Source organism: Platalea leucorodia (assembly GCF_965183815.1).
Source record: "Platalea leucorodia genome assembly, chromosome: 1".
Classification (NCBI taxonomy): domain Eukaryota; kingdom Metazoa; phylum Chordata; class Aves; order Pelecaniformes; family Threskiornithidae; genus Platalea; species Platalea leucorodia.
Window position 1 is genome coordinate 88,033,362 of NC_138823.1, and position 144,179 is coordinate 88,177,540.

General features: G+C 36.8%; 1 protein-coding gene across 1 annotated transcript; it reads right to left on the reverse strand.

Annotated features, from left to right (window-relative positions):
* Window positions 1–22,919: 22,919 nt before the first annotated feature.
* CDH9 (cadherin 9) lies at window positions 22,920–94,890 on the reverse strand (the record flags this gene model as incomplete). The annotated part of the gene is made up of 11 exons (XM_082310073.1): window positions 22,920–23,407; window positions 26,470–26,721; window positions 26,814–26,931; window positions 36,218–36,339; window positions 37,726–37,862; window positions 39,183–39,436; window positions 40,763–40,950; window positions 44,683–44,850; window positions 47,134–47,253; window positions 68,635–68,929; window positions 94,660–94,890. 11 exons carry the CDS (start codon window positions 94,888–94,890, stop codon window positions 22,920–22,922), a joined length of 2,373 nt encoding a protein of 790 aa, XP_082166199.1.
* Window positions 94,891–144,179: the final 49,289 nt, after the last annotated feature.

Below are 144,179 nucleotides of genomic sequence, written 5' to 3' on the forward strand. Positions count from 1 at the left end.
TGGGGAAAATGTTCTGTGGGCCCTCTGAGTCAGAAATAAATTGGTTGTGATTGCAGGTTGGGCATAGTTAATGACTCCCGTGCTCTCTTCCAGTCCTTTGTTCTCTTTTGTTCATCAAAAAAGGGAAAATTAAATGTAAATTTGGAAACAAAGCACATAATATAATTAATGAAAAACCAAAGGAAATGTATAATGACCTGCAGGCAGAAGGTGTTTATTTAAGCTGCTGGTTATGAGATCCACTAATATGCAGAGTCCTTGTCTGCAAAGGGATAAATTTCATCCTTCCTGACTGCTTACTAATATTGTAAATATTTCCTGAAATTAGGATTTGTTGAAGAGTGCTCAGTAGATCTGGATGTTGCAAAGCATTTGGTTAGCTATATGATTGTATAAAGATTCGTGAGCAGCTTTTAAAACTTACATTTGAATTGAATAACTAATGGAAGTAGGACATTGAAACTTCCATATAACTAATACTCAGTCAAGCTTAAGAGAACTGAATACTGCAATTGTGCTAAAACTGAGGTTGGAAGAAAGTCCTAGAGTACAGAATGTCAAATCTCTTCACAATTACAGCAAATTATTTAGGTACTCATTTTCTTTTTCTATTCCACAGTTCGCTATCTGGGAAACAGGGAAAATGTTTTTGTTCTGTATCTAAAGAGTCAGAAGCAATAAAATAATGTAGAAATTGCTTAAAAATACAAGCCCCACAAAATAAAAAAAAGTCCAAACCTTAAGACACATGAATTACAGCATGAATAAACTGCAGGTGATGATACCAAAAGCAAAATCTGCATAAATATGTAGATTATTGACTATATGCTGTTATTATTTATTTAATGAGATTACAGCTACTACTGCCTACATGGTATTTATCAGCTTGCAGAGCTGTCTGTCACTGTATAAGTACAGAATATTATATATGTTATAGAGCAATCTGAAATAGTTTTCTTTTTCACATTAATAGATTCATCTACATTTTATTAAAGAAGGTAAAATAAACTTTTTCCAATTAAACAATAGTGGTCTCTGTTGTCTTTGTATTAGCAGCAGTTGTCTCTAAAGTGAAAATCGTTCTGTTAATTTTTTTTTTTTTTAATTTTTAGTATGCAATGTATAAGGTAGTACAGATTTTTGTATATTTATCTTTTTTTTTTTAGAATAGCTTCAGAATCATCTTAAAATGTCTTTTGCTAAAAGCCAAAAAAAATTCTGCGTTTCCTAGTTTTATAATATGTATGTAATGGAAAAGAGAGCACTATTTTCTCAGAAACTTGTTATTGATGACTGCTGTTTAGCAAAATCATTAATTTGGTTAAATGTCAGCAACAAACTTCTGCCAGATTAATGGTTTTATACAAAACCTGAGAGGACTTAATATTCACAGGGACAATCAAAACTGTATATTGATTACGACAAAATTGCTTCCCATATATCGATAGGTTTCTAAAAATCTTTAGATTTGAAGTTCTGTGAAATCTGAACCTACTGACTCTGTTCAGTATAATGGTGGAATACATCTTTATCTAGTTATACAGCTGTCAGCAATACTGGTCATAGTTTAATCAAAATATCAGTAAAGTTGCTGCCACTTAACTAAGTAGCCCAGTATATTAGATCCCATTTTGCAGTGTATATTTATGTTAGTCCTTTTTAATGTGTTACTTAACAGAGGAAGCAACAACATAGTAAGTTTTTTATCTATGGTTTCAGAAGTGTAGCAGATTTTCTTTCATCTTTTTACTGTTTTTCTTTCTTCTAGCTGATAATAATATTAATGATAATGAAACAAAACTTTGTATTGTGATTGATCTTAGTAAATACAGACTGTACCCTTCAACTGTAAAAAGTAATTTAAGTTTTCACAATACCTGGGAATATTCCCATCGTGCTTTACCAATAAACCAGAATTTTCTATAAGCTACTCCGTTGCTTACTGCACAAAATAACTTGCTTGAGCGTGATACCAAAGGCATTTTTTGACATATCAATTCTAAACTTTCCCAGCCTTTTAAAAAGTAAATATTAAACTGTACATAAAAATTGTGTAACTTCACTGTAATTATGCAATCAGGTGGCATCTGATTTCTTCCCCACCTTTCCTCCATAGCTGCATCTTCCAGAAAGATACAAAGAGATACAACCTTTTACTCCCCACCCTGCTTCTCCTTCTTACCTCTTTTTCTCTTACTTTCTTTTTTTTTTAAATTTATTTTTTAACTTAATGTCTTGCATATACTCTTGATTCTGAACAAGACAAGAAAGATCAAGAAAAAAAAAACGTAACATGGAAGCTCTCTGTTATCCTCTCTCACGCATGCATCATGGTGCTCTGGGTGCTTTGTGCGTTATAGTACCATGAATCTCTTTAATGTTGAAGTCTTGATTTTTTTTTTATTTTTTTTTTTTTTACAGGGGTATGAAATCTATTGTTGTTTATCACATGTCTTAGAAGTCTTTTCTTACCCTGAAGCAATTTATTTGTCTAAATTCAGTAAGGGTTTTGCTGTGGCTTCCCTAGAAACCACTTTTCAAGAAGTAGTTAGTGTCCTCTTAATTCTCTGCTAATGAAGAGCCCTCAACCTCATTTCAGTACTTGACATTGTTGATAATCCCATCTTCCTGAACTATCTCCATAGCAATCCTAGTTATCCTACCAATCTAACCCATTTTTGTCTTTCAAATTTGGGCTACTTCTTTGTGTTGATAAACCTTCTGCTTATAACATAACAAGGTTAGACTCATGATCTTCTGTTTTCTGTGTTCAGCTGTACAGTGTTCCTCTGTTTCCTTGTCTATGTTTAGTAGGTTCCCAATATTGTTTTACAATAATAAATTCTAAATGGTTTGTTACATGTTTTAGGGAGAGGAATACCAGGTTATTTAATTGCTGGCATTAGAATTATTACTAAGACTTGATTTCATGGAAAGTTTGGCATCTGTCTGAAAGAATATGAAGATAATGTAAAAACGCTATATACAAGGCAGTTACTTTTTTATTTTTAAGAAATTGAAAGAAAACCAATGATTTTAGCGTAGCTGTGGTTAAATAATGGTTGCAAACCAAGACGCTGTGCTTTCTATTTTTATATAGGTGCATTGATTTGCTATGGTAGGATATAATTATTGATCATACTGCTCTTTAGAATAAACTCTCTGACAGTAACATTTATGATAGCATAGGATTAGTAATTTTAGTGGCTGAATGAACATATCCTAGCAGTGGTATAGAATCACCAGGGAGGCTGGAGGAATTATTGCTGAACCAATAAGGACTAACAAAATTATTAGTGTATCCTAACATCTACAATCTTTTCCTGGCATACAGGGAGATGTTATTCTTTTCAATAGAGAATAAAATTTAATTTTCTTGAATAGTAAAGTTAGTCTAAACCTATATTGAATAAAGATTTGGGGGCTTTTGTCCACATGATGCGTATGCAGAAGGACATTGCTCTTTTCTAGAGATGACTGCAGAAAGATTTCACAGGAAAACAGAATCTAGTATCAGCTTCACTTAAGGACTTCATATTTTTTTTATTTCAGAAGAGTCAAAAAGTTATGTAGCACAATTAATTATGGCTGAATTTTAACAAAATCTTAACTATGGTTTAGTAAAGATTCAGAACCCGCCTACGTTTGACATATTCATATTTGCATTTCAATATCCTTTGACATTGTTTCTAAATTATTAGCTATTCTGTGAGCATAACTGATTAATTTGATGGAATTCTAATGACAAGACTAAGCATATTCTAGTACAGAGATATGAAATAGAAGGTTTGATTAACAACGAAAATTGCAAAGTATCATCTTTCATTGGAAACATGGACACAGTTGATCTTTGAAATGAGGGGAAAAAAGACAGTCATTTCAGATCGCCAATGCTGATGTAAACAAAGTGTTTTCTGACATATCATTATTGGCCTGGGGGAAAAAAATCCACTCAAGGAAAGATGCTAAAACCTATAATTCAGGTTAATTCAGAATAAACTGCAATTTATTTTTAAATACATGTGCTGCAAAATAATTTATCATACATAGTGTATTGTGAAAAGTTCAGTTCTCTGAAGCTAAGTAATTAATGAATGTTTAGTTGTGATAACCATTTCATATTTTGGAATCAAAATAAACTCTGTCCTGTCTGTATACTGGAAAATTCTGGTGTCTTGTAGACCATGAATACAAAGAGTTTGTCTATCCCACTCATGTCAGGCTTCCTCTAGTTATTTAGCTTTAAAAATCTTATCTTGAACTGACCTGAGGATCCCAGAGATAGGGAACAGGATTGAATTAGCACTCTGAAAAGAATTCTGCGCTCATTTCCAGTGGTGAAATGGCATTGGCTCCATAGCATTTTTGCTTGGATAGTTCATTTCCTGTCAATCACAGGTAAGGACAAATTGATAATGGAGACTTCAGACAATCTGCCACTTCAAGATGTAATTTGAGTCAATGCTTGTTTTTAAACATTTTTTTAAAGGCACCCACAAAAATATGTTGCATTAGCACCGTGAGAAGGTTCATGATGTTCAGTTAATACACTTCTCCCAGTGTCAGGTTTCCTCTCTAACCATTAAGTCCAACTACCACACTGAAGCTACCAGAATCTTTGCTGATCACCTGAAGCAGGCTGTGGAAAAGAGAAGTGGGATATAAAGCTTATATAGTAAATACAAAACAATATACTTTTTCTAGGAAAAGAAATGTGTCTAGGAAAGACATAAAGACTATGACTGCTGAAGGACTGTTTGTGTTTTGAGAGGTGTAACTTCTGACCATGATGTAACCACACTATAAATTGGCCACCTCTGTTCTGTTTGCTTAAGTTGCATGGTGTTATTTAGCAGTCTCTTCACCTTGTATCCTCATTTTCACACAAGCTGCTCCAGGTGGGCAAATAGCCCTAGCAAGTGCAACTACACACTTCACCAAGTTGGGGAGCTGGCAGAGTGGAAAGTTGTATCCTGCCAAATATCTCTGAGGAGCGCAGCAGGTACAGTGGGTTCTGTAGTGTATTTCTGAGGTTGTCTACTCCTCTAAATATTCATTCAACTGGAAAGCTGTATTGGGATACATTATCACAGATTCCAGTATGCATTCTGGTAAGAAGTGTGTAAAAAAAAAAAATTACAGAAATAATACAGAAGGGTAGGGAAAGCAACAGTCTTGACTTGAGACTAGGTTATAACACAGCAACTTATTGAAATAACCTAAATGCATTTCAGTATAGCTTGGAGCTAGTGTTTGAGGCCTTGTTTGTGGTTTTTTGCGTGGCAGTTTCATTGATGTATTAGACAATGGCAAATTTGCAAGCATGCAGTACACAGTTCAACACTTGTTTTTCTTTAAACATAAGCGTCTGTAGAAAGCATACTGTTATTCAGTGATGTCCTAGGGCAGTTACCTGCTCTAGAGTTTTCCTCATGACCATTTAACTACTATAAAAAATGCTATGCTGGTAAGAGTTAAGTTTAGAAATAAGTATTGCTGTTAAACTAATTATGTTGCTTGTCTGAAGAGCTTTCTGCAGGGCAAAGATAACAAAGCATAGTATTAAGGAAACCTTATCTTCTACATTATACTTTAAAAATTATTAAAAAATAAGTAGGAGGTGACAATAAAAATCTAAAAATATTTATCTGTAGTGACATCTTTCCTGTTCTTTACTAAAAGAAACTTTTGAAGTTTGTGTTTTAACACAATTTTGTAATCTTTTCTATAGAATACATTTCCAACTTGCTATACAAATATGTCATAGTCATTGAGCAGTATGTTTATGTTCCAGGAGAAATTCTAATATTCCTTTAGGTAAGAAAATAATAATAAAAAGTATATTTGAAAATGTCGTAAGAAAAAATTTAGTAATAATTAAAAACATATATGTAATAGGTAAAGCTTCATTTTAATAATTTAGCTTAATTCTGTATGTTTGGTATGTTGGTTTCATTGAACCTTTTTCTAGGTAGAATAAAATTTAATGAAAATTTATGCATTCCATGTGCTCAAATGGTAAATTTCTCATTTGAAGCTAGAAAGTACTAAAAAAACCCCATGAAATAGGCTTCAAAGTCAAGGACTTGGCCTCAAATATTCAGGTGTCAATATAAGACAACAGCAGAAAAATTGTGAACGAGATCAGCTTCACAGACTTTTTGTGGCTATGTACTGAGATGATGACTTGCACATCTTTTCCCCCAGCTTTCAACATGGGAAAACTCCATAGGGAAGAAATAATCCATATTCTCGAGTGCATCTTTTAGGTTCTGCTTTATTTTCACCCTCCTCCCCAGTGGCACAGATTGCTATTCAGGGCACCTAAAGAGCCCTGGGTTTCTTTATCTGCATGCAGAAGCTCATCCTTTCTTGTGAGTTAACAGTTTTGCCTGTGGGTGGTATTTTTGGTAGCCTTCTGAGTGGCAGAGGAAGTGAGATAGAAACAGCAGAAGCCAGTCGGAGAACTCTACACCTGCTAGCATTTTCCTACAGAAAACAATGAAGCACTCTTCTTTCTTTTTTTGGTGGTTGTTTGTTTGTTTGTTTGTTTGTTTGTTTTTACATTCTTTTATACTGTATATATTCCAGTATGATAACAGCAGTACATCAAATTATACTTCAGTGCTGTATTATACAAAAAATAGGAAAGAATAAAGAAAAGGTCCACATGGGAATGATAATATTTATATATGAATATAGTGTACAAAATGTGTATATGCTACTGAGATTTAAATTTCCGTATCTGACATATTGGTGATTTGTTTTTCTTTGATTATATCCCAAGAAGCAGCACGAGAATTGTCTGCTGTTAACAGCTGATACATTGAATGTCATGTTTAATAATTTTCAAATATAATCAAAATATTTAATATTTTCTTGTGGTTTCTTCTGTATAATGCTGAAATTAAGGCCAATGAAACACCATATTTTTTAATATTCCTTAGGAATGCAAGAGAACATATAAATGATACATACTGGGGTGATTCAAGCACTTTGCTGTATTAGCATAAACATTTCTTTTTGAAAACACGTGCATAAAAAGCACAGCAGGATGGTAAATTTGGCATTACCATGCCCCAGAGGGCTTATGCTTATGTAGCAGTGCTAGAAAATGAGACTGTTCTTCCAAAAAACAGAATTTTACTTTATAAAGACAGTTTGATAGGGATATTTTTCAGGTATACAAAGGTTTGCCGGTGGAGAAGCTTTGCAGGACCAGGTTCTGCATCTCAATACTATGTAATAAAAAAAGGAATCTATGTACAATTATTTAATATTGCAGATGCTACTGCTGTAAAAGAGTAATATTATCTTAGTAATTACCCCTTCATTCTGTTTCCATCCCTTATGCCTTAGCAGGGTGGTTCTCTACTATATTGTTTGTTCCTCTCTTGGTTAATTTAAATGGTAACAAGTAAACGAGCTTCTACTTTTTTTCCTGGGGAGATAATTCTCCAGTTTAACAAATATCAGTGCTTGGATATTGAATCTCCTCGTAGTCACTCTATACATCCCTATTCCTAATTTTAAATGGAATACCCTATGTTTTTGAAAAGAAATGCCTTGTAGACCGCACCGGGTATTTAGACTTTTTTCTGTTGGTCTTCTCAAGTTTGAATGGTGCATTTCTACTGTGGAAAGCTTCTTGGTTTTAGAGGACACTTTTGGTTTTATTTATTTTATTTTTTTAGACATTCTGTAGTTCACAAACAGGCCATTGGCTGGATTATTTCTTAGGCTACATGGTATCAGAAGAAGCTTTACTTTTTGGCTATTTTTTTATACCACAAAATCTTCTCCTTCCTTCTGTTTCCCTTTTCACTCCATAAGTTCTAATTGCAGAACTGTGGGTGATGCATGAGCAGAAAAGGACCACAGCTTGGCTTCCTGATTCCATGCCGCATTTGAGACACAACTAAGAATGAAAACAATATTTCTACTAGAAGACTGAGCAAATATGATCTTGAAGTCACTGGCAGTTAATAAATTTGGAATCCCCATTTTTGCTGACCTATTTGCTATGCTAGGACTGTATTGTCTGTTAGCAATCACAATATATATGTAAGTTCACGTCTTAGAAGGAGAACCTACTTCAAAGTTCTTAAAGTAAGAACAATCTAGTTTAAAAAATAAATGTCAGGTTTGGGAATTACTCATCTTTTGAATACAAATAATAAAGTATTTGTAGGATTGGTGGCTGAAAGAGGTTTAAAAGTGATCACTGTCAATCCAATGATCAACAAAACCAATTTACAAATTTAACTTTTTCTAGCTTTGTGATCCTGCCCACTACTAAAACCAATAGCATAATGCATACACATAACCAGAATTCTGGTTAGCTAATTTCTGTTCTTGGTTACTGGCCACATCTCTGACAGTCCACTGTCCCTTGATCAGTCTGGCTGCATTCTGTAACCCATGTCTCCTTTAAAATTTGATCAAAATATTTGATTTTTGCTCCCAAATTTCCATTATCTTTCATCCTCCCACACATCTATCCTATTTCATGTTATCATTCCGGTATCTGTGTACCTTTCTTTTATGATATATTTTGTTTCCTAAACTGTAATCTGAGATCTGTGATCCACAGTAATTAGTAAAGAACTTGTGAATAAATATTCTTCTTTTGTCCTGCTCTTTCTCCAAACATCCATTTATTGTACGAAAGTAAAAAAAAAAATCTATTTTCTACTAATTTTTCATTCTTAAGCAATTATTTGCCACAAGGATGCTTTATAGCCTCTAATGAGCATACTTAGTTTTTCAGGAAACTGAAACAACATTGCATTAATCATCTGCGAATGAAATGATATCCTTCTAAACTTCACTAAGTTGCTAATGCCATTTAACCTCCGGGTTGCTGTTGCTTTTGTTTTTGTTCTTTTTTTTTTAAAATTAACTGTTCAAAACCTATTTATGCATGAAAATATAGTCAAATAACTTTAAAAAAATGGATTTAAAAAGCTGTAAAATTTGATCTCATAGTTTTTTGAGAAAATCAGGTAGCAGGTTTAAAGCAAGTGCAAGCTCAGATCATAATTAAATAGAAGCTATTCAAAGCATAAATGGAATCAAAGCATAAATGGAATCAAAAGAGATTTTAAGAGCTTGATGGAACATAGATCTATTAGTGGCTATTAAAACTGTAGTCCAAAACAGGGCAGGATGAATATTGAACCAGGCTCTCCGGCTCTCCTCTTTCATTTATAGAGGCCACTTGTTAGAGTTTACTGGTGTTACTGTTACACAGAGGAAAGAACGCATGTCCTTTAGTAAAAAAAAAAAAAAAAAAAAAAAAAGGCAATAAAATAGGTCTTTTAGATTCCTGAAATGAGAATGAATCAATCTTTCATAAATGAATGTAGATAAATGGAAACATTTAAGATAATCCATTTATTGTCCTACTATGCATTTCTTTCAAAAAATAATAGTGCCCCAATATATAAACCAACCTGAAAGATGAACTGCTGGAGGAATCTCTGTGTGTGTCAGGAGGAAGAGGGAAAGAACATTAGTTTTCTCAGTCTGTTCTATTTACAGCCTGCAGGTTTGGCTGCTTGCGTGAATAAAAGATTAGTAGCAAATCATCAGCAGCAATGATATTCTGGAGAGCAGAACCACATCCACAGTAGCTTTTGCAGTTTTACTCAATGAGAAAATTAGTAGAAGGCAGCAGTACACTGTTGTCTGTGGGTGCACAAGGTATTATATAACAGTGAATAATTTCCTATATGCTCAGAGACTGCAGGTGAAAGTCCTGGGGTTAATTGCAAAAGGTGGGGGGGAGGACAATGGAGAAAAAGAAACTCGGGGAAAAATAAATTTGTTCTTGAACCTGGTAGAACATGACAGTGTTCTTCAGACCTGCTGATAGGCACTATACAGGTTCAATGTAATATATTCTGTAGGTTTATGCTGCCCAGTTTTATGTTTTTAGGCAGTGTATAGTCTGTATTAAAGGAACTTTGCACAAGTTCATCATGACATAATTCACTTACACTCCATAAGGAAGGCTATGATGCTATGGGACAGATGGCTTAATACTCCATCCAAATCCAAATTAATTTGCTCTGGAGAGACCAGAAAATTAAATCTGGAGATTCTAAGTATAATGCAATAATCACTTTACCATGTTCTTCATAAAGCTGGAAACCACTGAACCTCTATCAATGAACTTTCATTTTCATAGGTGTATTCACCCATGTCTGCAGTGTTCTGGTTCACCAGAATATTTAGAACAATACCATCACTAAATGGAACTGCAGGAATCCACGAAATCATTCAGGCCTGATTCCATGATCATGTTGCAACTTGAGAGAGTTGCCTATGACAGTACTCCACATCTGAGCATTGCTGGGAAGCAAGACTTGGATTTAGATGAGACCTTTACTGAATCAGAAATGTAACGGACTTTGTAACAATGAAGGTTTGGAGTCAAATGTTATGTAATTGTTCTTGATTTTTGCCATCCAGGACTGCAACCTGACAGTTCAGAATTCCTGTCTTTGGCAGGATAACCATAACATGCCAGGAATTTTCTTATAATCCAATGTCTGGCTGCTGTGACCCACCGGCTTCACAGAAGTTGCATGCAATACTTTAAAGAACTGCATATATTACAAGAGCCACAGGATAAATTGCTATTTAATTACATAAAATAATTTATTTATAATATGTATGTATTATGCATATGAATCGTGTACTACTTTGTTGCAAACTGGTTTATCTGATAGTTTTGAACTACCTACTTTGAAATTCTGCTCTCCTGCCTCTCTGGGTAGGCTGACAGTCCTATCCTACAAAATTCAGGCAGTGTGTTGCCCTACTGGCTGAAAAGTGAGATTAGAAGAACGTTTTCTCATAAATTGATTTGCCATATTTATGGACCTATAACAAAAGTGAACTGAAAAAAGTATTAATTGGCAAATGTCCCTAAGTGTAGCCATAGGGCACGTCAGCACATCTACCTTGCAAATGTTGCCTTACCAAAATACTCAAAATTTAAAATTTATAAATGAGAACTTCTGTTAATAAACACTTTAAAAATTAATTTGGCATTTGGACTTAAAAAGCTTATATAGCAGAGTAGCATTGGAAATTATTCTAGTCTTTGTCAGTCCTGATAAGAAGGGATTCATAAGGCTAAAAACTTGTCTGGTTTTATTAAAGCAGCTAATATAGTTGGATAAAAGATACTACCACTCTTCTCAGATGTTCCATCTATTACAAGTGTATAAATCTTTTTTTATAGGAAAATCCGTATTTGCTAGGTAGAAATGTATCACTTTTTTTTTCTCTACTTTATATAAGACAGTATAGATTCATAGTTTTCATAAGACTATTTAAAAATCTGTACAAAGAATCTTTCTGCAAATTATATATACACCGTACAATACTATCTAACCCTTTAAAATGTATTTAAACCTGCTTTATAGGATTGTTAGGAGCAAGCTTTTAGTTTACGTGAAGCTACCTGGTTTAAAACATCGAAACAGATTTCCTTTATATCACTCAAATACACGTGTAAATTACATCATATTACATCACTTGTACAGGCATCTGTTTGTATTAATGATGTAATGCAAAACTCATTTTCATTTAATTTTAAAGTCTTTTCATAAAATCAAGAGAAAGATCATTAACATGAGGGTTTTGTTTCCTCTAAAAAATAACAGTGTGTGATTTCTCATAGTACTTTGCAGTGAGTTTGGTGTTGTGAAGTCCAGCAGCACGTCACTGACTTGGGAAGAAAAATGCAGTGGGTAAAATGTGGCCCTTACTGGTAGTGCTGTGCAAAAGCTGTCTGTAAAACAGTGCAGGGTTGGCTGAACATCAGTGACAACAACTATTCTGGCACTATTGCGCAGGACGGCTGAAGGCACTTGGCCATGGCACAGAGGAAAGCACGCTGCCTTTGCTTTGGAAAAGATCGAACTTCCCCCTTGGTCAGTAAGTTGCAGATGGCAGCATATGTGTTAGCAGGTGGGGAAGCTGTTTACTCCCTTTAGCTCTCACTCTGGATCCCGTTGGATGGTGCCATAATGACTGGTGTCCATTCTGTATCCTAATTTGAGCATTAGTTGAAACAAAGCCCTTCACTTACACAGGGTATGGGGTTGAAGAGCCTCTTCATGTCTTGTTTTCTCTCTGCATCTCTGCTGAGTGCTGGTCAAACTTGTTCCTAAAGATTTGTCATTAAATTACCAATCCGGAACTGCTAAGGAAAAAGCAATTTTTTTCAGCAATCAAAAGATAATGTCTCATCAAGAAATCAAATGGGAAGTCATGGAAGGAGTTCTTAGAAATAAAAAATAATTAATTCTGAAGGAGTGGAGACCAGCTGGTGTTGGGTACTACTGTCTGCCCCTTCTGTCCCACTGTCATCTGCTTTAAATGAAAGATTAACTTCTAGGTTAAACCTACTTCTTTGCCAAATCTGGGCATATTCCTGCAGTTTTTAGGGCTTACTTCATATCTTTGTCCCTCCTTTTCACTTTGTACTTGGAATTAAAAGCCTCTCTCATTCTCTTTCCTCCAGGAAGCAAGCCTGGGAAAGCACCCTACCCTCTTCTCTTGCAACTACCTTGGACCTGTCTCGGGAACACATACTTGTCCAAAGCACAACCTTAATTTGGAAAGGATCTTTGACTCATGATGTCCCATGGAAACACATCTTCCTTTAAGATGTCTGAAATTTGTGGGGCAGTAAAAGCTAATTAAAAGCAAAATTTCTGACCAGTTTAAGCAGTGAAGGTACATAATTTAATGCATCCTAAATGGTTAGCTGTCTTCAAGGCAGTGTGGCCTGTGAAGACAAGAGCTTCTGCTCCTGCCTCCACTACTGTCTGGCTGGGTGTCCTTGGGGAAACTGGTGCACAAATAAGTGCTTTTCCTACCTGTAAAATGGTGATAATGATATTGACCTTCTTTGTAAAAAGCTTTAAAAACTAGGGATGAAAAGCATTATATAAGAACTAAGTGTTATTATTGTTGCTCCTAGCAACTAGCAGCCTGCTTCCTGACAGCTGCAAGAGCAATTCTCAAGTAAAAAAATCCAAGCCCTAATTTTCTTCTCACAATTTTTGTTTGTGAAGCTCTAGCTTTCACTTCTTCTTCCACTACTAAGTGCCAGATATGTACTTATGTGATGCAGTGTATGGGAGGGTCATTCTGCCTCCTGCTACTGGAAGGAAAGGAAGACTGTAAGGATCCTGAACTGTATTTTAAAAATAGGATGGTTTTTGGATCCTGAGCTGCTCCGAAGATATTCTTGCACTGCTCTAACAGATTACAAACTGTTTCTAATGTGGTCTAAATGTCTACCAGTAACTCAAAAGCTAAATTGAAGGACAGAACTATAAGCAGTGAACAACGTTATTATCATTTTACTCCTACCAAAAATCAAAATCTGTGTTTGTGCAGGCTTACTTTGTACAGCCTGTCATTCCCCTGTGAGGAGTGATGGGAGAAATGCTTGGCACACTGACTCTAAAAGCAAATGCTTTTTAAAATTATGGAGTTCATTCCAAGCTTGACGAAGGTATATTAATATGTGTTATGACAGGAGCTGTGTCAAATTCCATGGTAAAATGAACAAAATCAGGAATATGCTCATATTTTAAGACACAGGACTGCTATGAAAATGTATTTCCTGCTAAAATAATGCACACCAGCAAGAGGAAAAAAGACGTTGAAGTTGTGACAAGACACTATCACTTCTTCGGCTTTTACTGGTGATCTGAAATTTGCTAAAAAGTATTCTAAGAAATTTTGCTGGAGTGGGCAAAGGGTGCTGCAGAGTGCTTTGCTTTGAATGGGGATGGTGGTGGACAGGGAGTAAAAGAAAAGAAGTAAATGTTCCTGGATTTCTTCTGTTGCATGGTGCCCTGTGACAGCCAGTGGGCTGATTCCACACAGAGGCAGTCACTTCCCCTGCAGGAATAACGTCAACGTGGTTTCTTTGGAACACAAAACCAGTGATATCCACAACCCTCTTTTCTGCATTTTCCTTTCTGTGAGATTTTAACAAAGATGCAAAATCCCAAATTTAGAAGTGATTTTTAAGGAGAGTTCAGGCCAGATCCTTCCTAGTTTGAATTATGATTAATGAACTGAAACTAAACCGAAGTGTAAAATATACACTCTAACAGCAGGATGCTAGAACAACATAAAACAATCCGTAAAATCGGATTGGTTTATGTCATTTGGTTTGCACATAGTCGAATGTGTCTTGTACTCTGCCATGCTTTTTTTCCTTTTAGGTGGGCATCTCTGTTTGAATAGAAGTGGTACCTAAGGGTTTCTGATGGTTAACCTTATGGATAATAAAGTGGGGTGTTTTTTATATATATACATATATATACACTCACAACACATATAGACAGACGATCATATGCATACAAAGTAATATCCATGTTATGTTCTTGAAAAATGCTTCTAGAATTCATCTCTCCCCCATTCATCTTCCCATATCAGAGGCAAAAATGTTTGATTTCCCCATTCTGCTTTTTTTCCTTTTTTATTCTTTCTGGAACTGCTCAAGTTCATCTACAAATTCAATTGCAAAACATAAAATATAACAATACTCCAATATGCAATGACCCAAACACTTATGTGTTCTGTCTGCTCAGCACAAGTGTGGAATGAAGTGTAAATGTGACTTTAAAATACAACTTTCAGTGTAAATTAGACCATTAGCAGTTGAAATGCCTTTGGTAGAACAGAAGGTATTAATGCCTGTTGTCATCAATGCATAAGAAAAGTAGTAAGGGAAAGTTTTATATATGGGTTTTTTTGTATGTGTGTGATTATTCTATTCTGAAAGCAGACATTTCATGAAATGACTAAAAATTTTAGGCATGTTTGTGTATGATGGTGGTTGCTGTTAGGTTACTTAACCTGGCATAATGAGGAGTCTGTTTCAGCATTTCACTGAAAGATGCAACTTTCTGTGGGAAATTGTCTCCAGCATTAGTTTTTTACTAAGACTGTTTATCAGGATAAGCTTGTAACTCTATGAGGATGTTACAAAATTCAATTAAAGTGAAAAGAAATAGAAAATATATAAACATTGCAAAACAAGACCATCATATGATGATTTTTTTCTGCTTTCAAGCTGGAATGGATTCCCTCCCCCCTTGGAATTTTTCCATGTTCATTTTGACTCCTTTTAATTCCTTTTTCTCACCTTATTTGCTCTTAATCCTGGGGAGACCCCACTCAAAATCGATTTAAGGCTCTGTTCAGAATGATGACTAAATCACACTCATCTCCCACAGTATTTCCTCAGGAGTTAGTAAGTTTATCTTGGTCCTTAGCAGTCACAAATACTTTTTCTGCAAGAGATCACGAATTAGTCTTGTACATCCTAAGTGTTTCCAGCTACTTCTTTTCCTTTGGAGTGAACCACAAGAGATCTGAGTGGCAGAAAAGTAGATCCTTGGTGAGATTAGCACCATAAAAAATGACCTTTCTCCTTCCTCTTGAGCCTCTTCTAAGGTCTCAAGGCCCTGAACTTCCCAGTGAGACATGTCTGAGCTTTGAGACAACCCCATGGATCTGGAACTTTGCTGAGCACTGTTGATTTCACAGAAGATGAAGATGTACATAAACATGAAATGCCCAGCACTTCTGTGCCTCAGTTCTCTCAGAGAGGGAGGAACATCTGCAGAAGCATCACTGAAAGGAGTTCTTACCTCTCATCCCTCTCTTTGAGATAAGGTTGAGTGCTTATGGGTAAGGATCAGGGGGAAGGCTAATAAGGCAGATATTGTGGTGGGAGTCTGTTATAGACCACCCAACCAGGATGAGGAAACAGACGAAGTATTCTAGAAGCGGTTCGCTGAAGTCTCGCAATCCCTAGCCGTTGTTCTCATGGGAGACTTCACCTTATCAGATATCTGCTGGAAATACAACACAGCAGAGAGAAAGCAGTCTAGGAGTTTCCTGGAGTGTGTGGGAGATAACTTCCTGACACAGCTGGTAAGTGAGCCAACCAGGGTGAGTACCCCGCTGGACCTGCTGTTCACAAAAAGAGGACTTGGTGGGCGATGTGATGGTTGGAGGCTGTCTTGGACCCAGCGACCATGAAATGGTAGAGTTTTCAATTCTAGGAGAGGCAAGGAAGGGGGTCAGCAAGACCGCTACCCTGAACTTTAGAAGGGCGGACTTTGGGCTGTTCGGGAGTCTGGTTAACAGAGTCCCTTGGGAAGCAGTCCTGAAGGGCAAAGGAGTCCAGGAAGGCTGGATGTTATTCAAGAAGGAAGTCTTAAAGGCGCAGGATCAGGCCGTCCCCATGTGCCGCAAGTCAAGCAGGCAGGGGAGAAGACCGGCCTGGCTGGACAGAGAGCTTTGGCTGCAACTCAGGAAAAAAAGGAGAGCCTACTGCCTTTGGAAGAAGGGGCAGGCGACTCAGGGGGACTACAATGATGTTGTGAGGATATGCAGGGAGAAGATCAGAAAGGCGAAGGCCCAGCTGGAACTTAAACTGGCCACTGCCGTTAAAAACAACAAAAAAAGTTTTAATAAATATGTTAGTGACAAAAGGAGGGCCAGGGAGAATCTCCCTCCTTTGTTGGATACACAAGGTAACCTTGCCACGAAGGATGAGGAGAAGGCTGAGGTACTTAGTGCCTTCTTTGCCTCCGTCTTTAATAGTCAGACTGGTCATCCTCGGGGTTTTCAGGCCCCTGAGCTGGGAGACGTAGATAGGATGCAGAGTGAAGTCCCAGTTGTCGAAGAGGTGGCAGTCACCAACTTGCTCCTCCACCTGGATGTGCACAAGTCCATGGGGCCAGACAGGATCCACCTGAGGATACTGAGGGAGCTGGCAGAGGAGCTTGCCAAGCCACTTTCCATCATTTATCAGCAGTCCTGGTCACCCGGGGAGGTCCTGGATGACTGGAAACTAGCAAACGTGACGCCCCTCTGCAAGAAGGGTTGGAAGGAGGATCCGGGGAAATACAGGCCTGTGAGCCTGACCTCGGTGCTGGGGAAGGTCATGGAGCAGGTCATCTTGAGTGCCATTATGAAGCAAGTGTGGGACAACTGAGGGATCAGGCCCAGCCAGCACGGGTTTATGAAAGGGAGATCCTGTTTCACTAACCTGGTCTCCTTCTATGACAAGGTGACGCGCTTAGTGGATGAGGGGAAGTGGATGTTTTCTACTTGGACTTTAGTAAGGCCTTTGACACAGTCTCCCACAGCATTCTCCTGGAGAAGCTGGCTGCTCATGGCTTGGATGGGTGCACTCTGCGCTGGGTTAAAAACTGGCTGGATGGCCGAGCCCAGAGAGTGGTGGTGAATGGAGTCAAATCCAGTTGGTGGCCGGTCACGAGTAGTGTTCCCCAGGGCTCAGTGTTAAGGCTGGTCCTGTTCAACATCTTCATTGATGATCTGGACGAGGGGATGGAGTGCACCCTCAGTAAGTTTGCAGATGACACCAAGTTGGGTGGAAGTGTTGATCTGCTGGAGGGTAGGAAGGCCCTGCAGAGGGACCTGGACAGGCTGGATCAATGGGCCAGGGCCAACTGTATGAGGTTCAACAAGGCTAAGTGCCTGGTCCTGCACTTGGGTCACAGCAACCCCATGCAATGCTACAGGCTGGGGGAGGAGTGGCTGGAGAGCTGCCTGGCAGAAAAGGACCTGGGGATGTTGGTTGACAGCCGCCTGAACATGAGCCAGCAGTGTGCTCAGGTGGCCAAGAGGGCCAGTCGTATCCTGGCCTGTATCAAGAATAGTGTGGCCAGCAGGACCAGGGAGGTGACAGTGCCCTGTACTCGGCACTGGTGAGACCACACCTTGAGTACTGTGTTCAGTTTTGGGCCCCTCACTACAAGAAGGACATCGAGGTGCTGGAGCGTGTCCAAAGAAGGGCAACGCAGTTGGTGAAGGGTCTAGAGCACAAGTCTTATGAGGAGCGGCTGAGGGAGCTGGGGTTGTTTAGTTTGGAGAAGAGGAGGCTGAGGGGCGACCTTATTGCTCTCTATAACTACCTGAAAGGAGGTTGTAGCAAGGTGGGTGTCAGTCTCTTCTCCCTAGTAACGAGTGATAGAACAAGAGGAAATGGCCTCAAGCTGCACCCGGGCATGTTTAGGTTGGATATTAGGAAAAACTTCTTCACCGAGAGGGTGGTCAAGCATTGGAACAGGCTGCCCAGGGAAGTGGTTGAGTCTCCATCCCTGGAGGTATTTAAAGAACGGATAGATGTGGTGCTTGAAGACATGGTATAGATTGACTTGGCAGTGATAGGTTAATGGTTGGACTCGATCTTAAGGGTCTTTTCCAACCTTAACGATTCTATGATTCTATGATTCTTTCTTTCCCAATGCTTAAACAGTATTGTGCATCTCACTGCATCAGTCAGCACTTCTGTCCAGTATTGGACAAATATTGTTTGCCTATTCCAGCTGAAGCTTGGTCTTTTTTGTTGGACCTTTTGTCAGTTGTACCCATCAATGTCACTAGTCTTAAAATGCCAAAGCAAGCTAATAACTTCATCAGTACCAGTCTGCATTGGACAACTCAAAGACATTTTCCATGTCAGTCAGCTCCTTCAACCATGTAGTGGTATCTGTGCTGGACCTCACCCAGTTCCTCTAAATGTGGACCTGTGAAACCGACAATAGCCATCAAACTCTGAGTCCTCTCAGGACCTTCTTTTCCTTCCCTGTATCTTTGGGAATCCAAATATAATGTAATAGTGGGGTCTAGGTGTGATGCTCCCTTTAGGACTTCGAGAAATCATATAGCTGTTGTTTCACAGATGGTTAAAAGGAGATGACTTACCAGTAACTGGACTTCAAAATGCATTGTCCACATACACGTTTATTATCTCTTTTCCTTCTCCCTCAAAATTCCTCTTTATTCATTGAATGATGAACTTTGTCAATATGTTTTTCACAAAAATATTGTTTAAGTGATCAAAAAATTGGTGTACATAACTCTATGAGTGTGAATCTATTATTGGAAAATAGAAGTTAATCAAAGGGTGATCTGAAGTTTTTCTGCCAGCTTTGTAACCCAACAAGGTAGATTTCTATATCTGCCAGTGCTATGCAAGTTCCTTTTCGTTCCTGTATCTGACCCTGTCCCTGTTCAGAGGCATAGAAAACCTGAGATATAATTAACCACAGTACCCACTAGGGCATCCAGAGTGGCTGGTCACCCAGCAGCCTCAGTGAGTCACAGGCCAGAAGCTACCTCTGTTCATCTCAGAATGTCCTCAGCACCAGAAGGTGATACAGCATGGGTTTTGTAGGCATAACCGTCTAGCATTTCAGGTGGGAAAACTCAGAAGTAGTGCAGCTGCTCTGCTGAATACCCGTTGCAACAAAGGTGCACACCTCTGTCGTAGACAAAGGTGGCAGTGGTACCCTTGAGGAATACGTCTATTGCTGTGCAAAGGGACTTCTCCATGGGAAATACCCTGGGAATCAGTCTGGCTTATGACACCAGAAGAAGCAGCTCATCCTATCACATATGATTGTCGCTCATTGGTTGTATTTTATAAAATATAATCCAAAATGCCCCCCCCCAAATCTCAATGGATGTAAACAGGTAAAAATGGTACAGAGCAAAATGGACATGTCACAATAGTTTCCACTTTGAACACAAATTCGTCATCTGTGATATGCTATTTACTGTGTTGTTTCAGATGTAAAAGAAGATCTATTTTTTAAAAAAACAACTGTAATAGAAAAAATAGTTCCTGCAGCCAATTTAAATTAACAAGCCGCCATAACTACCAGTTAGGTATGTCAGGTAATAAACTTGCCAGCTAGTTTTAGTCATTTTAAGAATGCTCAACATTTTTAGCAATTTTGAGAAATCTTTTTTTTTGCTGTATCAGCTATGTGAATTTCTGTGAGCTGTAAATCCATGTAGGTCATCTTTTAAACATATATTGCTTTAAGTGGTACAGGGTTCTTGGGCTCACTACTGAAATAATGGGAAAGCATGGGAAAGTCTCATTCTCTTGTTCAAAACAAAGGCTAAAGCTCCCTTTCTTTGCTTTAGTGGCAATGACACATGGTATAAGAAAACCTAGAGTGAGAGAAGGGGGGTGCCTTTTTTTGATGATCTTCTAGAGTTTCTTCACTTCCCAAAGTACCACAGTGTACCATGACATAATGATACTGAGGGCTTGTCTTTACCAGAGTGTTCTGTGATGTGACTTCTACAGTACTTCTTTTTCCTTTCTGTCACTCCTTTCTGAAAAAAAAAAAAAAAAAAAACAAACCACATACACACAAAAAAAAAACCTAAAAAAAGATAAAAAACAATACACAAATAAGGTTATTTCTATGTGGAAAATATAATTTCTAAATTAAATTTATATGAATTTAAGGAAGAAGAATTCCTCACACCCTATTTCCTTCATCCTGCCTTCACCAGTAGTCTCTCTGAAATCAGACTGGTACCATTTGATATGTCGTGCACTAACTCTTAACATCTTAAAAACTTACTCAGCACCACTGACATATCTTGCCTGTATCTGTCCTTGTTTGGGGACAGATGTATTTTCATTTTCCCCTCTGCTGCTATTCTACATCATTGTGTGATATTCAGATTTCTGATGACAACTTACAAGATTGCTAAAAGCTCTACTCTTAGTCCAATCTACTGTGTTTGTCACTGAAGATGAAGTTTGGGTGTACAATTTCTGTAAGTCAAGGAAGTTTTTCCTATATTCTTGGTTTGGGTTGTTTTTTTTTCTCCCCCTCCCCCGTAATTTCTCTTCAGGGACATAGTTGTTTTATCATCCATTTTTTTCCTCCTATCCCATCTTAAGGCAGTGCCTTAAAGTTATGAAAATTGCACTGAAAGACTAATGCATTCCTGTGTACTTTCACTTTGCCAGAAACACTATTGAGAACATACATTCCATAAGTCTTTTGCTTTCACCCCCAAAAGACACAAAAAAGAAATATGCGTTCTTATGCCATCAGGCTATACATTGATATCTTATTACTACATCACATCCATGTACATGGCTGCCACATGGCTGCAGGTTATTCTGCAGGTTATTTTGACTTTTTTTGTGTTGCTAAAGTATTTTACTTGCAACGTAGTGTTGCAGACCTGACACGCAGCTCACAGTGAGCTGTCCAGGTGTTTGTTTGGACCCCCCAATCCCCTGACACACACACTGCTCTCCTAAAAAAAGGAGTTCTGTGTCAGAAAACTTCAGATGAATCCTTGGAACTGGCAGAAGAATATGGTAGAGGGATAAAATAAATAATAGTAAAGAGATATTTTTGAGAAATAATCTGAATGTCAACATTGTAGAGAGGAAAACATTAGGCAGGAGTGTGTTCCTATGTCTGGGTAAAGTGACCTTGTGTGTAGCCACTTCACTATTTTTTTGGTAGGTGATGAGTGCCTCAGTAGTCCACATTACATTGCTAATGTGTTTCTTAAGTTTCTTTCTGAAAATATCTGAAAAATAACTAAGTAGTCTAGAGAAAACCTTAAAACATGATTATTTTTGACATCTATATGCACTTATTTTTCCCTAAAGTCAATATTAAAAATGGAAATGCTATGGGTAGTGTACATTCTATATTGCTGACATCTTTGATTCTTTTTCATACATTTGAGATTTTTTATTTTTCTTTTTATAAACACATGTGGATAAACCTTGCAACTCTCGGTTAGATGACATGTGATCCAGGTAAATTCCTTCTATTCTGTGGAAAAAAAAAAGTGCATTGCATAAAAATTGATCCAGCAAATAGATTTGAAACATAAATATACACTTGAAGATTGTCATTAATGCTTTAGGAAATATGCAAATATATGCACTTCTTTGAAGGAAGAGAACACTAACATCTGTAGTAAAATACTACTTGGACTTTGTTTTTATTGCTTGGCTTGCTTTGATTTAAAAAGAAGCTATCAGTAATATGTCTGATTTGCCTAATTGCCTCAAAACCCCAAAATAAGATTAAAATACAAAAGCTTTCCTTTCATTATTGATGTTTGCTTAATTATTCCAATTTTTTAAAAGGCATATTATAAAATCATTTTCATATCTACCAGTATAAACCTTCATGGTTCCTTAAATCCCCAAGCACGTATCTGTTAAATCCTCTCACTGATCACCTGTTCATATAAGAAGGTATGTGGGGGTGAGTTTCACAATGAAACTATATTATTATGCCATATAGTAATACACATTGCAAGTCAGACTGCATTTATTTATAATCACTTTTTCAAAATATTTTTTCTTTTTTCTACACTGCATTCCCATTACAGAGTACTCTCTCAATATTGTTCTTGCACAGTACATTTCAACCACTAATCCAATATAAGAAAATGCATTCAAAAATTAAGTAGCACAATACGGAGTTTCCTTTGTTCAGAAAGATTGGACGGTTCCTTATGATTAACAAAGTACATGATTAAGTAGTGTTTTTATAAATACTAATTTATTTAATAAAAATACAAAAATATAAATATACATATATAAAAATATCATGATGAATCAACACACAGACATTCTTTAACTCAATAAATATGGCAGTAATATTAATCTTTTTTAAAGTATATTTTTGAGATTATGTTAACAATGTGGTTGCACACTGTCCCAGCTAGTAGGAAAGGTAATGCAAAGCAATTAAAAAAAATTAAGTTTCCATCTCATTATTAAAGGCACAAAAAGCCTTTTATTGTCTTTTCATTGTCATTGAAAACCTTTCATCACAGGTTTCTAGGCAGAGAGGGTGAATTATAGATTTCTTAAAATCTAAATCATTCATATTCATTCACGTTGACTTATTGATTAAGCAAACCCTTACTAAGACAACACCTATTTTTTGTAAATTTTTTATTCCCAAGTAAGAGAGAGTAGGCCACTTTATCTAGTAACATAAACATGAATTCCACTAACATTGACCAGGTCACAGATTACTGTCTCAGTCTCGATCACTGTCCTCTCCACCATACATATCTGCAAGTTTTTTAAACCGAGGTCCCCAGTCACTGAGGTAATCATAGTCTTGGTTGCCCTCCGTGGTAAGCGATTCCAGGGAACTGAGTGAATTTGCTATGGAATCATTTCCTTCGTAGGCGTATGTTGCTAGTGAATCATAAGGAGGGGCAGCTGGGTCTAAATCATTTTCCTTTAACCTTCTATGAATAAAATCTTGGACATCAATGTTTTCCCAAAGAGGTGCAGTCCGTCTTATCTGAAATATAGTTTCTGGGATAACATCTCTTCTCATCTTACTTTCCTCCCTCGCTTCTGGATTTCTCAGTGTGCCAATGTCAAAAGCCTGTGTGTCTTCTTCCCCACCTCCTTCATCATTGTAGGTCACAATGTTGTCCCGAACATCATCCTTTGAGATGATCAAGGGTTCTTTCTTCCTCTGTCTCTTGAGAGCAGTAAACAAGACAACTAATACTGAAAGGAAACAAAAGATGAATGAAGAAATGGGTAGTTACAAATTAAATAAATGAGCAAATATTTTGCATTATCTGTTGAACTGGAGAAGTTTTAAGGCTGGGATAGGATTTTAAGAACCTGAAGGCCTTTAGCTATCAATATTATTGACAAAACTTTTTTTGGCTTCAATGACTGCAAGAAATGAAATCTAATCTTTGCTACTAAATGTTTCTTTTTAAAAACATGATCCCCCTTGTTTAAGAAATGTTAGTTGAATAACTCTTCCTTTTGGAGAGGTAAAGATTGACACAAAAATGAACCCCTACAGAGGAAGATGAAAAACTGAAGTTAAAATTCTTAAATATAGTCTGGTGCCTAAATGATATTGTTTTCAGTAGGAATTCAATTCTTAAATGCATTTAAAAATCTGACTCTAGCTCCAATAGCTGGAGTAAATAGGAGAGGCCAGCGAGATCATCTGTCAATGAGACATAGCAGTGGTTGCTGAACCACACATTACAGCAGTGGTGAGCACTTTTGTTGAGTGTTAGGAGCAAAGTTTTTACCCTGAATGACTTGAGTACTGGTGAATAAAGGGAAGATTGGACATGCTGTGGGTAGGGAGAGGGGAACCAAGATTGTCCACATGCCATGGTACAATGCTGTGAATGTAAAGGCTGTTCTGTTCTGTTTTGTTTGAGGTTTTGTATCTGTACAGGAGCCATTCTTTTCAAGTTTTGCTTGTGCTAGACAAGTAATAGCCCAATTAAGTAAGTGTAAGAACTTCATATACAAGCGTAGGGCAGATCACTAAAAGGTTATTATGAAGAAGTGTCTTTCACAGCCAGATACTTAATATGTCTGTCCTATTTTGGGCATGATGACACCAGTCTACTATCCTAACATCTCATTAAACAATTAAATAAGGTGCCGAGAACACTACTAGCTGTAAACTAGCAATTCTGTTTAGATGCTCTTCAGTCTTATGCTACTCTGGGTTCAGCTATGTCTGTAGCACTAAGTAGAGTAGGGTTTCTGACTGTGGGGCCAAAAGACACAAAGTGGTCACACTTGTTTTGCACAGCACTGGTCACTGAGTCTTTTCTGCATCTCATGTGCTATCACTGTGGTCCTAAGGCCCACTTTGATTTTTGTTTTCAGTTCGGTGTTTCTGTACTAAAGCATTGCAGCCAATCAGAGTGATGTTTTCATAGTGAGCAAGTAAGGGTATGTGTTTCATGGTACAGATTTCATGCTCTATGTTGGGGCATGAAGGGTGGCTTTGGAGACGCACAGCCTGTTGGCATGGTGAACCATGCAAAGTGGAGAGCCAGATCTGAATATAGAATGCTTTGGGGTGGAAGGGGCCTTTAAAGGTCATCTAGTCCATCCCCCGTGCAATGAGCAGGGACCTCTACAACTAGATCAGGTTGCTCAGAGCCCCATCCAGCCTGACCTTGAATGTTTCCAAGGATGGGGCATCTACCACCTCTCTGGGCAACCTGTTCCAGTGTTTCACCACCCTCATTGTAAAAAATTTCTTCCTTATATCTAGTCTGAATCTACCCTCCTTTAGTTTAAAACCATTACCCCTTGTCTTATCACTACTGGCCCTGCTAAAAAGTCTGTCCCCATCTTTCTTATAAGCCCCCTTTAAGTACTGAAAGACTGCAATAAGGTCACCCCGCAGCCTTCTCTTCTCCAGGCTGAAGAACCCCAGCTCTTTCAGCCTTTCCTCATAAGAGAGGTGCCCCATCCCTCCCATCATTTTTTTGGCCCTCCTCTGGACCCTCTCCAACAGGTCTACATCCTTCTTGTACTGAGGACTCCAGAGCTGGATGCAGTACTCCAGGTGGGGTCTCACCAGAGCAGGGTAGAGGGGCAGAATCACCTCCCTCGACCTGCTGTGTGGCCACTTCTTTTGATGCACCCCATCTGCCAGAGTTTGAACCATAATTGTCTGCTGGAAGTGGTGTCCTGCAAGTTCTGCTGCTCAGACTATGCCTGGGCAACCTCCTGGGGAATCCAAGCTGGCTCATGCGAAACCAGGCCAGCAGCGATGCTTGAACCTAAGCAGTATGGACAATCGGTTTCTCAGAGCTCAAGTACCCTCCCTTCCCTATGCCCAACAGTACAGATATAGTTCCTATGTATTGCCCCTCTCCTAGCAGTCTCAGTGGTCCTCTGAATATTTACTGCAGGTAGCTTGAATCCAGTCTAAAAACTGAAAAATAAGCGATCTCCTTAGAATTATATAAACTGACACCTGTAAGCTTGTCACTGCCCCCTTGGCAAGCTGTGTTTGCTAGGACAGGTGGAAAGGGAAAGAGGTTTTCTACAGAGTTTGACTGGAAAGCAGAGATGATGGCACTTTTAAGGAAGCACATCCCTGGTAAGCAAAACAGGCAAGTTGCAGGTTTTATGTTCTTAACACCAGGTTATGAGCTAGCATTTATTCTAATTTCTTCATATATCACCTCATCTTTCTAAAGCTTCTGCTCTCCAACCACCCATCTATCTTCTGTGCTCACACTTTATTTAATCAGCTGCTCTCGCTACCACTTGCAAGCAATGGAACATTTTTTTTTCTGTGCTTTTGAGCTAAATATTTCCTGAGTATAAAAATTACAAATCATTCATGATTAAATAGCTAGTATAATTGATAATTTTTAATCACTGAGAAACTTATCACTCAGCTTCAGGAGTATGATTTTAAAGTACTGAGTCTAAATGAAGATCTGTTTCTAACATAAAACATTACTCAAATGAGCATGGTATCTAAAACTGACCCTAGATTTTCAAATTTATGTCATCTAAATAACATTGATAGTCTCATTCTTTTCGCATATTCTTCTGAACAGTAATGATGACAAACAGCCCATAGTGTCTCCCATTCCCTCTCTCCCAGCTCCTTTTCCATCTTAGAAAAGGGTTGGTTAAAAGAAAACAAAACCCAAAACACATCAGGTATGAAAAATTGTTCTGCAGGGTCATGTGAATAAGGGGTTGAAGAATATCTGGGGTCTATAAGTGACTAGACCTTTGCCTACTCAATTAAACATCTCATCACGGGTACTTGCCTAGCAGGATAATGATGCAGAGGAGAATGGCAACCAGTGCCCCTGTGCTGAGGCCAGCAGGGAGGAGCAAGGCCTCAGCGTTGCAGGACTGCATGTTCCCCCAGCTGTCGCAGGCACACACTCGAATGGTCAGTGTGCCAGTGCTGCTCTGGATCGGGTAGTCATTGTCAAATATTATGATTGGCAGGAGGTAGGTACTCATCTTACTACGGCTGTATCCATTTCTTCTAGTCATAATTCCTGCTGTGTTATCTAGAATGGAAAAGCAGAATAAATAAATGTTGCTGGATGAAGTTTTATGTGGTATGGGGGCAGGAGCGGGGATGGTACTGGTCAGCAGTTACCTTTGTTGTCTACAATGGAGAAGTTTGGATGAACAGCAAATTCTGGCACCAACTCAAAGAAAAATTTGTGTCCTTGAGGAGGCTCATCTTTGTCAACTGCACTCACAGTCTGTATCAACTATAAAGAAAACAGTATTTCATGTTATTTTAGAAATCTTGTGTTTGAAATAAGGTCTCTTCTTTTCATGTCCAGTAAAAATCCAATGAGTCTCTATCTGAAGACACAAACTGATGTCCTAAGCCAAATGTTCCCCGCATAAACACAGGAGAGGTTACAGGAAGCAAATTGTTGTTTTGTTGTTTAAACACATAATGGAGTATGAAAAAGGGGCCAGTCCTCACAGCAAGACAGCCATGTTCTTTGATTTGTACTCAGTATCTTGCAGTGATACAGAAACAATTGCCCTTCTGAACAAGCCATAAACATTCTGTGGCCTCACGTAGCAATGACACAGAGTGGTGTGTAAACCGGTTGTGAAGTGGGTCTAATTCCCAGTCCACCTCATCTGCTCCTGGCGATAAATTGGAGTACTGCACTGGCAGGATGCTTGGTTCTCCTGAGGTAATAAAAAGAGATGCTTTACTCCCTCCTAAATTGAAACCTCTGGCTATGGAGCTTTATAGCTGCCCTAACAAAGCCAGTCAAGCACAGCTGGCAAGGAGTGATAATAGTGCCAACATAGGGTCAGAGTAGAGTGGACTAAAAAAAGAGAGGCTTCAGCAGTACCTCTGGATTGCACAGGCTTTCCTGTTGCATCAAAACTTGTGCAAATATGTGTACTCATGTATGTATAGACACACATATACGCTAGTAATTTGACTCTTTTTCTATCTATGTGCTGCTAGACTGATTGAGGCTAAGGAAAACAGCTGCAGAACTGAGGAAGGAAAAGCTACCTGGGAATAGTTGTGGTTGGTGAAACAACTTGCAATAGTTAACACCATGCTGTCTTGCATGAGTTGTAGTAACTCCAGTGAGCCGTATGAATGACTGTGATGTCCTTTGCACTCCCTAGTGGGTATTGCACTGGAGAGTGACCCATACTCCACCTTGGCTTGCAAGGGCATGTTTGAGTTCAATCACAAGATGACAAAGATTGATGGCATGAGAAAGGGAGTAATCTTCAACAGAGGATACTGCAACTCAGTACAGCTGAGTTCCTATGGCACCTAAACTTAAAGGCAGAAAGAGCTCAGCAGTTAGACTTGTTTCTTTCAAAGCCATGAGGGAGCCAATGCCTGTCTTGAGGTTTTCAAGTTTTTCCAGTATGTAGGGTGTCCTGAAATCCCACAGACATCAAAGCCACTTGTTATCAAAGACTTACTTCGCGACTTGTTTTTCTGATATTTCCAAGGAAAGTACAGCATGTCTTCTTCAAGAAATACAGTAATTGACAAGTAACACTGATATGATTTTTAAGCTTTGCAGCAATCAAGTAAGGAATGGATTTTTCTTGTGTACATTCTCTGAACATCAGCTTGAATGGGACTTGAGGATACAGTTAAATTTTGGAGGGTATTTAGCATCTCTCAGGATGGAACACTATTAGACAAACATAATTATAGGGCTACCAAAAATACTAAAGTGTTTTTCTTACTGTAACATTCAGAAACCTGCTGCTGCTAGTGCTGTACTGCACAATGAGTATTTGGTCCATTTTTTCTAGTTAATTTTGAGATACTTTTATTACAGCTAATAATATTAAGTTGTTATAAAAAAAAAACCAAACAGTACAGAAAGTCTGTTTAGCTCATTTACTTCCTAGCAGTTCCTTCTAAAACAACCACAAGACTTTTTTTTTTTATCATTTTCTTTTTATTTTTGAGGCATATTGAGGAACTTGAAAGGTAATTTGTGAACATCTGCCTTGTACAAGAGGATGTGACTATGCTGAAGGCAGGATTATGCAGTTTTTCTAAGTGTGATTATAATAATAACTACATATTATGGTATCTTCACTTTTAAAGCATTTGATGATCATTGCTCTTAGGGTTTTTTTGGGGTTTTTTTTAAGCTTTATCTGTTTCCCAAGATCAGCCAAATATCTGTTTATGGCAAAGTAGCCTATTCAGTATGTTGCTGTGTCTCTGATTATGCCAACATTTTTCCGAAGTCTCATTGCTTTTTTCTCTGCCATAATCTGCGTCCGGGAGTGGCAATACAGAAGGGAAGACCAGGGTATTCCTTAATTTTAGTTTTGCGTTGTTTAATGCAAAAATGTAATATTGCTACAAAAAAAATCTCCTTCTGATAGGACTAAAATACCAAATTGAAATGAGAAAATTTTCCTTTCACATTTTTACAAGTTTGAAAAGACAGAAAACGTGTAAAAGTACCAGAGAGAAGCGAAAGAATTAGAATAAGTGATAATATTTTCACAATTACTTGCTGAAAAACTCAAGGAGAAAATATAATAACTACCAGAAATTGCAGTTGAGTGTCTTGGGGCTTTTTGAGATGTAATCAGTGGGATGTTTGTAGGATCTGGATTTGATTCCCTTCATGTGCAAATCACATGGAGGAGGAGAATTGTGCCAGGCATAGAGGAACCTAATTACATTGCAAACTTATTGTTGAAAGTAAGGTTGAAGAAGAAGAAAAAAAACAAACCAACTTATTACCTGCTCTAACTATTGGCTGCATAAATTGAGAACCAGCTGTTCTTCCACCAGGAAAGATGGGAGAATAAAAGAACAATGAGAAAGGATGATTGCAGGTGAATTTTTCCAAGCGATGAATACATGAAAGGAAATTAGAAATGTTATCTAATTAAGGTTGTTTTCAGTTATACAGCTGTAAATAAAAGAGAATGATGTTCATAATAATCATTGCAGAAATTAAAGAGAAGTGGCTATTTTTAAGTATCTCAGTTATATGAAAAAAATAGTACTGTTTCATGTACATATTATAATTTCATGTTGGAAATGTATTCTTCTGTTTTGAAGCAGTTATGGACATTGAGTTATGATCACTCTTCACCGGTTCAGAGAAAGATCTCTGACACTGTAAGAGTTATGAGGGAAATGTTATTTCAAGAAAATAGCTTTTACTCAAACATGTTTCAAGCATATCAGGCTTAGAGAAGATAAAAAGCATTCCCATTTTTTTCTTTCTTCCGTAGTTTGCCATGCAAATGAACACAATTTTGAAAATACAGCATTATTGTCACTATTTTGAGGGTTGTGTGTGCATGTGCATGTGCAGGTACACTTTTGTGTGTTTAAAGAAAGACTCTCGTACTCTTGAGCAGATCTTATTGGGTAAATTCAAGGGTTTAGGGGACACTTGTCTTTGAAAGTACTGAAAATTTAAACTTAGGTACTGGCATAAAGTTTTCTCTTTTACACTCAGGACAAAGTAGTTGTAGCAGCTTGATGATGTAAGATGATTTGTGAATGAGGAATTATTCTCACTGGAAAATTTTCTGGAAGAATTTCTTTCACGATGAAGCCAGAGATTCTGTTAAAGGGTTTGGACCTATTTCCCACTGGCATCATTTTTTCAAATGTGGAAATGGTTTGATTATCATGTACTGTTTTGTGGGGTTTTTTTGGTTGTATGTTTTTTGTTTTGTTTTGTTTTGTTTTGTTTTCTCCTGGATACTGTGTTTTTAAGGCCATGACTTACACCACAGTCAAAATTGTTATTGTAGTTTATGTTCAGGCTATTTTATAGGTATACATACTCATCTCTGAAAAAGTGATTGGGGATGAATAGACTGCCTACTAACAGATTCCTTACGTATATCTGGTACATCCCTAGATGTAGCCTGCTCTCCAGTTTTCTTCAAGCTATTTTAAAGACAGAAAGTGAGTAAAAGATAGGTGGGGGCATTCTGCAATAACAAGTGTCCCTGTGCACTTCAGAGCATGCCCTTACTGTTCCTGAGGCTTCATTTTTGGACACAGAAAGCTGCACAAGTAGGAGACTTGGGTCATGGGCTCAGCCTTGGGACTGCCTCTATAAGGAATACAGGAACTATTAGAGCAAATGTTTAAGCTAGTAGCGCATCTTTAACAGCATAGAGGTCAGCACCAGCTAGCCACTTTCTAGGTGGGCTTTTCAGCCTGCACTGGCTTGGCATGTCATGCGAATAAACCACAGCTGTACATTGGCTCCAGGGTACACACTTTAAAAATGCAGCAACATGCTTCAGACAGATTCTTGAAAGGTTCATTGAAGAAAGCTGAACAAGATGAGGTCTGTGGGTAGACAGATGAAATATATTTTCAGGTTAAAAATTTCTAATAATAAAACAAAATTTGAGACAAATAGAATGTCCACTTCTTTTCAAAACAACAGCATATTGGTGGTTGCTATCATATTTTTAAACCTTTTTTACAAAATTCCTTCTTTTAAAATTCACTATAAATAAGACAGTGAAAAATAATGTCACTTTCACAGGAATTTAAAGATGGTCTGCTATTGTAGACAGTGCTTTTCTGAATTTTTAAAACAATGTAATTGTCATATAGCATGAAAACTGTACTTCCCGTCTCAGAGAAGACCACTGGAGACAGATATTGTTAAGCTAGAGACACAGTAACAGCTACTGAATTTTGTTGTTTCTTGTATGGGACTATAGATATGCAGAGGAGCAGGCCTTCAATCCACTTGAATCATTTAGGCTTTCATTCTTGTTATATTACACTCTTAGTTAAACCTGGATATTGTAGAACAGAGAAATTTCTCAAATGTCATTTATCTGCATTCATCTGTTTCTGATATAAGACTTAAAAAATATCACTGGGTACTTGAGAAATGAATGTTTGGGACATTTTGCTGTTTGTATTTGTCTGACACTTTTTTTCAGAAGTGGAATAGGAGAGAACAGAACAAATCCCGGATCTTGGAGCACTGGCTTTGTCATTCTTGAAATTTATTAAACCTGTTTTGTGCTACAAATATTTCTCAAGGAATCTGGAAAGTTCTCACCACTTTGTCTGCAATAAACTATGAAAAAACATATCGTGAGAGAGACTGAGCTTTTGACAATCATCAGAACAGCGTAGTTCGCAGATGCTATGGGGGAAATGTGGAAGAGCAACTTTGTGTTTCTCTTGTCTTGTCTTTCTCTTGTCCCTTTTCCTGCCTGTACAGTCTGGTGGGGCCAATCACTAACCAATCTTGAATGTATTAATAACACAACACAGTGTAAGTGTGGTGGGATGAAGATTTTGTAGAAGATTTCAAAGTGGCTACATTTCTCTAAGAGTGAAGTAATAATATAATTCAAGTGTTCCCACATAGAAGTGTTTCAAAATCAATCCAGCTGTCAGTGGATGCCCATCTTGTAATTTTGCAGCTTGAGCGATCGCACTTTTCAGGCACAATTCTAGCCTATACACCTGTATGGTGCTAGCTGCAGAAAGCGGCCTCCATCACATGTATGTAAGCTTGAACAGACCTTTGATCTTTCACATGTATGTAAGCTTGAATAAACCTTTGATCTTTATGCTTTATGTCTTAAGAAATATTCTAAAATGCCTGCCACTTAGCAATGCTTCATGTTTGGTAATGCAAAACAGTTTGCTTTTCAAGTCTTGGCTCTGTTTCACAAACATGTTGCCAGTTTTAAAGCAGGACTGAATGCTTATCAGAAGTTGGAAAATTCTCCCTTGAACTCTAGTTCTTACTTCAAAAGAGAGACAGACTGTTAGCATGGGTCTCTCACTAAATAAAGCCAATAGGTGTCCACCTAGAGAAGGCAGCTACGATGTATAAACAACTCGTGACTGATAATTAGCAGTGGCCACATGAAAAGTGTGATCTCTGGCTGCTCCACCTGAAAAAGGCGGGGGTGAGGGGGTATGGAGACTAATGAAAAGAAAAATCTGCCAACTATCTGAAAAAGGAAGCAAACTCTTTCTCTGTTCTGATGTCGGAGAGCCCCTGAATGGCAGGAAAGAATATAGCATCAATGCAAAAAAAGTGACCCAGGTTATTTTCTTAAATATTCTTATTGATGGGTGTTGAAATTAGCTAAATTGTTACTAGCAAATTGTTCAGTTAAATCACTCTCCTTTTCAAGTAAATCTTCCTGGTTTCCATGGAGAGGACTCATCCTCTAATCCAGCTGAAAAGACCCAATTAATTCCCATGACAAGGGCATGAGAGATCTTGTACCACAGCTTTCCCCACAACAGTCCCTGGGGCTCTAACACGCCATCAAAGGATTAGAGATTTCTAAACCGTGTGAGAGGAAGGCTGCGTCATACTTTTCTTTAGCCTGTGTATTAGCCAGTGGAATGGGACTTGCATGGTGACAAATCTGTCCCAGCCTAATGAACATAGTTGTTTATGCACCTCTAGTGATAATGTTTCTCCCCAGTCATACCATTGTTGTTTGGAGACAAAAGAGTGGCAGGGAGGAGGAGAGACTCTAGGATTTTCTTTCCTCTGACACTCCTAAGGCTATCTGAAAAACACAATGAATGCAGCCTCTAATATCTGCTTATGTTGAGAATGAGTAATGTCACTTGGTGGCAGAGCGCAATATTTGATCATTCTGACTGCTTCCTGATGCAACTGAGATTTAGAGAGCGATGTGATTAATAGCTGGGCCTGATTAAAAAAAAATACATTTAAAAATTAACTAAATATATTTATCTTCTCAGTCTGGCTTTCCTGCTATGGGCACCAGCTGTAGAAGCCCTGCTGTGGTGTGTCAAGAAGCAATAACGGTTCTAATAAGACAGATGTTTTAGGTGATCTCTAAAATAAGGTGGAGTAGTACTAAATGAACAGAACATGATTCTATACCTTTATTATATTATAGGAAGACTGCTGAACATGAGCAATACAGGCTATCTGGAACTTTGCATCCTTGGCCAAAATATTCAAGTGTGTATCTCTATATTTATTGTTATTTTTAGGCACCAAAATAAAAGTAGTCTCATGTACTGAAGGTAATTTGTTTTCTGAAATACTAACTATTTGTAAATGTCCAGATATGAACGCAGATGCCTGTCTTGAGGAACCCAATTGTTAACAAATAGAAGAACAGTCTGCATCTCTCATTCTACTGCACCTACACTTGATGCACACTGTCTTTCTAGTATTTTTGTGGATTTTTCCAATTAGGGAAAATAATTCCTGGAATTATATTTGTATGCTAGAAGGGAGGTCCGAATAACAATATGCCTATCTAATGGGCCTTTGTCATCTCTGTTGTTAGAAAAATACAGAATTTACCAGAAAGGAAAATGAAATTTTACACATTAATGGATATTTCACCAAGTATACTAGACTAGATGGAAATTGGGTTAAGGAAACTGACAAGCAGTACGCCTGGATTGAACTTGGTTCAAATATATGACAAAACCTGTGTTTGCTGGTTGATAAAATGGCACATGATTACTTTCAATGAAATCTTCATTTGTAAGCTTTGGAACTTTTCTTTGTGTTATGCAATTAAAGTACATGACTCACTTTGCTATCAGTCATTATATTGAGATTTTAAGATTTGTTTGTCTCAATTTCATCTTGTGCAAAGAGATTTTGTTGCACAGACAGAATTTAGGTCATATGCTAGCTGTTTGAAATTAATGGTGAGAATTATTTGAATGTATTCCACCTGGAAAAAACAGCTTATTAATCATAAAACAAAACTATGAGGGTACAATAACCAGAAGTTTAGGGAATTTTTGCTCATTCTGTATTCTCATGTGACAATTTATGTCACTGATTAAGACACAATGTTCTGATCATAAACCTCAGTTGTTTCAAAAGGTGCTCCTTGTTCATTTTTTTGATATTATAATTCCTTCCACTGTTTTAATTTAATTCATCACTGCGTTTGATATGCATATTCCTGTATTTATATTGTTTCTTGAAAAAGAATTAAATTAATGGCCAAGTACCTCTTCAAAGCCAAGTGATTGCACTCAAAGTATCCTCTGTCTTTCTAACCCACTTACCTAAATTCCAGTATTAGGTGCAATGAATGAAAAACAAGTAGAATTGAGTGTAAACTCCAGTAATCCCTGTATCCTCTCTTTCTCCCTTTTTTGGTCTCTTCTATTTGTGGTTTTGTTTTTTTTTTTTTTTATCTGTTAAACCATTCATAAAACATCATTTGAATTGCAGCTAGTAAACTGCATGTTCTTGCTCTATCTAGAGTTCTGCAGGACCTGAAATTCTAGACTCATCTCAGGTACCATCTGTGCTACTTTCAGTGCAGCCCCCGTAGCTATGTTAAATCCAACACTCGGCAGCGATCAAGATAAAACATGAGCATGCTTCCTCATGTGTATCCATATCCCCCAGCCCTGAAAAGCCTTTGAATGTTGTATGGTCATTTTGCTTTAAGGACAAACAAAATATCCTACATTCTGATTCTTTCCACATATTTTCCATGAAGTCAGCCAGCTTTGGTTGGACGATGTCAGCATAAAACTAGTGAGACACAAGGAAAGACCTAAGCTGAGTTTAGGACTCCATCCTGGCCTCTCCCCACTAGAGTAGGAACCCACTCAGATTTGTGCTTGTGAAAATAATGATCTCACGTTTTTTCTTCCACTAGAAAATGCATCACTCTAGAGAAGCGGCTCATGCATGGACTTAGGCCCATACTTGAAAGACAATCTCAAGGTACCAAATCTGCTATTAAATCCAGTTCTTTGGTAAATACTTTCAGAATTAAAAATCAGCAAAGCATACATCTCTCTTCACAGGATTTAAAACTGAAAGGCTGACTGGCATTAGCATAAATAGATATTGGTTGTAGCAACAGTAATATTAAAAGATTTCTGTAATATCCTAGCTCTGAGTTGCATTAGTCTACCTCCTTTCTCAGTTCCAAGGTATCACTTTATTTTCTCTACAAATCTTATTGTCTTTTTAGATTATTACAGAATTGCTGAGATAGTTTAGAAAGGGATATACATGAGCTTTGACCAAATTCAACTCAATTCCAAATTGAAGTTTAACTTACAATGGAAACAGTTGCATTTTGTCATTTATTTTTGTAAAAGTTTACTTTTTATGTCGCCTTTACAGAAGCATAATAAAAGATCTTCCTGCTTTGTGTACTTGAAGGTGAGGCTACATTAACTAAGGCTTTGAAAAAAATCCAGAAAGAAGTGGAATTATCAAACAGTATAAAGAGTTTTGTAGCATTATGCATAACTAGTTATGAAAAATATTTTCTGATATTAGGAGTGAAAAAACACCTTAAAGTACAATTTTGTATTATATGCTATGTTATTATACTAGTGTAAAATCCTGCATCTTTTATCTCCTGAAACCTTTTTTGAATCAACTGGTAGTTTCTGTAGAACGTAGGGAATAAAGAGGTTGGGTTGGTTTGCAGTTGTTTAAATTAAGATATGCTGAAGTTTTCATGATGGTATTCCAGGATAGTCTCATTACGAGTTCTTCAGTAACATGACTATTTGTTTACCTGTCCTGCTTTTGCATTTTCACAAACAAATGTTTCATAGTATTTGGCAAATTCTGGTGCATGATCATTTATGTCTAAAATCCGGATGAAGACAGGTATCTGGGTACTTTGTTTAGGATTATCTGAAAGAAGAAAATTATTTATATTACAATGCAAAGATTGACAGTCTATGAAAAGATCTGAAATTATCTAATATATTTTTTCCGATAGATATTAGAAATGTTCATTTATCTTGATTATATTAAACCAGTTATATTTCATTTTCTACTGACATACATTCCATATGAATAAAAGCCCTATTCATATTTGAAACAAATTATTCTATTATAATGTATGTATTTTGAAATAATACAAAGTATACTTAAATTGATATGCATTAAAAACAGGACACTGAGTTGTTATTGACTTGTATTCCATACATCAGTGCAGTAAATGATTAATTGCAAAAGCTGTTTTCTGAGGTCAAGCTGTCAAGAAGATTTTCTTGTTCAAAGCAGTAAAGCAGTTAAACAGTGTCAGTCAACAACAACAATACAAAAAAAAACCAAACCAAAGGTTGTCCTTTCTCCCCAAAATGTAAAAACCAAAACAAAAAAAGGATATATGTAGATGTTATCATCAACCAGTCTTCACAAACTTGACCTCCAAGGACACGCTACCACTGGAAATGAATCTCACAGTACACATATTGAAAATGGAGTCCATATTTGACCAAAAAATGAAAAAGCATTTATGAGGAAAAGGTATCAAGTCTTTCTTAAAATGGGGATATAATTCATCTCTCCATATTACCCGACTCCCAGACTGTTAAGCACATAAACTGCTGGGGAATCAATGGGGAGAATGAAGGAAGGGAGAAAAGTTGTTCCCTAAAATCAGTGTCTCTGTTTCCCCTCTGATGACTGTTATCAGTTGGCTGGAAATAAAAGGCAGGCAAGAGACATCCAGATCTAAAAGGGTCCAACAAAATAGTAAAGAATCCAGGTGAAAGACTTAGGGCCAAGGTTTGCTTCAGACATGAAGGGGAAAGAATTTCCTCTAGTCTTGGCTTCAAATGAAGCCATTTCCTAAGATAAGTTAAAGCAGTTGAGGTAAAGCATAATTTCTTCCCCTGTTAACAGCAGTCGTTCTGACAATGTGTTATTTCTCCATCATGGACATCTTTTTTTTCAAGGATTTTCCCAAAGACTTAGCTCTAGGATAAAGCCAGCGCATCACACCTGCACCAAATTACTTGCTGGGAATTCTCAGGGAACCAGTTAACTTGTCTAATATATACTGTATGCGGTTTTGTTGAGCCTGAGCATTCCAGATTATCTTTTCACAAATGGGCAAAGATAATCCTAAAGTAGTAAATTGAACTTTTAGATGTGCATTTAAAGATACTGTCCATCGATAAGATCTGAAAAAGGGCAAAACTAATGAGACAAGATAAATCATAGTTACTGTAGAATTTCAGTCTTGTCTTAGTTCTAATGTTCTTCTGAGATAAATGATCTCTAACTTACTGATTTCAGTTGCTATGACAGTGATGTTGTGCCAGGGAGTTTCTTCCCGGTCAAGTGGCTTTGAGATGAATAAGGATCCATTTCCTGAATAGATGTTGAATATTCTGTCAAGGTCAGTGTGTCGATCCACAGAATATCTGTCAAGATACAGTATAACTGAGCATCACTATCTCCTATTACAGTCTCTAGTTTAGCTCACAGCCACCTCTGAAAGTTTTCTAATTTTAACTGTGGTTAATCAAGAATGTTTTCTTTACAGTTAACCTAAGCTTTCCTGTAGCTTCTTGAGGAGTGTAACATGTTACAAATACGGAGAAACAATTTTTTAAGACTAGTGAGTGGCATGAAGAGCAAACTATTCATGTGGGCAGTTTGTTAGCTTGATATTTGAAATTACATCTTAGCTTATAAAGTGAATGCTGGAATAACAACTAAAAGTGAACATTCTAAGATAATATTTTTGCAAATTAATTGTTTCTTGGAGAACTCAGTCATCAAAGGACACACATTGCAGATATAACTAAGTATCAATTTATAACAAGATATTTTTGAGGTGTCATAAGGACCGTCAAAATAATCAGAAAAATCTTTGGATTAGTTGTTATCTAAGATGAAAGTTCTTAAAATCTTATTTTATAACATTTGCTTTTGCTCTGTTCTTTCCCAGCAAGGAAGAAGGTGTATTTCTAATTAGTCTAGTAGCTACCAGTCACTATCAATCAGGTTCAACTGAGACTTTATACATAGATTACTCAAAAATATTTTATTTTCTTCCTCCCCTCACACTTCCTACCCCAAACTGTACTGCTGCAGGACATAACAGGCTTGTTCAGAAATGCAGAAATCAGGTTTCCTAATCAGTTGCATGGTAAATACACAAATTTCAATGCTGTGTTTGTCACTGCAGATAATAATAGCAGATGGCTAACAATTACAGCAATTTCGCAGCACTGAACTCATCCATCTAATTGTTAGGACTTTCTCGCAATTATTTCTTATTTAATATAATGTGATCATTAAATAGTTAAGCTATGGAACATGGTAGACAGTGTTATGTCTAGGGGATTATGAAGGTACAGAAGGCTGACTGCTATCAGCCCGCAGGGAGTGCAGAAATACACCATTTTGAGTATTTTACTTAAGTTTGCCATTGGAAACATGATATAAAAACACAATGTTATGAACATTTTGGTGAAAGTACTAGAACATGATGCCAGTTAAATGCTGACCTCTCCTTTTTACTTGCTGCCTATAGGCTGTCCTTCAAAAGCATACCCTGTACTGTTAACTGTGTTTGCCTTCACAAGCTCCCCTAGATATTTCTCTGCTTGACATTTTTCAGTAGCCCCTATGGGCTTCATTACTCAAGTGGCCCCCTGTTACATTGTGCTCTCATCACACTTTGTGCATGAGACTTGACACACATCTAAAGAATTTTATGTTGTGTAATGGCTTACTTTATTGCATTCTTTGTTATATCTGGATCTTGGGCTTCAACCTGTCCAATAATGCTTCCTTCCTTGGTATCTTCATCTACCTCTATTAAATACCAGGGTCTGCTGAACACTGGAGGTTCATCTATGTCTTCCACAGAAATTTTGACCAAAGCCGTATCTTTGAATGGCCCCAGCTGAAGAAAACGAGGATCAGGATGAGTATTGGTTGCTTCCACTCTTAAGGTGTATAACATCTTGTTTTCAAAATCCAGATGCTGGGGAGAAAATAATAATAATAAACTGTGTCACTTTCCAAGAAACGTGAGTCAGTTTTATAATGCTGAATTAGAAGTGTAGGTAATTTTAGGAGCAAAAGCTCTAAAATTTAATGCATCTTGGAGAAAATGGAGTATATTAGGGCTTGTTCTAGGTATACGAAAAATAAGGAATATTATAGGGTTGCAAGGCAATTATGATCCCTCTGCCTACTACTTGTTCAGATTCCTGGAAAACCAGGAGGGGTCAATCTATAGAAAAATCAAAAAAGAGAAAGAAACAGGGAAGTTGGACTCAATCCACAAGTAAGAATTGCTAAAGGTCTTATTTGTCTTACCTCATTTGTAGAAACAATTATCCCAGCTCTTAAATAGTCTCTGTCCTATTTCCTTTTTCCTTACTCCTCTCTCATTACCACCTACCCTTGCCTATTTTGCATCAGGAACAACCCAGACCTATCCCTGGCCTCCATGTTCTACAGTGAAAAAAAAACTATGAAGTCTGTTTTCCACTCTATGTGACATTTATATTATGCATATCCATCTATGCATATCCATCTATGCATATGCATATATACATTCATATGTGCACACATATGCATGCATGCAAATACATAAATATATGTAAGTTTCCAAATATATGTGTATAGATCTATATTTTATATATATGTATATATCGATTAATTGTTATTGATATGTTCAGTAAGAATAGAACAAAAATAGTGTTCAGAGTTTAACAGTCTGAACACTAAAAAATAACCAAAAAATCTGTCAGAGGTGGTATTTTGAATTAAATTTCTGCCCATGTCTTTGCCCTTTGGACTTCCATTGACATAATATGTAACAACTTAGGTTTCACCAAGGTTGCACTTAAACCAAGACAGATTTTAGGTACTGGAGATACCTGACTGTTGGACAGATTAGAGAGGGACAGTTTAGCCTTGGAGGTGTAAGTTCATCAAACTTCAGGTGAGCCTCCAACCGTTATGAGCCTTACTGCAGCATTCAGCTGACAAACCTTACTGTGAACTGAACCCCTCCAGGTTTTCACAACCCTAATTCAAAAGTACTGTGTGTGAGAGTATATATATTGAACAGACAGCAGCCACTGAAATATTGCTTTATGTGAAGTGACATGACAGTAAATTTCCCTCGAGACTTGAAAATAACAGATATCTGCTGAAGAAAGAGAAGAACAAAACTAATACAACTCCTTGACAGCCTGACCCCTTGTGAGCTCTACCTTCCCTTCCCCTGGAAAAAGAAAAATAACCATAACACCTGGAGAGCTAAGTACATATAAAAGAGAGGGAGAAAAAAATAAACCTTTTTGACAGTTATAATCCCTTCCTGTGTGTCCTTGTCAGTGACGATATCAAACATGTCCGATCCATCCCCATTGGAGATGCTATACTCAGTCTCTGCATTCTCACCCACATCAGGGTCATTGGCTTTAATTCTGCCAAGAGGAGTCCCAGGTGGTGCAGACTCAGGAGAGCTGAACTGGTAGGTGCCTGAAAGAGTGAAATCAAGCATTTATTATTTTGAGAAGCTTTGTTCTTCTGAATAATAAACATCTTGAATTTCACCTGAATTTTTTAAGTAACTTGAAGTTTGAAACACTTTAAGAAAAATGCTGTTAGTCATCATACTAAACTTTAAAACAGCGTTCACAGTTGATTGACAAACTGTCAGAAAAATTTCAAGTCATTCTTCAAAGCCACTTAGTACTGTGCTTTTAACGCTTTATATTTTTTCTCTCAGTTTTCTAGAAATGTTCCCAGATATATTTAGAAGTAGTAGGGGATTTTGTTTTGTTTTCTCAAGGCACAAGAGCTGTAGAAACCAATGTGGATTTTGGAAAGAGACTAAAATGGAATAGCCTTTTTTTTTTTTTTATTCTTTTGAAAAATATATTCAGGATTTGTAGGTGTTCTGTGTGAAAGTAATTCATTCATCCGTTATTGGTAATACATACTAAAGAGTCATGGTAAGGAGCATTTGGATACATGTTCATGTTAATTGCTATAGTTAATTGAAATCCAGATGCATTCAGATTTTCTTTAATTTACTCTGTATATACTTTTTGTGCTCTTTCAATGGTTGGTTTCATTTAATATTCTTATAATCAGGGTTTGCTAGAAAGAATTCTGCTTACACAGACATTTTAATCTTGCTTATGTGTATGAAAAGTGAATTTATATGTATTTTCTCACAGCATTTGCAATAAAAATCTAATTAAAAGGCATGCTGTTGCAGAAAAAGTATTAATCGGGCAGTTTTGTTGACCAGTCAGAACTAGACAATGAAGAGCTTTTATCACGAGCAAGACACAAATGTTTTTAAATCTGTATTTTCAGTTATTTGCTACCAAGAAAATGTAAAAACAATTCTGATATATTCAACATTTTACATGTGACTTTCTAGAATCTGATGTTTCTTTTGATCTGTTTTCTCATGTAAATTAATATTAATTTACTGAGTGAAGTAGTAGCATTGGAAAAATACCTTAAAAGTCTGGACCTGACAAATTTAGCACTCTATAAAATGCACAATCCTTATTTGAAGTGTCCAATAAGAACCTGTACAAATTGTATTGACTTGCAGTACAGTACAGTCAAGTATCTTTCTTGCAACTAGCCTATTTCCTATATTTACATGTCCTTTGCTTTCTTTTAAGACACTTAAAGGGTCCTGAATGTTCCTTTTAAGTACAAGGGCTATACCAAATGTCTGAGTGCTGAATGAGTTTCTATCCCCAAATGTACAGACTAATTACAAAAGAGTGTCATTGCAAATACCTTATATTTATATAGATGTGTAATAAAATGGAAGCTAATGCTTGATGCTAAATTGTATTTGCTGTTACAAATCCAAGGTTATAAGTGAAAACTCAGCAGTAGACTAAGATGTGTGTTATTCCCTTAAACCAGGTTGAAAATGGGATGAAAGTTAGCTGATTCCTGTCAGCTAACCACAAGTTTGAAGGCTTGCTCAAATTCAAGGGTTTGGCAGGTGAGCCAGAAATACTGTAAGAATAGATTTAATCATGCTACTCATGACTTCTTCCAGAATAAATAATTCCCTTGAGTACTTTTGCATCTGAAAGCATTCCTTATTTTTGCGGTGCTGTGTGAGTGCTACACATTTTTGGCATGCAAGATGGGTAATTTGGTTTAGAGTACAATTGAATTCAAAATGTGTAATATTTTCATTATGGTGCCATTTAAATTCAGTTTAGGCCTATGTCTTTTAACTGGCTAGGATTCCTTTCAGGAAACAAAACTAAACAGAAAATCTGTTTCTTCTTAATGCAGTCTGAACAACCAGTACCTCACAGTGCACTCTGCCATTTTCCTTTCTTCTGTCCCTCTAAGAAATCAATCTTTAGTTCTTCAATGCCTTGACATTAACTACTGTTGCTTCCATTTGCAATTCACCCTCGGCTTTCGGCCACATTTTCATTTATTGTTCCCTCACATAAGAGAAAATAAAAGATAATTGTTTTTGGAAGGAGCAGACTTCCAGAACTAGATAGTTCTAAGAAGAACTCAAAAACTCCAGATGTTTCTCTATGTTTGATTTCCTAGGAAGTGTTGAAAAACACCCTGCTGAGGAGAAAGAAAATGAGAGGGAAGGGTTATCAGCAAAATGAAAATTGCACCATTGAATAGATCCCACATCAGGTTTTCTATAGCCCATCCAATGTGTTTCAGTGATGTTCAAAGTAGAAAGCTACAGAGAATATTGTATAAGGCATCAAATTGTGTAAACTTCTCTGTAATTAGGTACAAAACCCAAAACTTATTGAAATAATCAGAACTTCCATAGACTTCAGGCTTCAGCTAATCTTGAAAGAAGAGCATCATAAGGAGCAAAGGCTAAGGAGGCAGAAAACCCTAAGTTTTTTTTTCAGTTCTATGCATTCTTCATTCTTAATTTTATTTAGTTTAATTTAATTCAGCAACAAAGCTTACAATGCAATGTGCTACACCACATTCTAATTTAGGTTCAAGAATTCCTATTTGCCCAAATATTATGGGCTGTAGCATGCTATACATGTTTAAGTAGTATCCCCTCCTGAAGTCAAACAGGAAGGTTGGTTGAAAATTGCTGTGTGAGTTTGCCATATGAAGGTGATTCTCAGCAAGTAAACTCTGTGTCAATTCAAATTATATTTTCTTCATGAGGACTGTAGTACTTCCCCTCTCTTTTTACAAATCAATCTGTTGTCATGAATAGAGGTAAAAAAAGTTATATGCAATTTCAAGAATCCTTTCTCCCACACTGTCAGAGTTTTCTAATGTTTTTAAAAAACTGTTCTAGGTTGACCTGTTTATACTATTCTGAGTGTACTTATTGCCATGGTACTGAAGTGCTTTTCAAGTTTCTTCAAGTCCAGGAGAGTGTTTTCTAAGTCAGCTCAGTTTGTTCAGTCCTTGGTGAATCCGTAAAGAGAGCCAGTCAGGTCCCTAATCAGTGCCAACAAGCAATTCAAAGTTTATAATGTGGACATTTTTCCAGTAGGCACTGAACTGAGGCTGTAAATTTCTTTTGTCCGCAGCCTATCAAACAGTTATCAGATGCTGATTATAACAACTTGGGATTGGATTTAAACCAGTGGCCTGTGATGAAAGGATCTGTAGGATGCTGTGAAGCTTTCTCTATTGTGCAGTTTTCTGTTGTTTGCCATTTTTTATTCTACAGAGATATTTTTAAAAAACCTAGTTTTGTCAAACTGGTCTAGATCATCAAAATTCGACTTCAAGAGCTGAGCACAGATTACAAGTACCTAAACCAAATGCTTAGACTTCCAGCAGAGCATACCACCTGATCAACTCTGCCTGTACAAGGTGGTACGTTAGAAAACTTGCTGAGCTATCTGCTTGCCTAAACATGTGGAACTACAAGTGTGTCCAAAAGCTGAACCCTAGATTTTGTAAGTAAATTCCTCTAAAGACTTTCAAGTCCCTGCAGTTAGCCTAGGTTATTGTTACAACTCACATTCCTGTGAGCAGAGTAAGAAAGGGAAGTTTATCATTCCAAGAAATATTTTGCTATTAAAAAGTTGGAGGCATAAATTTCCATTTGCCTTAATAATGCTGCAACATATACAGACACAGCAGTGGGACAGTATTTATACTAAAAATAGGGGAGAAAAAAAGAAGATCCCAGATGATGACAGTGAAACAGGTGATTTTAGAGAGGTTCTTTGGAAAACAACAGAACTATTAGATGCTCCATACTCTGAGGGAAGCGAGGTGGATTGTTGTTGACATCAGTCAGTGTGATGTTCACGGTGGTGGTCCCTGATAGTCCTCCCATCTGGCCTCCCATGTCTTTGGCTTGGATGACCACTTGATACTGTTCCCTGTTTTCTCTGCTCATGTCTGGTAAAGCAGTCTTGATTATGCCTTGGAGAAGAGAGAAAAAGGAGAGACAGATAGGTGAAGGAGAAGCACCACCCACTTTAATCTCAGAGGTTTTAAATGGATTAATGTAAGATATACTGTGCAGATGTTAATCCATAGCAATCAAAACAAGGTATACTGCAATAAGCCTTTCAATCTATGGCTGATTTAATGTGATTTTAAGAAAAAAACCAAATAAATGTAACAGAGACATTATTCATTGTTTGTTATGTGCTAAATCAATTTAATTATTCTTTCAATGACAAAAATATAAATATATTTGTTGAATTAATGAAATTTTTCAGTTGCTTTCCCCAGTTATGTAATCTCCAGCCCTGGTGAGGTTTTGATATTATAGCATAAGGCTGAATTCCAACATGCCCTGGATTCATTCTTTTGGACTGTAATAGATCACAGATTTTAATGTGTAGTGATGGCCACTGTAAGTTAGATAGGGGTATAGCTAATAAAAGAATTGGACAAGAGTGTAAAATTAGTGTCAGAAAATCTCTTTTGGGTGTCTGATCTCAAGAATTTCGTAAATGTAATTGAAATCTCTCGGACTCTTTTACAGCACACAAAAAAAGTAGGGACCTCAGGTGAGAAAACCAAAAATCCCATATCCTGAACAGAGAAGTGACCTCAATCCTCCTGGGATCCAGAGCCCAAAAGACCTTTTTATGAAAGTGGACACACATATGTTTTCTTTTAGAAAACCAAGCAGAGATTTTTTTTTGTATTTTGAAGGGTGGTGGCTTTGCAAGCTTGAAGTGATGAGAAGTGGGAGAATTTAAATACAGTATGCTTTTTTGCTCAGAGGATTCACACCCCTGTCTTTCCTTTCTCAGAAGAAAGCTCTCATTACAAGCTCAGCTTGATATGGAAGCTGTCCTACTATGCCAAAAAAAAAAAAAAAAAAAAAAAAAAGCAACCCTGGAAAACTCTTATTCCTAGATAGAGAGTGAGACAAAGAAAAAAACCTCTGGAGTGGTTATAGCATTTACGTCTGATCCAGGATTGCCAGGTTCTGATTACTGTACCTAGGCTTGTTAATATATGTAAAACTAAAAAGCAAATTGTATAAAAATGAAAGATAGTTCCAGAACCAAAGATGAGAGCCCAGATCTCCCCCAAGCCATCTACCTGCCTAACGACCTGCTGCCATCAGTTGATGACCGTGTGGTACTGGTCCTGTTTCCCTGCTCATGCCTGGTAAAGATGTTTTGAGTAGGGGATTGGAAAAAAGAGAAAAAGGAGAGAGATAGGAAAAGGCGGAAAAAACCCAAACACTTTAATCCTAGGCAAAATCTTTATGCCCCCTTTTAAAACTGTAGCCATGTGATTCTTATTATCCTTTTGACATAATGTCCTTGCTGTATTTAAAAAAGAAATTGTTTCAAAAGTAAATTAGCTGTCATCTGAACATGCTCAATGGATTAGGAACTTCAGGGATTCTGGGCACAACTGCACTTAAATTCTGGATTCTCAAACCAGAACAATTTTGATAACATGCAGGAACAAGCTAATGCAATGCCTGCTAAGTCTTATGTGCATTAGGATTAGGTATCTGGAGGGGGCGAGGGTGATGTTGTTTGTTTCTTTTTTCGAATGCCAGTTTTGGATTATAGATATCCAAAGTTCACACAAGTTTTTCTTCTTTGTGTCTGTCTCTTATTCGATTTCCTGCATAACAGTGAAAAGGGCTTCCATTCATGTTTTACAACTTAAAAACATTGATGCGTCTTGCTTCAATTTTAATAGCTGTTGGAATCAGAGTACAGTTTGAAAAAACATCTTGAGTTAAAAATTGTCAATGGTTAAGCATCTATCACAGACTTTTAGAAAGAAATAATTTACCTTTGAGGATTTTTTTTTTAACTTACAGTCTGAAATAGTCCAGCTCCTTTTTTCTTTTCTTAAAGACAAACAGATGAAATTCCCAAAAATTGGTGTAAAATAAGCTTTAATACTTTCAAGATTCTTTGGACCCTTTACAATATCCTACACCCTTTCTGAACTGTTGACCTTTACAGTTAACAGGCATCTTCCAGAAGTCTTATTCATACCAAGTAAAGCAGTTCTTCTTCTGCAATAATATTATTTTAACAAAAAAAAGGCATACTTTCATTGTGATTCCAGTTTCCATTTAGAAAAAGTGTATCAGCTTCGTGTCAAGCCTTATGATGCCATACACATGTTCCAATATTTAAATGCAAGTGAAAAGTGTCTTGATCCCTCCATCCTGTCTTTGTCATTGCAAAAAGTGAGACTAAATGAATTGCTAACCTGTTTCTGGATCCACTGAGAAATATGGTTGTCCTTGGAGGATGCTGTACACCACTTTGGCACTGTTTCCATAGTTGGCATCATCAGCATCTGTGGCTGTCACTTGAATAACAGATGTACCTAAATGGGTACCAAACAAGGAATCAGTAGATTTTAAGAAAGCACCTACTTGTTGTAAACCACACACAGTGGTTTCAATATTGAATTCAGTAAAAAATCGAACAGCATCCAGTGGACAAATCCAGTGTTATCCTACCCAAGCAAACAGTAAAATAAAGTCTCATTGTCCTCGTGACTAAAACTAAAATCATTAACGCTTAAGTTTCATGCTTCAATTAGACATGAATAAATGCACAGGGATTGACACGTCTTTGAAACCCAACACAACATTAGGTTTTTTGGTGATCAAACAGGTTTGAAGATTGTTCTCTGGTAATAACATGACGGCAGTTGAAACTGTTGACTTAAAAGGTAGGTAGCTGCTGTGTGAAAAGTACCATTATGATTCTTAAATTTGGCTTAATCAGTAAATTAACCTAAAGCAAATTTCCCCATACTCATTTTCTGCTTAGATGACAACCTCCAAATATCTGAAGTCAGACTGAATAAAAAATTTGGTCGCATCCTAACTAATTTTTAAGATGCTTTTAAGAAATTAGCTTGGTTTTGCAATAAGAAATTCTGGCTTTTTTTCTCTTTTGATCAAAATTATCCACCTATTTGGCAAATAATTGCCATTAAGTGATAAGTACATTTGTTCAGCATTCACTTATTTTGCATCAAAATGGCTTACCCATGTCTTGTGATCACAATGAGGAGAATATAGGCTATATGGGATTAAGAGCACTGTGAGCCAATACTTTTGATGTAGTTTATGGATTAGAAGCAAATGAAAGCTTCTGTAAAGACTTTTTTATAAGATATATAAAAATACAAAACTGTTCTTCACAAGCTTTTATTTCTAAGCAATTTTCAAGATGTCAGGATACATTTTGCTAACACAATCTAGAGCTGACCAATGTCTGGATAAATGAGGGCAGTTCAATAGCTAGAAGTGTAAACGTCCTTAACTCCTTGCCAAGGGCAGAAGGCTGACTGAGAAGAAGTTCTTTACCCTATTTTTGGCTGGATATTTTTTATGTAGCTCGCTTTCCTTAGAAGAAAAATGTCTAGTGAGCACTGTCCACTTAAATGATATAATTTCCTATTCTTTTTTTTTCTTCACCCTCAGCCTCTCTACATTGAAGTTCACTCAAAAAACTTGCAGTCAAATATCTGTCTTGACTATAAATTTAGAAGATGCTTAATTACCTGTGACTAATGGAATTGAAGCGAATCATCTCTACTGTCGCTCTTCAGTGTATACAAGGGATTGGGGAAAGTAGAAATCCAGAGTAATCAAAACAGATTTATGAGGGCACATGTTATTATTAGGTCATGTTAGATGCATGTGTTTTCTCATAGTATGTAATACTGCTTTACACATAAAGTTTTATCTACATAATAGTAATAGCAATTCCCACTATTTCAGGTTATCTGAACAGCATGACAAGAGGGGAGGAATACTTCTTTCTCTGCAACAAACTAGCAGAAAAAAGTTGTAAAAATGCTTTGTCACAATTCATCAAACTCTGAAGAGGATTTTTGCCATCAGCAATCTAGATTACTTTTTGCCTGGTTAAACAGTTAGAGGTCATCTGTGTGCCAAGCTAGGCTGTAAAGATAATCCTGAAGAAGTGAATATTTAAGGACAATTTTATCGCTAACAGTGTCCCACAGAACTGCTCATCTGGGCAAACAATGAAAAGAGTTTTTTTGAGAAATGTAAAGTTCCATGGGTCCTATATGCTTTCAAAAAAGCATATAAGTTAAATCGCATGCCTCCTCAAAACTAACAGGGAAAGGAGAGTCAGTATCACTTGCTAGCCTATAAAAAATGTAAAAGTCATCAGTGGAATCATATGCTTATGCTGTGTGCCACTGTAGCATCTAGAAGTTATGAATCAGGGGAAATGTATATGTCCATCCCACCATCCCCGCCAAAAGCCCAAAATATCTTTTTCAGGAAAAGTTATTGCTGTGGCCTCCTGATCTAGGCACTATCTTGGGATTGACACAGAAGTTTAAGTATGGTCATAACAACTGAATGCACATTAACTTTCTTTTCCCAGCATACTCTTTGGATGAAAAAAAGAATGCTGAAGCCTCTTTTGGAATGAAAAAATAGTGTTATAATAGCTGCTACTTCCTAGTAAACTAATAGTACAATTGTGAAAAATTATTAACAAAAGTATATCCTCAGAAAATGTATTGTCAGCATGCAGTTCACTCTCTTCTCTGCCAACAGTCTGCTGTGTCATAAAGGAGGATCCTCATGGATGATAGACAATGCTTGTGCAGCTTTTTTTTATGAGGAAAGAAACTTCTCTTAGATTTTGGGGTCTGAAATTAAACCAGAAAAGGCAGTGAAATAAAAGAACTCAGCATTAATTACAAAGTAATTGGTAATGAGGCAAAAAGAGTTTGGATCTTTTTAATTAAAGACAACTATGCCCTAACCTCACCCCCACCTGAATGGTAACCACAGAATGTGGATGTATTTATTAATTTGTTTATTTACAGTCTAGATTACCTCACAAGCAGCCTTTTGCCCACATTTGTCAGCAGAAGTCAGCACGATTTAAAATATGAATCAAGATGCTAGGTTAGAAATTAGAAGCTTTCTGAGATACTTCCACAGCTGCCAACATGAACAGGAATGAAGGACTGAAGTAGAGCCTGGGAAGAACTCGGGATGGGAGGAAGATGTTTTAGTTTTTGACTTTGTTTCTCACCATCCAACTCTATTTTTAATGGGCAATAAATCAAATTAATTTTCCCAAGTGGAGACTGTTTTGCCCTGATGGTAATTGGTAGGTGATCTCCCTGTCTTTATTTCAATCCATGAGCTTTTCCATCTTATTTTCTCCCCCTGTGCTGTTGAGGAGGAGGAGTGAGAGAGCAGCTGGATGGGCCTCTGGCAGCCAACCAACGTCAAACACACCACACAAGCAAACTGATGTGAAAGATGACAGAGAAAATGTGAGAATGACTACAATAGCAGTCTAAGGAGTAATAACAACACTTTTCTGCAAAACAAAGTGAACTTCAATCCAATCCTGCCCAGCAAGCCTATTCTATCTCAGGATGGGAACTAAATCTCAGAGTTCTCAAGAGGTATGCCTTATTTTCTTTTCCTTTTTTTTTTTTCTTTATTTTTTTCCTTATTTGTTTTGTTTTGATGAATTCTCAGTATTTCTTTCACACAGCTTGCAGATTGTTTTGTTGGCTTTGTCTCTCAATGATTCTCTCTATGTCTGCATACAATGAGCAAAGAATAGCAGTTTGCTGAATGTGTTGAATTTGCAAAGCTTTATGAGTGCTATAGCATCAGATTTTTTTTTTTTTTTTTTTTTTTTTTTTCTCCTTTTCTTCTTTGCTTAGATATACATTTGAGTCTGGAAGCTTAAGCACTTCAACAACACATCTGTGATGATGGGGTCTTAATGTAAGGGTGGAAAAATGTGGAAGGATAATAGTGAAGATAACCTGAGAGAAGACAAATCTAAACTAAATCTGTGTGCATGTGTTTGTGTGTGTGTATGTATGCATGCATGCATGTATGTGCATGCAAGAATGTAGAGTCCAAAAAGGAAAACTGAATTAGAGAGGGCATCACTCCATATTTAGGACAGTATAACTCATTGTTAGAATTGAGTTCCACTGACACAGATTTCCAGAACTCATGAAGAGTGAGACATAAATTTGAAAAAGCATTTGAAATGGGAATGCTTTTCTGAATTATGTTTAAAATACTTTCTATTTTTTTGTGGTATTCAGTCTTTGAAAGAGTCCCTCTCGTATAATTAAGTCTCCTAGTGTGATGGTGCATTGCAAAGCTGAAGTAAATAGCCTGCAGAAGATTGCTGTAGTGCAAAAGAGGTCTTCCACTAGATGAGATAGGCACAAATTTTGCTACCTTTTCATGTAAGTCATAGTCTTCAGCATGCAACTCTTGTTCCTTCTTGGCTTCTTTGGTTGACATGAAAAACAGCTTCTGCCAGTCAGAAGAATATATCTGTGTCTATTTGGAAATGCTATTTTTACTGATAACTTTTTAATGTAACCTTAGTTTTGAACAGTAATCTCCAGCTTGGGTGAAGAAAATGAGCAGGTTATGTTGTTAGCATAGTATATTTCAAGATTCCACAATGAACGCTGGATCAAAAAATAACAGATAGTAATTTAAATATCACTCAGAACCATGACGTTTCTTTTCCAAAGGGAATTCTGTAACTTCAGAACACATTTTGAGTTTGATTATGACATTTTTTATACAAGTAGGATTTCAGATCAATTAAAACTTTTGATTTTAAGAAAAAAGATGATGTTTGGTTTAGACTTTGGCCTTCTAATATAAAATTTTCAAAAAGTAATTTGGAAATAAAAAAATCTGAAAATGCTGAAACAGGATGTTTTTTACATTACCAGACAGCTTCCTCTCCATATTTTCTCAAAGTTAACTTCTGTCAAAATTGGCAATTATTGAAAAATTCTGATTTTTACAGATAACTTATGTGTGTGTGTATCTAGCTCTGTTTAAGAGAAAGCTCCACTCAAAGCATAAAGGCTGTTTCATTTTCAGAAATAGAAGACCAGCTGGGTAAGTGGAGAGGCAGGAAGGACTTTGTCTCCCTAAAAGAGAAGCTCTTGTGCTTGCTTCCTGTTTTCAAGCACAATGACAATCTGCTGTTCATCAAGTTTATTCATGGAGGGAAGATTTTAGAAGTGGATTACTTTTACAAGCTGAAAAGATTTGGGAGAGCTCTGGAAAACCTCTGGAGGCAAAATTAAGAATTTTGTTTGGCTAAACACCTAAAGAAGATAAGTGGACAGATAGTTTGCTCGGACAGCATGGCTCCAAAAATTATTTTCATGCAGACATACTATGGAGATGCCCCTGCTGAAGACATGAGTGACATTTTAAGTGAGGTACAGAAATATTGAGAGTTATTAAACTACTTTTGTTTTTGAAAGCAGGTTGTTCTCTCTGGATAGGACTCTGTGCTTAGGCAAAGAACTGGAGAAATAGGAGCACTCATATAGCACTACCCAAGCCTAAAAAGTTTAGGAACACACAGAATTCACCACCAAGGACCTCATTACTGCATCACTTGGATCACATCACTTCAGACTGCTTTCTATACAACGGGCAGGGCTCAATAAGGTTGAGGTACAACTCTTATGTTTTGACTGGAAGACAACTCTACCTAGAAAGCTGAAGGAATAGGAAACTGCAAAGTGAACTTTGCTTTTTTGTACATGACCACAATTTAGTGGAAATTTTACTAGACCACTTTTTCTTTGATGCAGAAAAGGCCAGAAGTTTGGTAACATGAAAGATTTCTAAGAGCAAAGGAAAAGGAAGAGTAAAAGCAGAAAAGGAGCAAGTGTCAACAGGTAAATAGATAAATCATCCAAGCTAGAAGCAGAATAAATGGGCATGACTGAGACAAACAAATAAAGCCAACTTAGAACAAATAAGGAACCTGAGGAACCAGACTCAAAGGAGCAATAACATGACACTGGAAAATTAAGAAGGAACGTAGAATGTAGTTCAGCAATATATATTAAGCAGAAATGTATAAAAAAGAAAAAAAGAGGAGGCAAAACGGTGGCATAAAACAGGAGATGCAATCATAGAATGTCCTGAGTTGGAAGGGACCCATGAGGATCATCGAGTCCAACTCCTGTCCCTGCATAGGACAACTCCAAAATTCACATCATGTGTCTGAGGGCATTGTCCAAATGCTTCTTGAATATTGTCAGGCTTGGCACCATGACTACCTCCTGGGGGAGCCTGTTCCAATGCTCCACCACCCTCTGGGTGAAGAACCTTTTCCTAATGTCCAACCTAAGCCTCCCCTGGCATATCTTCCTGCCATTCCCTCGGGTCCTATCATTGGTCACCAGGGAGAAGAGATCAGTGCCTGCCCCTCCTCTTCCCCTTGTGAGGAAGCTGTAGACCGTGATGAGGTCTCCCGTCAGTCTCCTCTTCTCCAGGCTGAACAGACCAAGTGACTTCAGCTGCTCCTCATACGGCTTCCCTTCTAAACCCTTCACCATCTTCCTGGCTCTCCTCTGGACACTCTCCAGTAGCTTTGTATCCTTTTTGTACTGTGGTGCCCAAAACCGCACACAGTACTCAAGATGAGGCCGCACCAGCGCAGAGTAGAGTGGGACAATCACCTCCCTTGACCAGCTAGCAATACAGTGCTTGATGCACCCCAGGACATGGTTGGCCCTCCTGGCTGCCAGGGCACACTGGTGGCTCATGTTCCAACTTGCCATTGACCAGAACTCCCAGATCCCTCTCCACAGGGCTGCTCTTCATAAATTACATTTTACCAAGTTGATGATTTTTAATAGTCCGCTGTATAGGTATGAGGTAAAACTTAATTTCACTTGAAAACATGCTGTCTATTATTTTTGTGTATGTAGTCTCACATAATGGCTGATCAAGTAGTCAGCTGATGTGCTAGCTCCTGTAGATGGGTACTGTACCTTTGTTTTTTCGGCCCATTGATCTCCCATCCAGGAATCACAAAGTTTGCACCACTGTGGTGTACATAAACAGTCACTGTAATCCCTGCTAATGTGACTAAAAGTAATTTATGAGAGATGCATGAAAACCAAGCTATGCTGCGTGGTATAGCCTTACATCTTCCTTCAGAACTACTTTTTTTTCTCCATTTCACTCCATACCAGTAAAAATAGATGGACCTTACCACCCATTCCAGAAATATGAGATGCTATTTTTATGCAGTTTTACTTTGGAAACAGTCCCTTGTATTTTATAAATATAATTGGGAAATAATTCTCATAATTTCTTCTGTGTGTTGTGTTTTGATGTTTTGGGGTTTTGTTCAATGCTTCCTTTTCTATGACAAAATGAAGTCACATTTTAGATTGTGTTATCAGAACTTGCATTAAAGAAGTACGTGCTAATGATTGTCTCATCACAAAGAAAGATGCAATGTGACTAAACTATTCTGTCTTTAGTCTGCCTGAAATGCTGTGTGGGGTAGAGCCTTTTGCCAGTGAGTACAATACATACACCATTGAAACATAATGTCTGAAATTGAACTGGAAAAAAATGGCTAAAGCTGAACAAAGCCTCTAGCCCTTGCCCTCCCGCTGTTCAATACCTTGATACAGTAACTTTAGTTTTCCTGTGGCAGTAATTGTAACTGTGAAGTGCATCAGGTGCCCTGCATGAGAATTTGAAAAGCATTATGGATGCAATAACAAGTAGGAAATAGTAAAAAGAATGAGAAGTAGTTGGAAGTATTGGTGGGTGAACAACCCTGTGTATGTTTATTCTTTTGGGAAGCTTCTTTTTCCCCTTCTCACCATAAAGCAAGTAACTTCTGAAACAGCAATACTGGTGCCATCAAATGGCAGTGATAAGAGACGAAAGAGTAGTCAGACTCTTTCAAATGTTAATGTTGACTAGCTTTTACATTGGATTTCCTAGTGACTAAAGCGGTACAGTATAAAGTGATCTGCCATCCATAATAAATGAACTGCAGCTTAGAATTTTTTTCGTTTTGTTTAACATGCTGTACATACTTACAATTAGAAAACACATTTCTTTTAAGCAGAACAAGTATCTGCAGTCTATGTTCAAACAGAAATTAAAACCAAAAATGAAAAGAATGAATCACAAAATTATCCTCAAAATTTCTATTCAAAATAATGATGAAATTCACAGGTAGCACATTTCTGGGCCTGAAGCTGCTATGCATATGGTAAGGTTGTTCCAAATAGAATTATCTGCTAATGAAACCAATATGTTCAAGGAGCAACAAGTAACGCCATAATATGGCAGTTAATTACCTTAGTTACTCTTTCTCTGACCACAATGCTTTTACGGAGTATGTGGAAATAAGCCAGCTTTATGGACTGACAGCTGCCATCCATGGCAGGTCAGTCACAGGAACTCTACCACTTAAGAATCCTTGAAGGCTTATTTGCCTTTTAAAGATGAGAACTGGCGATCTTGGGCCTTTGCCCCATCTTAGTTTCTGGAATACTCCAAAAGAGACAAACAGCTTTCAGCTGGTTTTATGACAAACTTGGGAAGAGCTAGTCTCTGTTGATCCTGCTAAAAGTAGTAGTTCATAAAGGCTGCAATGCAGTTATCTATTGATTAAAAATCCCAATTCCTAGCCAACAGTTCCAACCAAGTTTTTAGTTCTATTTATAATTTTTAATTTATGAAGTAATCATAGGGATGTTATTTCTTCACTACTCTGAAGGCCCTTTGTTCATGTAGCACACCCTTAAGAAGCTTTCTGCTTTGGTCTTTTCTTTTCTCAACAGAAGTTACCTGGGGTCCTCTATATAATTTCTAAAGGTTTCACTTAAGAGCAAAAAAGCAAGCTTAAAAGAAAGAGTTTTCAATGATTGCCACTTTTTAGGACTAATCTTTGAGTTTCTGATGTACATGCCTATACAGTTCTGTATTTCACAATGCAACACAGGTTTATGAATTTTTTGAGAAGGAACAAGTTAGCTTTTTGTACCTGTTTTTCATTAGCTCTCTTCTTCTGAGCTCGGCTTTTTTTATCTCTTTACTAGATTTTGGAGAGTCTCTTTACTATGGATTTCTGTCTATGACTGGGAACCTCACTCTCATTTGCATCTTCAGAATTCTTCTGTAATACAAGTAAATAGAAATCTTTACAGAGTTTCTGCCTTTTGCCAGCTCTGGAAACTGGTACAATTTGAAACCATATGTGAATCTCTATTATGACCATGAGAATGTAGTACATTATTATTAAGACAACAGGCTGGCCTCATATTTGTTTTATTTGGGGGCATTTTCATCCTCTGTGGGAACTCCTGTTTGGGTGGTGATAAAGTCTGTCTCTTTAAACATTATTACAGCTCTGGAAAATAGTAATTTCTATGAAAATGCATTAAATGAAGATATTATATGTAAACTCAAATTTACATTATTTTATAATATGTGATTCATGAAAGCCTCTTGCTTCTGTCATGTTTAGATACTGCAAATGTTGTCTGTGGAAATGACAATAAAGACCTGGAATTTTGAAGAGAAAGGGAGTCTAAAGTAGAGAAAATGAAACAAATTCCAGGGTTATCTTAGTCATGGGCTTTTTAAAAATTATATTAGTTAGAGTACTATTTTTAGACAAAAGCAAAACACTTCTAGAGCTTGCATGGGTATATATAAGTAAATATAGATGTAAGTTTATGCGTGTGTGTGTGTGTGTGTACATGTAGACAACTCCCCTAGAATATTAAGTAGGGTCACTCTAGGGACTTTTGTGTTACTATTTCTAGACATTTCACTTATCTTCAAAATTGTTCAAATGTCTTGAGTATAATCTGTCAAATGATTCACATGCAGAAGTGTTCTGCTACTGTTGAGTTTTCACTATTTTGCAAATTGGTCACAAGTACATTGGCTATCGATTGCAAGATTACAGTCACAGTAAATGTCGCACATCATGAGGATGATCTCATTTGGACAAGTCTTATAGATTTGAAAACTTCTGGTTAAAAAAGATTAAAGGTATTGATTCCAAATTGATTGTTTGAGAAATACTATTAGAAATGCCTGAGCTAATTTCCAAAGGTTTAGACACTAGGGTGTCTAAGTCTCAGTGAAAATTAGTTGGACATATGCTCTTAAATAATTTGTTTATCTTCATCAGGTAGACACATGTTCCTGATAGCCAAGGTATCTTTTAAAATCTTATTCATGAGCTCAGTAAGTATTAGTCTTCTGGACCATGAAATATAATACTTTTTTTTCTTGTCCTCTCTTTAAACCACCTCAGTGCACTAGGGAGGTGGTTATTATTTAGGTGTTTTTTTCACAACTGTCACATATTTTGACTTTATGAGGAAATAAACCTTTCGATTTTTTGTTTATGTCTCCAATATACTGTGTACATAGCCTTACTTATCACAGGCTATTTATCATTTGCCTTGGAGCAGAGTGAAGTAACTGTTATTCAGCTGGCTTTCTGACAGGAAGCTTTGATGAGAATTTGGAGTTTATTGACTATTATTATTCTGTTAAATGCAGGATATTCACACATGTGTACATACTTCAGTGGACAGCAAGTTAGGTTTTTTTGTTTTGTTTTTTAAAATACCAATTAGGTGTGAGCAATATGTGTTTTAAATATGAAGATATGAACAACTTTCATAAGGAATAAAATTGATACTTGCACAGATCTTAATCATGCTTGATCTTAATTTCAAAGTGTCACATATCTATGAGGTTGTAGGAAAGAGCTATTCTGGAAAGTCATTTGAGGCATCTGGTTAGATAGCAGATAACGTAAATGTGAACATCAGGATTGCTGTCATTGTGAAAACTTGCAGATGTTCATTTTGCTAGATATTAAGAAAAAACAGTGATTGCCATGAGAAATGCTGTAAGCTATCTTGTTCCATGTACTTAGTAAAAGATGAGTATCAGTGGGAATAACATAGAGTAGTTTTCAAATAAGCAGGAGTTAGACAAGATAGTCCAGGATAAGCCTTTTCTTACCTTTATTTTCTTGACTATGTGAAGGCTGTCTATGACACAGAAAATTTCTGACATCGCTATATGATTGGCAAGAAGGAAAAATGGTGACGTGTGATAGAATTCAAGCTGAATTGTTAATTGAACAGAGAAAAACACGCATGCAGTTACTGCCATTTCTATAATTCATCTTCTATGTTGCTAGAAGCTTATTATCAATTCTCATACCTATTTTCATGATTTAATTGAAAGAAATGTCATATTTTATTTCTATAATATATATAAACATGCATATCTTTTATATATACATATATACATATATATATATATATATGCATGGGCACATTTTAAGTGAGAAATTTACTTATTTAACAATACTGTAACCATTATGGGCAGACATTCATAGCCCTTTCACCTCAGTAGAGAGCCATTTGATGGTCTCTTTTAGGGACAATATTGGGCTTGTTTTGGGGGAGTAATATTCCTTTCCTGCGCTTGCAGCTCTTAGGCTGATGGTATGCTGCATTTAAGCATTTGTAATAGAAGTAGTCCTAATCATTCAGATTCACATGAGATAAAGTTTTCATTTCTAAGTAGCTCTACTAAAACCTAACCCTCAGGGGTTAGGTGTGGAGTGGGATAGCTCATGAAATGAGGTACACAGGATAAATAAAGATGTACGAGTCTGGACCTTTGTTTTGTGACATATTGATCTGTTTGATGAAGCTATTACCTCTTTGGAAGACTGAAAATTATGTCAAAGCATCTTTATGTACATTCTACTGTGTGTGACAGTTACTTTAATTTATATTATATTAGAAGAAAAACCTGTGTTTTATCTTACATCCAAATATGATCCATTGTATTTTATTTATACATTTTGGAAATACTTAGAAGTTATAGAGAAATCCGGTGGAGGAAAAACAAAACAAAACAAAACAAAGCAAAACCCACCTTGCCTTTGTGTTTTACTTTCAAAATAGATGCATGCATGTGTTAGCATGGTTTTAAAAAATAGACCTGACATTTTACACTCAGCTGCATAAAGTTAGCAACTAAAATGTATATTCAGGCATTCAGAAAGCTGAATGACTTTGTATTTAAAAACAACTGAAAAGCTTCTGTGTTCAGAAGATTAGGCTAAGTAAGCATCCCAGATGTTCTTTGATTTAAGAGAATAAAAAAAAAAAATGAAATAATATTTCTCAATATAATTTGTAAATTCCTTTTATGGCTACATATAACCAATTCTCAAACAGATGTAACTTGTATCTAGTTAATTACAGTTCCTGACTTAGATCCGTGTGACCAGTCTTCCCAGCCTACTACAGATCCAACATTTGAGAAATTCTGTTCTCAAAAACAATTTAAATGAAGAAAAGGATTTTTTTCAGACACCTAAAGCTACACAAATAACTTAACTATGTGGTGTCAGGGAAGAACCCTGTGCATTAGCATGATATAAATAGATACATTAACGTTAGCACTTTAAGAGCAAGATCTGCCCTTAGATAACAGATTACCTCCTCTTCACTATTAGCGTGCTTATTTTAATGTCTACCATGTTTTAGTTTTAATAAAGGATATAACGCATGTATGCATCTATTTGAGATGTTCCTTCTGATAAAGGTGCAGGTGTTCCTAATATTAGTAATGTTAATTAGTCCCAGCTATTCTGCTCGTTAGTACCAGCAGTTCAATTGCCACAGGCTCCAATATGGTCACATAACATGAGAAGGGGCACACTGCACCTGTTATACTGTAGCCCGTCTTAAAAGAAGCAAAATTATTTGGTGGGTGGTAGCTGCAAGAGCTCGTAAGGGAATAAATTAGGTGCCTGTAAACTGGTATCATGCATGGGAACTCAGTATTTACTCTGTGTCTAAAAACAGGTTGCACATGGCTGTGAATTGTAACACATAGTTATCAAAGGATGTATAAAGGGTGTATGTTCCTATCAAGAGGTATATATACTGGCTGAAGCAACATGGCTGTTCCTTAATATTTTCAGAATGTCAATGCGATTTTTACTTTTTAGATGTGAAGCCATGAACGATGAAAGGACCTTGGTTTAACATCCTATCTGAAGGACAGCATCTCTATCTGTGCAGAACGTATCCCATTGTACTGCAGTGCAGTGTAAGCAAAAGTGCTGATGTAAAGAATTCAGACCCATTATGCTTTTATTCGGAGATTATAGTGTTATAGTTGAAACTCTACTGAAATAAAAGGAAGGAAAATGGATACATCAAATAATTTTTAGTATAAGTATGATGCAGGTGCTTTTAATACTAATTTCAAGCTCTAATCTAGAGAGGTCCAGACCTCTGGGTTTTTTTGTTTTATTTTGTTTTGTTTTCAATGTACACAGATAATAGGAAATAGTAAATTTGTTGCAATAAAGTAACCAGGCAAGCAGTTTTTCACCAAGTCATTTCAGAGACATGTAAAGGGGAGCCACATTTAACACAGCCCAGGCCTGAAAATTCCACTTGGCAAGACAACTGTCACTCCAAGGTCTCTGTGGTATCCATTGCTGCAGTAGTTGAACACATTTTAACATATATATGGAGTAGAGCTGTTCTAGTCTTCCACTAATTGATGGGAAATTGAGACGTACAAAGATTCAATGAGTTTGTAGTCACCTTAAAACTGCATCTCCAAAGTTTAGGCCAACCAGTTTACAAAACCTAAAGCCCCATATAGTGCTTTAAAAGTCATCCGTCCTGCTTACTAATTGCTGCATTTAAACTGCTGTCATCTTATTTCTTCCAACGCGAAATAGTTTAGACCAGCATGTCCTGAAGGGTCAGCAGGTGGAGGTTTATGGGAGCTCAGAGGAGGTGACAAACTTCTAACAATGAGTTGACAGCAGGTCAGTTCCCACAGTACAGAAATATGGAAATTATTTATACCTTCCTGTGTTTACAGCAAGTGCTAACTAACTTTACTTGCTGACAGCAATTCTACAAAACCCCAATTTCTTCCAGCACCAACAGTGAGTGGTTACTCACAGAGGGTGAATAGATGGTTCTGGTTTTCCCATTGTGCTGCCTCAAACTTGTGGTGTCTTAATAAGAAACCAAACTTCCCCCCCAAAAAAAAGATGAGAAAGGAAGTAAGAAGTCCTGTTTAGAATGTATGAGGATTTTGTAGTTGAAGAATAATTACTATGTCAAGTGATTTTTTAGCTGAAGTTAGCTACTGCTGGATGAAACAGTCTCTCCTGTTTTTACCTGCTATACTTCGCATGCTCCTGTCACTTCCCTAGCACCAGCTCTGGCACCTGACCTCATATGATCTAACTCAGGGAACAAAAGTAGCAGAAAAAAAAAAATATTGACCTTGATAAATCCATTTTTCTGATGATTTATCTCCTAAAACTTTCTTTTTTTGGATTTAGAGGGACAGTGGGTAAGGCATAAGACAGCACAACTAGGAGCAGAGACCAAAAGAAGAGAGAGAGTCACTCCTTTTGGCTGTAGCTCAAGATCTGCTTATATGTAATGTTAAAATGTTCCGTAAATCTTAAATTTGTGAATGATTTGAATTCTTCAGAAACATTGGTTTCAATCATGTCAAGGCTGATTTTTGTCCCTCATTTTTCTGAATGTGCAGTGTCTCTCAGTTCTTTCAAGTATGACATTAATATGTTCTGCATAAAATTTAAAGGAACTATGGTATTTCTGATGACTTATGAGGAATTTCCCTAATTTTATAAACATTATTTATTTATTCCTCTTTACCTTCCTATGTATGTATATATACACGTAATATATATATATATATATATATTAGTTTTTATGTGATTGCTTATGTTAGTTTTTTTAAGTGTTAATTTTTTCTTCAGTCAGTAACAAAGAATAATGCAGTATCACTAATGGATAAAATGATTTATGTAAAGATAAAATGAACAAAGCTCTAAGGGAAAAAAATAATATATAAATTCAATGTTTGCTTTTAATTTCATATGTTATGTCTGGATGTTGAACAGAGCTGTACAATGATAATCATCCCAAAATGTTATTGTTAAAAATTAGTTACATTGCTTGTTTGGATCCTAAGAGGAAACTATTTTCATTTAGATCAGAGTGTATGTTTGTTTGTTTCTTGAGATCACATAATTATTTGGGAATGTTGTAAGCTCATAGATTTTCCTCTGAGGATGGTTTCATTCTGTTTCTTGAAGAGCCAAAATGTCTACATTATATATGATTTTATCTAACTAAACATAGGAGAAACCTCAGGAAACAAAATAGTTGTACATGGATATTTAAATTTTACCGAAATTATATACATTAATCATGAAATGAAGTAAATGCAGGGAGATCTTAACACTTACATAACATCCAGCTTGAAGTCAATGGAGCTGTATAAATTCAAAATAACCCATTTGTATTATCATCAGAGGTCTAGCAAGTAAGTTCCTTGCAGAATAGACCTCCTTTTTGCTAGGAAAATGCTATCCATATTATATACATAACTATACAAATGATGATAGAATAATTTAAGGAAAAAAAAATCATGATCTAAATAAGATTCCTTTCGTGTTCTAGTGGTTTTCTTTTTTTTAACTGGAAATACAAAGTCTTAAAGCACCCTCTCATACTCTTCTGAAAAAGTTCTGCCTCATGCCAAATACAAATTATTTAAAAAGCTTTCTATATACTTTCCTAATAAAAATGTAGTGCAAGTCTATTGTAAATAAAAATGCTATGCATGTATCTAACAGAATGCATGTCCAAAACTGACAAAACCCCAAAATACCCCAAATTTCTTGGAAAACTAAATTTATATTTTTAACTCTTTAACAAAAAGAGGTTTTCGCCTTTTTCACCTTGATGGTTTGTTTTAAGAAAGTATGAGGCATTGAACTCTTATTTTATATTTTAATCTTTATTTTGTTAAAAGGGATTTTTTTTAATTATAAAGACTTGTATGAAAGTAATAAAGAAGATAAATTAAAAAAGGATAAAACTACTGCATTTAAAAAAGAGAACCCTGTGCATATTCTGACAGTTATAGAGGTTTTGAAATTCTTTAGTTATAGCGGCAAATGCAAACAGAAATATAGGAAGTATTTTAGCGACAGGATTTCTGCCATTGTGCTCAGTTTGACTAAAAGGAATTCTAATACTATATTTTAACTGCAGAATGTAAAGTATGAACTTGCGGATAAAATATTTATTTGAAATACATCTTTCTTGTAAAGCTAACTCAATAATTCATTTTAAAATAAAATATAAGTTAACAATTAGCATTCTGAAATTTTGCAAGTTAGCAAAGTAGTTTTCATAAGCTTGTGGCAAAGTCAAGACCGTCATTCATAGCTTTTTTTCTATAAGCATCTGCTACCAGAGAAAATATGCAGAGGAGAAAATATAATTATTTCCTGGTGAAATATGAAAGATGAGAGCTGCTTCCATTTAGTCGTTTACACACATCTGTAGATTTATGCTTACTGACATAAGCAAATTCAAAAATAGAAAATGTGATGGCTACTGTATTTTTTTTTCATAAGGCCTACTTGTTCTTGTAAGAGCATCCTATACAAAATAACAAACTGTTCATGAGAAATAGGTGTTTATGATTATGCGATGTTGAAAACGTGATGTAACTAAAACTAAATATCAGAATGCAGTTTTACTTAAATCCAGTAGCAGTTGTGATGCTTATATATTCCCAAGAGATACTACAGAAAGTGAACAACAATAACGGAACTTCTAACACAATCATTGTGTAATTGATGTTACAGTATATACTACTGCACTCACAGACAATAGCATAGTAATAAATATGGTAGTATTAATGCATATCACCCTGTGTGTTTTACTGCAATTTCATCTCTCTTTTTCTCTCTTTCTCTTCATGTGTATGTATTTTATATATATCTTTTATTTAGAGTAGCTATTAAATACAAGGCATGCTTAGGCATGCTGTAATCCTGTATGTCCGAGTTGAAAATGGCCATATCTATATTTCATATATAATATCCTTCTATCAAACTTCACTGTTCAGCTAAGGAAAAACTCTTTTATTCTGACTGTATTTGCAATAAAAGTAATCTAATGGAAAAATTATAAATTTTAAATTTAGCCATTTAAAATATTGCCCTCTGTACTTATACATTATAGAAATCTTATCATGTAGAAATTCTGAACCAGGAGGTGCCTTTGGTTAGATCCATAAAGTCTAGAAAGCAGCAGTTAAGTATGAAGAAATGAGTGCTAAATTAAATTAGGCATTACCCCTTCTCTTAATAGGATCAATTCAAAGATTAAAAATACGTTGTGAAATGCTCATCAGCTGCATGCTAAAGATGTTTAATGAGAACAAATAGTAAGCGTTACTCATTAAAATTAGCAAGGCAGGTACAGGAGGATGTAATAATATTGACCCAGGAGTCAAAAGGGATTGAACTCCACAGGACATCTCATTGCTAACTTCCCTTTTTAAAAATGTCTCAAGAACTTTATTAATATCCTAAGAAAAGTGGTTTTCACAATGAGGTGTAGGGTTAGTTTTGATTTTGTTTTATTTTGTTTTTTTAGCAATCATCTTTCACTTGGAAAAATACTTGGATCATAGCTTCTGCATGTGTAAGCCTTGAAGACGAAATGAGTAGATTTTAAGTATGATCAGGGCTGTACTTTTCCTTCTACATGAAGAGGAAATGAAAAGATTGTTCTCAAGATGCATAATATGTCTTTAGCTTCTCTGAAGTTTCCTCTTACAGTATTTCTAAACTATAGCCAAATCAGAATAGGCCATACTTTAAATCCACCTGCTCTTCATTGTGACCAAGATCGTATCTTACAGCTTTGGCATTCCATCAATTTAAAATGTTGAACCTCGCCTCGCCTCGCCTCGCCTCGCCCCGCCCCTCCCCTCCCCTCTCCTTTCCATATTATGTTTTGATTAACCTTTGTGGGTCTATCTAGGATCTTTTTCTCATTTTTTGGAACTATTTTTTATTGAATCAATTTACCTAGTCTGACATAAATCTCAGGATTCTTCCAGTCAATTCTAGCACTCTAAAAATATAGCTACAGCAGTTATTATCCTCCAGTTCTTCAGTATAGTAGCCAATTTTAATGAGAAATTCCATGTTATTGAGTTTTAGAATCTCTTAAACTAACTTTCTCATTTAATTTTTTAAGTTAATATCACTGTGAGCATTTAGCATGATCATTTCCATAAAAGCTATACCCATAAAGCTGTTGGAGATATGACTGGATCCCAATTAGGCATAGCAAGGCTAATTTATGTATAGCTTGATGGCTGCAGTGTAGATATTACAACATAGAATTAGCACAAACTAGTGCACAAGTAAGCATTCGTATTTCCCCCTGGGCTTGGATAGGTTTTGCTGAAAATTGATGTTACGCTTTCACTGTTCTTACTATCAAACTAGTGAAACGTGAATGAGGTTTGCCTATTGGTACTGAAAATCACATATTCTGTCAGAGGTGTTGACTTATCATTTTCCCTTGTGTGCTCTAGATCTAATTTTTCCAAGAAACAGTCAGTAACACAGTGAGAAATATGTAGTATGATATGTCATTTGAATACCAGATACACATGCAGCTGGAAACATCGCTAGTGATGACTCCTCTTCAATTTCTCAATCTTAGTGACATTTTCGTGAGCTTTCATAAATATCTGCTGTCGTATTTGTTGAACTTGGCAAACATAATAAATATAATAAGTTAAGAAAAAAAATATTTTAAGACACAAAATTGGGAGGAAGTGAAAGATGGGAAGAAACTGAGATTTTCCTACAAATTTTTGACCAGTTCATCATGAGTATATTTATTTCCTAAAATGTATATTGTCTAATTGTATAGTTCTTTCCAGTCAGAAAAGTTATTTGTTTAGATATGCAAGAATCTATGTATATATAGTTATAACAAATAACCTTCATCATCTTAAGTATTTATGCAGGACTACACTGATTTATTTTTTCATGTGATGCAGTCTTAGTAAAGATGATCACCCTATTCCGGGGATTCTTGCTTTTATTTTATTACTCTTATTTTCTTCCTTTTGTTATAGAGGACCATATAGAATTAAGGGGCACTTCATTATTTATTCTGAAGTCTTCCAGTTTTCTGGAATGCACTTTTGTGATCTTAGTCTTTTTTTTTTTTTTTTCTTTCTTTTCATTTTCAGTATATTTTCTGTCCTTTTCCGCACTTACTCTCACAGCAGCAATAACCCTTATATGCGTTGCTCACTCAATAATTCCTCAGTTTATTCTTCCTTATTTTACATGACCCTTCAACCTCAAATTCCATTTTAAATTCTACAATCTAGAACCACTAAAAGGTTTGGTCTACTTCCTTACCAAATTTAGCTTTTGGACTTCTATTCGACGCCTAAGCTGCAAACAGCAATATATACCAAAATCACTGAACAGATTAAATGTTGAGGTATAATAAACTTACTTCCATAATTGACAATTCTGTAAATTTGTGATAATAAACACTGCAATAAACACTATGTTCAGGAAAAAATTCTTTGGACGGCATATCCAGACAAAAGAAAACTAGTAGTTGTTCATTAAATCATACCTATTGAATGAAGAATAATGACAACTGCTTAAATGCCATTTTCATAATGCATTGGAGATTTTTTTAATGGATATCCTAGCCACTGTGGAAAGTATGAACCAGGAGCTACTTACACAGCCCATTACCACACTGTATCATTTCTGAGTTTAATTTTTGTCACCCTTTTTTTTTTCTTTTCCCTGCATTTTGTTGTATGTGCTGCCTAGTGCATATTTGCTGCCTTACATTTATATAGCTTTCTTTTGTCTAGATATTTCAAGATATCTTCATTCTGTATTTTATGTGTTCTCTTGTGTGCTTTATGGGAAGGTTTACAAGAGTGCTGCTTACTCACTTGTAAGTTCTATTCCGCTTATGGCAAGAATCTCACCTTTTCACTCCCAAGTCATTTTCTCCAATTATGGCATCTGCTTCCTTATCTGGAGGAGGACAAAGGGACTCCAAGAAGGAATATATTTGTGTATTCCTTATTTACCTATCTGTACATCCTGACTGTTGAATAAGCATTCTTATGACTGACTTCAGAAATATGGAATTTCTGCTTCTTGAATGGACTACTTTAAGAAATTACAAAACTACTTTTACTCATTTAAATTCAAATACTAAAAATTGCCATTCCAGTGTAGTTTTTATATCCCCAAATGCAAATGTCAACTAAACAGAGCAAAGAGTAACTTGGATCTCTTTTTTGCCTTCGTATTAGAAGCTAAGGAGTTTTTTTTTACTGTTTAAATCCTTTACCTCTAATTCTTTCTTCACAGTAAAAATCACCTTTACTTGGGTCTTTTATGGACACTTTCTCAGCTTAAAGTACATAATGGTACTTACACTATCGTCATCCTCATCAAATATAGACGTTTCATAGACTTAAAATTTCACAGGCAGTGGGAAAGCACTGGGTCTTATTCTGTTCTCTTTTATTCATGCTTCTCCATTGACGCTAATGAAGTTGGACTAAGTGATAAGGTTAAACATGGACATCATGCTTTTTATCCTATCTATTCCTATAGAGTTCCTTCCTTACAAATATATTTCAAATTAAATATGACAGGAGCACTGCCGATATTTTTCCTTCACAGATTATCGGCAAAGTAAATTCTGAATGGAAAGGATTTATCTATTTTCCATGTAACTTTAAAAGAACCATTCTTGGACTCTTTACATTATACATAGTAGTGTAGTTATTGCCTTCTTATGATTATAAAAGAGAGTTATAAAATAGAGTCCTGTTCCATTATACTTCTGTTACTGCTCTCAGAGATAATTATTAGCTTCTGGAAATTATTTTACAAAGATATGTATTAATCACAAATGTTGATTGGTATTTTATTGTTTCTCTTAGCAATGCCATCATCCAGGGATGATTTTGAAAACCATTACGGTAATTCATGGTAAGTAAATAACTCGTGAGAATTTATCTGTCAATTGTTTCCCATAGCATACATATTTTATGCTTACTCATCTCATCAGAGAGACTGTCTCTACTGTAAAAGAGTGGAGCACTTAGGTAATCATGATAACTTCTGATGAATGTGTGCTGGTGAATATTATCTATCACTTTATATTATTTGAACAAAACTCAGAGAATTATTTTCCTTTGATGGTATATTTCTCACCCGTCTTCTACTGTCACTCCACAGTTACTTTTCATTGCGGCAGCTGTGAATAGCTGTAAGTTTTTACCCATGAAGAAAAATAATTTTTAAACAAAAAGAGTTATTTCTTTGGAGAAGTTGTTCATATGTTTTCTCTCTTAAAAAAACCCCAGACAAGTCCATATTAAAAAAACCCACCACCAACAAGTACTAATATTGATACCAAAAGGAAAAAATAATTAAAAACAAAACACCCAAATTTTTAGGTATTTGTAGGAACATATTTGGCATCATTTTGGTGCATTAATCAATTGACATACTTACGTGCTCAAAGCTGTTTGTGTCTAAAGGTACAGAAAGGTTTGGTAGTTAGATTTTACAAATACAAAGAGGATACCTTTTATGCAGGTGATATTCTCAGCCATGGCAAAACCATGTAGTAACTGGTAAGACAACCATATATGCTACATTCCTTGATGGTTTGGGTGGGCTTAAAAGAGTAGAGAGTAGCTTATAGTGTGGGAAAAGGATTAAAAAATGGATGAAGATGAAACAAATAAATAAAAGCAGGATCCAATCATTTATGATACATTACTGGCAACAAAAATTGTTCCATGGATATTCACAGAAGTTAGTGTTAAGTGTCTCAAATAATAAATTACTTATAAGTTCCAAATCAACTCAAACGTGTTTGTATTTTACATAAGGATAAGTTTTTACCTACCAACTCCAGACATCTCCGGAATACTTGCGGTGTACAGGTCCTTGGTGAATTTTGGTTCATTGTCATTGATATCGTGGATTTTAATAATAAATTCAGACTCTGGCTCCACTTGTCTTCCAGTTTTTCTGTCTATAGCCTTAGCACGTAGCACATACAGGGACTTTTCTTCTCTGTCCAATTTCTTTGCAGCATGAATATCTCCTGTATTTTCATCTATAATGAACAGACTGCCAGCCCCATCTCCTGTTAATATGTATTTTAAATTTCCATCTCCTTTATCTTGGTCAGTGTGTAGCTTCAGGGAGGTAGAAAAGAAGAATTCTATAAATATATGTATTGTTATTACAGACCAAATCATTCAGCATATATGAATAAGTCTGTACAATCTTGACTGTAATTGGGGTCAGCAGTAGTTATCTTCTGTTTCACTGTTGGAAAAATTGCAAATTTGAGACTCAGTCATAGACAAAAAATAGTTCTAAACAAAGTCATAATGACACAGGGGGATGTAGAAGACATTGTAGCAGTATTTAAAATGACCAACTGGAAACAAAAAATGATATTTCTTTGAATAATCTGCCAGAAACTACTAGAAACCTCCTTTTTGAAGATGACAGAGGGTGTAAAACTCCCAAGTTTCTATTTGCAAAATAACACTTGTCTTCCCATTTATTGATTGCTGATAAGACAACCAGTTACCTTGTAACAACACAGAAGAAATCAGTTTTAAGGATTACAGCTTCTGAACTTCCCCAAATCAGCTATAAATGTTCTGATTTAAGCAACTTGTGTTTCTAGTTGTATTTTTTTTTTTTTTTTCTTTAGGAACATCTTACCTCAGTTAATTACTTCCTTCCTTCTAGTCATCTCCACGCAGGAGAAATAATTTTCAAGAACACTAGGAGGTAAATTTTCAAAGCATTGAGTGCGGTTTAGCAGTCCTTTTCCTACTACACCTCTTCATAAGGGTTCAAAACTGTATCCCTATGAACTTACAGGCACTGATTAGTTTGCCATATAGTACCATTATGAAAAAGTGCCTAAAACCAAAGACAAAGCAAGCCATTGAAGCTGCCCCAGGCACTAGAAATTCTCACATACTGCTATTTTTCAGAAGTCTGTTACTCTAATTTCATTTACAAGGACCCACAGTTCCTTTTTATGAGCATCTGCAGTATATTTTCCTCAGATATATGCATACAGTCACATCTGGCCACAGATCGGTGATCTGAGTGTTTTTCAAATGTGGACAGAAAGAATCTTATCCCAGTATTTTTTTTTATTTCTCTGAGTAGAAAAGTAAAGTATATCATCCACCTGAGAAAATATTGTTCAGTATCAGTAAAGGTATTACTCTAGATAGTCACTAGAGCCAGATAAGTTACTTTATGCCACTACTTTCCTTGTTTCCTTGTTTCTGTATTCCTGCCAGTGTTTATCTCCATGTTTCATAGCTGAGCCAGATGCACCATGGACATGGTGGATTTTGTTAAATTTCTTCACTTTTATTTTTTCCTCTAGTTTAACAGTGTAGCCTAACACTAGTCACCAAATGTGATATAATTATTGTTATGATCTTCTAGAGGTAAGACTGGATGAGATGACTATCCAAACAGTTTTAGCTCTTAATATATTCAGTCTATATTTGTAATAAATATCTGTGAAAATTCTTAAGGATTGCATACAAAGGGTTGAAAGGATTATATACAACATGCATACAGCACTCAAAAAGAATTCCCTGCCAAGTTGCCAATGCTACATGTAATACAGAGAAAATAAACTTAAATATTTTATGGGTATCTTGACACAGAATGTGGAAGACTATATAATCAATATACAAAGTTCATTAAAAATATTTGATTCTTATTTTCATATTTGATCTTATTTTCATGTTTGATTCTTATTTTCAGGAAAAAAAAGAGTAGACTTATTTGTATATCAAGTACAAAATATAATGTATTTCTTTCAGTCGGATGATTTTGTTTTGCACCACACAGGACAAATTCCTGTCCCTAAGAAACAGTGCACATTCATTCTTGTTGAGATATTACCTTGTGTCATAAATATAGCTTTCTCCTTTTTTCTTGAGGTAGAAGCTTTTTTAAAACATGCCAAATAAGAATCAGATATCAGGACTGATGACTAGCACCTGAACCTAGTTTTCTCATGAAGACAGACCAGCATCTTTTCGAGTCTTTAAAACATTCAAGTGCCTGCTGCGATGCCCTGTGTTGTTATGTGCCTCCTTAACATCGTCAGCCAGCCAGTTGGCGGAGCAGCCAGAGTAAAAGCCGTGTCTGGGAGCTTGGTGAGGGATCAGTCCCATGGGACGGGAGAAGGGAAATCACTTAATGTAAGTCATTACGGAGGCTGGAGCCTCCGTAAAGTTAACATCCTTTCTCAACACTGTATGTAAGGAAGTATTTCTTGATTCCCACACAATGTCATCATTAAAATCAGTAATTTGTTAAACTGTTTATAGTACTAACATTAGTCATGTAAGTGGTTACATCAGACATGTAAGTTCTCAAAAGTTGAGTAGCTGCACATTCTGTCCTGTATTTGCAAAGTTACTTTTTGTATTTTTGAAATAATTTCTGTCAGTATCCCTGGGGCATTTGTTTTTTTCCTGCTCATGTATATACTCCAACACACATTGTTAATGATAGAAATTTATTTAACTTGTTTATTGTTATATGAATTAAACTGGACTCTGGTCCACAGATATTATCTCTATAGCAGCCTGCCTGGTAGACTGCAAAGAAAGTGACCTATGGGGGGCCTGGTCTTTAGTTGTCAGGGCTGTTATGCACATGGAAGAATGGAATATGTCCAGAGACACTAGAAGTTTACCACTTTAAAAACAAGCAGACATTACTGAAACAAAATCTCACACAGTTCTGAACTGAAAAATAAAAGAAAGAAGGGGGCAGGGGGTAGAGTAAGATTTTTATATTGTTTGTTTTGATTTAGAACAAAACCAAAATTCTTAGTTTAAATACAAATATATTTTATATGTGGAATTTTATTCAGAAATAATAAGTACCTAATATACATTTTACTGTTATTTCCAATTATATCTGGAAATTTATTTTAATATAATTTTCATAGAATCGTTAAGGTTAGAAAAGACGCTTAAGATCATCGAGTCCAACTGTTAACCTAGCACTGCCAAGTCCACCACTAAACCATGTCCTCAAGCACCACATCTACCCGTCTTTTACATACCTCCAGAGATGGGGACTCAACTGCTTCCCTGGGCAGCCTGTGCCAGTGCCCGACTACCCTTTCAGTGAAGAAGTTTTTCCTAATATCCAACCTAAACTTCCCCTGGCGCAGCTTGAGGCCGTTTCCTCTCATCCTATCACTTGTTACTAGGGAGAAGAGACTGACCCCCACCTCGCTACAACCTCCTTTCAGGTAGTTGTAGAGAGCAAGAAGGTCTCCCCTCAGCCTCCTCTTCTCCAAACTAAACAACCCCAGCTCCCTCAGCCGCTCCTCATAAGACTTGTTCTCTAGACCCTTCACCAACTTCATTGCCCTTCTTTGGACACGCTCCAGCGCCTCGATGTCCTTCTTGTAGTGAGGGGCCCAAAACTGACCACAGTACTCGAGGTGCGGCCTCACCAGGGCCAAGTACAGGGGCACTATCACCTCCCTGGTCCTGCTGGCCACACTATTCCCGATACAAGCCAGGATGCCATTGGAGCTCTTGGCCACCTGAGCACATTGCTGGCTCATGTTCAGGCGGCTGTCAACCAACACCCCCAGGTCCTTTTCTGCCAGGCAGCTCTCCAGCCACTCCTCCCCCAGCCTGTAGCATTGCATGGGGTTGTTGTGACCCAAGTGCAGGACCAGGCACTTAGCCTTGTTCAACCTCATACAGTTGGCCCCGGCCCAACGATCCAGTGTGCCCAGGTCCCTCTGTAGGGCTTTCCTACCCTCCAGCAGATCGACACTTCCACCCAACTTGGTGTCATCTGCAATTTTTTTTGAAAGTGTGGTAAAAATGTAGTTCATATTTGAAAAGCTGCTAAATTCTTTTCCCAATCAGTTCTGCTGCCTAAAAATATCTTTCAGACACTGTAGAATGACGTAAAGTTAACACTTTACTTACTAAGATTGCAAATTTTGCTATTTGCAATTTTTTATTCCTACAAACCCTTTGTAGACTTGGACAGCTGGTCATCTGCTGAAAAGAGGTCCTGTATAAAAGAAGACAGATGCAGATGAGTAGCAGAGATCCAGGCTGTGAACGTAAACAGTGTTAGCTTGCCAGTCTCATTTTGATTGCTCATATGAGCAACTCTGCAGGTAATCCAGGGTCAATAACCTCTTGAAAAGGGGTGATGATGAGCAAGTAGTGGGAGCAGTGATCTTTTCTGCACTAACAAGTAGTTCTGGAAAAACATCACATCTGTCCATTGTCATTCCCTTACGCTGCTCCTCAACTATACATAGGTCCTCAGAGAATAGGTTAATTTATCTATCTGTTCAAACTATCTACAAAGATGTCAGGTAGCTCAAACTGTGATGTGTATTTTAAGGTTCCTACTTATCTCATGTTTCTATCAAATGATAAACAGTACTTTCAAGCATGACAAATTTGGGAATAGAATGTGATTTTCCTAGCAATGAAGAGTTCTACCTCCTATTGCCAATTTTCTATTTGCAAGATCATTTGAAGTACAGTTGCAAACCATCACTTATTTTACATGTAACAATTTTTAATTCCTATGTATATTTTGTTTTGCACTTTACATTTGAGGAATCTTCATTAATCTGTGAAGTAATTTTGCAACATCATAGTTTGTGGGAAAAAAAAGGGACCATTTTCATATTTAAGAATAACTAAATAAAGCAAAACTTTATCCAGCATCTTATAGAAATAAAATACTAGATGTGTAAAACAGAACAATCCAACCATTGTTTCACTGTATTAGTTATATAATTACAAAACATGCTTTTAATTTATGAGACAGAGTAACTCCACATAAGATTGTAGATGTTTATGCAAAATAAGTATAGGGACACATACATTTGTAAAAAGATACTGCAGTTTAGTTTTGACCAATCTATATTGTGTTTCTGTATGACTGGTAATCTTCTATAAACTGCTTAAATATTTTCAATTTATAATATAAAATATTATTTCAGCTTTTCAAATTTTAATTGTTCTACAGAGAGCCTACAGAAAATTGCCTACAGAAAATCACATGCAAAAACGTGGTGTGTTACGTTTACAAAATATCTTGCCCTTTATTCACTAAAACCAATGAACAAGAACAGACATTTTTTCTAAATCTTATTTCCAGTTACAGTAAACTGTTTTACCTACAAAATAGTTTGTGTTTTGTTTTTTTGTTTTTTTTTTTTAATTAGTAAACTCTTTATATGTGTGAAGGAGGCTCAGATGTTCAGACTGGAAAAATAGTGTTCATACATATGATCTGAAGTAATCTTTCACTGCTGTGATTTCCCTCTACATTTTACAGCTTCAGCAGGTCTGGGGAGGTCCACCACTTACTATCAGCAGAAAGTATTTCCTGTTGAAGTATTTTGTTTTGTTTTTCTCTACATGATCCTTTTTCTCTATTTCGGGTGGGGTAGGTTAGCAAGCAAAACTCTGTATGGATGGAAAAATGAACTTATCATCAAATGTGTCCTTTCTCATATAATTATATGATATTATAAATATATATAAATATAATAAATATAAATATAATAAAATTATATTATATATATAAATAAAAATATATATAAATATAATAAAATTATATTATAATTATAAATTGTTCATTCTGAAATTTCTGTGAAGAGCTGGCAGGTCAGAGGAGAACCATGAAATACTTTGATAAAGGAAAGCAAACAAACAAACAAAAAAACCCCAAACCAGATAATATATTAGATTACTCAGTATATAGTGACCACACCAATAACAAATGCCATCTCCATTCCATTCAATATCCAGCATCAAGTCATCTGAAACACATTGGAATGCAGGCATAACTTTGAAGATGCACTGCTGAGTATCTTGATTTCTTAATACGCTTTTGCACACATTTCTTTCTTTTTCTATAGTCTTCTGTGTGGCTGGTTAAACATGTTCTCAGCACAACTTTTCCTGAGGATCATCAGAGACAAAGACATTGGTAATTATTATGGGAGTGACAATTAGCTATTTCTGTAACAATGTATGTCTTATAAATATGGGCATATTTATAAATGCTCTCTCAATCTTTTTTCTTTATTTACATAGGAAAAGTGTGCTTCTCAAATTAGCCTGTCTATCCAGTTCTGTGAAACAGAATTTTTATGTGATGTGATAATTGAGATCTTGATGTTCTCAAAAGAAATCTTGACATAAATTTACATGGGTCCCTGTTACTGTATTTTCCAATAAGTAAATGAGTAGGCAAACAACAGATTATCTCAGAGATCTGCAGCATAATTCTATTTCCCCTAAATTAAGTACCTTGCTCCTTTGGCTTACACTTCACCCTCATATATCACTCAATATTTATCAGCAAATGGTGGTTATAATACATAACTGCCTGGTTTCAAGGGGTATTTTATTTGACTATACCTTCTTAGTATGTCCAAGGCTAATCCACAACTTCCCTCAAAACTGCTATTATTATACACAGGAGATAAGATACCAGCATTCTTTGGAGGGAAAAGATACCTCATAAATTATCAAGTTCAGGAACTGGTATGGAACGGCAAAAGAAAATATAGAGGAAAAAGGAAAAAATGTTGCCTTAGGAAAGAGTTCCTTAAAGGCCCATGTTTAAAAGTACTTGACTGTTTCTTATTAATTTAATTTAATTTACTAAATTTCCTGTAAACTCTGCAGCTGATCTGGTTCTTAGCTCTTTGTAATTGAGAGTAACTCTTTTCAAGTTAGGCAGACATATAATCAATGGAAGAGTCAATGGACACAGTTAACAAATTATATAGTGATATGAATGAATTTTCCCCATTTAGAAGCAAGAAATTGCCAGACTTCATTTAAATTCCATTTTATTTGCAATTTATTTCTGTACAACTATAGTTGCAAATGAAAACGGGAAAAAAGAGCAAGATGAGCTACTTATGACTAGTGAGATTGTTATGAATAAATACAGTGAAAACATTTATTTGGTTGTCTAAATTCAGAAAAGAGGTATGATCTCTCTTGTGGAGAGGGATGAGGGGAAAGGAAGGATGAAGACACATCAAGGAGAGGGTAGATCCATGTTTACATTATGGTTGGTACTGTACTAATGCTTACAACTTAGATGGTTTACAGTGTGCCTCTGTATCAGAGGGCTATTACTACAGATTTCTTACCTTCACTGCCTCCACCCACACAGTTATTTCCAGCAGAGGAATCCTGATATCCCATGGTCTTCTGTCTTAGACCCTATTTGCCTTTAAATGCCTTCTAGAAAGTGTGAACAACATTCTTTCTTTACTATTTAAGTGAAGATACGTTGGGGGATTATTGTTGTCAAATGAACTCTTTTTAGTGTCACTAAATTGGTACATCTGCATATTTTATGCATAAACGTACCAGACAGATAGGCAGGTACCAGATTGATAGGCAGGTGATTGATATCTGAGCTGGAGGACAAGTTAATTCATGGCCATGCCCAGTCCCAGGCCCAGATGCCTGAAACTCCAAATTCTCTAACATCCTGGTCACACAACAGAGAGAGCCGAGGCTCCTATCTGATTCAGCTATTTTTATTTGCTCTCCTCAAACCAGGACAGAGAGGAATGGGAGGAAGATGCAAAACTGAGTCTTTTCTTGGTATGGGGAAGCAGTTCTGGGTCCCACAGGTTAGATACAGCTATGGCGTATTACCTTTTTTCCTGTGTTCACTATCAACAATGTTGCCTTGTATATTGTGCAATACTGCATTTGGGTGTTCATCCTTACTTGATACTTGCTGTTGTGTACAAGTAGAAGTAAAAAGTTCCTTGAGCGAAAATCCTACAAATTACATTAGAAAATTTTAATGTCCTTACAGTACTTTTTAAGTTTATCCTGTAGAATTGTGAAGGTACTTTCATAATTTCTGTAAATTTGCTCTGATAAGCTAAAGGGCTTAATTTCTCTTTCATATTATAGTTGTATGAAGCAATTTCTAAGGAGTCTACTCTACTGCAGTCTTCTCTGTTATTTCTTTCCACCTTCACCAGTAAAGTTAGATTGTATTTCTATTTATGCAAAACATTGAAAATGTTTATGCTAAGTTTGTGTATGCTTGTATATGTATTTTAGAGTAATTTGGAGCAGTAGCCTATTGCATACTCTGTTAATTTTGGCTGGAATACGGTTTTGTTTCAATGTGTGTAATTCAAAGGTCTTTCTTAAAGAAGGACATTAGGGTTTGCTTGCTGTTTTGTTTGGTTTTTTTTTTTTTTTTTTTTCTTCCAGTTGCAGGAGGCATAACAATAAAAACGTAAAGTGTGAATGGTGCTAGTTATTTTGGTTTGAGGTTATCACAAGCCAGCAGGTGAAACTTGGAAGCTATAAAAGAAAAAGATTCCGCCCCCCCCCCCCCCCCAATGAAAATGAAAACTGAACCAAGAGTTACATTGGTATTGCCTTTTTATATCAAATGTATTTCTATTTAAGGTTTTGCTAAACCATAACGCAGCTATCCAAACGCATCTCTGTTGTTCTTATGTGCAATTTGTGCTTCAGATGGAAAATATTCCCCTTCCCCTCAAAACGCTGTATATTCAGCCTCTTAGTTCCTGGTACAATTAAGATGCTTTCCACTTGCCAGTCATAACTTTGCCTTTACTACAAAGTCTTATCCTTGAGTTTACCTTTCATAACATTGCTTTGTTTATGGCTTAAGGCTGAAGACTCAAGCCATGTATAACTTCAGATTGAAAAACTTTTCCATAAAATTAACGTAATGAAGCATTACATTAATAATTTGACAGCTGGAAAATGTTGAATTTTGGCTCTAATGTATCCAGATCTACATACTCTGGAAAATGTATAGGGAAACCATAATAGACTGTACATGGCATAAGCGATCAATTTAGCAAAGTGTCATTAACTGTCAGATTTAGTATGATTCTTTCAAATATGCTTAATGTCTTAAATGTGAGAGCAATAATCATAAACAGTAAGCAATGGGAAGGAACAGGGAAGCATAAGTTATTTAGGTGTGTCCAAAGTGACCCTTTCAGAAATGAGAGGAAAAAAAGAAAGTTTCTGTACTTTTAAGATTCCTCAAACATCTTTTAACCACAGTTTCTAGCTAAAGCTCCTGGGCTGAGGGAAAAAACATGCAAAATACAAGAAAACACAAGCTCATGTGTATGTTACTTTTACAAAGCCATATGCCTATTTACATCAAATTTCTATTCATATATGGTAATTGTACTATGCTATTTATTCTGAAGCTGTGGCACAGAAAAACATTGAGTTTTCCAAGTCTGCCCAGTATGTATTAAAGCACAAATTGATTTGACCTCAGGAAACGTGACTGTAATTATCACTCTAAGCTTACTCCAAGTAAAGAAGGTTATGCATATGGAGGTGGGAAAGAAGAGAGTATTTGTGAAGGAGGGTGGATGAGTACTACCTAAAACAAAATAAATTCATACCAAAAATGCAAGAACTGTACTTGAAATAAGAGCTTGTAGCATCCCAGCCAACCCTAAAATCTCACAGAAAATATGTTGAGTGCTAGTGACAGGTAGGATATTAAACAGTCCCCCCACTGTATGATTTCAGAGCTTTGTGAGATTTACAGCAGCTAGGATACAGAACAAGCTGCAGCTCAGGCAATATTCTCCTTCATTAGCATTTTAACTAATTAAAAGCTCCAAAGTTATCTTAATAACTGAAGTAGTTCTTCAGTGTGGATTTCAGTAGCAGTATCTGCATCGCTTTAATTTTCTATTTATGTGTGTTTAATCAAAAGTTTTATGTATGTGCTAAACAGCAATGTATTTACCTGACTTGAATTTGTGACATCAGCACAAACTTCTTAATTAAACAACCAAACTCTGTGTGTGATGGTAACCTAAGTGACTGTATATTAAACAAGGCAAATGACATTTACTTTTCTTATCTTCTGTTTCCCAGCATCTGGTTCTTGTGTTCAGCTGTCTATTGTTACAAATTCTCTAGAGAATGATATTGTGAAAAACATTGCTGACATCAGCTGCAGGTGCTGATTTTGGCTTAGTAGGTAAGGGTAAATCTGGTTTTCATTTAGGAAGGGTTCAGCAGAATTCTTATTAGTCTCTTGGTTCTGCTGATACAAATACAATATGGGCAAATTCATTCCCTCCATGTACATCTCCCTATACCTAGGGGGGAGTCCTAGAAACCAGAGCTGTTTTCTCAAACGCTTCCTTCCCCTGCATACAGTCTACATCTCCTGTGCCCTATATGCTAGGTTGCAGTCAAATCTGGAAAAGTGATTGCATTCTTACTTCTGCACAAAGAATTGGATTTCAGAGCACACAGAATTTGTTTGTTTGTTCTCCTCTCTCTTTTCTCCAAATCAACAGCTGGGTTGCAGGTTTTCAGCCTGATGAAAAGAGCCAAACTGTTTTTTTATGGTTTGCCATACCCTGTCATTCGGCTGTTCCATAACATGAGATACAGTATTACAGGAAGTGACTATCGTCATCAGTTATGTCCACAGGTCAGAAATTATCACATCCCAACATCAAGCACCATCACTTTAATCAATCCCTGAAACAGATGGTAAATCCATCATTATTTTAAAGGCTTCACAATAAGAAAGGGTATTTTTCTTATAGATTTTTCTCTCACCAGAAACTTCTGAGTGAAATCTGTCTGTGTGTGTGATATCTCTTGCTGTTTCAAAGGCACTCAAAATGCACTGTAGTTCCAAAAGATGTGCACAGAGATTGGCAGGAATAAAAGCTCTGGCCCTGGAAGCAACATGAGGTTGTCATATGGATGAATTATCCCTTACCCTTCACAGAACTAATTGATCTGGGCTCAGCTCTACACTAATAAGCATATAAGAAATATTCTAGTAGAGGAGACCAATAGTTTGTCTAGCCAAGTACGTTATCTTAGTAGCAATAGGAGATGCTGGTTTGAGAGAGCATGCAAGTCTGGCCACTGTAATTTTTTTCTTCTTTTACACTCCCCACCTTCCTGACCCCAGCATCTACAACTGTCAGATTAGAATAGGGATGTAAGAGGGACCTGTGGGGGATCTTTTTGTTTTGTTTTGTTTTATGAATCTGTTGTCCTTGAACTTGTCTAGTTACCCATTGCCCTAACTTTGGAAAAGTACTGCCTTGACTGAAGTTATGCTGAACTGACCAATGTTATACTGTTTCCAAATGTGGGTCATCCACAATGATCTGAAGAATACATCAATAACTACTTTTAATCACAATTTTATGTGTATATGTACATATATGTATGTATACTTGTAAACAAATGTCTACAGATCAAGACTGAATGTTTTTCAGAAAGTCATACAGCATAATGCAAGAGTAATAAAGTAAGATGTCAAGATGTGAGGCAATATGATCAAAGAGTCTTCTTTGGCCTAAAATATGTAAACAGGCTTCCAGGTTTGAAGCACCAGACAAACAATACCAGACTGTAGGCCTGCTGACTCAAAGGAAGCAGATCCCAAAATATGCATTTTTCCTAAGTTGTTCAACTATATGTTGTGTACAGAAATATTCAAAATATTTTAAGTTATTTACTATTCTTAAAACATACTTACTTTTATGGGAATGCATTTCAAACCTAAAAAAGTGATGATTTTGAGGTCCATGCTTATTGATTCACAATTGATTCACAAAGCTTCAAAGAACAATAATAAAGTATGTGTTTTTCCTACTTTGCAAACAGATAAGCTAAATATTTTGTGGACACTGTACACACCTCACAAGAAGAAATATGTTCATTCCTCAATACTCATTTCAGAATGTGTATTAATGAATGTGACTCTTTAAATACCTTAAACGTTTATCTAAAACTAAACTTTCAAATGAACAGTAGTGGAAGGTAGGTAAGGTCATTGCTTGAATTAATGCATCACTAAGGTCCTTTGCTACTGCTTGTTTATTGGCAAAGTTAACCAAACAAAAAAGAAAAACACAGGCTGAAATTAATTTAAAGTATTATACTGCTTCTCTATTCTGCAGACTGTATTGGAAATATAAACTGTCATACCAATCGAAGAGTACTCAGTGTGAGTATACTGTATAGTTATCCATCCCATGCCTTCCTCAGTCTGACTGCAATTCCCCTGCCCTGTGCCCGCTCTAAGACATGTAGGTGCATGCCCAACTCTTAGCAAAATCTGAGAAGCAGATTCTCAAAGGTAGGTATGTCATAGCATAAGGTTTGAAATCAGGACAGGGCATAATAAGAACCAAGCCTTGAATCTGTGTTGTGATAATGTAGCTTCCTAAGTGAAGCTATTTTTTCAAGAAGAGTATGTTGAAAGCTAGTAGTTAGGAGATAGATATTTAGGGTCATTTTTTTTGCTTTTTCTTATTTGTTACTGATTTTATATTTATTGAAATTTACCTACTTGTATGGTTCTTTTAAATCTTGTTTCAAAATTCCATCTTTGGAAGCTCATCACTGTAATGATGACAAAGACAAGGCAGTGGTTGGAATAGTTACCAAAACAACTTAATTATTTTCCTGGCACAACAGAACTTGCAAAGTGTAATGCCATTCAGAGGGGGCCTGAGATGGGATTCAGGTTCCACATAAACTGCAGGTGGAGTGTACCTGTCTGATAAAGCATGAAGACTGTGGCTTAGAGGAGAGCCAAGATAAGGCTGCGTAGGGCTTCAAATGAAAACTCCGTGAAAGAGAAGTAGTGCCTAGGGAAGCCAAAGCATAGGGCCCAAACCAATCATAAAGTCCTTCAGACCAACAGTCTTGCTTCATCGAGGGTATGTTTAATTTAATAGCTGAATCTGCAACCTGATCAGATGAAGTGAGATTAATATGGAGATGTTAGGCAATGCAGGATTTATTTAAGAGGGATTTCTTTTTTTTTTCTTTAGATTCTCAGAGCAAATATTAATGAAAAAGAAGCCCATCAGGAAGTATGCAAAGGATGAATTAAAGTAATGTTAATTTAACAGCATAGATATTCAAAGTGTTTGCATCTGGTTAAAGCAGATAAAAATCTGAATGTATCAATGCTAATTTTGTATTAACTTTATGGAAAAAAGAAGATTTTTGGGGGGAACTGGAGTCTTCAGTGCTGAATGTCTGCATCCTTTGCTGAAATCCATTTTTGTCTAAAAAGTTACTCTGTACTTTGAAGAAGAACACGACACACAAAGTAAAACTGATTGTTTTGCTAATTATCCTATGACTTCATCTGGAGTAAAATGTTGACCATGGTCTTGTTGACCATTTGGAGATAGGTTTTAAGACAGAACTTGAGGTTTTGCTAATATTCAAAATGACGGATCTGGAGTGCTTGTTTTTCAAATGATTTTCCCTCTTGACGTGTGCTATCCTTTCTGCCTTGATCTTCTCTTCAAACAGATAACCTTGCCATTATGATGAATTTGTCCCTGTGCAGTTGCTATTCAGTTCTGCGTCTAACTGTTGTCATTGTCTGGCTCTGTGACCTCAAATGACTGTTTCAGCAACTCTGCTGCAGTTTTCTGCTCAGAAGAATGGATGTTATGTCATTGCCTGCCTCATCATAGGTACTGTTCATTTAATATAAAATACTTTCATATATTTTGTTGAATGGTACTCACAGAAGTGGAAATTATTATTAATAATCATAGCATCATCATTATAAGGTTTTCTTTATCTTTTTCTCTTTTATCATCATCAAAGAGATCAAAATAAATCTTTTCTTTATCCTGAAGAGAAAACAATGTTTTATATATATACACACGCACATACATATGTGTGTATTCTCATAGCTTTTTAGAAGCATAAAATGCTTTTGAACTGTGGCTTTTTTGTTATTTCTTTTTCTTTTACACACTTTGAAGTTAGATCAGATTTAGCCACCTGAAATACAAAGACAATTAATTGCAGTACCTCTAAAAGAATGAAAACCGAATCAGTCATTCCTGTTTCCCTCTATTAACAGTATTTCTGAAGGACTAAAGAATTTCTTCTGGGATAGATTCACATTTTGCTCTTCACTTCATGCCTTTCTGCATGTGATTCTAAATCTTTCATATGGAATGGGTGGGAATCAGACTGTGACCTCTTCCGCTTCACAATTACTAGCCTGTACAGCGATGAACGTATTTTCATGTTCTGTGAAACTCAGAGGCAGTTAAAAAAAACTTTAATGATTTATTTTGCTTTCTTGCAACAACCCCAATTCCATTTACTTCAGTGACAATATATACAGAAATACTTGCTTGCATGACAAATTACTCTTTACATTCATTTTATTGTCCACACCATTTGTTTATATCTAATTAATACAGGTTTAAAATTAAAGATAAATATACATGGTTATTTCTTTTAGTCGCTTGTGTTACACAGAACATAGAGTAACTTTTTCCTTTTTTTTTTTTAAGTGACTGATTTAAGCGATCTTTAGTCTCAACATTTTAAATGCAAATGCTGCAGTGGTAGAGAGACAAGGTAAGCAAATACTTTCTATATTTTGTTCTTCATTTGTTAATTCAGTCCTATCAGTCAGCTACCTGACCAAGTTATATTTGAATATTTAATGCTCTGTTACCTCCTGGTATTTGACAGTGTTTATTCATCACAAATGCTTATTAAAAAGAAAAATATGCTTACTTTCATAACCCCTGTAAGACTGAACTATCAGAAAAACACCATTTTTAAAGCTTGCATCGGTAGTTGCAACATTTTTAATAGTGTCATATAGTAGCGTTAATTCCACTTAAGCTGCAGAGAAGTTGCAACCCAGAACTTTTTTATAAGAACTAAATTTGTTCTCAATATTTAGAAGCTAAATCTATTTCAGCTCTTAATCAGAAATATGTAGCAACAGCTAAAAGTTCAAGTGGCAAAAATGGCTACAGGTGGTGACAACAATCACAAATTTTAAGTTAGATAAACAGATTTTATGAATGCTTGAGTAGAAGTATAACCATATCCCACTTAATACTTCTGTGTTTGTCATTTTTGTGCATTAGGAAAAGTTAAGGCAATAATTTACATCACAAATTCAAGCATTCAAGCACTGTTCACCAGGTAGGTAGCTATTAAATATTTAGTTTTGTTTTTTCCTCCTTTTCATAGTATGCCCTGATATTTTATTCAACCCAATACTTCCAAGCCCTGCTCTCAATCAAATAGCTGATTCATGGCTGTTTTCATGATATTCCAGAGCTTTTTTTATAGTACTGTGTGGGAACACTTCATACATAGCCATGTTCTGAGGAAAAGCTTCATTAGGATAAGTGTTGGCAAATACATTTTAAAGACAGAAAAAATAAAGCAGAATGTACATAAAGCAAACGTTCAATCAAATCTTATTAATAATTATTTCTAGCATCACCAATTATTTTTATGGCAGGGTTTGGGCTAAAACTTCATTCTTGTAGCTGAATCAACCATTCTAAAGACCTCTTTGAGATTCTGTTATGAGTTCTACAATTTAAACAAAGGGGAATTGATGTCATTTCTCCTTGCGTTCCGTCTATGGAAATGGAGAATATAGAAAAACAATTTCTCTTCAGTTAAGGCTAAAACTCATTTAAGATTATCAGCCTAATTGTCATTTCCTCACACGCCCAATTTGACAAAAATGGTATGATGGCTTCCATCTGAAGTGGGCATGCTCACCCCTGAAATGTGAAGCAAGACAGGGAGGAATTAATAACTTCTGAAATGTTCATGGAGGCCAGAATGCTTTCTCACTCTTTTTATTACACTCTGCTGTATAAAAAGAGAAAAGAGAGATTTCAGCAGAGTTTCTTGACCATAGGTTGATATAAGAGAGAGCAGAAGTTAGCCCAGTGTGTTTGTGTTGCTATGGCAATACATATAGCAGGGATTTGACTGTAGTTATGTATTTCTGTAACTGATAAGAGATCACAGATTCTTCATTTGATTGATACCCAGCATAGTGTTAAATTGACTGATTACATTGGCTAGACTAACATATTTTTCAATTTCTAGAAGGCTGAAATGTGCGATGATTCCTGCAATGGACAGGATTTGATATATCAGACATGTACAGGAAGAAAAGACTTGCAGTTCTTGACAGTTGCTTGTTGACAGCTCCTCTGTTTGTCTTCAAGATGACTATTCATAAACCTTTCTCCGACAGACAAGATGTTGCACAATACCATCCTCTGATACAGTCAAATTGCCTTTTCTAAGTAGTCACATATTGATTTTCTCTGATGGGTTTTGCACCTTTTTTATCACCAGGCTGGCAGGTAGCAGTAAAGCACAATATAGTCAAAACACTTCCCTTTTTCAGAATCGCTCCCATAATGTAATCAATGTCATAAATATACAACATCATGAAAAGTATCTTGCAAAATACATTTTCCTCACCCTCACACTTTTTCATGCACAATAAATGATTGCCTGATAACAGATAATGATAGGTCTGCAGATTGCCACTAGTCTAATCTTCTCTTCCCACAGGCTTAAAGCTACAAGGCTGAGAAATACCAGCCTATGAAGTTGTAATAAGAAGCTAGGGCTATTCTACAAATAACAATTACCTATTGCAGCAGATTCCTGAGCCAGCCAGATCTTTGAGGCAGACCTGCTTAGGCCTTTTAGTATAAGGAGTGTGCCAAGATCAAGAGGTTTTTATGCTCAAAAAAGATAGTTTTTATTAAAATGAAAATTATTTAAATGGCAACTGGAAGTTACCACTGGAGACAGGAGAGAACTCCATTCTTCATGCCCACTTTGTCTTCAAATCAGTTTTTTTTTTTACTTTAGGCCTTGTTTTTTGTTAGCTTGTCAACACCCTCAATCCCAGCAAATTCCATGGGGGGGAGACCACCACTGTGCGGGTCCCAGACCCCCATTACTGTTGTCCTGGCCTACCCCATGGGTGCTCTGAGCACACTCAGGAGATCCCCAGGGAAGGGGATCTGTGACTAAGCAAAGAGCAAGCATTGTAGTGAACAACAAACTAGACTCCACATAGTAGCCTTTGCTGCTATGTTAGGTATTGAGTGAGCATAATTTTTCCACATGTGAGAGGAGGAGCATGGAGGGAAAAGGGAAAAGAATTGGGGAATTATTATTGTTTTGCCTTTATTGAATTGTCTTATATTGACTTTGTCTTTAAAAGTAGCTGGGTAATTTTTCAGATGCCTGTATTTATGCTATGGATGAAGTTGCTAAATTCTCAAAAATTATCTTGCAAATTCTCCTTTTTACATTAAACACAGAGGCTCTATAAAGGCACATAGTTGGCAGCTTTCTGCTTTTTTTTTTTTAACTGGAAAATCATTGCACACTGGATGTTCTGTCTCGGGAGAGGAGCGAGAAGGGGAGGGGAAGGGAAAAGGGAAGGGAAAGGGAAGAGTTTGGAATAAACAGTCTGCGTATTTACTCATTTCTTATGTCTTTGGGTTTGTTGTGGTTTTGTTTTGTTTTTCAGAAGCAGTTTAGCTGATTTAGCATTTGAATTTGAAAAACACACACAGAATCCTTGAAAGCAGAACAGACAGGGACCTAAAGATATAATCTGTGCCATCCTCCTGCCTCCAGGTAGGATCAGTATGGACTTTCTGGCATGCGTTTTTTTAGTTTGTCATTAAAACCTCCAGTATCAAGATAATCCTGTCTCTCTGAGTGATCTTTACCTACTACTTCACTGTATTGAATGTATATACCATCAAAAACCTTTTCCTCATGTTGAATGTAAATCAACCTTACCACAATATGAACCCGACTTCTTGTCCTGAACATGACAAGAACTTGAGATTATTTTTTTTAGAAGTCTTTTATGTAGTTGAAGAAACAGAAGCTGTCAGATCTCATGACAGCTGCTGTATCTGTACCAAACAATGCCAACTCATTCTTGTCGTTCATGTATTTGAAGCCTCTGATCATAGCAGTTGTTTTCAGAGATGATTCTTTATTTTCTGAAATATGATGTCCAAATTTGATTGCAAAATTCTAGCTTAGGTCTATCAGTGCAATGTAACATACAAGATATTTCATATTTAAACTGTTTATACTTGGGTTATGCATGATGTGATTAAATCTCTTCACTATTTTTGAAACTTCAATTAAAGATGTATTTAGGTTCTCAGAAAAGAGCAGCTGTCCTTTCTCCAAAAGAAAACAGTCTTATTGGTTTTGAAAGACGTAGCATTTGTCTTTCACCGTTTTCTTCCCTGGCCCTCCAGCCTTCTTTTTAAAAGTAGCGGTCAAATTTTATTGAAAACTTTGTTTTTTACTATTTTTTGAGAAAAATAAATTTTACTTTCAGCAATTTTTCAATAAAGTTTCTGTTGGAAGCTGTCAGAGAATAAGTTATTTTTAAAGAAGTAAAACTATGGCTCTTCATTAGTATTTGTAGTTAAGTTATGCATGTATGTAGAGACGGGGACTTATTGTGGCTTTTTTTTTTTAACCTTTTTTTTCTTGTTTTGCTTGTTTCCATGTTAGTTTTATTTTGTGGATTCATCTGCCTAGAGATATGGCTGCTTGAAACTAGATTGAAAGTTTGTTGGAAAAAGGTGCTAACTGAAGAATGCAATGTAAATGGGATAATTTATTAATTTATTATTTTTTGAATCAAGTAAGTTTTCCATTTCTTATATTTTAAAAAGTCAGAGTGTTTTTCTTATTTCTTCGATCTTTTCTGTCCTTATGACCTTTTTTTTCCCTTTCTGTTTTGATGCATCATTATTTCTTCAGTATTCATTCAAAGATAAGAAAAACTTAGGATCTGAGACAAGAAAATAAAGACAAAAGGAGGAGAACCTGGAGACCCCACTAATTTTTCTTCTTTTGTTTAGCTTTAAAATACTGATTTTACTGTAAGAGCAGACATTCTAATGAAAACACATTATTAAATCTTAAAAAACCTGTGTTTTAAAAGATGGCTTTGGGTTATAGCATATGCTAGATGGAACATGTTAAGAATGTGATGAAATCTTCCCCCAGTTGAATTACACTTCTAAATGGTTATATGTCAGCAACATGTGATATGTTTATGTTTATGATTCTGTTGTTTTTTTGAAACTTATCATACTTCTAAGTCACAAGATGATGAAGAAACATGCTGGTTTTAGCAACATTTAGGTGCTGTACTGAATGCAACTGTTTTTCAAATGGGACAAGTGGGCTGCATCTATAACAGAGTGGAGGGCACACTTGAAACACTGAAAAGGCAGTGCATCTGTATGTACTCTCATCCTAGGAATAGGTGATTCTTAAACTGACTCTGTGGAGGGAAAATAAAAAATTCTGTAAAGAAATCCTTACGGATTATTTGCATAAATTGATTAAAGGCACAAGTGAAAAAGTAAGTTCTCTCACATACTCTATAGGCAAGATTAAGATAAAATTCAATACATAAATGTCCTGGTTTCAGCTGGGATAGAGTTAATTTTCTTCTTAGTAGCTGGTAGAGTGCTGTGTTTTGGATTTAGTAGGAGAATAATGTTGATAACATACTGATGTTTTGGTTGTTGTTGGGTAGTGCTTACACTAGTGAAGGACTTTTCAGCTTCCCATGCTCTGCCAGGTGCACAAGAAGCTGGGAGGGGGCAGAGCCAGGACAGCTGACCCAGACTGGCCAAAGGGCTATTCCATACCATATGACATCATGCTCAACATATAAAGCTGGGGGAAGAAGAAGGAAGGGGGGGGGGACGTTCGGAGTGATGGCGTTTGTCTTCCCAAGTAACCATTACGCGTGATAGAGCCCTGCTTTCCTGAGGATGGCCGAACACCTGCCTGCCGATGGGAAGTAGTGAATGAATTCCTTGTTTTGCTTTGCTTGTGCGCGAGGCTTTTGCTTTACCTATTAAACTGTCTTTATGTCAACCCATGAGTTTTCTCACTTTTACTCTTCTGATTCTCTCCCCCATCCCACTGGTGGGGGGGAGTGAGCGAGCGGCTGCATGGTGCTTAGTTGCTGGCTGGGGTTAAACCACGACAATAAAGAAAACAATACTAGGTAATTAATTAAAAAATATTTTTGCAGCAGATGAGAACGTTATGCTTCAGGATGGAGAAACTAAGGTTACTGCAGAGTTTGGCACTGCAATGTTGTCAAGAGCCAGCTCAGTGGGTCACCCATTTGGGCCATAAGCTTCTTCCTCCCACGCTGCTCAGAGCAGAGGCTGAGAATGGCCAAGACCTCAGCAACGTGGTTGAGAGGGCTTGGATGAACTGGGATAAGACTAATGGAGTAAGGGATCCCATTTTCTGACTTCTCTGCTGCTTCTCCTATTAAGAGGGAGTCTACTCTGGACTTGAGTGGTGTATCAAAGGCAGCCAGCAAAGTAATGTGAAATAATATTTCCAGGCATTAGTACATTTTCAGTCTATATTTACAAGGAAATGCTATTAAATTCCATTAAATAAGAAAAAAAAAAAACGTACAGTATAATGGGGCAATTGAGTGAAGTTTTGTATTAAATAACAGCAAGTCTGGTGAGGCTGGTAATTCAGTGAGACTTCTTGAATTGTTACATGAAGTTCTTTTGGTCTTGTTTCTCTTTTCTTATAAGGCAGACTGCAATAGTAGGCAACCTCACTTGTAGATGGCTGAATATTTGTAAATGCAGATTACAAGAAATGAATGGTTGCATTTGAATATATGTTGTAGCCTGTCCCTCCCAAAAGAAAACAAAACAAAACAGAACAAATCCCCAATAAAACTCGCCCTCTGAATATTTTTCTTTTCACTTTATAATTTTTAATAAGACACACAGGCAACTGTTGTGAATCCAACTCACTGGTTAACTGAAGGTAGAACAGAGATTTTTCTTCAGTTTGCATCCAATTTAAATGATGCTTATGACATGCAAAGCCTAGTTAATTTATTTTTATGGAAGTTATTAAACAGGAGGTTATTCATGGAGCAGCTAATTTTGAGCAATGTCGGTTCTTTTCTATTTTATTTTGTATTTCCCCCCTTAATATGAAAAAGAAAGGTTGCAGGTGGTGTACAAAAAGTTTTTTTCTTGTTGTTTCTTTATTGTTTTTAAATTCTGGGATATGACAGGTGTTTGATTGTACAGTTTATGATTAGTCTAACATCCATTGCATGGAATTTTGCACATTATCTGCCTATCAAGATTAGTAGCCTTTGATTAGCAAAGTGCTTGTTTGATATAGAGAGACTAGCTTTCATGTAAAAATGAAATTGAGTGACTTAAAAGGAGGGAAAATCTCTTGTCTCTTGAAATCACTTAAGTATATTGTTGCAAAGCATAAAGGACTGCATTTTCCAAAATGGCTGATGATTTTGATTAAGCCTATTTCTTCCAACCTAGGGATATTTCATAAAGACTGGAGTTAAAGAGGTGGGATATTTGGCATTTTGCATAACTGAAGTGGGTATCAGGTAAGTTATTTAGAAACGGAGGTACATAAAATCAGTATTAGCTTGGAAAATAAAAATAATTATCCCTAAAGGACTACTTGGTTAGAGCCTTCTGTGCATTTTATTAGCTTTTTCTTTAATTAATGAACACCATTCCCATCAATATTTTAATACTTCCGAAATTGCATGTCCTTTTTTTTAGATTATTGTCTCTTTGGATTGTTCGTTTAGGAAGTGAGCAAATTTGGCAGGCTTTTTTTCTCATAGAATGTCAGTATTTCAGATTCCATTTCTTAGGTTCTGCATGGGGCTTAAAGTTAGTGGCAGCTGAGAAGTTGGATCTACGGTCCCTCCCTAGTGAAACAAAAGGAGATCCCAGAAACCAAGGAATGCCACAGTATGATATATAGTCAGGTGTTTTATTTTCTCATCTGCTTCATCTTTCACAAAACATTGCTAGTTGTTTCTTTTCCTTCAAAAAGAAACTTCTCTCATACATTTAACTCTGAATGTTATGTTTTAACCCATTTTTCTTTTTCTTTTTTGTGAATCCTTAGTAGGCAGAATGAGTTCTACAGTTCCTCTCACTGCATCCTCTGAAAATTCCTCACACTGATGATCTCATTGAGATATTCAACATTCACACTGGGCAACAGGCATCTTGAAAGAATATGGTCATTTTTATGTTTTAGAAATTTTAATTTTTTTTTTTCTTGGCTAAGTTTTTAAACAGGACTCTGTGACACTGCTTACCTTACCTGTGTCTGACTGAATATTTCAGTTGAAACTCTCCAGAGCAAAGTTTATCTCCCTATGCATTTTTTATACAACACGTAGCATGATGGAGCAATTGTTTTCTCTAAGCATTTCCTGAATATAATTTAAAAGGATAAGAAATCGGAGGATGTCATAAGCAGTTCTTGCATTGTTGCAGGTACAAGTAATAGGACCTAACAAATTTAAAGACTTCCTGTGCACTTATTTTTTATGCATGCACCAATATATGAGACAAATAGGTCCTCTGAGCTGGGAGAAGGAAAGAAAGATGTGTGATGGATATACTGTAGGTTGTCTGGATTTACCTTGACTCCCATCACATTCACAAGGCAATTGTTCTGCATATATGCCCTGTCCCTGAAAGGTGGTTGGTGATTTAGGTCTGTTAATTGAGTAATTTTCTTACTACAATTGTTCTAGCCATCAAGCCTTTTTTCAGCTGTTGAATGCTAACTTGCTGTGCTCATCAAGCAATATTTTCTATTTCTGCTAAGTGCATTAGATGCACTTACTGGTCTCCATTTTAGGTCACCTATCATCACTACCACTGTCTTTGTCTAAAAGCTATCTAACTATAATTGGGAACATAAGCTCTGTTCTAGCTGTTCAGAGTCCATTAACACCGTGTTACCCCCATTAGCAGTCTGGGAGCCATACACCAGGTTTGTGTGGAGCTGGGTTTTTCATCTACCTTACAAGTACACCAGACCTCTTTTTTGGTTACTTCTTGTCACAGGGTGAAGCCTACCCACAAGCACCACTCAGATAAATGAGACCGGAATTGCATCTGCCAGTTCTAACTGCTTAGATTACTCTGGTATGTGCAGGAAAGAAACAAAAAATCAGGGATGATGGAGCTGTTAACCACTTTCCATTCTTGGAAGATATTTGGGAAGGAGACCAGAGGGTGAAAGTAACCCCAGTAACAACTGCTATTTGGCCTTAGATATGGGGAAAGAGATCGTCCTGGGGCTACTTGGACAGTGAGGCCATTGGCTGCTGACAATGTAATTTTAAAAAGCGCTACTTAAGATGATAACACCTCAGATGTGTGGGAGAAACTCCTCCCTCCAGGGAGCTCTGACACTGAGCGGGGCCTGAGCCCAAGGCAGAAGTGCCTTCATAGGGGCCAGACTGCCAGCCAGGACTTGGACAGTCCAGCAGTCAAAGCAAGTGTCCAGTTCCCCTGGGTCACTGCTACTGGTCTAAACTGGGCTAGGGGGCTGAGAGGTGGGAGTGAGAGGTGAGTGGATGTTACAGAATAGCTCTCCATCCCAGGTACCCATCCTGCTTAGTAAATAAATTTTTTTCTTTTATGTCATACCAGGTGATCTTACCCCACTGCCAATAACAGAATGCACTCATAACAAAATAAAGTATCAACAAAGTAGCATCACACACAATGACCTAACAGATTAAAATTGTTTGAAAATTGAACTAGGGAGGGAAAACTAATTTTTTGGTATTACGGCTGTGATCTCTTAGAAGTTTATTTCCTGCTAAAGTTTCTTAATTCAGTTTATTTAATTTTTAGTACAACATTTATTATTCTACCTCAGTAATCCATCTGCCTGTGCATATCCATATTAAAGAGAGACTGGATAAGAATACTGCTGTGAACTAGTCCCCATGGGTTGGAATAAAAGTGCTCTCTATTCACACATACCAGTTTGCTAATTACCATCACTTTGAGCAGAATACTAAACCTGAGATTTAAGCCTTTCTCAGAATAATATTGTTCAAAAAAGTTGTTGCTTTTTTTTAAGAAAAAGAAATTCCTTAGTTGACTTCTTGTTGTAGCAGCTCCCTCTTGGTGCTGTATGTCACGTGTACCTAGGATAATTTGAACGAACTCAAATGGATTTACTGTGGTTTTATACCACTGAGGACAGAACTATGATCATTTTGTCATGTCATAAACTGTTTTAAAGTTAATGCAACCATATGGAGTTTATCACTTCAATCCAACTCCATCTCTTTGGAACATGGTGTAGTATTTGGGGTGATTTCCATCTGTTTAGAGAATCAGTAATGCTAACCCCTTCCTCAGGGCCTCTGTACAATATTTTGCAGTGAAATGTGAAAAATCTCAACATGTTATCTGAGTTGTAAGAAAAGAATCATCTCAGATCCAACTGCTGTACAGCCATTTGTTTTCCTTCCTGGACTTATCTCTATGGTAATAGGGTCCAGTGGCTTTTAATTAGTCTGGAATAAGTGCAGAGTAAGTTTGCATCTGTTGCAATATACCATGTAGGCATTCCTTGTGTGAAACAGAGATAGTGATGATAGTTTTGATGTAAGCTTAATTTATTTGAGTTTTAGAATGGCATAGATGGTTTGGAGTCCATTCATCTATAACAGTGGAACTGAAACTGGAATCAACCCATGTTTGATACTTACTTCTCTTCTATGACAGCTTTCTATTTTTACAAAAAAATATTTCTGTGAGTCTATATTATCGTGTACCTTATTGAATGCTTTCTGTGCAAGTTTACTCAATACTAAAGGTCACTTCTAACCAAATTTTTTTAGAAATCTCTCCATGAGTTAGTTCACTCTTTGTTGAAGATCCCTTTGCCTACAACAAACCTTCCTATTTTATACACTGATAAACAGACCTAGCAATAGGATTATTGGCTCTCATCTTATTTTTGCTACTGCAAGTCAGAATTAATTTCACTGGAAACAGAATTGTATAGGCATAGCGATGGTATAAATGAGGTCAAAATCATGTTCATATTTACCATGGTTGGCTTCTTTGACATTTGTTTCATAACAAAGAGAGATGATTTCCACATTTTCCAGATGATCATGCCTCCCATGGCCAGAAATATTAGCAAATGTTCAAAAACATTTTGGGGTCTTTTAATTAAAAAATGTGTCAGTATGTTTGGTAGTTAGAAAGTGAGAGAGCTACCTGACAATCCGAGCTAGTGACAGCATTGTGAATGAATGACAGAAGCTGGAATGGACATTTGTTAACTTAAGATAAACATTTCCTTAATTTGTAAGTCATTCCGGGTGGTTGCTGTGTGTATTCTAGGTCTCTGCCAAGATTGTTTAGTTATACCAGACCACAAGGTAGATCCATGTATGGTGAGACACCACAAAAGGCTAAAAATCTTGAAATCTTTGAGTTGCTTGTTATCAGAAAAGGTAGGACTGCAGACAGCTGGAATTCAGAGGTGCTATTGTTGGCAATAGCTGATGTTGATACGTCTCAAAGAATGGAAAGTCTCTCAAGCCATTAAGATCAGAGTTTATTGCAGAAATGATGAAAAACAGGGTTTTTTTTCTCCTCAAACACTTTATCCATACTTAGAATTGTGTAGAGACAGCAATTTCATTGTTAATAAATAGAATTCTATATTTCATTTGAGGAAGAACACATCCCATTATACTGGCAAATGCCACAAGGTAGATGAATGAAGGCATAACGTCTCTATTCCCTTATTTAATATTTATGTTTAACAGTTGAAAACTGGAAATGATTCAGTGATAAAACTTGCATGGGCATATGTAATAAGAAATTGGAACATTTTAGTCTGAACAGTTTCCTTTTTTTTTCACTAAACGACTTCATTTCTCCCACAACTTTGAACAATCATGGAAACCTCAGGTGGTCCATGACGTGCTTTGTTTGACTTAAATGAGAAACTGGGACCACCGCTATATAAAAAGCAAAACAACTGTGGAGAAGGAGGCAAAATACCAAGGGGTCAGATGCACCATCTATAAAGAATCCTTTAAACACAAGGCTTACCTTGCCCACGTATTGAGTATCTGGACCCGTGTACTCCTCCAGCAAGAAAAATTGATTCCACATCCAACCACGCTTGGTGCGGTGCAGTGTTTTTCCACCATTCTCTGACAATCCTGTTATCCTTTCACTGCGTGAGTGCTTGTTAGTCCTTTTTTGGGATGGCATCATATGAATCGCATGAAACATACAGCTCCAAAGCAAAACTGTCAAGAAGGAATAAGTCCTCATCATTTAAAGTGATGCTGTTAGTCTCCACTCCTCTAATAATTCACCAGAACAAATTTTTCAAATGTTATATTCCTCTTGTAAGTAGGACCTAGAGGATGGAGAAAAGTATTTGAGTAAGTTGCAATAATATTTTTTTCCCATGGCCATGGCCTTAGGGAAACAGGCATACCAATAACCTAGTGATCACGACAATAACCCATGGAAATTACATATAAGCATAAAAATAAAGACCAGTTGTATGTAGGAACATTTTCTTGAGACAACTACATGCAAGAATTTCTCAGAGAGTTTTAAGTTCTTTAATGTCTCCTTCATCTTCTTCTGTTTCACTCTTTCACACTGTATATAGATATTAATTTAAAATACAGTCTGAGTAAAATACTTCTTCATTTGAAAACTTTAGCTACCAGCAACATCCTGACACAATGAAACAGCCCAAATAGTAAAAAACCTTCCAACCAAATCTCTCCCAGCTCTTCTCTTACGATCTGTTCAGAATTGTCTGCAAATCCAAATTTTCTGTTACTTCATGATTAATACAACTTCTTTCTTCCCTTTTGCTAGCCCCCAATTGTCCAGGGGATCTGCTTCTGTTTCTGCACAAACAAACTCATAAAATAAGGTGAAATTTAAAGTATTATTGATGCTTTCAGCAGATTCCTTATTCGAGAAAGAAAAAATACTTGTTAGAGAAGTTTCGGTTCATAGGTATCCTGCTGGGGTTAATAAAATTCTGCTTTTGGGACAGAATTCTGCATTTGGAATGTTTTGTTTTGTTTGTTTGTTTGTTTTTTTTACCCTCCTGAATGAATGGGAATTTTCATGATATAGAATCTTATTGTTATTATTATTGTTCCGAAATCCGCACTGATGTTTTGTGTAGAAGTTCGTAAACAACATTTAATCAAAACCAAACATTATTTTTGTTTAAAACCATACTCTTTATTTGGCAGTACAACTGAGGTGCCCGATGTCCCAGTGTTTTCTATAACCTGGGGTTCCTGTCAAGCCTGCTTTTGCTTCAGGATATCGTTAGCTGAGCTGTCATTATATATTATAGAAAGCATAGAAAACTAATTGACCAGCAAAAGTGTCATTTGCTTTGCGACTCCTAGTCCATGAACAGTGATAGTGGCAAGAAGCCACAACACCCAGAAATTTTAGAATACTGAAATTTTGAAAGTTTAAAAAACCATACATATCTATCCTACTTTCTCCCACAACCCAACATTACCAGCAGCTACTTTCACTCTGTTTTTCTTTAGGGGAGGGGAAGGGAGTCTTTTTCTGCATAAAAAGATAGAAATTTTTGGAAATAAGATGCTTTTTGTGAAAATTGTTAGTCAGTTGAGAACCAAAACCGTTTAACGGAAAACATTCAGTGAATTGTACTCTAAAGGCCTTAATGTTTAAATTGAGATAATTTTGCCCTTGTGTGAAGTTTTCCTTAAAATGATGATATTCTGTATGGTCTCAGGATCTTAACTAGAAATCCTGAAGGAGGATCAAAGTCTTAGCAACTTTTTTTAGTAACTTCAAACAGAGTTTTAGCTGAGCAAGAAGTGAAGGCTTGGAATATTTATCACTTTCTAATATAATGTTCAAAACCAAAAAGAAAACAATTTAATAGGTGTCAAAATTTATGCAGATGATCATGGACATAATGCAGGAAAACACTTATTTTCTTTTACTTCTTTATTTTAATTGAAGAATCAAAGCACAAAGCAAATTAACTCTATTTGCATAAAATCATGCATGTACATAGATCTTGGCATACATTAGTGGATGTATTTTCTTTGAATTCTGTAGGCATACTAAAAATACTGTTTTCTCCCTTGCAATGCTCAATATGTTCCTGTTGCATGCAGAGGGGCAAAGGGGAACTCTCCTGTGGCTAATTTAACACCAGTAACCTTTGACATTAACTGGAAAACACGTTGCATATGTGATGATCTTGCCTTGTGATTGAAACTTACTGGATACAGATCAAAAGAAAAAAAAAAAAAAACTTCAGCCAATCTTTCATCAATGTCTAAATTTGATGATTCTAATTCCCTGTATAATATAGACTGAAGTAGTTTTTATCACTTAATAAAACTATTTATCAGTGTAGAGCATAAGACCTGATCATCCAGATCCTCAAATCCAGCCCACTGCACCATCTGAGGCAGACTGCAGGGCCTCTTCAGATTTTGTAAATTAGATCCTGGTTAAGGTACTGTAGAACAAAAGTAAACAGCAACAGGAGCTATTTTTGAAAATACTGTACTCAAAAGCCAGATTATTAGCTTTGTCCAATGACTCTGAAGTCTCTTATCTCTTTTTGAGATGTGTTTGCTTGATGTTTCCTCAAATAGTGATCTTTCACAGCTGCATTACAGCACTTTTTGTTGGACTGTAGTTCAGGAGTTCATTTTACATACATTCTGAATGATAAAGTGTTCAAATATTCATATTGATCAAATTTTGGATTTGATCGCTTTTGTTTTGTATATGAGTGATGTTTTGCTACTTTACTATTCTGATAGATTTTATGTTTTTATATATTTAAGGTCATGACTCATTTCTCTGATTTCTTGGACCATATCAGCTCTTCTACATTAAAGCAAAACAAACCACAAAACAAACAAACAAAAAGCCCTGAAAACTACACATGTATTTGGCAAAATTTTAACACATAGTGAATCTATGAAACTACTAAAAATCCTAAAAATATATTTTATAAAACCTCTAAGCCTTGGAAGACTGCTGTGAAAAATAAGTTACTCAAAAATGTCAAACAGTTTAAATTTTCTCTTCAAAATGTCATTATTTCAAAACTTAGACAAATCTACCACTCAGATGATTTAGTTTGGTTTATTTTTACTTTTTTTTGAAACAGGGGAAGGATAGGGGACAAAAATGTATTTTCATTTGGTCATTTGGAGATGTGTGATTGCATGTTCAGTATTGTGATAATTTCAAACAGAAATAAAATTTCAAATTTCAAATGCTTCACTTTTGCTTTTTCAAAACTACCCTTTTTTAATTTCCTGAAATTGCCCTCATTCCTTTCTGTCCAAACACTATTTGCAGTACTCATTCAAATGCATAAGATGTTTATACTACTCTTTCCTTTGTACTTAAAGAAATACTTCAAGGTGATCATTGGCTTATGAATCTTGTCTCATAGTCAGCTGTTCAACTGGGTCAGAAGTTGCATTTAGTAGACTCAGAATGTGTATTTTAATGCTGAAACAAAGGATTCTGGTGCAGTCTGGAAGAGCAGCTATTCAAGGGACCACAATGCACTCTGCACAGATGCTCTGAGCCTGCTAGATGCAATTATTTCTGTGCAAACACCAATTTTTTAACAGAGTTTTTTTTTTTTCTTGGAGGAATCTAGGTTCCCATATTTTATCCCAGCCAGCACAGAACTTAATCTGAGGTTGTTTCAAATATGTGGTTTTCTGTGTAGTGCTGCCCTCTACAGATTGCGTTGCTAATTAGCAGAAGGACTTTACTACTACTGAGAGGAAAGGCAATACCCTTCATGTCAAGAAAGGTAAGACTCAGTTTTTGGAATGACAGAAAAAAAAGAAAAAGAAAAAAGAAAAGTAAAAAGATAGAGCCCATTATTTCCCACTTTTGATTTTTACAATAGTTGGACATATTAGTGTAAAGAGAGTCTGGATCAGTCTGGATCTACTGAACATTATGGTAAACATCTAATCTGATTTCTTCTAAGAGGAGCAAAGATCTTAAGTCTGAAACCAGAGACAGGAATTTTAATGGATTTTGTTCTAAGTAACTGATCAAAATTACATGCACAATCTCTCTCGCTTCACTTCTGCTTCCACCATTTACTCAGTACAACGGTCAACTTATTGTTCTTGTCAGACGATGAAAAATGGTTTTCTTCCTAGTTGCGCTGGAAACTTCTTTTAAGGTAAGGTGTTCATGTATTTAACATTTTAATGCCTCAAATTGTGGAGAACCTGCATTCTTTCCCCACTTTGTAAATCAGAGGGTCTGAGTGGAGGCAATAAATGTTTTTTATTTTTACAGTTTGAGGGATCTGTGGTGGTAGCCTAGAACCATTACAGTCTCTCCTTGCAGTAAGAACTTTGATATGAGAATCCTACAACAGTTCCAGGTAAATGAATTATCTTTGTATGAACGACATTATTCTCCCGAGCACATTAGCAACTGGAAAAATGTATCTTTTAAAGCCCTTTTGAATGTAAAATATTCTATTTAGATTCTTCAGGTGTAGTGTGAAATAAGCCCTGCTGGGATCAATAGCAGGGATTTCTTAGCAATGATGCCAATTTAAATGTTTCTATAGCAATTGCCATGGCAATGTTTTTAATTAGTGCAACACAATCACTCACAAGCATGACATGAAGAAAGGTTAACCTTCGGCAACTTGATAATGTATCCCACATCATTAGTTTGTTTCATTCGTTAATAGTGAAGCAAAATTCTGTTCTAAAAGAAGAAGACTGTAATGCTTGTGTATAGCTAAAAACAGCAGAATTACTGCAGCAGCAGTGTTTCATATTGCACCGACTAATCTTTAAATAGAAAGGATGCAACTGATTTTCAGGATGATCCAAACAATCTGTAAAACTAAAATATGTGTTGTAGCAGGATATAGCAAGTATAAACCTTGTGTAGCCTGCATGCATGGAAGTGGTCTCATTGACTTTGGCTGTGTTTCTTTTGAAAACAAAATATCTGAATGTAGCTTTAATTTACCTAGCCTGAATACTAAGAACAGTGAAGCTGTAGCAACAAAAGGCTGTGCTATAAACTTCACACTGCCACTGATAATACCAAGGCTTAGCTAGAGGCTAGGTCTGTGCCACTGTAGGTTCACTTTTATTACTCCCCTAACTAATTAAAGATAGCCCAGGTATGCATACACATGCCTCCCTCTGACTGCAGAGCTCAAATATTCTCTGAGTGCAGTCATCCTACAAACATGAATGTAGACTGTGGATGTATCATTGATGGCTGACTTTCAAAAAGCAAGGTCCTTTTGTTTTCATCTTCCTAATTTTTTCCTTCCCTCTCCCCTCTTCATAGGTAAAGATGGGTTTGGGGCTACATCCTGGTTTCAGCTGGAATAGAGTTAACTTTCTTCCTAGTAGCTGGTATAGTGCCGTGTTTTGGATTTAGGCTGAAAACAATGTTGATACCACACTGATGTTTTAGTTGTTGCTAAGTAGTGCTTAGACTAGTCAAGGACTTTTCAGCTTCCCATGCTCTGCCAGGTGCACAAGAAGCTGGGAGGGGGCACAGCCAGGACGGCTGACCCAGACTGGCCAAAGGGCTATTCCATACCATATGATGTCATGCTCAGTATATAAACTGGGGGGTGTTGGCCAGGAGGAAGGGACCACTGCTCGGGGATGGGCTGGGCATTGGTTGGCAGGTGGTGAGCAGTTGTATTATGTATCACTTGCTTTGAATTTATTATTATTTTTACTGTTATTATTATTACTACTACTAATACTATTTTACTTTTTTTTTTTTTACTTTTTTTATTAAGAATAATTATTAAATTATTCTTATCTCAACCCATGAGTTTTTCTCACTTTTACTCTTCTTATTCTCTCCCCCATCCCACCAGGGAGGGGAGAGTGAGCAAGCGGCTGTGTGGTGCTTAGTTGCTGGTTGGGGTTAAACCACAACAGGGTAACACTGAAAGGATGAAAAGAAAACAGCCAATATGCATTTTGACTGACCTCCCATGCTGAACCTGGGCGAATCAAGAAAGATCTTTTCACTTATTTCTATGAGAGCTGAAGTAGCTTTTGATGTATCCCCAAAATTTAAGGGACAGATTTTTGACTAATGAACACCCATTCTTTGAGTACAAGTACTCAGATCCCATTCAGGCACAGAAACATGGACCACACTAAAAAAGAAACACTTTCCCACTCAGCAGTTCCCGCTGCAAACCTTTCAGAACAGAATTTCAGAACCACTTTTTGCCCATTGGATTGCTGATCTGTTCAGCAGTATATGCAGCGGAGATAAGCTTAGCTGAAAATTTTGCCAGGAAACAGCTGAAGGCAATTCTTTATGTCTGGGACACCAGTGCAGGTTCCCTTAGCTACATGAGTCAAGGAGTCACACAAATATAAATAAAGTTTTAGGGAATGTGAACTAATAGCAATTTGTATTGGAATGTCTGTTGAATTAATGTCTTTAGGCAAATGAATCCATGGTTTGTAGGTGCATTATAAAAAACATTTATCTTGCTCTGACAAGAGAGAGTTAGCATTTATTTTAGAGTTTTGCCAGCCTCTTGGGCACGTACATTGGAGACACTGGTCCAAATTGAACTCAACGTGGCTTGAGTCACCATCTCTATAGCACTCACAGTGAGCAATGCCAGTCCCCCAGGTGGGTAGATCTGGCAAGAGAATGTGTTGATTCGTGTTTGGACAATCCCCACTGGCAAAGACTCATGCAAAGACACAGCTGTGATTTAAAGCAACTGTCCCTGGGTGGTGAAAATACCATCTGCCCTTCGCTGGAGCAAGTCTCTTCCAAAGTGCAGATGAAATGGTTTCTGGACTCTTTCTCCCCCAACCATCCTTCCATCAGCTAGCGAATGAAGCCTGCAGCACTTCCAATCTATCCTGTATAAGGGTGTCTCACTTGTTAGCAATAGTATTCAATGAAGCTAAAAAGAGACTTTCAAAATACCTACTCCTGAGGCAGCAGCTCACTGGATTACAAAAGTGAAATATGTATTTTCACATTAAAAAAAAATAGAAGACCCCTTTTCTTCAGTAATGAACCTTTTTACAGGATCTCCTTTTCATCAACATGAGGGGAACTAGGAAATATAGCACTTGTAAACCCTTAATGCAAGGCCTTTTGAAGATATTCCTTTGATCTTTAGTATCGATTTTTCTCCACAGGGAACACATTTCACTCTTATCATATAATGAAGCTGCATTATGTGTTTTCATACCACACCTTATTTACAAATGCAACACATTCATCACATTCATGGTTTTTAAAGAATAGCCTTCAGAGACAAGATGAATAATAAGTGCTGTCATCAAAGCAAAATGCTTTCTTTTGCTTCCCCTTTAAGATTGTCTCAAGTTCTGTCACTCATAAACTGGTTGGCTGTACTTTGATATTGATGCCCTGCAATATTTAAGGCATTTTTTCTTTTGATAAACAGCATAGCCCTCTATCTACCTGATACAAAACAAAGCAGTTTCTGGAGGTGTAGGACCCTGTTTTCCAGATGCGTCGATTCTCATCAGTCTCTCTGCATAAAGTAGATGAGATTCACCTATGCCAGCACTGTTAATGACAGGACTTATTTACCAGTTCTGATAACTGGGACTATGTGCTTTCGCCAAATGCTTTTTTCTTGCTGCTTTATTATGCAGCAGTCCACTCTGGTCACACAGCTAGGTCCTAACAAAGCAGTCTGAGGTTCCATGTCAGTTGCCTCCTACCTCTGCATACCTCCGGAGCATAGCATGTACCAGGATGAGAGCTTGCTAAACTTTCTCAGTCTACAACTTGTATAATGGCCCAAGAGGCTGTTACAAGCCAGAATTTCTCAGAATAAAGACATCATCAAGCTAGTATTTCCCAGATTTTTAGAAACATTTAATCTCTTCCATCTTCCTTTTTTTTGCTCATGTATATGAGTCGCTGCAAATGTTGTTCTTATAGAGAAGGATCATGAAAATCAGACTTAATCACTGCCTGCAAGGGAATACACATTCACTTCTCCGGATTGGAAAAACTCCGTTGCTGACCAGTTAAAGGTAGTTAGCAGATTTGGACTGGTAATTGCAGCCCGTTGTTCCTGCTTCCTTCCTGAAGCAACTGAGCAGCTGCTGAATGCTGTCATTTATCAGTGCTCAACCCCCTTTATGCCCTTCTGTTGTCTCCAAGGGGATCACAAAATCAAGAAAACTCTCATCCTCAGAGCTGAGCAGACCCCTTGCAAGCATAGGAATTTGTGCACAGAAACAGTGCATAGGTTTAACATAATTTTTTGCTATTTGTTATCTCAGTTAATCTGAAAGGAGTTTGATGCAGCTGAGGGTTCAGCCTTTATTTCCACAATAAACACCCTAAAATACCTACAAGTGGTAATTCTACCACTTACATGAATAATACAGATCTCAGAAATATAAAGTACAACGACTTTCCTTTTTCTTATTTCTAGGTCTGAAACTCTTCCTTAAAAACAAAAAACCCCTTCCCACACCAAACAATGAAAAAAGCCCTTCACTTGCATCTCATTTGACTTCATTAATGAAAGACAAATGCAAAACATGAACATTCTAAATAAGTGTAACAAAGTATTACTTATTCTGTAAGTATCCTGATAGTCCAAGATGGGGATGCCTTCAACAAGCAGACATCCATGATAGTGTATAAGCATGAAGAAGCATATAATTATTTTTGTCCTGTATGTTTTCTCAGTCTCCAAATATTAGGTATTTAGTAATCCCCAACAGATTCTCTTTCTCATAACTTTCTTCACTTTTGCTTTGAAACCATATAAGCTTCTAGGAGCCACAACATTCTGCAAGGAGAGTCATAGTTTAACAATCTTGTGTAAAAAACTCTTTTTGTTTGTTTTTGAACATTGTAACTGACAGCTTCATTAGACAACTAGTACTGTCATTGGAAGCCACAGTAAATAGTCATTCCCTCTTCACTCTCCTTGCCACTGATGAATGTATAGACTTAAATCAACTTCTCCTTCAGTTGTCTTTTTTCCAAGATTAAAAGTTCTGGGACTGCCTGCTTAATCATACCTTGTCTGGAAGCTGTGCCGTACTTTTGATTGCACCTTCCATTTTTTTTGGTGTATCTTTTGAGATCATATTTTGTTGCAGTATTCAAGCTGCAGGAGCTTCATGCATATATAGACAGCAGCTTAATCACATTCTCTACTTAATTTCATCATGATACATGGCACTGTTTGCTTTTTTTGACCACTGCAGAACTCTGGACTAGTGTTTTCCTGTTATTATCTATTGTTACATTATGATGTCATTCCCCAATGGCAATAGTCAGACTTTATTATTTCAAACATAAAATCTCAGGTTTACCATGTTTATGGCTTTACATAATTTCATAACAATTTCACCATCCATCATTTTAGTGTCCACTCACTGTATTGCATAGACTACAAATGTATATGTAGCAAACTACTATAATTATTAAACGATTGTAAGGTAGAGATCGGTTGGCATGGCAAGGCTCAAATCCATATGACTAAACTCTCTTCTTCTCTTCCCTGCCTCTGTCCAAAGCAGGTTCACCATGTCCATATCATCTATGAGAAATCACCCCAGGCTTGGTCTTCCAACAGGAATTTTCCGGGAGAGTGACAGTTGGTACCAGCTAAACTGATGTTAGGGACTGTAACAATAGTGAAATGGTATGGGCAATTACATTGCAAAATCCAGTTTCCTTGCCAGGTGAAGTATATTAGTATAATCATAGTCACGAGATCCTTTTGCAAGCTTTTGCAAAGGCCCTTTGGCTTTATTATGCTGAATGTTACTTGCAAAGTTTTTCACCTTGATATTCAAACCTGTTTTCAGTTTATTTATGAGTATGTTGAACAGTGCTGGCCCTAGTACAGATCCCTGTGGAACACTACAACAGACCTTATTTCAATGTGAAAACTCGTTATGTACTTTCTCCTGCTGGTTCCTGTCATTTAATCAATTACTGATAAATGCAGGGACCTTCACTTCTAGCTCATGTCTGCTTAAGAGCCTTTGGTGAGTGACCCTGTCAAAAGCCTTCTAGAAGCACAACCAGATCATATCAAAGAGGTCAAAGCTCTCCATATGCTTGATAACTCTTCCAGAGGACTTGAATATGTCTGTGAGGCAGGACTTCCCTTTCCAAAAACTATACTGAAGTTTCCCTAGTATGTCATGTGTCCAACAATTGTATGCTTTACAAAAGTTGCTAACAATTTCACTGGTTCGGGCCTCAGACTTTGTCTCTGCGACTTGTCCCTGGTAGAACTGAAACTGTTTCTTAAAAGTTGACATCACATTTGATACCTTGAAACCCTCAAGTATCAAAGAAGTTGAAGTGAAAAGTTAAAATAACGAATATTTCAGCAGTTTCATCACTGAGATTTTTAAGGTTCCTGATAGTATGCGTGGAGTTGCTGCCATTTACTATGACTTGAAATACCACTGTACTGAAATTAGATCTTCTGATGAGTCCCTGGTTAAATAAATTAAAGAAAGAATAAAAGAATCTGGCATTTTACCCTTAAGGGTTTATAACCCTTTCTGTTTCCTCATGAAAACTGTGACGAACCACAGAACAGTGGGTAGCCACAAGCAAAGCACTGGTGGTAAAATTTTTCATGGAACTTCCCAAACAAGTTTTCAGTTTTTAATTATAGCAGTTTGTTAAAATCAAAATGTTTTCAGCCTTTAATGAAATGACAGAAAGAGTCTCACACAGATACATGGCACTAAATTTTGGGTGTATATGCTGTTCTAGTGGATCCCCTTTCTGCTATTTGTTTCTTAAGGGCTTATTCTCTCTTCCAAGTGCTAGTAGCCTAGATGTGGTCAGTCAAACTCCCTCTGGTACTTGACAGTCCTGCAGAGAAGCCCACCAAGAACTCTGATCAGTAGCTCAGAGTTTGGCTTCCATGCTCAATTTCATATTGAAATTTTGATTACTTAAAGTTTTAAAGCCCTCTGGGGAAAGAAATCCTCTAAAAAATTTTATTTTTTTTTTTTTCCTGTTGATGTTCCAAGATTTCCTATAGTATTTCCTGAATTTGCCCTCCTCAAATTTCTACCCTTAGTGCAGACTTTATATGTGGTTTAGTGTTGCTACCATGATTGTCCTGGTTTCAGCTGGGACAGAGTTAATTTTCTTCTTAGTAGCTGATATAGTGCCGTGTTTTGGATTTAGTAGGAGAATAATGTTGATATCACACTGATGTTTTAGTTGTTGCTAAGTAGTGTTTAGACTAGTCAAGGACTTTTCAGCCTCCCGTGCTCTGCCAGGTGCACAAGAAGCTGGGAGGGAGCACAGCCAGCACAGCTGACCCAGACTGGCCAAAGGGCTATTCCACACCCTATGACGTCATGCTCAGTATATAAGCTGGGGGAAGAAGAAGGGGGGGGATGTTTGGAGTGATGGTTTTTGTCTTCCCAAGTAACCATTACACATGATGGAGCCCTGCTTTCCTGGAGATGGCTGAACACCTGCCTGTTGATGGGAAGCAGTGAATGAATTCCTTGTTTTGCTTTGCTTGCGTGTGCAGCTTTTGCTTTACCTATTAAACTGTCTTTATGTCAACCCATGAGTTTTCTCACTTTTACTCTTCTGATTCTCTCCCCCATCCCACTAGGGCAGAGTGAGTGAGCAGCCGTTTGGTGCTTAGTTGCCAGCTGGGGTTAAACCATGACAACGATAGGCAACTTCAGAAGACTTCAGACCTATCTGGAACTGTGTCTAAGGATAGGGAAATATGTCATCTGCATATGCATTTAATTATTTAATCGTGCTCTGATGAGACTGCAGTTGTTATTGCTGATACCAACTGTTTTACTGTTTGGTTCCTTTGTCTCTAGCAGCCAGGGACAGAAATAACTAGTTTATTTCTCTTAAGTTGTCAGTTAGCTTTCAAATGACATGTGATACGTTTCCTTTAGTAAAATCTGAATCAGACTTGAGAGTTTAACAGTCTATATCTCAGTATGAATTCCCAGAGCTTGCAGATTTTCATGTGATGTATTTGGATTAATTCAAAACACACATAGTACCTTTCAGACAATATTCCAGAATTACCCCCTATATTTTCCTGCCCTTTTCATTAAAACTCAGTAAGAAGCAAAAGATATAACTGCATGAAACCATGTATATGGTTCCAGTTTCAGAGTGAAAAAAGAGTAGAAATATGCCTGAAAAAAGTTGATATAACAAAGCATTTGCTTTATGTTGTCTGCTCTAGTATTTTTTGTCTAGCTTTGCCTGAAATGGCAGGGCATAGTCAAGCTTTAAAACTTTATTGCATAAACTCAAGCACCCATGACGCTGTCCCTTCCTTCTCGGATTCCTAAACGATGAAGGAAAAGGGTATATGAGGGACCATAGCTATGTTTGGGTTCCATACGGCTAAAAATATCTAGCTTCATAGAAAACAAATTAACTCAATCACATAACAGGAAAAAAGAAAGTGCGTAGTTAATCTGTAGATAGGGATGTGTACGTCAGTCAGTTTTCTTGGTTTATGTAGGAATAGATATTTTACACGAGACAAAGTTATATTCCTTCCAAGTGAATTTCCTCCCTTTTTTTTTTATCTTTGTGATTCTGCAGTCATTATTACAGCCAAATTTTGATGTCAGTTTTCAGTAGTATGGCTGGGGGGTACACAGTATCATTTAATGAAACAGTTTCATTTCTACTGTAAATAAAGCATGGTAAATTGACCTTTTTTCTTAACTCTGAAGAACTGTCATTACAGGAACTATCCACATGCAGTTCTGCATGGAAAAGAATGTACCTTCATCTAAATCTCATTACTACGGTGTTGATTTTAAAATAAACATTTTATAGTTACTAATAAATAGAGTGAATAATAATGATCCAGTATAGTCACATGCAATTGTCCTATTGCAATTCTGGGTGCTGTGAAGGGAAAACACTCTGCAATGGTATAATTAAGATGGTTATCATGATATAACAATTTTAAGTTAGTTGATATACATCCAACTGATTTTTTAATTGTATAGCACAACATCTTAGTGAATGTTGACGAATGGCTATTTTTAGTAATAGAAAGTACTAAACAAAGCCTAGAGAACAATTAATTTATATATACCTACCTAACATCCATATTTTATATAAATGTAATAAGGAAGCAATAGGAAGGATTTTTGAGTGAAATAAAGTCTGTCTTCTAGCTGACACAGCTGAAGTCGTTGAATAGTGCTACTGAATTTTTCATTAACATTTTTTTGCCAAAAATTTTATTTCTAGTTGTCTCACAGCAGCATACATGGAGACATGGAGAAAACTGAACCTGTTGAGTAATGTGGAATTATGCCTAGATATTAAGGTAGCAGAATGGTGGTATGCCTCCAATACTTGGGAAAGCAAAACCCAAATTCAGAATTAAATATAACGATACCTATAAAGCCAACATTGTTTGATTACTAGTCTTACATTAGGAAAAAATCTTAAACCATAAGAGTTTAGGTTCTGTCAGGATTTACCATTTTGTGTTGATTGATACCTTTTAACAGTTTTACTCTTTTTTCACCTTTCCGATCTAATAAAACACATTTTATTTTACAGGAATGGTTCTTTTTCTTCTAAAAATATTATATGTCTTTTAATTCTTCAAAGGTATGTTCAAAAATTTCCTGAAGCCAATGAGTATAAGTTTGTGGACTTTCAGCTAGGTCACAGTTATACTGAAGATTTTAAAAGAACAACCCAAGTTTATTTTATAGGTTTATTTTATTTTTCCACTCACAGTTCCTAATGAAGTAATAATAGTGTAGGAACAAAATAGTGACCTTTCTGGTCACTTGTCCAGAGAGTAAGTTAGCTTAAGTACTTTCTGTCAATCTTCTGTTTATTCTTCTCCTTATTTTGTATTAACAGCACTGCTAAAATAAGGAGCAATCCATGAAAGAATTTTATGTTCCAGTTTTTATAGGCACTTGATAAACTAGTGTTTAATGTATTTCAAAAATATTCTAGCCACAGCCCTAGCTGGGAAATGCATGGAATGTAGAGATCTGCAATATAATTGCATTTTGCAAGAACCTTATAAAAAGCTTGTTTTTATTGGCTGCATTTATCACTATTAAGCAGAATCTGGGGGAAAAACAGAGAGGCTTCTGTTATTTTTTTGGTCTTAAGGACATGATGAGTTTTCTTATTATTGCATACTAGGTATGTGCTATCCAAAAGAGGGAGCCATAACATTATACTATATCTTTCCACTTTATGAGTTAGTGAAACTGCATACATTCTTTTACTCCTTTTTTTTTTAATTGTAATTAAAGATGATTTTTGCTCTGAGTTTTTTTTTGTTTTATATGAATAAGCAGTATAGTTCAGAACTAGATAATACATGCTAATAATCTTATTGGAGCTGACTGAAATGGTTGTACTAAAGCCAAATATGCTTAAACAAGAGAAAAACATCCTGTCATAAAAAAAATGTCGGGGTAATTTCTCTTGCTCTTGATTCCATCACGTGCTTTTTTACCAATTTTGAGCAAAGAGTTTAATCTCTCTGTACTCATTTCCCACCTTATGAAATGGAAAATATATATACAACTAACAAAGAAGAATACTTGAGGTATTTGCTAAACATATTTTGATTGTTTGTATCTGTAAAAAGTGAGAGCAATATAAAACATCACTCTTCATAACTGATGAGACATCCAGTTCTATGAAACTTCATCTTGGAGGAACACCGTGCTCATAAAGGCATTACCCATATTTTGGAAAGCATAGACTGAATTGCCTTCATCACTCAAAGGTTAGTGGACTAGGATGTATCTGAAGGAGCAGAATAGAAAAGCACAGTGATTAATAACACTTGCTTTACTTTCGTAATTTCTTTAGACCATTCTCTTTGCCTCTTCCTGATAGTTCTGTGTACCACATGGGGAATCCAGCATACCCCAGTAAGCCTATGTGAGGAGGGACTTTTGGTATTTTTGGCATCAGAGGAGCATTGATAGTTGTTTAATCCTTTTCTAATATTTTTGAACTAAAGTATAGCTTTGATTTGCCTGTTGCTTTACAAAAAAGCTCTCTTGCTGGTTTGGCAATGAACATATCTCATTATTTGGTAGCGATGCCGTTGGTAGAAACTAATGTTAATGTTGGTATTATAGACATATTTGGCAAATGAGAAAAGAAAGGCCAAGTTAAAACCCTAGAGATTCAATTGCAAATACAAATTCTGTTGTTGAAAGCACATATGCTCAAATATATCTGAAATTATACATTAAACTTATGTGAAAATAATTATGGAATGTGATTTTTTTTAATTGCTTCTGGTATCTTTCTTTCTTATTCTCAAGTAAAATTAAACATCATAGCCCACATATGCTATATAATGCTATATAATCTAAACCATTAAATCTTTTTTTCTTTTTCTTCTTTTTTTTTTTCTTGTGAAATGAATGCTGAGTAAATAAGAAAAGAGGAAGGCAAGTGTAGAGAAGGGAAAGAGCAAGTGTACTGAGGAGGAGAGGAAAGAGAAGAGAGAGGATACAAACACCTGAGAACAAAAAAGCTGCAGGAAAGGAGGATAAGTGTTCTTCAGAGAATTGTATGAAGTTAAATGTGAGCATTCCATTCATAGCATATATTTGTTAGATAAAGTTTGGTTGTCCATTGGAATCACTGTTTTCACTTACTCAATTCAAAAAACATGGATCTGACTTTTTCAGAGCTGCTGAGTATGAACAGGTCCAGGAATTAAACTAGTTTTATAAATACTCGGCAACTCTGAAAAGAGTCTATGTTACCCTGGGTCTAGTGTTTCGTTTATTTTGAGATCCACTAAACTTTTCTGTCCCTGGCTTTTTCCTTGCTGGAGACATATGTAATATCAGTACTTTCTCCACGTGTTTTAAGAGCTTCTGCTACTTTTTGTGGAACTTCAAAGATACACATGTCTGGGACTAAGCATTGTTCACAGAAATCAGTATTTACCACAGTGGTATCTGAAGTCACCTAACAGTTTCCACTGCAATATAATATATAGATAAGTTTTAGGAAAACTTCTATGTTATTGGGGTTATGATAAATTTTAAGAGTGACTCCAGGAAAAACTAGACAAGTAGGACTGCAGATTTTTTTGAGAAAAGTAATCAACTGAATAAATCATGACAGAATAAACATTCCACTTTAAAATAGTTTAGCTGAACAAAGCATCTAGGCAGTTTCTTCTTCACTCTGAAATTCTTTAGACAGTTTTTGCTTATCACATATTTCTTTATCACATAAGGTCAATCCAGCCTATGATGCACCTTGTTGGAACAGCTTGTGACTTGCCCTCCCAATACTTTACAATGCATTTGAACTCAAAACTTGAAAAAAGAGGAGATCATTTACAGCTATTTATGTTCAGCAGGTTATTATTATTTGTTAAGAGTTGTTCACCTTTCATAACTGACTCTCATTACCAGCATTTTTCCAAATTTCCTGTAAAAGAGAACTTCTTTAGTTGGCGTGTTTTAAAATTTACGCTTTTCTGGTTTAGTATAAATATTTCATGAGCTTTTATTATATTGCCTCACAACACATAAACAGCTTTCTACTTCACCACTTCTGTTGTGATGTGGTATCCTTTAGTAGTTAATATGAAATAATAAAACCACTTTAATTATTGAAGGCCTTGTTATCTAATAAAAAATTAAATACTTTATCTGAACTTCCAGACTGAACCCCTCTCATACTTGTGTTAAAATGAAAGTGAGTAATTTTGCACAGAAGTTAATTTCATAAAATAAATAAAAAAATATGTTAGCAGCTGCCATTAAGTCATCATAAAAGAAATGATGAGCTTGAGGTTACACCTATTTCTTGATCTTTAGCTTTCGCTTTTGGTCTTGATGAACAAATAAGAAAATACATGTGTTAACACCAGCTTGTGAGTGTTGAAATTATAACAGAGAATGCATTGAAAAATACACTACATGTGAAACTTTCCTCATTTGGATACGAGCCTTGTGAAAGTAATTAAAAATAAAAGTGCTTACTCCATCCATATTTTTACTTTCAGTTTGCCCTGTTGGCATTTGAAAATGTGTTCACATTTTCTCCAATTACATTCACTGAAGCTCTTTTATGTGCCATCAGGCTTACTTTGAATGCTCCATTACCAAGCCAAAAACATTCATACTTTCAAGTTATTGTTTTGTTTCAATCATGTAAGTATTCTCTCATACAGTGAATTACCATTAATACTTAATTACTGTTTTTAACGCAGGTTGTATCTGCACCTACACTAAAAAAGGTGGTCTTAATAAGAATTTAGATAGTTACTTCATAGTTGGAATTCCCAATTTCTGGTGACTTCTCTGTGACACATATAATTATAATTTTGCTTTTTCTTTCTGAAAGCCAATGTATTCTGGATTTTTCTGATATATTTACTTCAGTATCATCTTTATTTTGGCATGCATTCAAAGCTTAAGTGTGGTAAGGCACTCTTTATTTCCATTCTTCTTTCCTCCATCACTTACACAGGACATTATTTCAATAAGCAATTAATCTTTGTAGGGGTGTTTTGGTTTTTTTTTTCTCTTTTCTATGTGCATGGTATTTACTCTGCTCAGGTATGCATAATATTGTTCATATTTTTTGCTGTTTTAGACTTCACAAGAAATTTTAGAGCTTTCTTCCAAGTCATGTAAGTCAGTAAAAATATTCCGCCAACTTCAGAGGCTTACAGTTAGGTTTTTCTCACTTTTCTGTAGTTTTTCTGCTTTTTGTCTGCCATTAGTCACTTAGTGTCTCTGTCTTTTAATGAAATTTTCTTTAATGATATATATATTTAAATGCCTTCTGAAGTGATGGCTTCTTCAACATGTGTTACTAATGCATACATTTGATTTTGATTTTTTAAACCAAAGATTTCTTAGCCCTGTGTATCATTTTAAAATCTGTATGTACTGCGTGTTTATCTATTGTTCCAATTATGCAGTACTCAAGTATAACTGTTTATTTTATCTAATAGAATTTATTACTTTTATGAACAATATGTTCACAGTATACTATTTGTCCTGTTTCAAGCTATCCTGAAATTATATTTCAATCTCATTATTTTGATAGCTGAACAAACTGTAATTTCCCTTTGTCTCCCAGCTTGTGCAGAAAGAAGCCTCTTTACACAATCTGGATTTTCCTCTATCTTTACCCCCTGATGTATCAGAAATCAGTATTTGTTGGCATTTTGCAATACTGTTTCCTCTGACATTTACCTTGCAAGGAATGTGGAGTTATTCCACTTATTTGTTTGAATACTAATGACTTATTTGCAGAAGATAATGCATTTTTAAAGCATAATTATCTAAATAATTTTTTTTCACATATTCTATGTAAATTGGATTTGGCATGTAATATTATCTATCTATCTGTTCACATTATATTCACATGCACATTATACAAATTAATGTGGATTCTGTACACATACCAACCCCTGTGCAGGAGGAAGGGCATGAAGAGGCTGGAAAGAAAAAATTCTTATCATTTAACATTAGTCCTGATTACACAATAGTTGACCATTTCTCCCCTAGTTTCATTGCTATTGCCCAGCCTACAGGCTCTGGTGTGGGTCGGGCACTTCAGGTGTTCCTGAACAAGCTAGTGCTCAGCTGCATAATGAATTCTGCCCTTTCTGTCCCTTTGCAGCTCTCAGGTCCTCTGCTCTGCTTATTAATGACCGTGACAGTATTTCCTCCCTTTATAAAGATTGAATCTAAATGTTACCGATGTCCATGGGAATATTCAGCTAGACAATGTTGAGCTTTCCATCAGGACTACGTGCACTTCTGTTGTTTACCGGAAACGTATACTTAACTGCTTTCATAGAATACTTTGAAATACTTTGTTTTAATTACTGACTGGTAATTGGTAATTTCTGAGGGGCACCACATGAAGACCTATTTACATGGTCTCTAATACAACACTGATCTTTTTTCAGTTCAGTCATAGTGAGATAGAAACATATTGTTGCAAAGACGTTGCATATGATGCACTAACATTATTTGTATAATTTTCTCAGATTCTAGTATTTCTTCTTCAAGATTTAATTTCAGTATTTTATTCTGTGCTCAATGAGAAAACCTGTTATTCAAGTTAGTGTATTTTTTTTTACTAAACGGTAAGCTATACTCTGTTTATACACTCCTGTTGTACCAGTAATTTAACAGGACTTCGAATTCAGTAGTAAAATTATTTGTTTATTCTTATCTCAGCTGAAGTCAAAGACAAAACTTGACCTTAAGCAATGCAGACTTACATCCATGCAAGTTTGTATCAGGAATAGTGTGGCCAGCAGGACCAGGGAGGTGATAGTGCCCCTGTACTCGGCACTGGTGAGGCCACACCTCGAGTACTGTGTTCAGTTTTGGGCCCCTCACTGCAAGAAGGACATCGAGGCGCTGGAGCGTGTCCAAAGAAGGGCAATGAAGTTGGTGAAGGGTCTAGAGAACAAGTCTTATGAGGAGCAGCTGAGGGAGCTGGGGTTGTTTAGTTTGGAGAAGAGGAGGCTGAGGGGAGACCTTCTTGCTCTCTACAACTACCTGAAAGGAGGTTGTAGCGAGGTGGGGGTCGGTCTCTTCTCCCTAGTAACAAGCAATAGGACAAGAGGAAATGGCGCCAAGCTGCGCCAGGGGAAGTTTAGGTTGGATATTAGGAAAAACTTCTTCACCGAAAGGGTAGTCGGGCATTGGAACAGGCTGCCCAGGGAAGTGGTTGAGTCTCCATCCCTGGAGGTATTTAAAAGACGCGTAGATGTGGTGCTTAGGGACATGGTTTAGTGGTGGACTTGGCAGTGCTAGGTTAATGGTTGGACTTGATGATCTTAAGGGTCTTTTCCAACCTAAATGATTCTATGATTCTATGAAGTTTCTAAACTTGTTGATAGCATATTAAAACTAGAATGATTAAAACTTCCCATTTTTAAAACGGCACTGTCTGTGCCTTCCTGTCTATTCTCCTGTCCTTCAGATTTATTAGTGATATCAAAATCACAACAAAGTATGAATAAAAAATTGTTCACTCTCAAGTCCTTTCACAATCTCTCCTTTTATGTGCCTCCAGTATTTGCAGTATATGAACACAAGGTTTCTTAGGCCACGTATCTTTTTTATAAACGGCAAACCTGTTGAAAATGCAGTAGACAAATACTGTTCCAAGTTGTTTCCTTTTTGATTACTGTGGTTTATAAACACTATAAATATTTTCCACCAGGAAAGTGGGGTTCTGTACAATAAATTTAAACCTGCTTGTAATTAATTGGCATATAGATATATTTTTATGGGTCTATTAGAAATAGGCTTCTTAAAAGTCTGCAGACTCACAGGGTAAAAAACACTCACTTAAAACAGTGTATCCTTAGTGAGCTAGGTAGTGTTGTGTTGTTCTATGACACCTGGGTTCAGTGTCTTTAATTTACAAATGATAACTTGACCTTCACTTGAGTAATAGGCAATATTTTCCACATTGGGTAACCCAGAAATATTATTAATATTTCTATTAGTTAATTATTACAAGTTTTGCCAGGTAGTCACTATCAGTGGACATAAATATGATAGAAGAGCATATAACTCACAGGTGGCCTGATCAATGACTGCCCTAATAGGGTGACAAACTATGGATGTCCAGTGATGCAGGTGCATGTACTTAGGCCAGGTTGGATCCTATGCTTTAGCTCAGTCTCTGGCCTTTCCTGGAGGTGTCTTAATGATGGAGTACAGACATTAGTGATTGTTAAGACCTTCTGAATCTTTCATTGTTTGAATATCAATAAAGTGTTACGACAAACATGATGGTGACATTAATTCTTTTATCCAAAAGGTCAGTGAGACTTGGAGTGAGTTGAAGGATCTTTTCCTCCACTTCCTAAACTGGTTTGGTCTCCAGAGCAAAGGGAAAGGAACTTTCACTGACACATCACCCCATGGTGGAGGGTGCCACCCCTTTTTTCGTCACTTGCCTCAGAATGAGGACCACTGAGAAACCTCTGTCCCCTCCATTGTCCTCTCTTCAAACCAGCAAGTCTCTCTGACCCCACAAAATTCAATAGTCCTCCAGCTGAAACCATAGCAAGGACACAGCAAGGCCAGTTGCTCCAGAAGGCAGCAAGGTCAGCCCCTAGGGAGGTGTACAGAGTATGAGAAGAGAGAGATGTTGGAAATGTTGATACTGCTGTCATTCTGGCAGATAATAATTTTGGTAATTGGCATCATGTAAATTAAGATTCTACTGGGATCTTGAGGTATTCCTGCTCACTAGCAGATGCACTCTATGAAATTATAATGCACCTGACTCTCACTAGTAAGTCAACTCCAACTTTTTAATTACACATATTTATGCCCATAAATACATATATATGCATAAGTAAAGCATATGTATGTTCTTGCATTTAAATATTGAGGATTTCTACACTGATTGTGTCTAAATTTCTTTCATGTTATTTCATAGAACTGTAGACAATATACCAAATGAACACTGACAAATGCTTCTTATTAAATTCTCAGTCAGATAAACTGTAAGTTTTAACATCTGTTCCTAACATTAATGAATATGGCTGGCAAAGTGTTAAGATATATCAATTCTCAGACACAAGTTTAACATACCATAAGGTAACATTCCATTTCTTGAGGAAAAAAGAATTACAATACATGCTGCCTCCACAGATGAACACCATTATATTTCAGGACAAATAACTGTTCATCATCTTTTGAATGGGATAGGTGGTGGTATATGTCACCAGCACCTGAGAAAACAATTGCTTGTAAATGGAGGTAGTAGTTTTGTCTAATGACTACCTTTTTATTTAAATCTTAACATCTACAATTCTCTTTTTTATAAATAGGATAAAACATTTTGGATGCTCTGTGGCAATCCTGAAAAATTCTTACTTCATTCAGTGTGCCTTAGAATTAATCACTATAGACTACCTGGGAAGGAGAGAGACTATGTCTATATCTTTCTTATCCTTCCTGTCCTTCAGATACCTAATAGTGGCCACTGGGATGGAAATTTCTGTTTAAAAAAAGCATGCTCACATCACTTGACCTGTAAATTATCAAGATAAAGCTAAACTTCAGGACCAATTAAGTAAAGTAGAAATAAGAAGTCAACTTTGTATTTGATTTGTAAAGGGGCATTTAAATGAAAGTTATCAGAGGTATTGCTTTGTCTGCATTAGGGATGATCATTTAGATGACCATACAGTAAGGATGAAGGTATTCTGAAAAATGCATTATAGCGACAAGACTCCAGGTTTCCTGAATCTTTGCCCCTTGAGGTGAGAAAGAGTGAGACAAGCTGAAAACCCTACTTTTAAATAGTCACTTAAATTTTCTGAAGGTAGGAATTTTGTCAATACATGTAATCAGGTAGAAATTGTATGGGTATTAGAGTAAATAGAAATGCTTCACTGAAAGTAATCAGTCATGCCATATAATTGTATTAAGGTGGTTTAGTCATCAGTTCTTCTTCCAGGGAATTATTGCCTGGGTACAAAGTTATTGAATGAAGCAGAAATTCTTTCCTGAAAATCTTGAAAGAATAAACTGAGGCTGACTGGTTGGTGGATCCTGGGAACTACTGGCCAGTCAGCTTCACCTCTGTGCCTGGTACAATCATGGAACAGACCCTCCTGAAAGACGTCAAAATATAAGGATGGCAAGGAGGTGTTTAGAGACAGCCAACATGGCTTCACCAAGGGCAAATCATGCCTGACTAATCTAGTGGCCTTCTACAATGGACTGACTGCATCAGTGGACAAGGACCTACAGATGTTGTCTACCTGGACTTCTGTAAGGCCTTTGACATGGTCCTCCACAACATTCTTGCTGTTGTACTGTTAGATGGATAAGGAATTGGCTGGATGGCTGTGTCCAAAGAGTTATAGTCAATGGCTCAATGTCCAAATGGAAACGAGTAACAAGTAGTGTCTCTCGAGGGTCCATACTGGGACCAGTACTCTTTAATGCCTTCGTTAACAACATAGACAGTGGGATTAAGTACACCCTCAGCAAGTTTGCAGATGACACCAAGCTGAGTGGTGCAGTTAACATGCTTGAGGGAAGGGATGCCATCCAGAGGAACCTTGACAGGTTTGAGGAGTGGGCCTGTGTGAATCTCATGAAGTTCAACAAAGCCAAGTGCAAGGTCCTGCACCTGGGTTAGGGTAATCCCCAGTATCAATACAGGCTGGGGGATGCAGGGATTGAGAGCAGCCCTGCAGAGAAGGGTTTGGGTATACTGGTGGATGAAAAATTGGACATGAGTCAATGACTTTAAACCGAAAGAGGGTGGGTTTAGACTGGACATAAGGAAGAAATTTTTTACGATGAGGGTGGTGGGACACTGGAACAGATTGGCCAAGGAGGTTGTGGATGCCCCATCATTGGAAGTGTCTAAGGTGAGGTTGGATGGGGCTTTGAGCAACCTGATCTAGTGAAAGATGTCCCTGCCCATGACAGGGGGGTTGAAGTAGATGATCTAGATCTGCTGCTAAAGAACAGAAACTTGAAATGGCCTGCAGAGTTCTCCTCAACTCAGAGCTCATAAACATCCTACTTTACCTGATACTGGCTAGAACATATACCATTGGGGACCTTACAATGCAAGTACATGCATGGCTTTCATGACACTGATGCTGTGCACGTAAAAGATATATATATATATACACACGTATATCTATATTGATATCATAATAGATATAGATAGAGGTCTCTAGATCTCTTTATCTCATCATCTCTATCTCTAAAATATCAATATCAATACAGATACAGATATAGATATAGATACATGTATGCACATATACATATGTGTGTGTTTTCACCACGAGTAATGAAATTTCAGGATTTTTTTTATTGCTTACTAAGCTCACAGGATGACTAGCATGAAATTTAATTAGTGCTGATCAACTTGAGGTGATGGAAGCAGAAAATTATTGTGACATTTATTTTGCATTCTACAGCAGTGTCTCCCTATTTATGCTCCTTAAAGCATTTTTTTTTTTCAGATTTCAGCTTTCAGTCTGTACAAATTAATGATTCTGATGCTATTTGCACAGAAAGGATATAGACAAACTACAACATTCATTTTGGTCCCATTTGTATTGTAGCTGCCCACAGTACTGTATTTAAAAAGAGCAAATCATGTAATCCAGAATCTTATGCTGGTTTACACAAATCTTTATGCTACTTCAGCTTTGTGAATCCACTTTTGAAGCTTTGGAGAGAAAGCCTGCCTTCCTGCCTGCCTTCCTTCCTTCCTTCTTTCCTTCCTTCCTTCCTTCCTTCCTTCCTTCCTTCCTTCCTTCCTTCCTTCCTTCCTTCCTTCCTTCCTTCCTTCCTTCCTTCCTTCCTTCCTTCCTTCCTTCCTTCCTTCCTTCCTTCCTTCCTTCCTTCTTTCCTTCCTTCTCCAGTGAACTAGTATTTTTCTACCACATTGGCAGGATTTCTTCTACTGGCTCTAGGCATGTCCTTTAACAATTACATCAGGTTACTCAATGTGTGCTTCTGCCCTGGCTTTGTATTGTTTGAGAGCCCCCTGTGTATGTCTTAGGAAAGTTTCCAGTGACATGCATGGGGCATAGCTACTAGTTTCAAGCTACCTGCACTTTCAGAAAAATATTACTTACATAGTTATTCTGAGTTTATACAATTTTCTGTCAGTTACAAAGTAGTGAAATTATTTTTGAATAGAAGTTGAGATCCTCTTTATGTCATGAGACCAGGAATTTGAATCCTTAAGACCCATTTTAGTTCTGTTTAAACCCAAGCTGTGAATATATGCTACTCCTACAGTGTTACACACACAGATCTGTGCACAAACTACACAAGAACTATCTGCTCTCATCTGTAATTGTTAGGAAATTTTCAGATGTATGTTTCCTTTGAAATCATCATTTATATATTACTTGCTATTACTGAGTATATCTCGAGTAATCAAAGGTAACTATGGTGCTGTGTCTGTGTATAGCAGTGCAGTTCACTATTTAATCAAACAAATGCTTATTAAACATAATTTAAAAAAATATACCTCTTCTACCTGTAGGCTTTTAGTTTTGGGAAAATATTACAAACTAGAATCTGAACATGTTGAGGACAGGAAAAAACATAGAGGACCTTTGTATATTTGAGAAGTTTATTCTTTGTGGATCTGTACTGTAGGTGGCTGTTAGACAAATATGCTCTAAAATGTAAATGTGCATTGGATGAATGTAAAGTCAAATGACAAATAAATAATTAGAGAGTGAGTAGCATTGGCAGGAGTGCTAAATCTTTCCTTCTAGCAGTGCTAACAGTTATGTTTCTGAATGTGTAACACTAGGTATGTTCCTAAACAATTATCTGTTAGATTCAAACTTTTCAGATCTATGTCAGACAGTTTGAATGAGCATCTTTTATTTTACTTTTTCTTTCTATTTGTCCAAAACCATCCATCTATGGTGTAGTCTAACCACTTCCTAATTTACTCCCCTTTTTGTCTTCCTTGGTGCTATTTTCCCCTTTCCTGAATGAAAACTTCAGGGAAAGGCTCTCAACCAGAAGTTTTTTTGGCCACTTGTAGCTGAGAGCAGTTGCACCAACTTTTTGGAGAGTTTCTTCTCTTTAATTACCTTCAAAAGTAGTTAGAAGTACGTTAAATACATGACATACTTTTCTGTTTTGAAAGTCCTGTTGTTTGTTGCAGGGGTGGTTTACCATCATGAATAGTGAGGATTTTTCAGTAGGACAATGACTGGAAAAGCAGGCAGCACCAGAAGCTTGGATTTTATTAAAATGTGGCAAATGCTATTAAAACCTTACAAAACCCTTACTTGCAGTGATATGTGAGTTCTCAGCCTTGATACACCTTCTCCTCCTCCTCCTCTTCCTCCTCCTCCTCCTCCTCCTCCTAAGAACAATATCTTCAGTATCATAGATAAAGTTCTATCTCCATAAAGGAAAATGAAGAGATTAATTAATTTTCTTTAGAACACAAGGGGTTTTACTTAGTATCTTACCCCTAGAAAAGTTATAAATGCAATCCAAAAATGTGTCTTAATTAGGAAAGAAGGCATGTATCATACAAATTTAAAACCATTACGAGCAAGATCTGGCTCAATTGCTGGTAATCCATGGGATGCAGATAACAGCAAGGAATGAAGAGTCTACATTAATTTTTAAATATATTTCCATTTTTCAACAAGTCTGAATTCTCATTAGAGGTGAAATTTCCTTTTACATTTGGGAAGCAAATGTAAGGATTATTGCAAATCTTGCAGGAAATGAGAAAATGTTTTCTGTAACATAATGTTTTTATTTTTACTCTGAGGAAAATATATATTTTTATCAGAAAGAATCATTATAAAAACACAGATTCAGCACTCATTTTTACTCTGTGTAAGGGAAATGAACAAAAGCAATTTCAGTGGCTTCAGTGGGACTAGTCTTATTGCAAAATATTAGTCATTCTGAATAAGGGTTCCAGAATATGGCACAAGCACAAACAGCTCCTTACAAATAATTTAAACAACTGCAAGATTTCCTTTTGAAATAACTATGTTTTCTTGTTTTGTGGTTTTTTTTTTTTTTCTGTTACTACACAGGCAGAATCATTTCCATGAGATTTCCCACAACCAGCAACTATGCCTTAAAAATTAAAAGAAAGAACTTGTTTACAATAGTTTCCCACTACAAAACTTGATATTTGAATCCATTATTATGAACTATTATGATAAACAATAATGCAAATCACATGAAAGTATTATGATAAACAACAAAGTAGGCAGGCAAACAAATTCAGCCAGAAAGCAGCACTGCAAACTTAAGCTAACCTATTTTAATCTATTCCTTTTTTAAAATATTTTATCATTCTTCTTACAATTTGCCTGAATTATGCTTGGGTTTGTGTCTGTATACATACAAATATATGTATGAATGTATGTGCATATATATATATATATAAAGAATTCTACTCAAGAACTGGGGCTATTTTGATTTGTTAAATTCAGGTATGAGTAGTTTACCAATACCTTCTAGTCATATATAACCTATAACTGCTGGATTTTAAAATGTCAGTTTTCATTTGTACTATGCCTACTTTTTTTTTTTTCAAAACAGAAGTAATGGGATTAACTTCACCCTTATCCCCAACTCACACCTTTTTCACTTTACCTCTTTGTCATCTCCTCAAGAACAAATACTGAATGATGGAATACAGCAGAAATAAAGAACAATTATTTTGGTAAGGTCTTCAGCTGAGGATGTTAGAACATTATACTTTTTAAATTTCCTTTACTGAACACTCTTATACAACCTGATGTTTAATTGAATTCTTTTTTAAGAGGTTCCAAAATATAAATGTCAAAATCTGCACCATTGATTATCAATGTAATTGATCATAATTTTCTGAAAGTAATGTCTAAATCTAATAATGTCTGTATATATTGCTAGATAGGCTTGTATACATTATTAATTGCCTTCAATTGAACTATTAAAAATATGCAAATTGAGATAATCTCCTTATGAGAGTTGTTGTGTAGTTTGTCTAAAATGATGGAAAGGCCGACTGTTTCCATCCCCAAACATAAAAGCATTATCTACAGTTTTCTCTATTTCACAGAATCTTTTCTTGGGTATCATTTATAAAGAACATGTTTTGAATTTGGACAAGTAATTTAGGAGTTTTTTCTCAACACACTCATATACAATGAGAAAATGCTTTCAGTATTTTTAGGAAAATTGGAGCCTCTAAGCAATGACATGCGTAGCCCAACACTGTAATATTCTTCCAGGCAGAATTTCCATGAAGCTGGTAGTTACTTCCCTTGACTAGTGTTTATGAGGACGAAGCAACCTGAACACCATTTAGCGCCTAGAAAATTTGTACTTACATAAACCTCTCTGACATTTGCATTTTCATATCAGGAGATTCTAATATGAAAGTTATGTTTGTATGAGACAGGGAAAACTGAATCTTATGTGATGTTGTTTTGATGTTGGTATTACTACTAAAAGGTGTGACATTTAAATATAGAAATTTGCATTTAACTGGCAAAGAAATACACTGGCCATCACTTGAGGCATTCCATTTTGCAGTTATAGAAATATATTTCCAGAGAAACATTGTGGCTGTTTACGGTGTTATTTAAGTATTCAAGAGACATTTATTTTTAAGAACATTGTTGCATTCATACAGAGAAATTGGAGGACTGGGAAAGCAGAGGCCCAACTCTACCCTTAGCTCTGACACTGAGGTACTCCATAACTGAGACAAAGTCAATTCAACTCTCTGTGCAATAATCTCTGTGTATGGGATGAAGACAATGCCACCCATCTCCTTTGGTAATCTTTCTGAGATTGCGGAATGAAGGTTATAAATAACACATTTTACTTCCTATCTTTTCTATAATTATGTTACATACTGCACATGAAAAAAAATAATTCTTTCTAAAACATAATAATTTTAGAGCTTTCTTGTAAGCTGTGGTATATATCCAGTATTTTTCCTTTTTCCCTGAAGTTAGTAACAGCATTTTCCTTGAAGTAACCAAAGCCCAGTTTTGCTAGGATTTTCTGATCAAGATATGTCTCTCCTGTTCAGTCGTGCTTGGAAAGTAGGCCTTGATGCCACTGTGGTTTTATCATGATCAGTTGCTGAAAGTAAGGATGGTAACTTGACTTTTGCCATTCAGCAATTTCCTATATTTGTTTAAAAGGCAAAATGAGAAAGTTATTAAAATGACACTTGACTGCTTTTACAAAGATTCTTATTGTTCATAGCTGAGAATCATTTCCCTTTGCTTTATTTTCCTTCTCCTCCCACCCCCTTTCAGCAAAATTTTGGATTTATTCCTACAAATGACTTTTCATAAACTCTCTCACTCACATGCAAAATGCAGTTAGCTTTCACTCAGACATCCCTATTCATGTTCAAATATTTGTGCTTCTGCAGATAGCATTTGCATGTAACACCTGCTGCAAGCCTTAGAAATTCAGAAGGCATTCTGATATGAGTGGGAGAGGCATTTTTGTCTAGGCTTTTGCTTCACTTGCCTTCGGCGGTTAAATAGCACTGACTGCATGAAAGAAACATATAAAATTATATATCTGTATTGTCTTATATCCAGGTCTATATAGCCCAGTTTTCTTATAAGCTAAAGATTTGTGCAGGAGTTGGGAGAACCTTTAAACAGTGGTCATTGCTGAGTTTTGATTTTCAGTAAGGTCTTGTTGTATCTCCAGAACAGTTTGCAAAACTGGGAAAAGAAGGGGGAGGAGGAACAAAAGGAGAACAGTTCTGTGTTTCTGTTCATATCTGAAAATAGGTGCAAGATTCTCTGTGTGTGTGTGTGTTACCCTATAATAAATGAAAATTTTGAAGTAATAAGTGTTCCTTCACGTGTTGTGTTATCATCAGGCTTTGGACAGCCAATAGGAGACAACAGTCTACCTTGTTTTATATCCTGAACAAACTCATCCTCAGAGGAAACTGTCAGTCCTGTTACTTTCTAGCTCTACTTCTCAATGCGTCTGCCAGTAGATTCCCTGCAACCCATGTTGTGCAGCTTCAGAAACCATGTCCTGATGCCAGGGCATAAGCAAATGTCAGAATTAAGTTGTACAGTTCTTTCTGCAGCGTTGTGGGTGATAACGTTTAAACCAGTGAATTTAGGTTATTACATTTTGTTGGGCACATAAGTTGGAAATGAAATCATCCTCATTGGCTGATCAAATGATGAGAGGGTGTCTCTGCCAAGGCTATGCAACTGCTGCTGAGATCAGCACGCTTGTGGAGCACCAGCCAGGCAAGGGGAGAGCACAGATCCCTGTGAATGGGCTGCTGTCCGGAGGGGAGAGCAGCCTTTTTGGAATGGTCACTTCTGCAGACAAGTATGAAAATGCTGAAAGCCTGAACCACTTTTTTACCATGGAGCTGTATAAAACATATGGCAGAGATGTTTCCCTCCACATTTTCTCTCCAAACTGCATCTCCAAACTGGTTTTTGTGTTTAAGCGAGATGTGCTGGTTACTTATGCAACATAATTTTTCACAATAACGGCTGCAAGACAGTCTCTGAAATGAAATACTCTACTTTGTTCACACAAATAAACATACGAAAAACTTTGATTGTTGAAATCACCCCATCAAGTTTAAAAAGACTTGACAACTATTTTAGGTACAAGTTTAGTATGTAGTACTGATACAGTTACATTTCCTCATTTAAAATTAGTCTTGTTTATCTAACTTAAAAAAACAAAACAAGAATTATTTCTTTCATAGGATTTGATAGCGTAATGTGACCTTGTAAAAGTTTTATATTTTTGCTAATAAAAAATCACATTAGCTGTAAATACATTTAATTCTATCTTGAATTTATATTGTTACATAGTAAAGGACAAATGAGAGGACAATGTATTTTACCTGTCAAATTGACATAGATAACAGTACACCTTTTTAAAAACTAACATAGATCTTCTATAGAGTTCTTAATTATTAGAGAAAAAATATAACACAAGACTTCCAAATATTTCTTTAGTCCATTCTCACTTTTTGGAATAGAAATTAACATTTTAGATGTGGAAAATGACTTGGAAGCAATGATTTTTAAAGATCCATCATTAGCAATTCCTATCATTTCCACCAATACTTTTTATTAAACAAAGCTTTTGATCACATTAGCGAAACTATTGCAAGTATTACACTTGCCTTTTTAGCTATATTTGTCCTTATCATGAGAAACTAGTGTAGTACTCAGCAATGAAGCATAATCCTGCTGTGATTTAAGTAAAATATGAGTTTTGTCACTGACTTTAATCAGAGTAAGACTGATAAGTTGGTTTTAAATGTCTGCTGAAAATGGAAATTATCCTAAGAAAATACCATTCTATTTTCTGACCTACTACTTAAATCTGTGAGAAGGCGAGTGGCTACCGTATGCACATTGCTATACAACTGCAAGGGATATCAATTTCTTTATAGTTCATATGCATCATTCTTTGTCTGAAGCTCATACAGTGAAATTGAGTGAATGTGACTGCACATTTCTTGCATGTGAAAAGAAAAGGCAAACTGTCATTCATTAGGCAATTGGTTTCTGCTGATTACTTCAAAATCAAGTGGTCAGTTTGACCTTTTGCGCTTTCTGCCTTGCTTTCTGTGCTAGTCTCTGCTTACACATATTAGGCTGATAAGGTTGTTTGGTAGCACTTCTGGAAAAGAGCCTTACACTTTAAGCCTGTTGACTTTGACTTATTGCTATGAATATCTAAAGGGACATCTCCCTCAGCTCTCAATCTTTCTGAACCCTGAGCTGCCACTTCTTCCTGTAACACATATTAAAAAAATACTAATTTTGCTACTCCCACTAAAGAAAAACAAAACAAAGGATAGGTACTTCATTCTTATTAGCAGTAGACCTCCTCCTTTTTCATCCTTCTTAGCTGGGTTTGTTTTGATTGGACATTTTCGATAAAATATGACAGAAAAAAAAGGAAGATAGCTTCTATTTGGACAGATGAAAAAGCATCCTGCACAAAAGTTAGGCTATATTATTACTGCTATCTTGAATTAAAAACTGAATAATGTCTAATAGTACTGCCAAATAGAATACACATTGCTAGCTTCCTAATATGCACAAGCAGTTGTCATATATACAGCAAAAGAAGTTTAGATTTCAGCAATTTAGTACAATTATTTTCTTTCTGAACTGTATAAAAGAAATCTCCCCAAAGTGCTCTGCTGACCCTGTCCCCCACGCCCTCTCCCTAAAAAGCATCTCTAAGGCATCTTTAACATTTTAAACACTTTTTAAGAAAGCATCTGCTGTTTTGCTGTCAGCAATTTCAATGCTAAAGAAAGTTAATGTACTCACCGTGTCTGCCAGTGTGAGCCCAGCTCTGTCCGTCCACTGTTGTTTCTCTACCTGCTTCCTCCCTTCTGCCTGTTACTGTATCTCCAGCGCTGTATGTACTTGCATCTAACTAGGGCTCCCTCTCTCCCTGCATCACTTTTAAGTCAGGCAGGCAGGGAGCTGAAGCCAAAAGGACTCTCTATCTGATTGGTTTCCAGTCAGTGCCCCTGATTAATAAGAAACGTCCCTCACTGCGAGAGATGTTGCTGCTGATAGAGCCGCAGTGCTCAACACGAGAAGGTTTGGGGCTGGGGGGGGGGACGGGGGACAGGACGCCGGCTTTGCCAGCCATACAGTGATTTGCAAGTGAATGCAGTGGGAGGGTTCAGAGAGGAGGGCTTTGTTAAGAACCCTCTTATTAACTGAGGCTTAAATACAGAAACTCATGCTACGAACTCAGTTTGATCCATTTTCAATTTTAATAATAAGGGCAAAGGCATGTCCATAACCTGTGAATTACGTGGAGAAAAAAATTTACTCTAATTATCTACACTAACAAGACAGTGTTATTTGTGTGCACATACATACTCATTGAAGAATGCAAAATTATTCTGTAACACTACAGTGACATATTATTTTAAGTTGAAAGAAGGCAAGGTGTGAGAAATTTCCCCTTGTAGTCAATAGGTTTACAGCACTAGCGTCACTTACAGCTATTGATAATGATGGGTTTGTCACTGTACATGAAAGAGGACATAATACAAAGTTGCAAAGGATGTTTCAGGAATTGTGGCTAATAACGTTCAGGTCATTCACAGAAATATATGCTTTTGCCAGTAACAGTAACAAATTTCCTGTTTCCTGGTGCAGCCTGTGTGGGTACAAGTAATCACTGCTCTTTACTATGTCACCAGATGTGCAATATTACAGACTATTGTGGTTTGCTTGAACTAGCATCTTCATCTGAGGCATAAGACGTTGCCTGTTAAAATGGGAGAACTGGAGTATCATAAGTTCTGGTTTTGGATCTGTTATTTCTGCATTTTTGTGGGTTTCTGGGTACTAATGACTATTTTAACCACTGACATAAGATAAACATTTGCAATGGGACTTCTAGGAATGGGTACTTTGCAATCACTTTCTGTACCAACCAACCCTGAAGACAGCTTTCATCAGATGTCTGTTGTGGGCACCAATAGAATAACACGAAACACTGCAAAATGTAGTTCTCTGGGCTTGTGGCATAATTAATTTAGTACCAACATTTCCTCTTAGAAAGATGAATCATGAGGCTAGATTCTAATTATGAAGTATCATTAGGGCTACAGGTTCAGTTATTGGGGTGAAAGGAGGAATCTGTTTATTCTGGTGGACAAACTTTACTATAACAAAAGGAATGTTTACATCAGATAGCCATTTGAGAAACCTAAGTAAATTATTCCTTTTTCTATATGCTCTTATTATTGCTTTAAGACTACCATTGATGAGCTCAGCAGGCTCATATTCACAGTACATTGTTTTTAATGAGAACAATTTCACCATTAGATCCCATTTGAAATGATTAAGGGATTGATACAATTTGTATAGACATCAGTCAGAGCCTTTCCATTGATTTCAGTGGCAGTTAAATTGAGCCCTGAATGAACTATGTCTTCTCTGAGAATGCTATACATCCATTATAGCAATATTTGCATATGTGTAATGGAGTGCAGAATTTTGTCTAATATTTTGAAAATCAAGAAGCAAAATTCAGACCCAGAACAAAATCAATTATTGTACCACATATAAAAATGTATAAAGCAAAGTTTTAATTAGTATTTTCATCCCACAGATGGTCCACTTTAGCAGTGGAACTACTGGAAAAAAATATTTAGTATAATTTTTGTCTCAGTAATTACATGGGAGAGTAAACAGAAAAGCTACAGACAAGTGTATACCTCTGATGCCCTATGGTCTCAGTGTGGCCCTAAATCTTGGGGATCCTAAAAGATATTTTCTTAATAGGAAGTTGTCTGGATGATAAAAAGGCATAAGTATTGGCCCCACTTTTTCCACTGTATTGGCTTTTTTTCATTCTTTTGGCTGCTCTTTGGGAACATTGTGGCTACTCTAATCAATATTAGGAGACCATACAGATGCAGAGGAATCCCTGAAATGGGAGAGATATACAAAGCATCTTTGCACAATACTTTCTTGAGCTTTAGAAAGCATTATTCCATGGCAGCTGGGGGACTGTCCTCCGCTTTAAAGGCAGGCATAGATCTGTTCAATAGCAGGCAGAGGACACTCAGATAAATGGGAATAGCTCCATTTCTGTTGATGCCATCTACAAGTTTATAGTAAAACAAGCAACATTATTTATATTAGACAGCATAATGTCTGCTCTTTCGCATGTATTTCTCGTGGTGGTGTAAATACAGCACAGTAACTACTACAGGGGAAAAAAATTGAAATTATGTGCTATACATTCCCAAACAAGAGGCACTTCTAATGCGAACAGTGTTGCATGATGGGAGTAAAAGGTTTTGCAATATACACTGTGAATGGAATATGCATCAAAAATACGCCAAAAAGGAAAAAGTCTAGGTGTGATAGCAAATAGGGATAGATGGGTGGGAATCTGAGGCTGTGCTCTAACACACAGAAGGCTACTCCATATAAGGAAGGAAAACAAAATGCTTCTTCTGAAAAAGAGTGGGCAGTAGAAAGAGATATGGAAAAGCAGAAAGTGAACCAAAAGGGTAAGGCAGGATTGTTTTTATTGCAAGACAGGCTGTACTTCAGTTTTATGTTTTATGAAGTCTTTTTCGGAATTGGGTCTCTTCTCTTTTGACCCTATTCATCTTCCTTTCTTTACCTTCCTAAAGATTTGCCTGCTAGTATCCATGGGAAGCAGTGATTACATACCCAATCTTCATGGAAATTCTGAGCATTTCCTTATTTCACAGAGGCTAAGATCACTCAGCGGTACACGGAGTTGGGCTGGTTGCCATGTTAAATCATTCTGAGTTCAATCCCTGATTCCCATATATTTTTCCTTTCCTGACAACTTTACACTTAACTTGTTTAGACAAAACTAAATGCAAATAAAACTTCTGAAGAGGAAAGGAATAAACTATTTTTAGCCCTAGTTTCTTTCACCTATATCCAGTCAGCAGATGATGTCTAGAAATCTGCCAGTGGGGCTTTGATATCTCATGCAATCTCTTCCCATGCTTCTGATAAGCCAAGGCAGGCCTGAGTTCTCACAAATCTGCGTTCCCACAGATATCCTAGGGTCTGTAAGGAAAAATTAGTCTGGGGTTTGGTTGTAACAACTTCCCTTCAATATGCCACTTATATGAATTTTTTCCATTGCCAGAAGTGTTAAATACGTATTTAATCTTATTAAAATAAGAGACTTTATGTGATGCCAAAAAAGAACAGAGCTGAACAGAATGGAACAATCAAGAAACACATAAATAAGAAAACTCCCCAAGATTCTCAAGAACAAAGCTAACAGTTGTGCAACTTCAGCACTGTTCATTTTCACCGGAGACTTTAAGATTCTGAAACATGAAGAAACTGGAACAGATAATTACCATTAGTTGAAAAACTAGTTCTAAACACATCTATATTTTCACTTAGTCAATAATTTCAAAAGAATGCTATTAGCTTCTTTTCCAGCTTTTCTCCAAGCTTTCTTCTCTCTCTCTGTGAAAGACATTAAATTATTCATTTGTTAAAGAATATGATGAAGTGTATGACTTTGAAAGATTGTCAGAACATTACTAAATCACACCTGACAAGCACTAGATTTTGGCTGCCCCCCTTTGATAGACATAGCAGAGAGCATAAAAGAGAGAATAAGAAATCTTCTGCTCCTTTCCCACTTTTGAACCTCTTCCTTTGGTACAATTATGCAAGGAACAGCCACTCTGTCTTGTCTGAAGGAGAATTACATTTCTGTATATGGCTCCAAGTTCCCAAAAAAGACATGAGAGGAGGGAAGATGTGTGCATGGGAGGGGAGAAGAACACATAACAAGACCAAAACATGGTAAGAACTATTAGGCATTGCTAAACTGAGCTGCTTAAAACAAAGCAAAGTTAAAACACATATATAAGGTAACCCTGTGCCACACAGACCACTGGATTAGCCTAACATGTCTCCAGACTTATTTGTGTTTCTGTTTTGAGAAACACAGTAGTAAAAACTCCAGTTAAGAATATATCCAATAATCAGTTTCATAGCTTAATCTATATACTTTGTTTAAAGCATTTTTAAGTAAATGAAATCCCAAAATTTGGATTTTTCCCAGCTTAGTAAAAACCCAGTGATTTTTTTTAGCTAGTTGGCACAAAATGATTGGAATTCTTTGCATACACATGCACACACATGCATATCCATATTTACATACATTGCACACCTTCTCCATTTATTTCTATGAGACTGTTTATCTCAATAAGTCAAGAATCAAAAGTAATATCAAATTAACTTAATTTCATGAGTTAAATAGGTAGAAAAACATTTTTAGAAATCCCTAGCAGTTTCAAATTTTTTTTTTTTTTTTTTTTTTTTTTCCGGTCATCCGTATATCAGTAGTATTGATCACTTCTATCTTGCTTTCTTTCCTTTGTCTGCAGATACACTGTTTTGAAGTATTAAAATAAGATAAATCTGGGTTAGGTTTTGCTGCACTGAAGTTTTACAACATCGGGCCAGATTTTACAGCAGCAAGGCTTTAATGTTTTCTTAGCATTTAATCAGTTCAAAGCTGGTAAAACTTTTGAAAGCGCCTAGTAACCAATCTAACTACATTTATAATGTTCTAATTTTCAATCAATTTACCAAAATGATCATAGAAGCATGATTTATTGCATACACAAAAAATAAAGTGCAGTATACTTAAGTAGAAACAACAAATATTGGATGAAAGATACTAATACATGAAGAGAAAGTGAAGATGGTGTCGCGTACAAGAAAGAGTGAGTGCCAGGCTGAGTTTCAAGTCATAACTGATTTATTTAGCACTTTATTTTTCAGTCTTATATAAACAATTTTTACATGGATAATTAGACCTGGTCACAATCTTTAACACAGATCTTTCCTTGGAAATGTTGGTTTACTGAAACTATTGACAGATATCGGTTGCTTCTTGTTTATTTCCTTTATCAGTTCTTTGGGGAGAAAATGGTGAGCATATGATTCCTACATGAAATGAAACCTGTCAAAATTATTTAAATGCATTGTTTTGATTGACCTAATCCAGGTAGATTTTCTGGAGGTTTTTTTTTTTGCATCTCAATCTGAAAAATATTTTGAAACTGTTTTACTTGCGGATAGGACTTCTTATTTCTCAGAAATCTGAAATATCACATTGAACGAAAAATTGCTTGACTTCTCTACAGAAATTATCCAATTAATTGCAATAGCAATACACTTGTGAAAAAATTAACTTCAGCTGCAAGGGTGAAATAATCAAATATTCTTTTAGTACAGAAAATAAAGTTAAGGCAATAATTTGATTTGTGTATCCTAAATCCACTTTCTACTCAAAACAGCATCATCCTTACCTCCAAACGTTAAGAAAATAGGGCTTCTTAAATATTAATAAAAACATGCAAGACTCCTGACCAGCCCAACAGAGCATATGCTCCAGCACAGGGTGGACCTCCACATGCACTACTTACAGAACAGAAGACCAAATCTACTACGGTATTTAAGTACTTTCTAGAGAAAACAAGTATATAAACAAAGCATGTAATTCCTTTTAGAAATTGTGCCACTCCCATGGGCAGACATAACCCACCTTCATTTTCATATTATAGAAACATCACTCTGATGGGCCACAGCAAAGCCCTTGTCTTAGATCAGACACATTGATCTGAAACTGCTCCAACCCTCATTCATGTACACACACACACACACACTACCTACCTAACTGTTTCAGGGCAACAATGGCAGGCCTCATGGTTTGGAAGTGACACAAGCAAAGTGCTTGCTACAGAAACAATGAACCCTAGGCAGTGCAGGTGCACGCATCTACAGTATTTGGACTTTGCACTTATTTGTAGAGGTATATCTTAAATTATTAAAGTTAATTTGCAAATATGACCCAGAAAATTATAATATTGAAAAAAAATTTAAAAAAAATTAATTCGAGTGAAATTTTATAATATCAGTAATTCTTTTTTTAAAAAACACTTTATTTTCTGAAAACAAAAATAAATACTGTGTTATTTCTGACTTGCTAAGGAACAGCTAGAAAGTACTTTAGCTTCACATGACATTCCCATCCTTAATTCCATAGCTAGAGTCCATATGAGCTTTGTATGTGTCTTCAAAAATTTATCAAGATGAACTGTTAACCCTTTAGCTGCATTGCTTCATAAGCTTGATCCCTAAATGCTTACAGTGTGTGACATATGACAGTTGTGAAGAGCTACTGAAAAAAATCGTAGGAGGAGAGTTGTTTTCCTCTAACATTGCAGAACAAGCTGATTTAGAATAAAGAAAATAGCAGAAAAAGCAAGTTGTTTTTTTTAAAAAAAAAAAAAAAAAAGAAACAAAGCTCTGTCTGATGATGTTTTACCTCTTGGTATGACAAAGGTAAAGAATGATCCCAAAACTGAATAAATTAACTTTCATTCTTTCTACACTGGGATAAATATACATGCATAAATAAGTATGTTAACAGGGATCTTAGTCTGTCTGTGTAGAATATTGCCAGCTCTCTCCCATGTTACTCTCTGCTTATGGATGTAAAACAATGCATAAATGCATAATCTTCACAACACATGCCATTGCTGTCCTCCATCAGTTTGGCAAATCTCTGTTCTGTTTACATCAGGTTATTTAGATGAACTTCTTCACCTTCTATGTGGTAATACTCAAGTTCCCTTCTACTACAGTCCTTGGAGCACAACCAAAATCTGTAATTGTGCTGTAATTGGATCTCGAGATGGAATTAATTTCACCTATTTTACTGGTTCAGAAGTTAGGCAGCCACTTTAAGCTATTTCATCTATAATCGTTGGAAGGAGAAAGAGGTCTCTAGAGGAAGATTCATTCCATTTTAAGATAGCTGTCTAAGATATTTGAAGAAAATTGGAGTTGCTAAGCAACCTCATCTGGATTTTTTTTCTTTCTCTCAGCTGACTATGGAGGGAACCCTGCTGAGAAGCTCAACTGTTTGCCTAAGTTTCAACTGCTGATGATAGGTGAGACGAATCGTGTCCTCAAGTTCCAGCTCCTGGAGTTCTGAAATGTCTATGGTTCATGATGCTAATTATTCAAGACTCTTATTTTCCCCTAACTTGTTGTTAAATTATGTTTCTAGTCATCATGACTGAGAGGAAAGAATGAAAGTGCAACTGAAAAAGAGCAAGAAAAAAGATTTTAGCGTGTTATTATTTGTTCAAAAATATGATGGCCTCTCACTGTTTTCTCAGAGCTTGGCTTTGCCATGGTGCTTAATTACAAAAAGGTATCTATATAGGTTATACAAATGTAGCAATAGTGAGAGAATAAGCAGTGCTATTGACCAATTTGACCTGGTCAAACCAATCAGATTTAATGGGTCCATAGATAGATTCTACTACTCATGTGTGCATGGGAAGTACACAAATGATTAAGATTTTTCTGATTAAAAATATTTTAGAGTAGAAAAACAAGCAAAAACCAACAAAACCAATTTGGCAATATCGGTAGATTTCAAGGAAATATTTTGAATTGCTCAAGATTTCACCGAAACACAATCAGGAAGTTAATGAAACCTGATTTGGGCTTTGGGTAGTTCTTAGGGCAATCAGGGAGTTCCCAGGTTTTGGTAGTTGATTCAAATTTGAAGACTCAGCAACAGTCTTGGAGACAGCAAGGCCTAAGAGCCCCAGGCTGGAGCTGTGGTGCTGAGGGAAGCCAGTGTTCATACCTTGAGCTGGGATATGTGGCTTGAGTGACAGGCAGTATTCTCTGCAGGCAACTCTTCCTGGTGCTTTGTGTAGGCTTCCCCAATAGGAAGATAGTTTAAAGTACATTGAGAAACCACTTGGCTCATGTCTTTAAGAAAAAATCAGGCCATATTGATATTCTGAAGAGTACGTGGGGTTTTTTTCAGAATATTTCATCCTCTTGATTTTTTTTTAATTATTAGATTTAATTATTTCTGCCTTTAACTTTGATTTGAAAAAAAACCCACCCTAAGCTACTTTAAAAATTCTGTTTCGGTCAGCTCTAATAGCATTGCTCCCTCTAATAGGAGGAGAGGAAGAGAGAGAACTTACATTGTGCTCTCGTGTTTATATGCCTCTTCTTTTATTATGCAAAACTCTATGCCCTGTTTTATGGGACTATGATGTACACAGTGCTTAGTTTCCTGGCCTTTATTTTCATAAAGCTGTGATTGACTTAATGTGAATTTTTCTTAACTAGAAAATGTATGTGGCTTCAAGTCCCACGTAATCAGTTTTCTCTAAACAACATGCATTTTTGGTAAACGTTACTCTAACTGCAGCAGGATAATTTAAAAGGAGAGCACCTTATGGGGAGCTCTGCATAACATCAACCATTCTTTATAAACATCAGAAGCAACACTGTCTAGATTATATTGAATTCCTGGATTTTACCAGAAGGTTAATGGAAAACCCATAACCATATTTTGTCAGTGTACATACAGCGGCACTTGAACTTGTAGAAGTCAGCATAAAAATGCTGTACTTTTTATTTACGTATTGTTTTTACATGACCTGAAATCAATGACTGTTTTCTGCTGTTTTCCAAGCACCTTAAGTTAGGTAAGGAGATGGGAAAAAAATAGCAGGAGGGAGCATAACTCACAATAAGGCTAAAAAGAAAAGAAAGAGATGAGAGGAAAATATATTAGATAAATACATCCAAATGTGAGGCCCGATCAGCTGGTTATTTTGTTGTCTAGTACAGCATCCAAAATTTATTCAGAATCAGAATTTATTCAAAATCGAAAAGATATTTGCATGTTAATGAAAAACAATATACCATGCTCCAAAAATGCATTATCCTACGAGGTACAGAACAGCTCAAGATTCAAAATATTACCCTGGAGTGAATAGGTATCCTCGTAGGATGAAGCCAGTTGGAGTAGTGGAGTACTTTGTTACTGAGTCGCCCCAAACAGCTAAATAGTCAGGTTACTTCAGCCGATGGACAACACAGTGGTTTAGATGTAGCCAGCTTTATACACTTGTGTTTGAATGAGTCTCCAACACTATGTTGTGACAGTCGGTCCTTATTATTATTATCTATTTCTGGTTTTGTGGTGAAAAAAGGGCTTTTATAGAATTCGGGAATATGCTAGAATAATATGCTAGATGCTTTGAAAGCATGCTGTAAGACAGTGTTTTTACATTATTGAATGTACAGTTTAAATAGCCAAAGACCTCTTAATGGGAGTGGAAGGGGTGCGAAGGAACAGCACATATGAAACTGCTGAAATGACTCCTCTCAGTCATATGGCAGCTTAGGGAAGGGATGGGAGGACTCAGCTCACCACATTCGCCCTTGAGTGCTGTGTCTGCCCCCGACCATAATGCTGATTTCAGGCCACTTTACAGGAACTTGCTCAAAGCTTAATTGTGGCCACATTGCCCTGGTTAGTGGGAATGGAATGTGCACCTTCTGCTCTCTGATGCATCAGTCAGCACTTCAGCAGCGCATTGTCTGCCAGTTCAGCAGCAGCAGTTTTTGCCATGGATAGCTTTTGGATTTTTCTGTTGTTTTTTTTTGTTGTTGCTGTTTTGGTTTTGTTGCTGTTGTTGTTTGGGGGAGGAGGCGTTGTGTTGTTGTTTGGGGGTGTGTGTGTGTGTCTTTTTGCAGTACAATCCAATATACCACCTGCACCTAGATGAGGGTTTTTTCCTCCAGTGGTCATAGATCGTCAGACCACCATCTGTTAAAATGTAGCATGCTTTTGACAATGCTGAGCTATCTTCCATCTTGTCAGGAGATGTTCAGTATTTCTCAGCTCTAACCATTGCATTCAGTGGCCAAATGACTATGACACATGTTATTCAGGAAGCTAAAGTAGTGATAACACATCTCCATCTGCTTGCGCATTTTGGCCAGTTGCAAATCACAGCGCCCACATGAATATATTCAAATCCTACCAGCGGCCTATTTCTTTCCCTTTGGAGCCCTTCTCTCTTAGAGACAATTATTTGTTATTGAATTAAAAGAGTGCTCAGAAGCACACTCACCCCCCGGGATCAAAACTCATGAAGCCAGATACTGGAATTAAAACAAAACGTGTCCAAAGAAATCACTCTGAAAAGATGAACCAGACAAACTAAGTGGTAGTATTTCTAAGCTTAGCTGTTGTGCACATCACTTTTAAAACTCTGTTTTGGAACAAATAAAGAAGAAAACTTAAGATTATAGCTATATCAGCTGTAGCAGTAGGGAAAATTAAAAAAAAAACAAACCAAATCAAACCACCTTCTTGAAAGCCTGGAGTAAAGTATGGGAATAAGCAATACAAACCCAAAAGGATGTGTTGCAATAATTAAGCTGCCAGTAACATTTTTTCCTCAACTTTTCCACATTTTATTAGCAAGTAATTGATGTATTCTATAAGTAAAAGGACATAATTTTTCCAGTAGCCTTAGTTGGTGGACGTGGCGTGGCAGTTTGCGCAGGCAGAGAGAGCAGGCAGCTGGTGAGCTCTCCTTGTGGTCTACGCCCTCCCAGAAGAGACTTAGCCATGGTTTCCACTTGGCCAAGAGCCATCGCCAGAAGGGATGTGGCGACACAGATGGAGCTCCCACTAAAACATGCAGCCACCCAGGTCTCTGGCTGCAGGGAGTGCCAGAGCCTTGTTCTGGTGACAGAGGGCTGCCGAGACAACACCTGCATGAGGTACAAGCAGGTGGAGGATCTGCTCAGCATGGTGACAGAGCTGAAAGAAGAAGTAGCAAGACTGGAGTATCAGGGAGTGCGAGAAGAAGATAGACTGGTGGAGCCACTCCCTACCATCCCTGAGACGAGCACGCCAGATGGAAGCATCAAGAGAAGGAGAGGCTCCCCTACCCTCTTGCCACCAGGCAGAAGGAGGGGACCCAAGAGATGGAGGAGTATGGAAACAGATCCCTGCTCAGCACAGCAGGTAAATCCTCTCCCAGCCTACCTCGCCCCTCCAAGTGTCGTTACACAGGAGGATGAAGATATGGACAGTGATCCATCCAAGGGGTTGACTAGGGGGAACCAGTCCCCCATGCATTACAACGGCCACTGATAAGAAAAAAAGAAGGGCAATTTTCATAGGCGACTCCTTTCTGAGGGGAACAGAGGGCCCGATATGCTGACCGGACCCATCCCATAGGGAAGTCTGCTGCCTACCTGGGGCAAGGACAAGAGACATTACCAGGAAGCTCCCTAGGCTGGTAAAAGCATCTGATTACTATCCACTATTGGTTGTTCAGGTTCGCAGTGATGAGGTAGCTGATAGATGCACAAAGACAATCAAAAGGGACTTTAGAGAACTGGGGCGATTACTTGAAGGATCAGGAGCACAGGTAGTGTTTTCCTCCATGCCGTCAGTAGCCGGAAGGCATACAGAAAGGAACAGGAAGACCCGTCTCATTAACACGTGGCTCAGAGGCTGGTGCCAGAGGTGGAATTTGGGGTTTTTCAATCATGGGGCAGTTTACATGGCACCAGGCCTGCTGGAGACAGATGGGGTTCACCTGTTGCAAAGGGGGAAAAGGATTCTGGCTCAGAAGTTAGCAGGCCTCATTGAGAGAGCTTTAAACTAGATGCGAACGGGGAAGGGGATAAAACCAGGCTTGCTAGGGATGAGCCTAGGGGTGGCATGCCTGTGTTGGCGATGAGATCAATAGCCCAACTGAAGTGCATTTACACGAATGCACGCAGCATGGGCAATAAATAGGAGGAGCTGGAAGCCATTGCGCGGCAGGAAAACTATGATGTGGTCGCCATCATGGAAACATGATGGGATGACTCACACAACTGGAGTGCTGCAATGGATGGCTACAAGCTCCTTAGAAGGGATAGGCAAGGAAGGAGAGGTGGTGGGGTAGCCTTGTAAGTTAGGGAGTGTTTTGATTGTCTAGAGCTCAACGAAGGTAATGATAAGGTTGAGTGCTTATGGGTAAAGATCAGAGGGAAGGCTAATAAGGCAGATATCCTGGTGGGAGTCTGTTATAGACCACCCAACCAGGATGAGGAAACAGACGAAGTATTCTGCAAGCAGTTGGCTGAAATCTCACAATCTCTAGCCCTTGTTCTCGTGGGAGACTTCAACTTACCAGATATCTGCTGGAAATACAACACAGCAGAGAGAAAGCAGCCTCGGAGGTTCCTGGCGTGTGTAGAAGATAACTTTCTGACGCAGCTGGCAAGCAAGCCAACCAGGGGAGGTGCCCCGCTGGACCTGCTGTTTACCAACAGAGAAGGCCTGGTGGGTGATGTGGTGGTTGGAGGCTGTCTTGGACCCAGCGACCATGAAATGGTAGAGTTTTCAATTCTAGGAGAGGCAAGGAAGGGGGTCAGCAAGACCGCTACCCTGAACTTTAGAAGGGCGGACTTTGGGCTGTTCGGGAGTCTGGTTAACAGAGTCCCTTGGGAGGCAGTCCTGAAGGGCAAAGTAGTCCAGGAAGGCTGGATGTTATTCAAGAAGGAAGTCTTAAAGGCACAGGATCAGGCCGTCCTCATGTGCCATAAGATGAGCAGGCAGGGGAGAAGACCGGCCTGGCTGAACAGAGAGCTTCGGCTGGAACTCAGGAAAAAAAGGAGAGCTTACCGCCTTTGGAAGACGGGGCAGGTGACTCAGGAGGATTGCAAGGATGTTGTGAGGTTATGCAGGGAGAAGATTAGAAAGGCGAAGGCCCAGCTAGAACTTAAACTGGGCACTGCCGTTGAAGACAACAAAAAATGTTTTTACAACTATATCAGCGACAAAAGGAGGGACAGGGAGAATCTCCCTCCTTTGTTGGATGTGGAGGGAAACATTGCCACAGAGGATGAGGAGAAGGCTGAGGTACTTACTGCCTTCTTTGCCTCCGTCTTTAATAGTCAGACTGGTCATCCATGGGGTTTTCAGGCCCCTGAGCTGGGAGATGGAGATAGGATGCAGAATGAAGCCCCAGTTGTCGAAGAGGTGGCAGTCACCGAGCTGCTCCTCCACCTGGATGCTCACAAGTCCATTGGGCCACACGGGATCCACCCGAGGATACTGAGGGAGCTGGCAGAGGAGCTGACAAAGCCCCTTTCCATCATTTATCAGCAGTCCTGGTCAACTGGGGAGGTCCCAGATGACTGGAAGTTAGCAAATGTGACCCTCCTCTACAAGAAGGGTTGGAAGGAGGATCCGGGGAACTACAAGCCTGTCAGCCTGCATGCACCCTCAATAAATTTGCAGATAATACCAAGTTGGGTGGAAGTGTTGATCTGCTGGAGAGTTAGGAAGGCCCTACAGAGGGACCTGGACAGGCTGGATCATTGGGCCGGGGCCAACTGTATGAGGTTCAACAAGGCTAAGTGCTGGGTCCTGCACTTGGGTCACAACAACCCCATGCAACGCTATAGGCTTGGGGAGGAGTGGCTAGAGAGCTGCTTACAGAAAAGGACCTGGGGGTGTTGGTCAACAGCTGGCTGAACATGAGCCAGCAGAGTGCCCAGGTGGCCAAGAGGGCCAATGGCATCCTGGCTTGTATCAGGAATAGTGTGGCCAGCAGGACCAGGGAGGTGATAGTGCCCCTGTATTTGGCACTGGTGAGGCCGCACCTCGAGTACTGTGTTCAGTTTTGGGCCCCTCACTGCAAGAAGGACATCGAGGCACTGGAGTGTGTCCAAAGAAGGGCAATGAAGTTGGTGAAGGGTCTGGAGCACAAGTCTTATGAGGAGCAGCTGAGGGAGCTGGGGTTATTTAGCCTGGAGAAGAGGAGGCTGAGGGGAGACCTTCTTGCTCTCTACAACTACCTGAAAGGAGGTTGTAGCGAGGTGGGGGTTGGTCTCTTCTCCCTAGTAACAAGGGATAGGACGAGAGGAAATGGCCTCAAGCTGCGCCAGGGGAAGTTTAGGTTGAATATTAGGAAAAACGTCTTCACCGAAAGGGTAGTCAGGCACTGGAAGAGGCAGCCCAGGGAAGTGGTTGAGTCTCCATCCCTGGAGGTATTTAAAAGATGGGTAGATGTGGTGCTCGAGGACCTCGTTTAGTGGTGAACTTGGCAGTGTTAGGTTAATGGTTGGACTCGATGATCTTAATGATTCTATGATTCTTTTTCTGAGTACTGAGTCTGTGATTTTGATTGTAGAACTATATTGTGGTCAGTTCAAATATTAAGACTTTTGAGTAAGAATTATTGTTGCTCAAATTTCAATAACGATTTTTGTTATAAAGCTTTACTGACAATGTTGTCCAGTTGCTATGAAGAAACCGTCTTCATTATATGCATAAAAATTACTGTATTGCCTTGAGCATAAGCTTATCTACTTAGTGTATGTGTTGTTAATAACAGTGAATTTTCTTCTTTTCTCTCAAGCCAAGCCACACAGAGAGCTGAGGCCATTGTAGTAAGGGCTTAGAGGACCTCATAGCTGATAAAAGAGATAACAAAGAATAAATGTCTTTACTATAGTAGTGTCGTTTTACTGTTTTGACATAGGGGGTACTGACTTTTCTATTGCAAATGTAATTTTGCAAGCGTATCCAGTTGTTTAGAAAAATTACTCTTGAGTAATACTTAGTTTAAGTGTAAGAACTCAGCAGACTAAAAGAAATGCCTGTGTTTTAATCTCAGGGCATTCCGTTTCAGCCACAGTGTACCATTAACAATTCTCTTCGTATAAAATATGCAGATTCAGTCACTGACCTGATATTACCATATTGCCAGTCACAATTCTCCTCTTCATGGACTGATATGGGCCCTGCTGGGAAGAAGAAATAGGAGCAGCCACCCTTTTGTTGGCCCCTTCAAACCAGAGCCCTGGTGCAATCCTGCCTCAACACTTGCTTTCCTATTACTGCTCTGCTCTTTTCCTCCTTCATCTGAGAAGTAATGACAGGACTTTCATACTCCTCCCCAGTGTCTGAGCACTAAGCACCACTTTGTTGCCCTTTAGCTTGAAATTAGATGTCTTATAACACACAAAAACAAACAGTAGGAGGGCTGTTAAAAAGGGGGCTCTGAATTAAAAGAATTTCCTCTGAAGAGCTTGTATTGTAAAATTAATTCTTTCCTGCTAAGCTACAAATCTAGTGCAGCCAAAGGGTCCTTCATGTCAGGGAAGATGCAATGATCTTTTATCCCTCAGACCTGTGGTCAGAATCGATACAGGGACTAGCTTACCAGTGGCTGCTGGATTTCCTCAAGTGTAAGTTGCATTCTTTTAGAGCTACCCTCTGGGATTTTTTTCAAGACTTCTCTTTTATAAGTTCTAAATTATTTGTCTTGTTGCCTTTCAGTTTCCATACCTTCTGCCAAGCTTCTTAAAAGATTAAACTGAATTTGCTCCCCTTTCAAGTTAGGGATGTAGTAAGAATGAGAAAAGAATTTGGTGATATTTCATATGTCACTGATTAGCTTTAAACTACATATTATCACTGTTTTTAACCACAGTGCCATTCATAATCCTAATGAAAAAAGGAAAAAAAAAAATCCATCTATGTGCAACTTTCCCTAAGGACAAACACTGTTTGCATTAAAGGGAACGTAAATCCTAGAGAAAACAGACCACTGCTGAAACTCAGTCTGTGTCAAGCTGCCTAAAACTGTTTGTGGTACTGTAGACCAAAGCGAGGTCTCCTGGGAAATCGCTCAATGTGTCGGAAGAAGCATGCTGTCTGCGTGCACTACTGTTCAGGAGACATTAAAGACCTCTGTGATAGATTAATTCAGCCCAGACGCTATGGCAGCCTCGCTGTGATAATTCTGACACATTTCCCTTTACCCCAAAGGAGAGCCACACTCATTTACTCAAATGTAATTTCTCATCTGACTGACAGTTGTTGCATTTAGAGATTAAAAGTATCCCAAACCTACAACACTTCAGTTGTTGACATCTTAGCACAAGCAGCAGGCAATCATAAAGTCTCAGATTAATAGGGCTTCAGGGCAAATTTGCTTTATCCTGACAGTTTCTGTTTCATTCTGGTGTGTTCCTCGGTTGCCATAAGGTTTGCTTTCATTAATTCATTTTTAATAAACAATTAGATTTTTAATGTACAAAATGTAAATAATAAACATGGGGTAAACATGCAAATAACTATCAACAGATGTCCACATTTAAAAAAAAAAAACAACATGTTCTTTTTGTCTAAAACACACTTAAGAAATTGTTTGTTTAGGATTTATCATTATTACCATGATTAGTGTTTGCTAGTCGTGTACTGAATATATAGTATTGCTTCTCCCATCTTTCTCAGAGTGGATATATTTTTTAGAATTACAAACCCAAGGATAAAAATATGAATTGGGCTTAAAAAAAGTGTAGCGACAAAGCAGATTTTTAATAATCATACAAGAATTTACTAATCTTCTGATTTTCTTTTTTTCTTAGTTTTCTGGGGAAGCCTTGTGTCTTTAGTTTGTATGTAATGTTTCTTAAGTTCAAAAATTGCCTTTAAGCACATTCACAGATGTAAGCTTCTCATCTTATTACTGAGGAGAAATCAGTGTGCCACGGCTCTTCTCTGTGTAGATTTGGGGATCTAATAAATAGAGCTGACTCTAACATTTTTAGCTTTTTTTTTTTTTTTTGGTATCAAAAATATCTTAATTAAAAGCCAATGAATAGTTTAAAAGAAAATTACCAAAGTAAACCGATGTATTTTAAAACAACCAATGTTTTGTTGTTGTTGTTGCCTATGCAAAACACAATATGTGAAACTTAAGTGGGTATGGACTGAAGGATTAATCAGCTCTCACTATTTTATTTTGGGGATTTTGACTTTTCTGGCATCATTTTAGATGGGATAATTTTTGATGTGTCAAAAATTCTCAAAGGACAGGAAAATTGTTTCCTGACAGCTGTACTGATATGATCAAGTTTGTATAGCTTCAGGCGATAAATTAAGATATCCTTCCAATTCTTTTGAACTGATGTATGGCAGAATATTATAGAATATTTTTCAAAGTAGCATGGAAAATGAGTAAGTATATTCATACTAAATGAATATGATATTTTAAGTAAAGGATATGGTTAAAATTGAACATAGACTTCACATCATGATAGTGTTATTATTTAAGTGTACTGGATAAGGCAATACAATAACACGCTTTTCTTTGCCACCAAAAGATTAGCTCATTCTCCTTTTTATATGTACTAGTGCTGTTAGTGTGTCATCATCATTGCTTTCCTCCTAATTACTTGTTAAAGATAATAATAAAACTGTGTTCTCACATACAAATATGTTATCAACTATTGCCTTTTTACAAACAAAGCAACTTTTTAACACAGCACAAGCTTTAAAATAGTAAATAATGCATGCTCATGAAGATAGACTGAGCAGTGTTCCATGTGGTGAGCAAGCACATCATACTTTCAGATCTCTCGGTGAGAAAATTCAGTTTTGGAATGTGTGTATAGGGGGGTTGCTTGTTTGGTTTTCTGTGGTTTTTGTCTTCTAGTTCTTCAGCCAATCATGTGTCATGTTTCAAACAGCATGTGGGGAGGTGTCTGAAGATATCATGTTGTGATGTATACTACATGATTTGGC